The 114,109-nt window shown below is 44.3% G+C and overlaps 6 protein-coding genes and 1 pseudogene across 11 annotated transcripts; 6 read left to right on the forward strand and 1 right to left on the reverse strand.

Moving 5' to 3' along the window:
* The first annotated feature begins 41,138 nt into the window (after positions 1-41,138).
* cpo (carboxypeptidase O) lies at positions 41,139-44,465 on the forward strand. Of its 2 annotated transcripts, none has more exons than XM_041843365.2 (9): positions 41,139-41,341; positions 41,532-41,598; positions 41,687-41,788; positions 42,316-42,420; positions 42,576-42,692; positions 43,030-43,120; positions 43,347-43,549; positions 43,675-43,759; positions 43,924-44,465. In XM_041843365.2, exons 1-9 carry the CDS (start codon positions 41,262-41,264, stop codon positions 44,187-44,189), a joined length of 1,116 nt encoding a protein of 371 aa, XP_041699299.1. In that variant the 5' UTR covers positions 41,139-41,261; the 3' UTR covers positions 44,190-44,465. The 2 variants fall into 2 exon arrangements, with proteins under 2 accessions (XP_041699299.1, XP_041699298.1); XM_041843364.2 differs by having other exon boundaries at positions 41,141-41,341; positions 43,030-43,123.
* Positions 44,466-45,303: 838 nt separating this feature from the next.
* LOC123481642 lies at positions 45,304-48,051 on the forward strand (annotated as a pseudogene).
* Positions 48,052-48,142: 91 nt separating this feature from the next.
* LOC121536064 (nucleotide triphosphate diphosphatase NUDT15) lies at positions 48,143-49,296 on the reverse strand. Its single transcript, XM_041843366.2, has 3 exons — positions 49,014-49,296; positions 48,728-48,924; positions 48,143-48,581 (listed from the first exon to the last, which is right to left on the reverse strand). The coding sequence occupies exons 1-3, from the start codon at positions 49,166-49,168 to the stop codon at positions 48,478-48,480; spliced, it is 456 nt and encodes a 151-aa protein (XP_041699300.2). The 5' UTR covers positions 49,169-49,296; the 3' UTR covers positions 48,143-48,477.
* Positions 49,297-50,343: 1,047 nt separating this feature from the next.
* Positions 50,344-65,502, forward strand: LOC121536065 (importin-5-like). Its single transcript, XM_041843368.2, is given in 25 exon segments — positions 50,344-50,499; positions 52,233-52,313; positions 53,584-53,776; positions 53,955-54,057; positions 54,190-54,286; positions 54,662-54,766; positions 55,006-55,249; positions 55,801-55,888; positions 56,443-56,549; positions 56,784-56,908; positions 57,121-57,189; positions 57,192-57,212; positions 57,428-57,601; positions 58,059-58,277; positions 58,426-58,509; positions 58,935-59,067; positions 59,276-59,397; positions 59,661-59,757; positions 59,900-60,072; positions 60,278-60,445; positions 60,732-60,854; positions 61,108-61,327; positions 63,416-63,644; positions 63,880-64,021; positions 64,244-65,502. Coding segments are annotated over 25 exon segments (3,282 nt in total). The 5' UTR covers positions 50,344-50,421; the 3' UTR covers positions 64,331-65,502.
* A 2,430-nt stretch (positions 65,503-67,932) lies between these two features.
* LOC121536067 lies at positions 67,933-78,097 on the forward strand. 2 transcript variants are annotated; one of them, XM_041843373.2, is made up of 9 exons: positions 67,936-68,072; positions 68,591-68,610; positions 68,799-68,996; positions 69,175-69,380; positions 69,710-69,754; positions 69,928-69,967; positions 70,069-70,138; positions 77,670-77,754; positions 77,862-78,097. In XM_041843373.2, the coding sequence occupies exons 2-8, from the start codon at positions 68,595-68,597 to the stop codon at positions 77,707-77,709; spliced, it is 615 nt and encodes a 204-aa protein (XP_041699307.1). In that variant the 5' UTR covers positions 67,936-68,072; positions 68,591-68,594; the 3' UTR covers positions 77,710-77,754; positions 77,862-78,097. The 2 variants fall into 2 exon arrangements, with proteins under 2 accessions (XP_041699309.1, XP_041699307.1); XM_041843375.2 differs by lacking the exon at positions 69,710-69,754 and having other exon boundaries at positions 67,933-68,072.
* Positions 78,098-94,589: 16,492 nt separating this feature from the next.
* LOC121536066 lies at positions 94,590-97,840 on the forward strand. 4 transcript variants are annotated; one of them, XM_041843369.2, is made up of 12 exons: positions 94,590-94,766; positions 95,285-95,304; positions 95,493-95,690; positions 95,869-96,074; positions 96,248-96,295; positions 96,445-96,489; positions 96,665-96,704; positions 96,799-96,863; positions 97,042-97,081; positions 97,183-97,247; positions 97,401-97,485; positions 97,593-97,840. In XM_041843369.2, the coding sequence occupies exons 2-11, from the start codon at positions 95,289-95,291 to the stop codon at positions 97,476-97,478; spliced, it is 801 nt and encodes a 266-aa protein (XP_041699303.1). In that variant the 5' UTR covers positions 94,590-94,766; positions 95,285-95,288; the 3' UTR covers positions 97,479-97,485; positions 97,593-97,840. The 4 variants fall into 4 exon arrangements, with proteins under 4 accessions (XP_041699303.1, XP_041699304.1, XP_045062289.1 ...); XM_041843370.2 differs by having other exon boundaries at positions 97,401-97,840; XM_045206354.1 differs by lacking the exon at positions 96,248-96,295 and having other exon boundaries at positions 97,401-97,840.
* Positions 97,841-110,676: 12,836 nt separating this feature from the next.
* LOC121535934 lies at positions 110,677-113,985 on the forward strand. The gene is made up of 5 exons (XM_045206319.1): positions 110,677-110,915; positions 111,434-111,453; positions 113,203-113,403; positions 113,582-113,787; positions 113,869-113,985. The coding sequence occupies exons 2-5, from the start codon at positions 111,438-111,440 to the stop codon at positions 113,968-113,970; spliced, it is 525 nt and encodes a 174-aa protein (XP_045062254.1). The 5' UTR covers positions 110,677-110,915; positions 111,434-111,437; the 3' UTR covers positions 113,971-113,985.
* Positions 113,986-114,109: the final 124 nt, after the last annotated feature.

A 114,109-nucleotide genomic window follows, 5' to 3' on the forward strand; every position in this document is an offset into this window, starting at 1 on the left:
ATCTCTTTAAATGCCTACCCTCAGACAAACTTGGATTTATAGGCCTAATGATAATGACAGCCTAATGTTGATAGGCTAATCATGCTAAACTGGGCCTTTACAGAACAGTCAACGGGACCCACAATGACTTCGCTATCAAACATCGGCAATTCAAGCATGAAACAATTTTTTGGGGGGATAAAAGTATCATGATAAAACTAGGTCTGCAAGATTGCAGTCTCATTTTTGTTTGGACTTAAGAGTGACATGTTTTGGTAGGTTGATGGGGGATGAGAGGGGAGGGGGGGTTAGTGACAGCTCACCCCTGCGTTCCATCACTGTTTAGAGGGAAAATGTTGACCCTAATGCACCCAGACTGGTTCACTGTTAGGGAGGAACTCAAGAGTTTTCATATTATCTACACTAAGTGGCATATTATTATTATTATTATTATTACATGAAACAGAAACAGTTTTAATGATATTAGCTACATTTATATTGATTGCATAAGAGCAATTATCCAAACATTATTTTGATGGAGAACTGTTTTGATATTGCCTCATTCTGTTGAATTATCATATACAGTTCTATCAGTACATTTGAGATGTTATGAATTGTGAAACATTTTGATACATCACAGTAAATCATTTGATAAACCCAGTCCAATCAATGTGGATAGCCTCCCTCCCTCCCTCCCTCCCTCCCTCCCTCCCTCCCTCCCTCCCTCCCTCCCTCCCTCCCTCCCTCCCTCCCTCCCTCCCTCCCTCCCTCCCCATCATCCCATCCCTCCTCCTGTTCCTCTTTTCTCCCGCTTGCCCCGCCTTCCAACACTTCTTTCCCCATCTTCTCCTCCTCAGTGTGTGTGTGTGTGTGTATGCGCGCTTGCATGTGGGTGTTTGTGCATGTGTGTGTGTGTGTGTGTGTGTGTGTGTGTGTGTGTGTGCGTGTGTGTGCGAGATAGTGTGTGTGTGAGCATGCGTGTGTGAAAGCAACAGAGCAAGAGGTGTTCATATGTTTGTCTGCCTCCTGCCCTTACAAAATAAATCAATGCTAATAGCACATTTTATAACGACAGAAAAGAAACACCTCTTTTCATGAGTCATGTTTGGTTGTCTGTGGTTGAGGTAACTTGCTCCCCAAATATTGTTACGCACTGATTAATCCCTCAGCTGAGGAAAGTAATGTTTTCCCAATGAAAGTAAGAAATCAAAATGGAAGAAAAAGACGACAGCGGGAGATGAGTGATGACACGCCTGGTTGTGGAAGTGGACTGTCAACCTGACAAAACCTCAAACGCTCGTTTTACGGTTGAACTGAGATTAGTCATGGTCCAGGTCTGGTCTGGTCTGGACGGTGGCTTCAGTACGGTAAGTCAGATCCGTGGTTGGGTGGGTTCCTGTAAGTGAACTCTTGGCACAAGCCTGGCACCAAATCCCAGTTCTGAAACACAAAAAAACGAAACTCTTCCTTGTTTTTAATATGGATGGTGAATCACTGAACCATTCACATGTGGAGAAAGCTGTGCGCCAAAAGTATCACATAGTTTCCATCCATGAATCAACTCCCAAACAACCAGGAGAGGGTAAAAACTGACATTTAAGGCTGCATGACTCCAGAACACTTAATACAAAAAAGTGATCAAAACAAACTGCTGTGTAGTACATGCATAGACCTATAAACTAATGATGAATCACCTTCTGCTCCCATTGGGTCATTCAACCCTCATCTCCAACACAGTAGCATCAATCTCATGTCCCCTGTTAACTATCCCCCAGGTGATAGGTTGTCGATGGAAGTAACTTAGGTTGTACTGGGGTCAGGGTTAGGGTACTCCCTATACATACTTCTTGTCTCCCCTGAGTATGACCTCATTTCCTGTGCTGGAGGTTGTAACCCAAAGCCCCCTATGTCTGATTTATGACCAGTCCCTCTCTATGGAGAGTTGTTTCCAATGTTAATGTGCTAGCTAGCCAACGTGTAATTTTTGCTGCGTTACGAAAGGAACTTGACACGGACATGAATTATCTGTTTAGTATGTTAACACACTCTTGGTAGTTTGTTGTAACCAAGTATTGGTGCTAAACTGTGTGTTATTGGATGCTAGCATGCTAGTTAGCTATGGCGTCATAGCTAGGCATCGTGGGCTGTTGTGGGTAGTTACTGTGGGTTGGCATTGTTTTTCGGCGGTGCCGGGGGTAGCACGAAGCTAGCTAGCTAGCCGTTCTTCAAACAAGGTCAACACAGTGGCCATTGCTAGCTAGCCAACAGACACGGACACGAATTATCTGCTTAGTGTGTTAACACACTATTGGTGGTTTGTTGTGACCAAGTGTTGGTGCTAAACTGTGTGTTTTTGGATGCTAGCATGCTAGTTAGCTATGGTGTCATAGTTAGCTAGCTGAATAAAGTGGGTTGAGTCTATTCCTTTAAACATTGAACCGCTGTGGTTCACAACAATTCTGATTTCTAAAGGTGGAAGTTGGTAGAGTTTTTGTACGGGTGGTTCAGTGAAACAATTATAGTTTCTGAGGTAGAAGTTTTTGGTGAGGGAGGCCCTGCTCTCTACTCTCCCAGATGTTTAGTTCGTTTCATTCCGATCTCCTCTGCATTATTGTAGCCATTTGCTACAGCCTGTCAACTATGCCTCTGCCTATCCCTGTTCTCTCCTCTCTGCACAGGCTACACAAACGCCCCACACCGCGTGGCTGCTGCCTCTCTAACCTGGTGGTCCCTGCACGCACCCCACACCTGGAGTTCCAGGTCTCAGGCAGCCTCTGGAACTGCCGTTCTGCTGCCAACAAAGCTGACTTCATCCCAGCCTATGCTAATCTCCAGTCCCTCGACTTCCTGGCGCTGACGGAAACATGGATTACCACTGAAAACACTGCTACTCCTACTGCTCTCTCCTCGTCTGACCATGTGTTCTCGCATACCCCGAGAGCATCTGGTCAGAGGGGTGGTGGCACAGGAATCCTCATCTCTCCCAAGTGGACATTCTCAATTTTTCCCCTAACCCATCTGTCTATCTCCTCATTTGAATTCCATGCTGTCACAGTCACTAGCCCATTTAAGCTTAATATCCTTGTCATCTATCGCCCTCCAGGTTCCCTTGGAGAGTTCATCAATGAGCTTGACGCCTTGATAAGTTCCTTTCCTGAGGATGGCTCACCCCTCACAGTTTTGGGGGATTTCAACCTCCCTATGTCCACATTTGACTCATTTCTCTCTGCCTCCTTCTTTCCACTCCTCTCCTCTTTTGACCTCACCCTCTCACCGTCCCCCCCCTACTCACAAGGCAGGCAATACGCTTGACCTCATCTTTACTAGATGCTGCTCTTCTACTAATCTCACTGCAACTCCCCTCCATGTCTCCGACCACTACTTTGTTTCCTTTTCTCTCTCGCTCTCCTCCCACACTACTCACACTGCCCCTACACAGATGGTAATGCGCCGCAGCAACCTTCGCTCTCTCTCTCCCACTACTCTCTCCTCTTCCATCCTATCATCTCTTCCCTCTGCTCAATCCTTCTCCCTCCAATCTCCTGATTCTGCCTCCTCAACCCTCCTCTCCTCCCTTTCTGCATCCTTTGACTCTCTGTGTCCCCTATCCTCCCGGCCGGCTCGGTCCTCCCCTCCAGCTCCGTGGCTTGATGACTCATTGCGAGCTCACAGAACAGAGCTCCGGGCAGCGGAGCGGAAATGGAAGAAAACTAAACTCCCTGCCGACCTGGCATCTTTTCACTCCCTCCTCTCTACATTTTCTTCATCTGTTTCTGCTGCTAAGGCCACTTTCTACCACTCTAAATTCCAAGCATCTGCCTCTAACCCTAGGAAGCTCTTTGCCACATTTTCCTCTCTGCTGAATCCTCCCCCCCTCCTCTCTCTCTGTGGATGACTTCGTCAACCACTTTGAAAAAGAAGGTTGACGACATTCGATCCTCGTTTGTTAAGTCTAATGACACTGCTGGTCCTACTCACACTGCCCTACCCTATGCTTTGACTTCTTTCTCCCCTCTCTATCCAGATAAAATCCTGCGACTTGTGACTGCAGGCCGCCCAACAACCTGCCCGCTTGACCCCATCCCCTCCTCTCTTCTCCAGACCATCTCCGGTGACCTTCTCCCCTACCTCACCTCGCTGATCAACTCATCCTTGACCGCTGGCCATGTCCCTTCCGTCTTCAAGAGAGCGAGAGTTGCTCCCCTTCTCAAAAAAACCAACACTCGATCCCACTGATGTCAACAACTACAGACCAGTATCCCTTCTTTCTTTTCTTTCCAAAACTATTGAGCGTGCCGTCTTTAGCCAACTCTCTTGCTATCTCTCTCAGAATGACCTTCTTGATCCAAACCAGTCAGGTTTCAGGACTGGTCATTCAACTGAGACTGCTCTTCTCTGTGTCACGGAGGCTCTCCGCACTGCTAAAGCTAACTCTCTCTCCTCTGCTCTTGTCCTTCTAGACCTGTCTGCTGCCTTTGATACTGTGAACCATCAGATCCTCCTCTCCACCCTCTCCGAGCTGGGCATCTCCGGCGCGGCTCACTCCTGGATTGCGTCCTACCTGACCGGTCGCTCCTACCAAGTGGCGTGGCGAGAAGCTGTCTCCGCACCACGTGCTCTCACCACTGGTGTCCCCCAGGGCTCAGTTCTAGGCCCTCTCCTTTTCTCCCTATACACCAAGTCACTTGGCTCTGTCATATCCTCACATGGCCTCTCCTATCATTGCTACGCTGACGATACACAACTAATCTTCTCCTTTCCCCCTTCTGATAACCAGGTGGCGAATCGCATCTCTGCATGTCTGGCAGACATATCAGTATGGATGACGGATCACCACCTCAAGCTGAACCCTGGCAAGACAGAGCTGCTCTTCCTCCCGGGGAAGGACTGCCCGTTCCATGATCTCGCCATCACGGTTGACAACTCCGCTGTGTCCTCCTCCCAGAGTGCGAAGAGCCTAGGCGTGACCCTGGACAACACCCTGTCGTTCTCCGCCAACATCAAGGCGGTGACCCGCTCCTGCAGGTTCATGCTCTACAACATCCGGAGAGTACGACCCTGCCTTACACAGGAAGCGGCACAGGTCCTAATCCAGGCACTTGTCATCTCCCGTCTGGACTACTGCAACTCGCTGTTGGCTGGCCTCCCTGCCTGTGCCATTAAACCCCTACAACTCATCCAGAATGCCGCAGCCCGTCTGGTGTTCAACCTTCCCAAGTTCTCTCACGTCACCCCCCTTCTCCGCACACTCCACTGGCTTCCAGTTGAAGCTCGCATCCGCTACAAGACCATGGTGCTTGCCTATGGAGCAGTGAGGGGAACGGCACCTCTGTACCTTCGGGCTCTGATCAGTCCCTACACCCAAACGAGGGCATTGCGTTCATCCACCTCTGGCCTGCTGGCTCCCTTCCTCTGCGGAAGCATAGTTCCCGCTCAGCCCAGTCAAAACTGTTCGCTGCTCTGGCACCCCAATGGTGGAACAAGCTCCCTCACGACGCCAGGACAGCGGAGTCACTCACCACCTTCCGGAGACATTTGAAACCCCACCTCTTTAAGGAATACCTGGGATAGGATAAAGTAATCCTTCTACCCCCCCAAAAAATTGTAAAGTGGTTATCCCACTGGCTATAGGGTGAACGCACCAATTTGTGAGTCGCTCTGGATAAGAGCGTCTGCTAAATGACGTAAATGTGCCCTTGAGCAAGGCACTTAACCCTAATTGCTCCTGTAAGTCGCTCTGGATAAGAGCGTCTGCTAAATGACTAAAATGTAAATGTAAATGTACATAGAACCTGAAAAATAACTATGGTGTCATGCTAGGGACAAACTGTTCTATCAATCTCTCTCTCTCTCTCTCTCTCTCTCTTCTTCTTCTTTTTCTTCTTTTTCTTCTTTTTCTTCTTCTTCTTCTTCTTCTTCTTCTTCTTCTTCTTCTTCTTCTTCTTCTTCTTCTTCTTCTTCTTCTTCTTCTTCTTCTTCTTCTTCTTCTTCTTCTTCTTCTAGCCTCACTCTGTTCCTGACCCTGCCTGAGCAAACTGAGGACGGACTGCAAGGGGAGCATCCATCTGTCCCAGAGCCTGTTTGACAACTGGCTGGAGAGGTGACACGACCACTCACACACACGTCTGCCTCGGGGGCTCCAGCCGGGTGGCTCGGGGTGTTCAATCAAAATGTGCATCAAGAACTCTTCTAAAAGAGAGCATGCAAGTTTATGCGTTATGGTTTTTATCTCGAATGATTGAAAACATTTCTTGTTCCATGGTTACAAAACAGTTGACACAAAACACAGAACTCAGTGGCATTTTGCAAAACAAGAATGATAAAAGCATTTTTGTAATTTTATTTTTCGTTTTCCAAGATGGCGTAGCAGTGCAGTCGTGTTCTCTTGTGTGTCCATGTAAATAGCCAGTTGTTTTTTATTTTTTTTATTTTACGTATATATTTCCCTATCACACTTTTCATCCTTCTACTAAATATACTTTCCTGCAACCCGCCTCACTCAATGTAAAACGGATTCTATAATTTACTCAACTTTATCTAGAATCTCCAGTTGAAATTAGCCAGCCAGCTAACTAGCTAACTAGCTACTTGCTATTAGCCACCGTTAGCGGTTTTCACCCAGAACATCGGATTTTCTGCCAGAATAACTGAATCACTGGACCTTAACACCGGATCGCAACTAGCTAGCCGCAACCGAATGGATGTCGAATGGATGTTGCTGTAGGCTAATCACCACTGCCCCCGAAGCAAGCATCAGTTAACCTTGAGCTGGCCTCGAGCAGGCCCATATCCCGGCTATCTACCTCTCTGTCTACCGGACGGGAGTAGCCAGCTAACCAGCTAACTAGCTACTTGCTATTAGCCACCGTTAGCGGTTTTTCACCATTGTCCGTGGCCTGCACTACCTACCAGCCAGCTCTAGCCTGGACGATTATCGACCAGTCTGCACTGTCTGCACAGCGCGTTATCGACCCAGAACCTATCAGATTTTCTGCCGGGATCACTGAATCACTGGACCTTTAACACTGGATAATTGCAACTAGCTAGCTGCAACTAAATGAACGTTGTTGTTGGCTAATCAGCCTTGAGCTAGCCTTGAGTCAGGCACATCTCCCGGCTATCTACCTCTCTGTCAACCGGACGGGACCTCCTAGAGTCGACACGGAGCCCCGCCGATCCATCACGACTGGTCTGCCGACGTAATCGTCTGTGGTTTCAACAGGCTTCCCGTTGCGACGACCACGAAGATCCATCTGCTAGCCCCAGCCCGCTAGCACACGCAAACGACAGCCGTGTTTCATGATCGCTGTGCTGTAGTACCAATTCGAACTGCTCTCGGACTAACATATTGCTGTTCACTGGACCTTATGATCACTCAGCTGCACAGCTGATGACTGCTGGACTGTTCCTTTACACAGTACCCTGTCCTGTTTATCTGTTTAGCCTCAGCCCAAACTTTATCGCCATTACCAGTTGTTGTCTTAGCTCTCTCTAATAACACCTGTGATTGCTTTATGCCTCTCTCCCATGTCAATATGCCTTGCCTATTGCTGTTCCAGTTAGTTCTTATTATACTATTTCACTGTAGAACCCCATGTCACTCTCAAACTGCCTCAAATAGTTACTTTGTTCAACCCCCCATACACGCCGAGACCGGCTCAATCGGTGCCTCCAGTGATGCTATCTCTTTCATTGTTACCCAACGCTTAGGTTTACCTCCACTGTACTCATATCCTTCCATATCCTTGTCTGTACATAATGCCCTGAATCTATTCTACAACGCCCGGAAATCTGCCCCCTTTATTCTCTGTACCCAACGCACTAGAAGACCAGTTCTTAAAGCCTTTAGCCGTATCCTTATTCTAGTCCTCCTCTGTTCCTCTGGTGATGTAGAGGCTAACCCAGGCCCTGCAGCCCCCAGTATCACTCCTACTCCCCAGGAGCTATCATTTGTTGACTTCTGTAACCGTAAAAGCCTTGGTTTTCTGCACGCTACAATCAGAAGCCTCCTTCCTAAGTTTGAGTTATTCACTGCGTTAGCACACTCCGCCAACCCTGATGTTCTAGCAGTGTCTGAATCCTGGCTTAAGAAGGCCACCAAAAATTCTGAAATGTCCATCCCCAACTACAACATTTTCCGTCTAGATAGAACTGCCAAAGGGGGTGGAGTTGCAATCTACTGTAGAGAGAGCCTGCAGAGCTCTATCATACTATCCAGGTGTGTACCCAAAGAGTTTGAGCTTCTACTTCTACAAATCCACCTTTCCAGAAATAAGTCTCTCACTGTTGCCGCTTGCTACAGACCCCCCTCAGCCCCCAGCTGTGCCCTGGATACCATATGTGAATTGATTGTCCCAAATTTATCCTCAGTGTTCGTACTGCTTGGTGACCTAAATTGGGATATGCTTAACACCCCGGCCATCCTACAATCTAAACTAGATGCCCTCAATCTCACACAAATTATCAACGAACCTACCAGGTACAACCCTAAATCCGTAAACATGGGCACCCTCATAGATATCATCCTGACTAACTTACCCTCTAAATACACCTCCGCTGTCTTCAACCAGGATCTCAGCGATCACTGCCTTATTGCCTGCGTCCGTAACGGGTCCGCGGTCAAACGACCACCCCTCATCACTGTCAAACGCTCCCTAAAACACTTTAGCGAGCAGGCCTTCCCTAATTGACCTGGCCCAGGTATCCTGGATGGATATCGATCTCATTCCGTCAGTAGAGGATGCCTGGTTGTTCTTTAAAAGTAATTTCCTCTCAATCTTAAATAAACATGCCCCATTCAAAAAATACAGAACTAAGAACAGATATAGCCCCTGGTTCTCCTCAGACTTGACTGCCCTTGACCAGCACAAAAACATCCTGTGGCGTACTGCATTAGCATCGAATAGCCCCCGCGATATGCAACTTTTCAGGGAAGTTAGGAAACAATATACACAAGCAGTTAGGATAGCAAAGGCAAGCTTTTACAAACAGAAATTTGCATCCTGTAGCACTAACTCCAAAAAGTTTTGGGACACTGTAAAGTCCATGGAGAATAAGAGCACCTCCTCCCAGCTGCCCACTGAACTGAGGCTAGGAAACATTATCACCACCGTTAAATCTACAATAATCGAGAATTTCAACAAGCATTTTGCCACGGCTGGCCATGCTTTCCACCTGGCTACCACTACCCCGTCCACCAGCTCTGCACCCTCCGCTGCAACTTGCCCATGCCCCCCCCGCTTCTCCTTCACACAAATTCAGACAGCTGATGTTCTGAAAGAGCTGCAAATTCTGGACCCCTACAAATCATCTGGGCTAGACAATCTGGACCCTTTCTTTCTAAAACTTGCCACCGAAATTGTCGCAACCCCTATTATTAGCCTGTTCAACCTCTCTTTCGTAACGTCTGAGATCCCCAGAGATTGGAAAGCTGCTGCGGTCATCCCCCTCTTCAAAGGGGGTGACACTCTAGATCCAAACTGTTACAGACCTATATCCATCCTGCCCTGCCTTTCGAAAGTTTTTGAAAGCCAAGTTAACAAACAGATCACCGACCATTTCGAATCCCACCGTACCTTCTCCGCTATGCAATCCGGTTTCCGAGCTGGTCATGGGTGCACCTCAGCCACGCTCAAGGTCCTAAACGATATTATAACCGCAATCGATAATAGACAGTACTGTGCAGCCGTCTTCATCAACCTGGCCAAGGCTTTCGACTCTGTCAACCACTGCATTCTTATTGGCAGACTAAATAGCCTTGGTTTCTCAAATGACTGCCTCGCCTGGTTCACCAACTACTGTGTCAAATCGGAGGGCCTTTTGTCTGGACCTATGGCAGTCTCTATGGGGGTGCCACAGGGTTCAATTCTTGGGCCGACTCTTTTCTCCGTGTATATCAATGATGTCGCTCTTGCTGCTGGTGACTCTCAGATCCACCTCTACGCAGACGACACCATTTTGTATACATCTGGCCCTTCATTGGACACTGTGTTAACAAACCTCCAAACGAGCTTCAATGCCATACAACACTCCTTCAGTAGCCTCCAACTGCTCTTAAACACTAGTAAAACTAAATGCATGCTGGCACCCGCCCACCTGACTAGAATCACTACTCTCGACGGGTCTGACCTAGAGTATGTGGACAACTACAAATACCTAGGTGTCTGGTTAGACTGTAAACTCTCCTTCCAGACTTACATTAAGCATCTCCAATCCAAAGTTAAATCTAGAATCGGCTTCCTATTTCACAACAAAGCCTCCTTCACTCATGCTGCCAAACAGGCCCTCGTAAAACTGACAATCCTACCGATCCTTGACTTCGGCGATGTCATTTACAAAATAGCCTCCAACACTCTACTCAGCAAATTGGATGTAGTCTATCACAGTGCCATCCGTTTTGTCACCAAAGCCCCATATACTACTCACCACTGTGACCTGTACGCTCTTGTTGGCTGGTCCTGACTACATATTCGTCGCCAAACCCACTGGCTCCAGGCCATCTATAAATCACTGCTAGGCAAATCCCTGCCTTATCTTAGCTCATTGGTCACCATAGCAACACCCACCCGTAGTATGCGCTCCGGCAGGTATATCTCACTGGTCATCCCCAAAGCCAACACCTCCTTTGGCTGCCATTCCTTCCAGTTCTCTGCTGCCAATGACTGGAACGAATTGCAAAAATCTCTGAAGCTGGAGACTCTTATCTCCCTCACTAACTTTAAGCATCAGTTGTCAGAGCTCCTTACCGATCACTGCACCTGTTCACAGCCCATCTGAAATTAGCCCACTCAACTACCTCATCCCCATATTGTTATTTATTTTGCTCATTTGCACCCCAGTATCTCTATTTGCACATCATCTCTTGCACATCTATCATTCCAGTGTTAATACTAATTGTAATTATTTTGCACTATGGCCTATTTATTGCCTTACCTCCATAACTTGCGACATTTGAACACACTGTATATATATTTTCTGTTGTATTTTTGACTTTATGTTTTGTTTTACCCCATATGTAACTCTGTGTTGTTGTTTTTATCGCACTGCTTTGCTTTATCTTGGCCAGGTCGCAGTTGTAAATGAAAACTTGTTCTCAACTGGCTTACCTGCTTAAATAAAGGTGAAAAAAATAAAAAAATAAGAAATAATTGATGGGCTTCATCACATCAGTCCACCTTCACCCTTCATCGTCGTAGTTGTTGGCTGGATCAGCAAAGAGAAGGTTGCACTTCTGCACAGGATGTGAAATACGTGCGGTGGTTTGGGGTGACGAATGCCAGAGGTGGCTGGGAGAGGAGGACCCTGTCAGACACAGTGAGACTCTTCTGACCAGGCATTCCTCAAGATTCCACAACACAGTGCCACAAGGGCAGCATTGCCATGGTTACAGAGGGGCCGCCAGAGTTCTAGGATGACAGGGTCATCTCGACTTGAGAGAGTGAGTGATTGGAACTGGGAAATGGAGCTTTGCTGACTGAAAGTGTTGAGTTACACTAGCCAGGTGGGTTTTCAGTTAGTGAAGAGGTGTGCTCATGGGAAGACTAGCAGAGGGACTCAAAGGGAGACACACACACGCACACATGCACACGCACGCACACGCACACGCACACACACACACACACACACACACACACACACACACACACACACACACACACACACACACACACATACACACACTGCTCCACAGCCCTTTCCACCCACACCCCTGGTGATGAGGTAACATCCACATAAAGAGCCCAGTGGGATGGAGGAAAGTCTAAACACATGTTCTGTTCTGACCCATGCATTCTTTTACTGGCTGTTTGAGACCACCGTAACTCCTCTCCCTGCAGAGTAGGATCAGTGTCCAAAAATAAAGGAAAGGTTTATGTGCTTCTTATGTTACAGGCTTTATCAAACCATTTCAGGGTGATGTGGTGTCTCGTTCAGTGTCTTGCACCCCTCCCTTCCTTCCTACCCTGTCCCACCTAGACACACTCACTTCATTTCTTAATTGTTCCTCTAATTTTGGGCCTTCCTCTATTTTACCGACCAACGCCATGTGATGCCTCAGAGCTGGTTAGTCATCATTTTCCCTTTCCATTAGTACATTAACCACTAGCATCAGCAGTCGAGCTGTGTGACCTCTCTGTCACCGCTGTGCTGCTTGCTGACCAAACTGGCTGTGTTTTCACACCACTGGCCTGGCTGGCTCGAGTCGATGTGCTCTTAAAAGGTGTGTGCTGTTTGCTCTCTCTCTGGAAGTGGCTAACTTGATCAAAGACTAGTGGCTCATAGTGTGTGTGTGTGTGTGTGTGTGTGTGTGTGTGTGTGTGTGTGTGTGTGTGTGTGTGCTTGCACGAAGGTGTGTCTGTGCCGGTGGGATGGGGGAAGGAGGGGGGGTTGTGTGCTGTTGTGATGTGTGTGCTTGTCACACTTTCTCTCCCTCCTAAACAAACACTGATGCATGGTGCCTGCAGGGTCTAGCCTGGGTTAGGCCACAGTGAATGCACACTGAGTGAAAAGGGAAAACACTGGCCTCATCAGACAGAATATCCAGCCAGTCTGTCTGTCCTCATGGTTTAAAATCGAGGGAAAAGCTGAGCGGGCACGTCTGTATCTTGTTTACCCTTCAGAGAGAAAAAATAGACCCTTTGTCCGCGCTGAAACTACCCTTCGCAGACATGCACAGAATTTGGGATCCCCGTGAAAGTGTCTTCACTGTTTCCTCGTGTCACACCACTGATTAAGATTACAGTTTTTTTCAATTGCTAACATGCATTGGTCAAAACTGAAGTCACATTGTCAAACCTCTTCACACAGTCAGCAAAACAGAAGTGTATCTGGACCAAGCTGTGAATCATTTTTCATTGCTTTTACACAAAATGCATTCAATGACCACATTCTCCGAAATCCATGAACTCTTTTCTCGTTCATACTCCACCACCTGCAAAACTATATATTTGCAGCACATGTTTTCAAATGCTAACACACTGTTTCCAAAACTGTTAAAAACACATTCAAAACAGAATGATGGCAAATGTCGTGCATTTCTGCAGTAACCAGATTGAAACATATAGAAAATACAGTAGAATATTTAATCATTCCAAACATAGCTGATTGCAATTTCAGCTGAAAGCCTACCCAAGTGTCCTGTTTTTAGTCTCGTTACCAAACAGACAAAAGAGGACGGCTTCGGAATGATTTGGTTTGGAAACATGGATAAAGGAGGACAGGTTGGTGGGGAAAGAAGAGTGGCAGGGAGAGGGAGAGGGAGAGGGAGAGGGGCAGGGAGAGGGAGAGGGAGAGGGAGAGGGGCAGGGAGAGGGAGAATGTGTGGAGGACAAAGGAGAGGAAGACCAAGAGCGGTGGTCTCTGATGAGATAAGGGCCACAATTATTGACCATGTTGTAAACCATGGTCTCTCTTTGAGAGAGGCCGGTTTAAGGGTGCAACCAAATCTGCAGCATTCAACAGTTGCATCAATAGTACATATTACTTCAACTACCTCAACTAGCCGGGGGCCCCCGCACATTGACTCTGCACCGGTACCCCCCTGTATATATAGCCTCCCTACTGTTATTTTATTTTACTTCTGCTCTTTTTTTTCTCAACACTTTTTTGTTGTTGTTTTATTTTATTTTTTTATTAAATATAAATGCACTGTTGGTTAAGGGCTGTAAGTAAGCATTTCACTGTAATGTCTGCACCTGTTGTATTCGGCGCATGTGGCCAATAAAATTTGATTTGATTTGATTTGATTAGTACGAAGGATCCAAAGGTTGCCTCCAGAATATTATCAGATGCGCAGGAAATTGCCATTGTTGACATGGTAATTGGCAACAATGCAATAAAACTGCAGGAAATTCGGGACAGAGTGCTGGCAGACAATATCACTTTTGGGAATGTGAATACAGTCAGCACAACGAGTCCTAGAGAAACATAAAATAAGGATGAAGCAGTTGTACACTGCACTCTTTGAGAGAAACGGTGAACGTGTGAAAGAACTCCGGTATCAATATGTCCAGGTAAGATGTCTGTTCAATAACCAAACAGGGTACATACACAGCTATGCATAATGTAAAGTACTGTAAAACTGTGGATTTACTGTATTTTAGAGAGTAATGGAGATGGAAGCCAGGCAAACTGCACATACATTCATCTTTGTGGATGAAGCTGGATTCAACCTGGCAAAAACCCGCCGCAGGGGAAGAAATGTGATTGGACAGAGAGCAACTGTGGATGTCCCAGGCCAGAGAGGAGCTAACATCACAATGTGTGCAGCACTGTCCAATAATGGTTTGCTGTTACACTAACCACTCATTGGCCCCTACAATACAGAGAGGATAATTTATTTTCTGGATGACCTGCATAATCGACTTGTGCCAGCGGAGGAGAGAGGGGCAAGAAACTCCCCTACCTTCGTTGTTGTGTGGGATAATGTGGCATTCCACCACTCTGCTGCAGTCACAGACTGGTTTGCTGCACATCCCAGGATGTCAGTACTATTCCTGCCTCCATACTCCCCCTTCCTAAACCCCATAGAGGGGTTTTTCTCTGCGTGGAGGTGGAAGGTTTATGACCACCATCCACATGACCAGATGTCCTTACTGGATGCCATGAATGCGGGGTGTGGAGACACTTCTCCTGAAGACTGCCAGGGTTGGATTAGACATTCCAGAAGATACTTTCCAAGATGCATCGCTAGAGAAGAAATAAGATGTGATGTTGATGAGAACTTGTGGCCAAATACAGGAGAGGGGGAGAACTAGAACCCTCACAGTACTGTACAGTATGAGTGATTATACTATACGTGTTGTTGATGGGGTTTTTTGTAATTATTATTGCAGCCCTGGAATTTCAGGGTTTTGTTTTTTGTTTCAACTTTTTATATTTCACAAGTAAATTATTATATGCAAAGATATAGAAAAATAAACGCTATTGAAGCAAATTGCTGCATTTCTTAATCATTCTTGTTACATATACTTTAGTACAGTCAATAAAGTGAAAAGGTGTTATTCTTATTCTATAATGAAATACTGATTTATGTGAAAAATCCTTCAAACTTCTAAGAGGAAAGTTAATCATTTATGTAATGCTCCCTGTTGTTAGTGTTTTTTAGGTCAGTGTGTTATGAGTGACAATGTATGCTTTCTGAGTGAGAATTGTTGCCAGTGTTATGGTCAAACAAGCTTATCTTGAGACATGTATGAAGTGTTTTGGTGTTTTGAGTGAGTTTTGGAGGTGAGATTAACTGTTTGGCCAAGATGCATGTTGGTAATGCAGACTGTGTGAAGAGTTTTGAAAAAGTGGCTTCAGTATTGAGCGATGCTTGTTAGCAATTGAAAAAAACTGTAAGATTGATCAGCTAGTTAGGAAGTGACTGACCATAATCCATCACCTTAATTCATCCTTAATGAAAGAGTGAAAAGGTGATGTTATTCACACTGAGGAGGTACATGGCTTCCTGTATACTGACAACATGGCCGAACAGAGGTAAGATGGTCAGACACTTGTGTGTGTGTTGACTCTGGTGAGAGAGTGTATCTGTGTGTGTTTGTGTGTGTGTGTGTGTGTGTGTTGTGTGTGTGTGTGTGTGGTTGTGTGTGGTTGTGTGTGTGTGTGGTTGTCTCTTACTCATGCTGGTGTGTGTCTGGACGTGCATTTGAACCAGGCCCCTTCTCTACAAATACCTGCTTCGTCATCTCTCACTGAAAAGGCTGTATATGGAGAGAGAGAGAGAGAGAGAGAGAGAGAGAGAGAGAGAGAGAGAGAGAGAGAGAGAGAGAGAGAGAGAGAGAGAGAGAGAGAGAGAGAGAGAGAGAGAGAGAGATAAGTAAGGGAGGGTGAAAACATCCCTGGCAGTCTGGCACAAAGAGGTGCTTTCAGTGGTCAGACCTTGTAGTGGACTCCCAGGTGACATGAAATACATTCATATACTCACCATATACACACAGAACACACACAGCACTGTACAGCACAACTCAACAGTCATTTACTATAAATCCATAATCAATATTTTACGGATCACCCTTTTGAATGGCTATGACCGTAGAAGAACATTTGACAATTGTTACTGCTTTTCTTAAGCTGCAACTAGTGTTTGTTTCCAACCAGCATTATTCTCAATAAGCCAGGCAATTCCACTCAATAGCTAGTTTCCTAGCAGTCTTTTTCTATTTTCAGCTTTCATGACAAGTAGTTTCCCCCAAAGTGCTCCAATTTCATTTAGCAGGGCTTGCGAAAAGGACAACGGTTGGATTCACTATAGTGTCTCTCCAAAACATGTCGAATAGAACAGGGTATGTTCCAGTGAAGCTCAGGAAATCTTACAGCATTGTCTACCTCCTAAAACTTGTCAATGACATCATTACTAAGTGTTTCACATTGTATGCCCTTGGAGGAATATAATCTAGGTTTACAAGCTCTCAGCAAACGTTCATCTCTCTCACTCTCTCTCTCCCTTCCTCTCTCAGTCAGAGCCAACATGGACTTTAAGACCAAAAGCCAGGGCGGAAATACTTAGTTCACCCAATGCCAGCCATGCACACACACGAGCACACACACACACGAGCGCACACACACACACAGCCAGTAAAGTTAATCATCCACGTCCTGAATATTCTCCAACACGGACTAGGAGGAAGCTGAGAAGCAGCCCCAAAAGAGAGCAGGCCCAGTGCTGGGAATGTACAGCCCCGCTCCTAACCAGTGAAGGGAAATGTCATTAAGTGTACGATGGGCATCAGCATTACTCATTCCCGTCTAGACTCTCTCAGCCTGCCTGTTCTACCTTACAGACTGGGTGTGGGCAGACAGACTGTTCTACCTGCCTCCTCAGTCACCCCAGGTGAGGTGGGCCATTCTGGGGGAGGAATTCCACGACGAGGCCCCTGGGTCTGGTTCTTCCCTGGTTGTGTAAATGTTGTGTGTTACCACGGGATGAGGGTTCAGGCTACAATAATAAATCAAGTCATTTGATATACAGGGTTCAGAACCACAGATTGAACGCTTGTCCCAGACTGGGTCTGCTGTGAGTAGCACAACACACTGAGGGAGTAGTGTTTCATTCATGCAGGACTTTAGCAAATTCATACACACTGGGTGACTAAATAGTGTCTGGATCTGGAAAGCACACACACACACACACACACACACACACACACACACACACACACACACACACACACACACACACACACACACACACACACACACACACACACACACACAGGTGCTGAAGGGTGAGGACAGACACATCAGGGAACTATCAGACTGTATTTGATGAGTTGTCTGTATGGGTATGTGGGTGGATGTGTGTGGGTGTATGTGTGTGTTTGCGTAGACGTCTGAATGTGTGTGTGCAGGGTAGACTGTGGTACGGGTCTTTCTACCACATCTAGAAGAGTTACATGGAGCTCTTAGTGCTAAATCTGCTCTTAGAAGTTATACTGTCACTATTCACTTCACCTAAACCTCACAGTGTGGGTCACAAATACTGTTGGACTCTAAATATGCAAATGACTATTTCCACAGGGTTCTAAAAGAAACTTTTTGAGCTACTTGAACCATTTTGTCCAAGCTTTATACTTCTGAAACCAAACTCACCCACTGCTGAGCACAAAGCTGCCAAAACCCTTGCCAGTGTCTGTCTGTATGGGCAGCAGATAGCCTAGCAGTTAGAGCGCTGGGTAACCGAAAGGTCGCTGGTTCGAATCCCCAAGCCGGCAAGCTGGAAAAATCTGCCGTTCTGCCCTTGAGCAAGGCAATTAATCCCCAACAACAACGTCTCGCCGATGACGTGGACATCTATCAAGGCAGCCCCCCGCACTGCTCTGATTCAGAGGGGTTGGGTTAACTGCGGAAGACACATTTCGCCCTTTCCCCTGTCATCACCACACAATCAGGAGCTCAACACAACACTTACATCACATCCTCTGGGAGTACCGTCATGTTCCAAGCTGAGTACAAATAAACCTGTGAAAACAAACATTTTAGGGGGTAAAGGGGATGATTTTATAGGGTAGCTGAGCGCCCCATTTCTAGCTGCCCATTTTTAGCCTTTCTTTGTTGTTCCTGTCTGCCCTGTCCTGCTCCCCTCTCTCTGCAGACATTGCTGTGGTTGGTCTCTGTTTGGACACCGAGACATCCAGACACCCATGTCAGGACCAGGGCCAGGCCACCGCCACATGCCCAGAGAGAGTTGACTTAGTGGGGAGGGCCGGAGGAGACGACTGGGACCATGGAAGATAGGCCTTTGTCTGTCTGTCTGCAATAGTGCTGAGTAAAGCTTAGTTCACCTCACACACAGCTGATTATTTTGCCATATGGTGAGTCGGTCAAGGGGTGAGGAGGGGTGAGGAGGGGTGAGGAGGGGTGAGGAGGAGTGACGAGGACGTCATTTCTATAAGTTTGTCTGTATTTCATCTTAATCAGACAACATCACCATAGTGATGGAGGGAATAAATGGCAGTATTGTGTTCCACAGTGTCATGGTGGGAGGATGATCACAAGAGCAGTTCAGTTGAACTCTGGTGAGGACGCCCTAGTCTCTGTCTCATCAGGTCTCACTATGCACTGTATCTCTCCTTCTGATCCTCAAACACACACTTCATTACTCCTCCCTCACTCCCCCTCTTTCTCTCTCCATTACCTTTTTTGGTCCCAGTCATAAATAAAATCTCTCTGGCCACATGAGGGGAAATGAGACTTGCTCTCAGTATTTCTCAGGCCACTTAAAGGGCCGGCGCTGTTTTGGGGGGGAATACCAGGGTTAGTTAATGACTACACCACAGAGAACCACACTAGAACCAGACTGCTGAAAGACCGAGGGCCGGAGAGTTCTAGATAGTCTTCCCATTTAGGACAAATGGTATTGGTATTTTACCGTTCTGACTGTTTTAACTGAATAGCGGCTTTGGATTTTGCAGTTTGGTGTACTCACTGCACTTAGACAGACAGCCACACGCGCACGCACGCGCGCGCACGCACACACACACACACACGCACGCACGCACGCACACACACACGCACAGCACACACACGCACACACACACACACACACACACACACACACACACACACACACACACACACACACACACACACACACACCATGCCAACACGCCCAGTCTCTCTCTCTCTCCCAAATCCGCTCAGTAACAGGAGGTCTCCCTCCCTGTCCCAGCCTGCTGCCAGCCTGCAGTAACTGACTGTAATCACCTACACCACTGCTGATTATCTATCCTGTTGCCTAGGCACTTTATCCCTACCTATACATACATACAGTATCTGCCTCAATGACCTCGTACCCCTGCACATGGACTCTGTACTGGCACCCCGTGTATACAGCCACGCTATCGTTACTCATTGTGTATTTATTCCATTCTATAATTTCTCTGTTGTTCTCGCTGTATTGTTGTGAAGCGTTTCCCTGTTGGTCTACACGCGTCATTTATGAAGCACGTGACTAATAACATTTGATTTGATTTAGTCTAGATAGATCTCATACCCACAGTCTACAGCCAAATGACTCACACAGTCTGTATGTGTTCCAAATGTCACCCTGTTCTCTATTCAGTGCACTACTTTTGACCAGGGCCCTAAACAGGGTGCCATCCAAGTGACTCACGGTCTCTGGGAACAGTATCAGAACCCGTTAGATCAATATCCCAGCAGCACGTTTGGTTTTCTACGGAGAACATTTCCCAGCAGCACGTTTTGGTTTTCTATGGAGAACACATGAAGCATTAAGACAGAGGAGTTGTGGAGGTTTGCCTGTACAGACCTTACTGCTGCTGGTCTCCACTCCACAGTAATACAGCAGACCATAATAACCCAATAGCAGAAAGTAACAAGGACATAAAAACCAGCCACACCTTGGAAAGTATCCTGTAATAAGGCCAGAATAGCTTATAACTCATCATAGTACATAGCTCAGTTATTACAGTACGGTGCACGGACACTGTAATAGACAGTGAGTTCCAAAAGTATTGGGACAGTGACACATTTCTTGTTGCTTGGGCTCTGTACTCCAGCACTTTGGATTTGAAATGATACAATGACTATGAGGTTAAAGTGCAGACTGTCAGCTTTAATGTGGGGCTATTTTTATCCATATTGGGTAAAAGTGACTCCATAATGACAATACATTATTTACCATTCATTTCTATTAGGCACAAAATAATCTGAAACACAACCAAAACAAACAGCAAATGCATCCATCAAGTTTGTAGAGTCACAAGCTTGAAATAATAATTGCTTGCTAGGAATATGGGACCAAATACTTAACTTTTGACTACTTTAATACACACATAAGTGAATTTGTCCCAATACTTTTGGTCCCCTAAAATAGGGGGACTATGTACAAAAAGTGCTGTGATTTCTAAACGGTTCACCTGATATGAATGAAAATACCCCCACATTAAAGCTGACAGTCTGCACGTTAACCTCATAGTCATTGTATCATTTCAAATCCAAAGTGCTGGAGTACAGAACCCAAGCAACAAAAAATGTATCACTGTCCCAATACTTTTGGAGCTCATTGTATTACGGTAAATGGGAAGAAAGAAGAAGAATTCTACACTGTTTTAACGCTCTCAAAGTATTCAAGTATTCAGGTAATAATAATAGTAAATGTATATGTAATGTAGAATGTTTTGACCACGAAGGGTCTTTGATAGGCTTATCTTAGCCCTACTTAAGTTTGTCTGATGTGTGTTCACTGTTCAGCAGCCTATACGTTTGACCCAACTGTAGCCAACTCTTAACCTCTCCTCCTCGTTCAGATGACCTCAACACACTCCTGAGTAGGAGCTCCTCCCTCTGACCCCTCTCTGACTCCTGTTTAACCCATCTCCTTTTCTCCATATAGGGCGGCTTTGTAATGACCCATAACCTAGCAAATGAACTCTGGGTGAAATATCTGTCGATGAGCTTTGATGTAGGTTCAAGTAAGCCTACAGTTGGATGTGAGGTGTAGCCCACAGATGAGGGTGAGGCCGTTCAAGCCCAGGTACAGGAGAGGGAGGTGTGTGTGTGCGTGTGTGTGTGCGTGTGTGTGTGTGTGCGTGTGTGTGTGCGTGTGTGTGTGCCGAGTTACTGACCTTTTCTAATTATATAGCTCATCTGCCCCAAAGGCATCCGGCAACAGATGACATCATCAGAGTATTAGACGCTGTTGCTACCTGAAGCCATTCATTTAGAGGTGAGGGATTCTTCTGGAACATCTCACAGACCAGAGTCACCAGACAGACAGATGAGGGATGGGATGTCTCGTCACATTTCCTTGTCTCTCCGCCACTGGAAAACATGACTAGGGAGACTGCAGGAGTTGGTATCCCAACCACATAGTTAAATATCAGAGGGCAATGATTATGCAAGACTAAGAATTCCTTTGAAAAGACGAAATGCAGTAAGTATAGAGTGATTACAACTGATATGATGTGTTATCCCCATTAAATGACTGTTGTTTCCCGACTGTTTCTTCTGTTTATCTGTTACACAGTTTGGAGAACAAGAAGATGGAATAAACAGTGTTTGTTACAGTAGAGAGAGACGTGGTAAAGAGGGAGACGTAGTGTTCGTTACAGTAGAGAGAGACGTGGTAAAGAGGGAGACGTAGTGTTCGTTACAGTAGAGAGAGACGTGGTAAAGAGGGAGACGTAGTGTTTGTTGTGGAGATGTTTTGGTCAGTGCTGAGAGGGCCTCATAGCCCAGGAGGAAGTCTGTTGGGAGGAGAGATCAGGTTGTGGTTGATGAGGTTGCACAAAGCCACTGGAGAAGCAGCACACTGGATTCTGTACTGTAAAAAAGAGGAAGAAGGGAGAAAGAAAGAAGGGAGGAGATGGTGAGTAAAGGATAGAAACAGAGAGAGGATCATATGGATCATCTTCAACATCCCCCTCATCACAACAAAACATTTCCAAGTTAGTTTTCTGTGCTTTCCTCCTACTCACCAGAACTCGCCTACGCCCTCACTCCCCAATTCTCCCTCACACCTCCATTTCTCCCTCACTTCTAAATTTCTCCCTCACTCCTCCATTCCTCCCTCACTCCTCCATTCTTCCCTCACTCCTCCATTCCTCCCTCACTCCTCCATACCTCCCTCACTCCTCCATTTAAATTGTTTTATTTTACCTTTATTTAACTAGGCAAGTCAGTTAAGAACAAATTCTTATTTATTCCTCCCTCACTCCTCCATTCTCCCTCACTCCTCCATTCCTCCCTCACTCCTCCATTCTTCCCTCACTCCCTGCTCTGGAGTAGGGAAGCAGAATGTCTTAGGTTATGTAACTATTAATGAGGGGACTCAGAGGAGACAACAGTCTGGTCTTAACGCATATCTGGAGCAGCTCCAGGATAAAGAGGGACATTTATATTTTTCTTCTTTCATGTTTTGCCTTTCACAACCTACACAATAATAATGTGTGTGTGTGTGTGAGTGTGCATGCGCTTGTGTGTAACATAGGGTTCGTTGCTGACAGCAATAACATACTCTAGAGTCCCCAGACAACTAGACCAATGAAAACAGCTCTTCTCTCATGTGGTTCTGTTCGGATGGTCTGTTTCCCTACACAAACCCAGAGACGGCTGTTACTGCACCCCCCTGCACCACTCACCACATAAGTAGCAGATAAGCGACTTACAGTCATGCGTGCATCATGTGAGGTGGTCCCGGGGATCGAACCCACTACCTTGGCGTTACAAGCGCCGTGCTCTACCAGCTGAGCTACAGAGGACCTCACTGTGTCCAGGCACTATGACATCATCATTCCCAGCCAACAGTGTCAGGAGGGAGATGTCTTACAGTAAGATTACAGAACAGAGTGAAAATGCAGCCCAGAGCAGCAACACGCTATATTAGCAGCAACAGTGTTGTTGTTCCTACTGTGATACTCAGCAACGTGAGCAGCAGCAGATTAGCCAACAGATGGGAGACACTCCATCAAACACTACTTACAGCTGTCCTAGACATAGAACACATGTGGTCAAGTGTGTCCCAATCCTGTTTCCAGAGAAAACAAGCACTTTAAGAAAGAGAGAGAGAGAGAGAGAGAGAGAGAGAGAGAGAGAGAGAGAGAGAGAGAGAGAGAGAGAGAGAGAGAGAGAGAGAGAGAGAGAGAGAGAGAGAGAGAGAGAGAGAGAGAGAGAGAGAGAGAGAGAGAGAGAGAGAGAGAGAGAGAGAGAGAGAGAGAGAGAGAGAGAGAGAGAGAGAGAGAGAGAGAGAGAGAGAGAGAGAGAGAGAGAGAGAGAGAGAGAGAGAGAGAGAGAGAGAGAGAGAGAGAGAGAGAGAGAGAGAGAGAGAGAGAGAGAGAGGGTGAAACATCCCTGGCAGTCTGGCACCAAACACTGATCCCAGGACAGTTCTTAGTTGAGCTTTGCTTATTAATACAATATCATATACTGTCCGCCTACCGTTCCTACTTCCATCATCTGATGTTATCACAGTCAGACAGGAGAGGAACCTGCTATCACATCAGTTGATATGAACCGTCTTTACACAGTCAGACAGGAGAGGAGCCTGCTATCACATCAGTTGATATGAACCGTCTTTACACAGTCAGACAGGAGAGGAACCTGCTATCACATCAGTTGATATGAACCGTCTTTACACAGTCAGACAGGAGAGGAACCTGCTATCACATCAGTTGATATGAACCGTCTTTACACAGTCAGACAGGAGAGGAACCTGCTATCACATCAGTTGATATGAACCGTCTTTACACAGTCAGACAGGAGAGGAACCTGCTATCACATCAGTTGATATGAACCATCTTTACACAGTCAGACAGGAGAGGAGCCTGCTGTCACATCAGTTGATATGAACCGTCTTTACACAGTCAGACAGGAGAGGAGCCTGCTATCACATCAGTTGATATGAACCGTCTTTACACAGTCAGACAGGAGAGGAGCCTGCTATCACATCAGTTGATATGAACCGTCTTTACACAGTCAGACAGGAGAGGAGCCTGCTATCACATCAGTTGATCTGAGTATCTCTGTGTTTTGGGGATGGTCAGTGTTCTGTTTAGTGTTGTGTTTATTTTCACTTATCTTTCCGACGGAGGAGAACCGTATGGCCTTCCTGTTGCGCAACATCCAGGGTCAGAGGGAAGAGAGTGGAACCTCTCTCCTCCTTGTTCTCTTTCTCTTTCTCTGTCTCTTTCTCTCTCCCCGTGACTCTCTGTCTATCTCTCCCTGCCTCTCTCTCCCCCTCTCTATCTCTCTCTCTCCCCCTCTCTATCTATCTCTCTCGCTCACATTATCCATGACGCTCTCTCCTCCATGCTCTCTCTCTCTATTCCTCTCTCTCTCTCTATCTCTCTCTCTCTCTCTCTCTCTCTCTCTCTCTCTCTCTCTCTCTCTCTCTCTCTCTCTCTCTCTCCCTCTCTCTCCCTCTCTCTCCCTCTCTCCTACATGGCCTGGAGGACAAGGAGTTCCCATCAACTTAATTACACTAAACCACCATGCTGAAAACATACACAGACAGACAGATAATGGACTAATGAAGTCATGGAGGGATGGTGTGTGTGTATGAGAGAGAGAGAGAGAGAGAGAGAGAGAGAGAGACACTTTAGACAAAACCCCTTCATCTGTCAGGTGGGGGAGGAGGGGAGACGGGGGAAGTGAGTCGGGGGAGGAGGAGGGGGAGACTGGGGAGAAGGAGAGGACGACTGGGGAGGAGATCGGGGAGATGGGGGAGGAGGAGGGGGAGATGGGGAGGCGGAGGGGGAGATGGGGGAGAAGGAAGAGACGGGGGAGGAGGAGGGGGAGATGGAGGGGGAGAAGGAGAAGGAGGGGGAGACGGGGGAGGAGAAGGGGGAGACGGGGGAGGCGGAGGGGGGGATGGGGGAGGAGGGGAGTGAGCAGGGAAAGTGAACAGAACAGGGTGTTCCTGTGACTCATCTGGATGATGATCATAGAAGGACAAACCCAGACTCTCATCTCTCCACACTAACCCAGACTCTAACATCCTCTCATCTCTCCTCACTAACCCACACTCTAACAGTCTCTCATCTCTCCTCACTAACCCAGACTCTAACATCCTCTCATCTCTCCTCACTATCCCAGACTCTAACATCCTCTCATCTCTCCACACTAACCCAGACTCTAACATCCTCTCATCTCTCCTCACTAACCCAGACTCTAACATCCTCTCATCTCTCCTCATTAACCCAGACTCTAACATCCTCTCATCTCTCCTCACTAACCCAGACTCTAACATCCTCTCATCTCTCCTCACTAACCCAGACTCTAACATCCTCTCATCTCTCCTCACTAACCCAGACTCTAACATCCTCTCATCTCTCCTCACTAACCCAGACTCTAACATCCTCTCATCTCTCCTCACTAACCCAGACTCTAACATCCTCTCATCTCTCCTCACTAACCCACACTCTAACAGTCTCTCATCTCTCCTCACTAACCCAGACTCTAACATCCTCTCATCTCTCCTCACTAACCCAGACTCTAACATCCTCTCATCTCTCCACACTAACCCAGACTCTAACATCCTCTCATCTCTCCTCACTAACCCAGACTCTAACATCCTCTCATCTCTCCTCACTAACCCAGACTCTAACATCCTCTCATCTCTCCTCACTAACCCACACTCTAACAGTCTCTCATCTCTCCTCACTAACCCAGACTCTAACATCCTCTCATCTCTCCTCACTAACCCAGACTCTAACATCCTCTCATCTCTCCTCACTAACCCAGACTCTAACATCCTCTCATCTCTCCTCACTAACCCAGACTCTAACATCCTCTCATCTCTCCTCACTAACCCAGACGCTAACATCCTCTCATCTCTCCTCACTAACCCAGACTCTAACATCCTCTCATCTCTCCTCACTAACCCAGACTCTAACAGTCTCTCATCTCTCCACACTAACCCAGACTCTAACATCCTCTCATCTCTCCACACTAACCCAGACTCTAACAGCCAGCCTCTCATCTCTCCTCACTAACCCAGACTCTAACAGCCAGACTCTCATCTCTCCACACTAACCCAGACTCTAACAGCCAGCCTCTCATCTCTCCACACTAACCCAGACTCTAACATCCTCTCATCTCTCCTCACTAACCCAGACTCTAACATCCTCTCATCTCTCCTCACTAACCCAGACTCTAACATCCTCTCATCTCTCCACACTAACCCAGACTCTAACAGTCTCTCATCTCTCCACACTAACCCAGACTCTAACAGTCTCTCATCTCTCCACACGAACCCAGACTCTAACATCCTCTCATCTCTCCTCACTAACCCAGACTCTAACAGCCCCTCATCTCTCCACACTAACCCAGACTCTAACATCCTCTCATCTCTCCTCACTAACCCACACTCTAACAGTCTCTCATCTCTCCTCACTAACCCAGACTCTAACATCCTCTCATCTCTCCTCACTAACCCAGACTCTAACATCCTCTCATCTCTCCCCACTAACCCAGACTCTAACATCCTCTCATCTCTCCTCACTAACCCAGACTCTAACAGTCTCTCATCTCTCCACACTAACCCAGACTCTAACATCATCTCATCTCTCCACACTAACCCAGACTCTAACAGCCAGCCTCTCATCTCTCCTCACTAACCCAGACTCTAACAGCCAGACTCTCATCTCTCCACACTAACCCAGACTCTAACAGCCAGCCTCTCATCTCTCCACACTAACCCAGACTCTAAATGATCTAACAGCCTCTCATCTCTCCTCACTAACCCAGACTCTAACAGCTCCACTCTCATCTCTCCACACTAACCCAGACTCTAACAGCCTCTCATCTCTCCACACTAACCCAGACTCTAACATCCTCTCATCTCTCCTCACTAACCCAGACTCTAACAGCCTCTCATCTCTCCTCACTAACCCAGACTCTAACATCCTCTCATCTCTCCTCACTAACCCACACTCTAACAGTCTCTCATCTCTCCTCACTAACCCAGACGCTAACATCCTCTCATCTCTCCTCAATAACCCAGACTCTAACATCCTCTCATCTCTCCTCACTAACCCAGACTCTAACATCCTCTCATCTCTCCTCACTAACCCAGACTCTAACATCCTCTCATCTCTCCTCACTAACCCAGACTCTAACATCCTCTCATCTCTCCTCACTAACCCAGACGCTAACATCCTCTCATCTCTCCTCACTAACCCAGACTCTAACATCCTCTCATCTCTCCTCACTAACCCAGACTCTAACAGTCTCTCATCTCTCCACACTAACCCAGACTCTAACATCCTCTCATCTCTCCACACTAACCCAGACTCTAACAGCCAGCCTCTCATCTCTCCTCACTAACCCAGACTCTAACAGCCAGACTCTCATCTCTCCACACTAACCCAGACTCTAACAGCCAGCCTCTCATCTCTCCACACTAACCCAGACTCTAACATCCTCTCATCTCTCCTCACTAACCCAGACTCTAACATCCTCTCATCTCTCCTCACTAACCCAGACTCTAACATCCTCTCATCTCTCCACACTAACCCAGACTCTAACAGTCTCTCATCTCTCCACACTAACCCAGACTCTAACAGTCTCTCATCTCTCCACACGAACCCAGACTCTAACATCCTCTCATCTCTCCTCACTAACCCAGACTCTAACAGCCCCTCATCTCTCCACACTAACCCAGACTCTAACATCCTCTCATCTCTCCTCACTAACCCACACTCTAACAGTCTCTCATCTCTCCTCACTAACCCAGACTCTAACATCCTCTCATCTCTCCTCACTAACCCAGACTCTAACATCCTCTCATCTCTCCCCACTAACCCAGACTCTAACATCCTCTCATCTCTCCTCACTAACCCAGACTCTAACAGTCTCTCATCTCTCCACACTAACCCAGACTCTAACATCATCTCATCTCTCCACACTAACCCAGACTCTAACAGCCAGCCTCTCATCTCTCCTCACTAACCCAGACTCTAACAGCCAGACTCTCATCTCTCCACACTAACCCAGACTCTAACAGCCAGCCTCTCATCTCTCCACGCTAACCCAGACTCTAACATCCTCTCATCTCTCCTCACTAACCCAGACTCTAACATCCTCTCATCTCTCCACACTAACCCAGACTCTAACAGTCTCTCATCTCTCCACACTAACCCAGACTCTAACAGTCTCTCATCTCTCCACACTAACCCAGACTCTAACATCCTCTCATCTCTCCTCACTAACCCAGACTCTAACAGCCTCTCATCTCTCCTCACTAACCCAGACTCTAACATCCTCTCATCTCTCCACACTAACCCAGACTCTAACAGTCTCTCATCTCTCCACACTAACCCAGACTCTAACATCCTCTCATCTCTCCTCACTAACCCAGACTCTAACATCCTCTCATCTCTCCTCACTAACCCAGACTCTAACAGTCTCTCATCTCTCCTCACTAACCCAGACTCTAACAGCCAGTCTCTCATCTCTCCTCACTAACCCAGACTCTAACAGCCAGACTCTCATCTCTTCACACTAACCCAGACTCTAACAGCCAGCCTCTCATCTCTCCACACTAACCCAGACTCTAACAGCCAGCCTCTCATCTTTCCTCACTAACCCAGACTCTAACAGCCAGCCTCTCATCTCTCCTCACTAACCCAGACTCTAACATCCTCTCATCTCTCCTCACTAACCCAGATTCTAACATCCTCTCATCTCTCCTCACTAACCCAGACTCTAACATCCTCTCATCTCTCCTCACTAACCCAGACTCTAACAGGCAGACTCTCATCTCTCCACACTAACCCAGACTCTAACAGCCAGCCTCTCATCTCTCCACACTAACCCAGACTCTAACATCCAGACTCTCATCTCTCCTCACTAACCCAGACTCTAAGCCAGCCTCTCATCTATCCACACTAACCCAGACTCTAACAGTCTCTCATCTCTCCACACTAACCCAGACTCTAACAGTCTCTCATCTCTCCACACTAACCCAGACTCTAACATCCTCTCATCTCTCCTCACTAACCCAGACTCTAACAGCCTCTCATCTCTCCTCACTAACCCAGACTCTAACATCCTCTCATCTCTCCACACTAACCCAGACTCTAACATCCTCTCATCTCTCCTCACTAACCCAGACTCTAACATCCTCTCATCTCTCCTCACTAACCCAGACTCTAACATCCTCTCATCTCTCATCACTAACCCAGACTCTAACAGTCTCTCATCTCTCCTCACTAACCCAGACTCTAACAGCCAGTCTCTCATCTCTCCACACTAACCCAGACTCTAACAGTCTCTCATCTCTCCTCACTAACCCAGACTCTAACAGCCAGTCTCTCATCTCTCCTCACTAACCCAGACTCTATCAGCCAGACTCTCATCTCTCCACACTAACCCAGACTCTAACAGCCAGCCTCTCATCTCTCCTCACTAACCCAGACTCTAACAGCCTCTCATCTCTCCACACTAACCCAGACTCTAACATCCTCTCATCTCTCCTCACTAACCCAGACTCTAACATCCTCTCATCTCTCCTCACTAACCCAGACTCTAACAGCCAGACTCTCATCTCTCCTCACTAACCCAGACTCTAACATCCTCTCATCTCTCCTCACTAACCCAGACTCTAACATCCTCTCATCTCTCCTCACTAACCCAGACTCTAACAGTCTCTCACCTCTCCTCACTAACCCAGACTCTAACATCCTCTCATCTCTCCTCACTAACCCAGACTCTAACATTCTCTCACCTCTCCTCACTAACCCAGACTCTAACATCCTCTCATCTCTCCTCACTAACCCAGACTCTAACAGCCAACCTCTCATCTCTCCTCACTAACCCAGACTCTAACAGCCTCTCATCTCTCCTCACTAACCCAGACTCTAACATCCTCTCATCTCTCCTCACTAACCCAGACTCTAACAGCCACTCTCATCTCTCCTCACTAACCCAGACTCTAACATCCTCTCATCTCTCCTCACTAACCCAGACTCTAACAGCCAGACTCTCATCTCTCCTCACTAACACAGACTCTAACATCCTCTCATCTCTCCTCACTAACCCAGACTCTAACAGCCAGACTCTCATCTCTCCTCACTAACCCAGACTCTAACAGCCTCTCATCTCTCCTCACTAACCCAGACTCTAACAGCCTCTCATCTCTCCTCACTAACCCAGACTCTAACATCCTCTCATCTCTCCTCACTAACCCAGACTCTAACAGCCAGTCTCTCATCTCTCCACACTAACCCAGACTCTAACATCCTCTCATCTCTCCACACTAACCCAGACTCTAACAGCCTCTCATCTCTCCTCACTAACCCAGACTCTAACAGCCTCTCATTTCTCCTCACTAACCCAGACTCTAACAACCTCTCATCTCTCCTCACTAACCCAGACTCTAACAGCCAGACTCTCATCTCTCCACACTAACCCAGACTCTAACATCCTCTCATCTCTCCACACTAACCCAGACTCTAACAGCCTCTCATCTCTCCTCACTAACCCAGACTCTAACAGCCAGCCTCTCATCTCTCCTCACTAACCCAGACTCTAACATCCTCTCATCTCTCCTCACTAACCCAGACTCTAACATCCTCTCATCTCTCCACAGTAACCCAGACTCTAACAGCCAGTCTCTCATCTCTCCTCACTAACCCAGACTCTAACAGCCTCTCATCTCTCCTCACTAACCCAGACTCTAACAGCCTCTCATCTCTCCTCACTAACCCAGACTCTAACAGCCTCTCATCTCTCCTCACTAACCCAGACTCTAACAGCCTCTCATCTCTCCTCACGAACCCAGACTCTAACAGTCTCTCATCTCTCCTCACTAACCCAGACTCTAACAGCCTCTCATCTCTCCTCACTAACCCAGACTCTAACAGTCTCTCATCTCTCCTCACTAACCCAGACTCTAACAGCCTCTCATCTCTCCTCACTAACCCAGACTCTAACAGTCTCTCATCTCTCCTCACTAACCCGGACTCTAACAGCCTCTCATCTCTCCTCACTAACCCAGACTCTAACAGTCTCTCATCTCTCCTCACTAACCCAGACTCTAACAGCCAGCCTCTCATCTCTCCTCACTAACCCAGACTCTAACAGCCTCTCATCTCTCCACTATCTGACTATAAGATCTACACACAGGTCTGACTGGGAATGGGAGACAGGCCAGTGAATGGGTGCACTTTTGGGGGGTTAGCTGTGGTGTTTTGTCACAAAGTCATATAAGCCTTCCCTGTATGAACTCTAGGATATAAGCAGGAAGTATATCAGACAATAACATTTTATTCTGATGTCGTCTGAGTGTAAGTGTTTTTATTTTAGCCTCACCATGGTAACCTTACTAAATAAACAAGAGGAATTAAATAAAGAAACAAAAACATTTGTTCTCCTCTGTTATTCTCTGGGGTCTTTTTATTTTGGGAGTTCCCCGTCTGATAAGCGTTTTCTTCTTCTGCCCGGTAACAGTAAGAATGTCAGTGAGAATGCTCCAATAATTGTTCTCCTCTCTCATTCGCCCATTTAAGGAACAATGAACATTCTGCACTGGTGAATTCTTCTGGGTTGAACCCACAGCTGACATGAGGTACAGGCTACTATACTAGCCAACTAACCCTAACCCCTAGCCCCTAACTCCTAGCCAACTAAACCCTAGCCCCAAGCCAACTAACCCTAACCCCTAGCCAACTAACCCTAACCCCTAGCCAACTATCCCTAACCCCTAACCCCTAGCCAACTAACCCTAGGCCTCGCCCTAGCCATAACCTTAGATTCATGTCCACATCCCGGTCCAACCTTAACCCTAGCCTCAACCCTAACCCTAACCTACTCGATTTAACAGATAAGGAGAACCAGTCTCCATAGTTGTGTATCAGCAGGATACCTTGGCTCGTAAAGCTGTCCATTTGTTTAACTTGGGGCTCAGAGCCAATAGACAAACATAACATTCTCCCACAGTCTTGAATTATGAACCGTCTTAGTAGATAACAACCTTCACAGATACCTCTGCCGCTTTATAGCCAGACTGTACTTTTTACTGTGTCTCTCTGGCTGGGAAGATGACAGTGAGTTTGTAGGGAGAGGTGAAGTGAGGCCTAGTTTATCACTAGGCAGGATAGATGTGTTGCGAGAGCGAGGAGAGAGAGAGAGGAGTCTCCAGGCTAGGTCATGTGGACTGATAACTAGGATTAGAGGGAGAGCCAGGGGTATCAGGGAGAGTGAAGGAGATCCAGGGGGAAGCCAGGCTGACATTATGCAGCTGTCTGGTTCTGGTAACCTCCGTTAACGCTCAAGTTGTCCATTTAATGCAGCATGGAAACATTTTATAGACGGTGGAGAGGGGCGGCGAGGCGAGAGGAGCATGGGTGAGAAGGGGTACCAACCGCCTTAAAATTATACTTACAAGGGAATGTGTGAAGTCAGATATGGGTCTCTGAGTTTCATTAGTGGGTTATCCCCCCCAAAGAGGTGCCCCTCCAGATGTGTGTCACACACACTCACACGCGCACACACATACACACACACACACACACCACCCACAGGCACCCTGTCAGAGACAGCATCTTCCAGTGGCCTCCTGTCGTCATGACGATAGAACTGAAGCAGCTGGATGGTGGATGACGTCATCGAAAGACGAGCGCATGGATACCATGGATACCATGGATACCATCCTGCAGAGTCAGGAGAAAAACAGACACACCACCCCTCTCATCCCTCCACTTACCACTCCAACAAATCAAACAAATGACTTCAGCCTCCTGGCTTCTTGTTTTGTTCTAGCTTCTAGCTGAACTGCTTTTACCTACAGATGCAGGATCTTAATTTGACCAGTTTCTCACAGCAGGATAAAAATCCTGCTTCAACAGGAAATGTGAATTATTGTGTGGATTATAATTAATGGACATTTGTGTAGGGGTTGATACTTTTTTACTTAGGGCAAATCAAGTCTGAAATTGTAGAAGCCTTTTTAATTCTAGAATACACTACAAGTGACATTTCCTGCAACAACAGGGTGATCAAATTAAAATCCCACACATGTACTATGGCCAGTTGTGACTTGTGGATCCGCTCACAAAACAGACATGACTGAGATTCCCCCAGGCAAAGTGACAGCCTCAACAAACATGACTGGTTGATACCGCTGGTTGTTATGCTTCTTTAAAGTTAAAGATGCACTATGCAGGAATCGCTCGGCCACTTCCTGGTTGCAAAAATTCTAAAAGTTCGCCCAATTTCAGTTTATGTGACAAAACAAGCATGTATAGTGTAGAGAATCATTGTACCATCTAAACCGCTGTGAGACATATTTTCCATAAACAAAAATATTGTATTTTCAGCTGTTTGAAGCTGGTGTACAAAACCAAAAGTAAAAGACGCAAAAACGAAACTTAAGAACGAGAAGCATAGAAATAGCCACATAGAACAGATCTGCTGCTTCTTAGACTTGCTTTCAATGAGAATGACAGCTCTATAACACACATTTCTATGTGTATTTGCTCGGGTCGCCCCAAAAAGTAACATATTGCAGCTTTAACTAAAACCACTTGATGCTCCACCTACAGTTTCTCTCCTTCAGCTCCAACACTAACTTTACAGTCGTTCACCAACGGTTGAAGAAGAAACCTTCCAGATCTTGTTTTGTCTCTGTCGTACCTCCTATTTGTTCATAATTAATTACATCCCTTGAAGACGACTTCCTATGAGCTGTACAGAACTCTGACAAATTACCCTCTGTCATGTTTTGGACTCCGCCTGCCTGCTGGGTTGTGGGATGAACAGGACTGTATTTGGCTGTGGTTTTGGGGAGTGACTCGTCCTCTTTCACCACACCAAGCGGTGGTACGGTTTATTAAAGCTCTCGTGATATTTATGATCGCTCCCCTCAACCTCATCTGTTTGGCAGAGTTCAGCTATGTGAGAGAGGCAGGGGATTGTCACACCAAAGCATAGAGCACTCCCCCAGAACATATGTTGGTACTCCCAGGGGAAGGAGGAGGAGGAGGAGGAGAGATGAGGCATGGAGGAGATGAGCTGTTTGCCCACCACCCACAGGTCTCTCTCTCTTTCTACCTATCTCTCTGTCTCTCTCCCACCCAGCTGTGTTGGGCACTGTGGCAAGGTGCCATGCTATGTTGTGTCTAGCTGGTTTGGCCCTGTGAGGTCAGAGGGGTATCCTACGAAGCAAGCTAGATAAAATAAAAATAAACGTTTGATTAATAAAATATTTAATCAGTCTTCTTCCTCAAATGAAGGGGATGATGACGTAATCTTTGCAAGAGAGAGGGAATCTGATTTCATTGGTCCTCAGCTCGTGGCTCAGTCATTTCATTCAGGGGAAGTGGAGTTAGCCCTGAGTTAGCCTGCCCCGGAGCAGGTTAGTTCTGAAGGATTCATTGCCATCTAAATTTACCTGGCTAAAAGGTGAGCCACTTTCGTATGACCGTTTATCCCGAGTTTAACTCAGAGTTGACCAAAGTTACCTCGCTAACTCCTCAAACCAGTTTTGTAGGATACCCCTCTGATGTAATCTCCCACAGACCTACTGTACTGCAGCTTGAGAGGCTGTTGAAACAATGACACTGGGTGAGTCTGCAGGAGGGAGTTTGGTCTGGAAACACTACAATATGAGAGGAAGTCAATGGAGGGAAAGATTAGAAGTGTGTGTGTGTGTTTTTGGTTTTACCATCCTTGTTGGGACATTTCTCCGGTCCCCACAAGGAAAAATGCCATTTTAGGCTAAGGGGTTAGGTTTAGGGTTAAGGTTAGAATTAGGGTTATTTTTCAGGTTATGGGTTAGGTTAAGAGAAAATAGTATTTTGAATGGGAATCAATTGGTACCCACAAGGATAGTGAAACAAATGTGTGTGTGTGTGTGTGTGTGTGTGTGTGTGTGTCTCTGTGTGTGTGTGTGTGTGTGTGTGTGTGTGTGTGTGTGTGTGTGTGTCTGTCTGTCTGTGTCTGTGTGTGTGTGTGTGTGTGTGTGTGTGTGTGTGTGTGTGTGTGTGTGTGTGTGTGTGTGTGTGTGTGTGTGTGTGTGTGTGTGTGTGTGTCAGTAGCTAGTATGAGACAGTGTGTCACACATTGTTATGGCCTAGGGACCATGATAAGAGCCTACCTTTACACACTATCTGTTCTCTGGTACAGTCCTCTCCAGTACACTACACCTGGTACACTCCTCTCCAGTACACTACACCTGGTACACTCCTCTCCAGTACACTACTCCTGGTACAGTCCTCTCCAGTACACTACTCCTGGTACAGTCCTCTCCAGTACACTACACCTGGTACACTCCTCTCCAGTACACTACACCTGGTACACTCCTCTCCAGTACACTACTCCTGGTACAGTCCTCTCCAGTACACTACTCCTGGTACAGTCCTCTCCAGTACACTACACCTGGTACACTCCTCTCCAGTACACTACACCTGGTACACTCCTCTCCAGTACACTACACCTGGTACAGTCCTCTCCAGTACACTACTCCTGGTACAGTCCTCTCCAGTACACTACACCTGGTACACTCCTCTCCAGTACACTACTCCTGGTACAGTCCTCTCCAGTACACTACACCTGGTACACTCCTCTCCAGTACACTACTCCTGGTACACTCCTCTCCAGTACACTACACCTGGTACACTCCTCTCCAGTACACTACACTTGGTACACTCCTCTCCAGTACACTACACCTGGTACACTCCTCTCCAGTACACTACACCTGGTACACTCCTCTCCAGTACACTACACCTGGTACACTCCTCTCCAGTACACTACACCTGGTACACTCCTCTCCAGTACACTACACCTGGTACAGTCCTCTCCAGTACACTACACCTGGTACAGTCCTCTCCAGTACACTACACCTGGTACAGTCCTCTCCAGTACACTACACCTGGTACAGTCCTCTCCAGTACACTACACCTGGTACAGTCCTCTCCAGTACACTACACCTGGTACACTCCTCTCCAGTACACGGCAGGTAGCCTAGCGGTTAAGAGCATTGGGCCAGTAACCGTAAGGTCGCTGGTTCAAATCCCTGAGCCGACTAGGTAAAAAATCTGCAGATTTGTCATTGACCAAGGCACTTAACCCTAATTGCTCCGGTAAGTCGTTCTAGATAAGCGTGCCTGCTAAATGGCGAAAATGAAAATCTCCTGGACCTGCTTCTCTCCCTCTGATGGGACAAGTTAGACCACTCATCTTTTTCTACTTCAGATGTGTATGGGCATATAGAGTAATGTCAACATGTGGGGATAACACATACACATCTGAGAGGTCGCCATGGTTCCCCTGAGGAAGACTGGAAGAATGATGTCCAAAGACATTCACACTGCAGGTGGTCTGAGAACACGCAAACACACACAGACACACAAACACACACAGACACAAACACACACAGACAGACACACAGACACACACACACACACAGACACAGAATGTATTAATGCAAAGATATGCTGAATGGCCATTTTTCCCCCTAATATTTTGTATTTTTTTGGGTCGTTCCCCATTCCCACTTCTCCTCACTCTCCACCTATACCGGGTAATCTACCTAACCATTCCCGCCATAACCCTTCCCGTACTACCCTAAGGTAGCATATCAATCACTTATATTCCATCTGGGTTATGGATTTACCGTAACAGCTTTAGTAGGGCTCATTCCAATGCTTTCCCAAATGGACAAAGTAACAAACTACATTTTCTTTCACAAGCGTTTCAATCCCTCCCGTGTGTATCGCAAAGGTTCGGTCGGGATCCAAAAGTCCCGTAAGGCCCCCAGACACCCAGGGGAACACGTTTCGGCAGGCATCCAAGATGTCATAACACCACGTCTATGGTTGAGAGATATTGGCCAGGCTGGAGAAAGACCATATGCAGTATGTACTTTGTATTCTTTGCCGTTCTTCTAGGTCTTTGGCTGCATTCCTGGAAAGCCGTTATGAAGACACTAACGTCGTAATGTAATAGCCTTGGAGGAGAACAGAACAGAACAGTTTAAGCTCTTAGAACATTACTCCCGTTCGACTAGAGAACATCTCCAATGATAAAAATGGACAGTTGGAAATGTTTCTCCACTATTGTTAGTTTAGGATTTTACTGTTCTGCTCCTCAATCCTAACTTGAATCACGATTAAGATAATACCTTCAAGTGCATGGATTATTTCAGACAGGCACCTTCTGTACAAGGACTATGTGACATCATATTGAATTACAATCGAAAATTATAATAAGTTGGGTGTTGTGTAACCTCTGCCATAAGCTTTCACCTCACCTTTGGTATGAACAACGTGAGTGAAGCCTGGGAGAGGAGGAGGGGTTGGGTACTGTAATCTACCTAGCTGGTTTCTTTCATCACTGTCCAGAAATAAAGATGAGGTGAAGGGTAGATTGTCGGCTCATCTGCACATCTAGAAAATACAAATATGTCAATCCATGGAAATGTATTGCATTATATTTCAGATTCTCTTCCTCTTTCATTTGCCAGTTTATGATGACTCCAGACTGACCTCCACGTTAGCCTACTGTACAGTATTAACCACCAGCGTTACCACAGCTACCACACCAACACTGATGTCAACAATGGGTTTAAAATGGAACTGTCTACATGACATCTGTGCAACTCGCAGTCTGGGCTGTGATCACCAGCTTGTTTCTACTGCACTTTCACACACACACTTTCACACACACACACACACACACACACACATACGCGCACACACACATGCACACACACGGACACATACGCGCACACACACATGCACACACACGGACACATGCGCAAATGGACACACACACACTCCCTGTCATAGCATTCGCACATACAAAAGCATACTCACCCACGCAAACTCAAATCTAACACATGACAATGGACCCAGAACTGTATCAATAGGGCTTCTGTCCCCCTTTATGTGCAAACAAGCTCCGGTGTATTATAAAGTTCTAATGCTGTAGTCTACAGTTGACATCCCATAATAAGCGGGCGTAAACCTTTTCCCCTACTTTCATCTCAGTGAAGTTGACACTGTCACAGAGCGGGACTGACATCTGAAAATTACGGGGGAAAGGGTGTGTGTATGGCACCGTTCTGCTTAGGACAGTAATTCCCGTCCCACCCCTCTCTCCCCCTCCACTCAACCTCTGATTCCAACAACTATTACTGGTCTGGAGAGAGAGAGAGAGAGAGAGAGAGAGAGAGAGAGAGAGAGAGAGAGAGAGAGAGAGAGAGAGAGAGAGAGAGAGAGAGAGAGAGAGAGAGAGAGAGAGAGAGAGAGAGAGAGAGAGAGAGAGAGAGAGAGAGAGAGAGAGAGAGAGAGAGAGAGAGAGAGAGACAGAGAGAGAGAGAGAGAGAGAGAGAGAGAGAGAGAGAGAGAGAGAGAGGGGCAGAGGCAGCGAAAGACGCAAATTGCAAAGAAAGGAAGATAAAGAGAGATATAGTGCTAGAGAGGAGTAGCTTATACAGGTCACCCAAAGGTCTTGTGAGCTCCTAGCTCAAGGAGTGACAAACAGACTCCTATGTCACTGTCCATTTGGCAGAGGAGGAACGTGATGTTTCTGGTCTCACTAATTTGGGACTCATTATCTGGAGTCTTCTTTCCTGGGTTTTCAGGAAGGATGAATTTGCCTTTAGACACTGATCTAAGTAAGGTCACTTGTATGTTGTTGCCCACCCTAATGCCTGAGGGGAACTTCACTGAAAGCATATTTTCTTCATTCATGTGTGTAGTGGTCTCTGTAGCTAGAGCGTACTGCCCTCTGCAGGTCAGGTATGGGACATGTAGGGCGGGAGGGCTTGAGTTGAATGAGAGGTTAACAGCCTTATTGCCCATCAATAAATAGTCCGGGTAGCCATGATTAGCTGTTCAGGAGTCTTATGGCTTGGGGGTAGAAGCTGTTAAGAAGTTTTTTGGACCTAGACTTGGCGCTCCGGTACCACTTGCCGTGCGGTAGCAGAGAGAACAGTCTATGACTATGGTAGCTGGAGTAATTTTTAGGGCCTTCCTCTGACACCGCCTGGTATAGAGGTCCTGGATGGCAGGAAGCTTGGACCCAGTGATGTACTGGGCCGTACGCACTACCCTCTGTAGTGCCTTGCGGTCGGAGGCCGAGCAGTTGCCATACCAGGCAGCGATGCAACCAGTCAGGATGCTCTCGACTGTCTTGGTGTGTTCCACTACAGCCCCGTCGATGAGAATGGGGGCGTGCTCAGTCGTTTTTCTTTCCTGTAGTTCACAATCATCTCCTTTGTCTTAATCACGTTGAGGGAGAGGTTGTTATCCTGGCACCACACGGCCAGGTCTCTGACCTCCTCCCTATATATGAGCTCCTTGGGTTGTTGTCAAGGTTATGTTATAATCGACAGACCCTGTATCTCTGATGTCATCAGTGATTTGGGTATTATGAGGAGGTAATAAACCGGGCTTTCCACTCTCTCAGCTGTGTGCTATTACCTTTGATATCTCCCTCTCCCTCTCCCTCTCCCCCTCTCCCTCTCTCTCTCTCTCTCTCTCTCTCTCTCTCTCTCTCTCTGTCTCTCTCTCTCTCTCTCTCTCTCTCTCTCTCTCTCTCTCTCTCTCTCTCTCTCAATTTCAATTCAAAGGGCTTTATTGTCATGGGAAACACGTTTACATAGCCAAAGCAAGTGAAATCGATAATAATCAAATGTGATATAAACAATAAAAAATTTACAAAAAACATTACACTCACAAAAGTTCCAAAGGAATAGAGACATTTCAAATGTCATATTATAGCTATATACAGTGTTGTAAAAATGTGCAAATAGTTATAGTACAAAAGGGAAAATAAATAAACATAAACGGGTTGTATTTACAGTGGTGTTTGTTCTTCGCTGGTTGCCCTTTTCTTGTGGCAACATGTCACAAATCTTGCTGCTGTGATGGTACACCGTAGTATTTCACCCAGTAGATATGGGAGTATATCAAAATTGGATTTTTTTTCAAATTCCTTTTGGGTCTGTGTAATCTGAGGGAAATATGTGTCTCTAATATGGTCATACATTTGGCAGGAGGTTAGGAAGTGCAGCTCAGTTTCCACCTCATTTTGTGGGCAGTGTGCACATAGCCTCTCTTCTCTTGAGAGCCAGGTCTGCCTACAGCAGCCTTTCTCAATAGCAAGGCTAAGCTCACTGTGTCTGTACATAGTCTCTCTCTCCCTCTCTCTCTCTCTCTTTGTTTTCTCATGATGTGGTTGGGTCTAATTGTGTTGCTGTCCTGAGGCTCTGTGGGGTCTGTTTGTGTTTGTGAACAGAGCCCCAGGACCAGCTTACTTAGGGGACTTCTCCAAGTGAATCTCTCTGTAGGTGATGGCTTTGTTATGGAAGGTTTGGGAATCGCTTCCTTTTAGGTGGTTGTAGAATTGAACGTCTCTTTTCTGATTTTGATAATTAGCGGGTATCGGCCTAATTCTGCTCTGCATGCATTATTTGGTGTTTTACGTTGTACACTGAGGATATCTCGCTCCCCCTCTCTCTCTCTCTCTCTCTCCCCCCTCTCTCTCTCTCTCTCCCTCTCTCCATCTCCCCCCTCTCTCTCTCTCTCCTTCCCTCCTCCTCACTCTCTCTCTCCCTCCCCCTCTCTCTCTCTCTCTCTCTCATTCCCTCCCTCTCTCTCTCCCTCCCCTCTCTCTCTCTCTCTCTCTCTCATTCCCTCCCCTCTCTCTCTCCCCCCCCCTCTCTCTCTCTCTCTCCCTCCAAATCTCTCTCTCTCCTTCCCTCTCTCTCCCTCCTTCCCTCCCACTCTCTCTCTCCTTCCTTCCCTCCCTCCCTCCCTCCCTCCCTCCCTCCCTCCCTCCCTCTCTCTCTCTCTCTCTCTCTCTCTCTCTCTCCCTCCCTCTCTCTCTCTCTCTTCCTCCCTGGGAAGCCAGCACAAAATAAAATATACGTCAAAATGTTTTCTTGTGATATTTTCACCGTCCTCCATTATTACATTGACATTTTAGTCATTTAGCAGACGCTCTTATCTAGAGCGACTTACAGGAGCAATTAGGGTTAAGTACCTTGCTCAAGAGCACATCAACAGATTTTTCACCTAGTCGGCTCGGAGATTAGAACCAGCGACCTTTCGGTTACTGGCACAACGCTCTTAACCACTAACCTACCTGCCGCCCCATTATATTAGACTCCTGATTACATATTAACAGAGGAGACACAGTACCTGAAATCAACAGTCCTATGAATAGTCGGTTCTTCTGACCAAGGTAAAGTTGTGTCTTTATCTAGATGTGGACTTGTATAAAGTCCTCTCCCTGCTGCCCAGGTGACTGATTTGACAGCTGGAAGAGACAGTGAGTTGTGAGACCTGTTAGTAAAGGAGAGAGGGACATTGTTGATGATGATGCTGGGTCTGGGGTCTGTTGGATTGGTTCTGTTATCTCTGGCTGTCCAGAGTGGACATGGAGCCCAGGACAGGTGAGTCTGGGAGGGATACTGTAACTGTATAACGGTTAGTCTCCTATGAAGGATGACTTAACCAGTCAGACTAACAGGAATTTGATAAAATATGAATACGATTTATACATTGCTAGCTGATTTATAACCAATTTATAACCGCCAAACAAATATGTATTCTTTCAATGTGCATATGTGTGTTAATTTACAGTGATGTCTGGAGTACAGAGGAGACAACTGAGAGGAATTACTACACCAGGTACCACAATATGTCAGATGTGAGTGAGAATACACACACACACAAGACTACAAAGAATGACTGAGTCCTCACTGCATAGAGACACTGTCTGGTACCTCTCCCTATAGATTACAGCATGGATGGAACAGATGAAGAGGGAGAACCCAGATGTTGTGTCCTCCATGGTCTACGGTCAAACCTATGAGAGGAGGGACATCACCTTACTGAAGGTTCTTCACCTCTCTCTCTCTCTCTCTCTCTCTCTCTCTCTCTCTCTCTCTCTCTCTCTCTCTCTCTCTCTCTCTCTCTCTCTCTCTCTCTCTCTCTCTCTCTCTCTCTCTCCCTCTCTCTCTCTCTCTCTCTCTCTCTCTCTCCTCTCTCTCCTCTCTCTCTCTCTCTCTCCCTCTCTCTCCTCTCTCGCTCTCTCTCTCCCTCTCTCTCTCTCTCTCTCTCCCTCTCTCTCTGCTCTCTCTCTCTCTCTCTCTCTCTCTCTCTCTCTCTCTCCCTCTCTCCCTCTCTCTCTCTCTCTCCATTCACTGTCTTCAGAATTCCTGGATAAACCAGGGAGGTGGCACATACCTGACCCTCTCTATAGACTACAAAGGAGCTCCTCTAGTCCTAATATACTGTACTGTATGTATCAGTAGCACAATAGATATCTCCTAGGAGACAAACACAGGGGATGATGGCCACCACTCAGTTAATGAAAAATATAGAACTTAGATATACTTATCTCATATTGGTTGTTGTGTTGCAGATTGGTTTGAGTTCTACTGGGAGGAAGAAGGCTATCTGGATGGACTGTGGGATCCACGCCAGAGAATGGATCGCTCCTGCTTTCTGCCAGTACTTTGTTAGAGAGGTGTGTATGTGTGTGTGTGTGCGGTGTGTGTGTGTGTGTGTGTGTGTGTGTGTGTGTGTGTCCATTACAGTGAAAATATCCTTGTTTTTGTCAGTACTATGTCAAGGGGTGTGAGTACCAATCATGAAAACCTCCTCCTTGATTTCCACCTATAGATCTTGAGAACGTACAAAACCGACACCAAGGTGAATGAGATGATGAAAAATCTGGATTTCTACATCACACCAGTCCTAAACGTTGACGGCTACATCTACTCTTGGCATAATGCAAGTGTAAGTATTGATTAATGCTACTTCAGACCCATTTTGATACATTCTGGAAACTACGGGAAATCTTAGACGTGGCTTTAATTCAAACATATCTACAACATAGTTAGTGTACATACAGCGCATAGTTCACAACGTCCAAGACATCATCTCACCCACCAGCCAGCTGTCTCTGGAGCAACTGAGCATGGGGAAGAGGTTTACCAGACATGACAATATGCTAAACTAGATTAACATGTAACAGCAGCGCCATCTATTGGCTTGGATTACATATTGTAACATAAATATTATTGATGACAGTATTATCATTCCAGTTAGTGACTAGTGGTTCTTATCTCTGTAGACTCGACTGTGGAGGAAGTCCAGATCTCCAGGAACAGGAGGCTGTACCTGCTATGGAACAGATCTCAATCGCAACTTCTACGCTAACTGGGGTAGTGAGTATGGTTCTTACTCTAAACAACTCACATTCACCAGGGTTGGGGTCAATTCCATTGAATTCAGATAGTACACTGAAATTCCCTTCAATGCTTTTCAATGAGGAACATTTCGAATTGGTATTTGGTTTACTTTCTGAATTGACTGGAACTGAGATAGAATTGACCTCAACCCTGACACACACACACACCCTAACTGTGTTTTCCTCTCCTGTCTGTGTAGTGGTTGGTGTCTCAACAGATTGCTGCTCTCAGACCTACTGTGGCACCAAGGCTATCTCTGAGTCGGAGGCCCGGGCCGTCACAGACATGTTGGGGAAGATGAGGGAAGACATCCTGGCTTTCCTCACCATCCACTCCTATGGCCAGCTGCTCCTGGTCCCCTACGGACATCCCAACATCTCAGCACCAAACTACGATGAGCTGGTACGCCTGATCCACACACAAGTTGTGGCATGTTGTAGTAGACCAGTGTTTTTCAACTCTGCTTTTGGAGACCAACAGCGGTGCATTGTCTCTGACCCTAACAACGTATGTCTCTGTGTTGCCAGATGGAGGTGGGTCTGGGAGCAGCCAAGGCTATAAAGGCTGTCCATGGGATGGACTATACAGTAGGCACCTCACCTGATGTGCTGTGTAAGTAGTGAGGCTGAGGGAATATTCGGACTTCTAAATGGCTATAGTTACATGAATATCCTGTGCACTGTTTACAATTCAACAAATCTTTTCTTCCGCAACGGAGAGGCCGTCTTACTGTGTTTTTCTATTATTACAACCACTGGCCTATATTCTCTCTCCAGATGCAAACTCGGGATCGTCTCGTGACTTCGCCAGGCTGATCGGCATCCCGTTGTCTTTCACCTTTGAGCTGAGGGACAAGGGCGAGCACGGCTTCGAGCTCCCAGAGGACCAGATCCAGCCCACCTGTGAGGAGGCCTACGCCGGAGCACACCACATCATCACCTACGCACACGACAAGGCCTTCTACAGCTCTGCTGCCACCGTCACGGCAACACTGTGGACCACACTGCTGGCAGCCTGGGTCTCTAGCGCCACCCTGCTGTAAACTGGGAGAACTGCAGGAGTCAGGCTAGGAGATGGTGACAGTTTATCAGTATATTCAGAAATGAGACTTTGGACAAAAGTGATAAGCTGCCAGATAGACTATATTAATATGTTCACTCACTTATTTTATCAACTGTGTTTGGTTATTTATTTCTCTAAAATTCTGCTGTAAAAAATGTTAAACAATCGTTAATAGTGACAAAACACAAACACGTTTGTACAGTAGTATATTTTGAATGAACATTTCAGTGATATAAATATACTCAACTGCTATGAATTGTTGTCGTAACATCCTGCTTCTGTTATTGAGCCCCAGGAGTTCAGTGAAGGTACAGTTCAACATTAGATCAATCTCTGCTCCGGGTGAAAGATTTTACGGTTACCGAACTGTTTAACTTGATTAGATCCAGCAGCACCATTGTGTCCAGTTGCTCTAACCTCTGTCAAGTTTCACGTTTTTATTGTAACGTGCACACGTACAGTGAAATGGCTTTCCTGCTTGCTCTTTCCCAACAATGCAGTAATCAATATCAGTTGTACTATTTTTTTATTTTATCCAAAAGTTAAGTAGAACAAAAACACACTGTCCCCGGGTAGCTGAAGGTTACGTTGACCCCCTCGCCCGTCCATGCGTAGTTGAGGAGCATTAAAGGTGTTGCATGGTCAATCTGTTGTCTACATTGCCCGCGCAGCGTTTACTGTGATAAAGCCTCTGCAGAAGTCCGGGCATACATAGTCCTTGCACTTCGCGGAGCTGTTCTGAGGGAAGTTGTCAAGGAAGTGAGTTTGTGTTCACACAGGACCTCCCGCCCCCACCTACCGTCAACCAATCATGTTCATGCAGAACTATATGGCGCTATACGGAGCCCTCCGCACTGCTGCAACATTTGGGAGGAGCACAGTGATGCGGTTCAGAGCTGAATTTGTCCTCTGCATGCTTCCAGTCTCCACAATTTGCATCACACCCTCTACATGGAGCCTCTGAACACATTTTCGGATCAAGCATAAGTTGGCTTTTAATGTGTCTGAGATAATCACAGTCATGTGGCTAGTGAGTTCTGATCAAGGTAAAGGTGTGGCTTTAGATATTTATTTATTTCACCACTAGATCAGCTCCATTCTATCTTTCTTTTATCTTTCTTGTAATGAGATAAGAGACACCAGTTTCTTACATCATGTCTTTATCTAGATGTGGACTTGTATAAAGTCCTCTCCCTGCTGCCCAGGTGACTGATTTGACAGCTGGAAGAGACAGTGAGTTGTGAGACCTGTTAGTAAAGGAGAGAGGGACATTGTTGATGATGATGCTGGGTCTGGGGTCTGTTGGATTGGTTCTGTTATCTCTGGCTGTCCAGAGTGGACATGGAGCCCAGGACAGGTGAGTCTGGGAGGGATACTGTAACTGTATAACGGTTAGTCTCCTATGAAGGATGACTTAACCAGTCAGACTAACAGGAATTTGATAAAATATGAATACCAGATTTATACATTGCTAGCTGATTTATAACCAATTTATAACCGCCAAACAAATATGTATTCTTTCAATGTGCATATGTGTGTTAATTTACAGTGATGTCTGGAGTACAGAGGAGACAACTGAGAGGAATTACTACACCAGGTACCACAATATGTCGGATGTGAGTGAGAATACACACACACACACACACACACACACACACACACACACACACACAAGACTACAAAGAATGACTGAGTCCTCACTGCATAGAGACACTGTCTGGTACCTCTCCCTATAGATTACAGCATGGATGGAACAGATGAAGAGGGAGAACCCAGATGTTGTGTCCTCCATGGTCTACGGTCAAACCTATGAGAGGAGGGACATCACCTTACTGAAGGTTATTCACCTCTCTCTCTGCAATCACGGTCTTCAGAGTTCCTTTGCCCTGGCTAGGTCAATCTTACAGGGAAACCACTAAGTAGCTTTCATCACTAGTTTTCCTCTGCTTTGACTAGACCTAAGAGGCCAATGTATGCAGCTCAATAGAGATCTCCTGTTGGTTGTTGTGTTGCAGATTGGTCTGAGTTCTACTGGGAGGAAGAAGGCTATCTGGATGGACTGTGGGATCCACGCCAGAGAATGGATTGCTCCTGCTTTCTGCCAGTACTTTGTTAGAGAGGTGTGTATGTGTCTACTATCATAGAAATGAAATTAAAGAAAGAGCATGAAGCAGTACTGGTGAGAATCTCCTCCTTGATTTCTACCGACAGATCCTGTGAACATACAAAACCGACACCAAGGTGAATGAGATGATGAAAAATCTGGATTTCTACATCACACCAGTCCTAAATGTTGACGGCTACATCTACTCTTGGCATAATGCAAGCGTAAGTATTGATTAATGCTACTTCAGACCAGCTTTGACACATTCTGGGAAACTACTGGAATATGACAAACTGTGTCTTTAATTGCGTCACACCTCTGCCAGGTGGTATCAGTACAACTACATAATCTACATTATACAACAGTTGGGTCTAATCCTGAATGCTGATTGGTTAAGAGAGTCCACAACAAACCTAGACACTGGTACAAGACATGCAGAGTAGACTTTACAAGTAACAAGAGCGCCATCTATTGGCTTCGATTACATATTGTAACATAAATATTATTGATGACAGTATTATCATTCCAGTTAGTGACTAGTGGTTCTTATCTCTGTAGACTCGACTGTGGAGGAAGTCCAGATCTCCAGGAACAGGAGGCTGTACCTGCTATGGAACAGATCTCAATCGCAACTTCTACGCCAACTGGGGTAGTGAGTATGGTTCTTACTCTAAACAACTCACACACACCAGGGTTGGGGTCAATTCCATTTCAATTCCATTGAATTCAGATAGTACACTGAAATTCCAATTCCCTTCAATGCTTTTCAATGAGGAACATTTGGAATTTGGTTTACTTTCTGAATTGACTGGAACTGAGATGGAATTGACCCCAACCCTGGCACACACACACACCCTAACTGTGTTTTCCTCTCCTGTCTTTGTAGTGGTTGGTGTCTCTACAGATTGCTGCAATCTGTTCTACTGTGGCACCAAGGCCCTCTCTGAGTCGGAGGCCTGGGCCGTCACAGACATGTTGGGGAAGATGAGCGAAGACATCCTGGCTTTCCTCACCATCCACTCCTATGGCCAGCAGCTCCTGGTGCCCTACGGACACCCTAACATCTCAGCACCCAACCATGATCAGCTGGTACGCCCGCCCCCAAAGATACGTTTTGTTGTAATAGACCAGTGTTTTAAAATGGGCCATCATTTTAACCATAATAATAACCTGCAGTATGTCTCTGTGTTGCCAGATGGAGGTGGGTCTGGGAGCAGCTACGGCTATAAAGGCTGTCCATGGGATGGACTATACAGTAGGCACCTCACCTGATATCCTGTGTAAGTAAGGCTGAGGGAACACAACGAATCACCAAACACTGGAGTGAGCAATGCCTGGTTAATCCCATGTTATCAAGACCAACATCTATACTCAGACGCATGGCAATCCAATGGGAAGAGACTATACAACTACTGGCCTATAAAACTCTCTCTCTCTCTCTCTCTCTCTGTCTCCAGATCCCTTCTCGGGCTCATCTCAGGACTTTGCCAGGCTGATCGGCATCCCTTTGTCTTTCACCTTTGAGCTGAGGGACAAGGGCGAGCACGGCTTCGAGCTCCCAGAGGACCAGATCCAGCCCACCTGTGAGGAGGCCTACGCCGGAGCACACCACATCATCACCTACGCACACGACAAGGCCTTCTGCAGCTCTGCTGCCACCGTCACGGCAACACTGTGGACCACACTGCTGGCAGCCTGGGTCTCTAGCGCCACCCTGCTGTAAACTGGGAGAACTGCAGGAGTCAGACGAGACCCGCTTATTTTGTCACGTGTGGTATGTTACTTGTTGTGTCTCTAAAACTCTACTGTAAAACTGTTAAATTATCATCTACATCTAATGTTACTTTTAATATTGACAAAACACATACAGGTTATTTGTAGTACAGTGTTTTGAATTAACATTTCAGTGATATAAATATACTCAAACCGTAATGATTTGTTGTCATAACTTCCTTCTTCTGTTAGAGCCATGAGTTGTCCCCTCATGAGTCCAGCAACGGTTGCCATGTTTACCCAATCAAAAGTGCTGATCAACATTAGTTCAACCGTTACCATGTATACCCAACTTCCTGACTTGATTAGGTCCAACAAAGCAGTTATAATGTATCGCCTCTCTCCTCTATCCCTGTGCCCTGCACTTCTCTGTTTCTGGGTAGCTGCAGTGTTACGTGGCGTTGAACGGCTGAAAGCCCTGTTGTCTCAGGCAGGCCAGAGGAAGGAAGAGTTGGTCCTCTTGAGGAAACTGGTCCCACCGTGTCCATGTCCAACCTGGGACAGAGAGACAAGCAAACATTACTACATGAACTCAGATACAAATCATTAACTTGCCAGTGTGGTAAATAGTGCAGGCCAAATATAGTAATATCATTGGAATTCCTGGGAACCTAGGAGGCTGGGATAGCCCGGTTTCTCACCTTCATTTTTCTCTGGTTCGAGGTTGACTGGTTCTGCTGGGTAGCTCCTGTCCACTTCTCCTTGCATGATGATGGTGATGTAGTGGTACTGCTCCTCGAGCTTGATGGAGTTCACCACGGATGCGAACCTGACTTCTTTCAGGCGCACTCCTGCCTCTTCCATCACCTCCCTGTGTGCGCATTCTTCCCACGTCTCTCTTCAAATGAAAAAGACAACTATTGGTCAACTTTAATATCAACTGAATACCACACACTTGTTTACATTATGAAATACTTAGCTACTCACCCAAATTCTAGATGACCGCCAGGTAGCTGATACGTTCCTTTGCCCATTACACTTTTTCGCTTCCCTACGAGGACGCAGTTTGAGTGAGCTGAATCTGTGACAAGAACCCCTACTCCGACACCGGGGCGCTTGGGGGGTCTGCAGTTTTGTGTCATCTCTTCAAATCAGACCACAATAATTCAGGTAGTAAAACTATAAGCAAATAGCTATCGTTTCTGGCAACTCCACCACGGGATATGATTTTGCTGGCAGCACAGCTTCTCCTTAACAACGAACGGAACGAGCCGGGTTGTCACGTGAATATCACTTCCGGGACAGTTTTTTTGTTGTTGCTTATCAGGCAAAGTTATCTAGCTGGCTTAGAAATGTAGATACATTAAACAATGCAGATGAAAATATGTATAAACAAACATGTATGCTATGATTCGAGATCTATAACCGTCCCTTTATTGTCCTGATGTGATATTACAGCAAAATGTTATTTTGGAAGTGTAGGGCGACCAGCACAACAGATAGTCCATAGTGTAGCCAGAGACTGTTTATTATAGTTTTAGTACGTGTACAACAATGGATCCACAGATTGTTCGCTGCTTTGCATCAGTCACATTTTTCAGAGCAAGCTACACCATTTTAGGTGGCCGCCGGCTAACAGAAACTGCATAACCTTAACAACTATGTGAACAATGAAAAAGTCTCACATTCCAATTTTTCTGAATTGATGGCAACATCAACACATAGCCTTATTAGGCTACACACAGTATACTAATAATGTTATGTATTTTGTGTGTGGCAGGCAGGCAGGCCTAAGATAATACTTGCTTGCTGTTCACTCGTTTTGACTAGAAGGAATACTGTTTGTCAGAATTCACCAGTATGGACTTTTCGTAGTAGGTTAGGATCATTAACGTAGCATGTTATGAGAATTAGGTTAAGGTTCTGAAAAAGGTTAGGGTTAGCTAAAATGCAAAATAAAAATCTACTTGTGTCGTCAATTTGACATAAACTGTATCCCATCTAGCCAGGACACTGTTCACCGAGCTCAAAAACACTTCCTATCTGCTGTTTTCCCACAACGTTTTAATTCCCGCGCTTTGGCAATATTTTGTAATGACATCATCGAAATAACGAGGGAAACGCCCATTTCATTTTACACGCGGGTGCGCCGAGAAAATTGACCAATCGCTTCGTGGTAATATTTTCACTGTCCAATAAGAACAACACATATACCAAGCACCTATCATCTACGTTTATCCCTATAGATCTAACCAATCTACGAAGGGTAGCATTGATAATAGAGGCCAATCAGGACCTGTGGTGTTTCGTGTCCGGTGCAGTAAGGGGTCGCAACGTCTGCCGGCTTTCCTTTCCGCGGTCTCGCTTGGCTGAGCTCAGTCTGGATCTCACTGCAATGGCGGAGCAGCAGCAGTTCTACAGCTTGCTGGGCAACCTGATGAGCCCTGACAACGACATCAGGAAACAGTCCGAGGTATGCTCTCAAAATATACTGTGTAGGACGATAGCACGACAGTTGATAACAACGCGTTGAGGCTACACGCTAGAGCTAGTCAATTTGCGATTAGCCCAGCCCACGTGTGAAGCCGAAGTGGACTAGTCTGCAGCTAACTAGTTGGCTAACAAATGTAGCATGGGAAAATTGCTAAATTAATATAAGCAAGCCCGGAAGGCTTCTTAAAAAAATAGTTGAAAGACCCTTCTCTAGCTGTAGCTAGCTAACACGACAGTCTCGCTCATTTGGATTGAACTCATTAGCTAGTTACATAGCTAGCAAGTTAATTATAGACTCATTGATATGCACATCACGTCGGTTAGCTAGCTGCTACTAGTTTAAGTACTTTTATTTTTATTTTTTTTAGGTAGTTAGCTATCTTTGTTCCGCACCTGAAGAGTTAAGAAATCTACCGAAGTAGCTAGCTAATAACGGCAACGTTAATCGACAAGTTAAAATATTATTTGGGCCCCAGTAGGAAATGTAGCTAACGTTAGCTAGTTAGTCAACTACTAGCAATGTTGCAAAACATTTTATAGACCGAAGCTACAAACAACTGTTAGTTAGCTCGCTTACTCGCTAGGTAATGTCAGCTGGTGTGACGATGCATAACTTTAGTTACGAGATGGCTAACAATCTAGTTAGCTATACAGGCGTTATACGCGCCAGCTAATCTACAACTATAAAATACTAAAAAGCTAGTTAGCTAGTTACAATTTAACCAGAAACAAGTGCATAATTCATTAGGCCAATCAGGACCTGTGGGCTTTTTGTGTCAGGTGCGAGGGGTCGTAACTAGGTCGTTATCTAACACTGTAGCTAACTAGCTAGCTTGGTAAGTATGCGTCTTTCATGTGAGCACGCCTGTATTAGAATGAGTGTAATCCACACATCTAACTGGTCAGTTGTGTAGCTAGTTAGTCTGAGACCAGGCTATCCATAAAGATTACTATCACTGACACTATCTACCAGGATTAGCAGCTAACGTTAATCATCTTGTTTCCCACTGTGATTATAAATACGTATCCGTGATAAAGCCGAGCTCGGATCCGTAGCGCATTGTTATGGACGGTCACTTCATCAGGGCTCTGACACTGCATTCAAGTTTAACTATTGAATCTTATCGCACTCATCCCCCACCAGCGGTCAGCACTTTCCTTTATGAAAGACAATGAGTGTCTGCAGCGATGGTTAAGCTCATCGGAATCCTTTAGTCACACAGAGAGAACGTAATGATGACCAGGATTCTATCTACTGGGCAGCAGGGATAGAATAAAACAACTTTTAGATTCAATGGGTTCATTTTTAATATTGTTTTTGGTCAATGTTATGGGAATTGTCACCTGCTGCGAAGATGCTCAGCGCAAGACATAATCAGTCATTAACCTAAAACTTTATATCATACCAAGAAATCCAAACCAAGAGGTTCATGGTGCAGAAACCAATTATCCAGCAACAGCCCCCCAAACATTCCTGTCATAGTGTTAATAACCAGATGTCAGACAGCTGCTGCATTAGACAAACAACTAATGAGTAGCTTCTAGTTAAAATGACAATTCATATTACTCTAACTTATTTTGCCCTAAGGAAGATTTTTATAGATAACACCAATTTCCATCTATGATCCCCAACGCACCTCCATTATCAGGCCAATCGCTTTCAGGAGAACACGTTAATGCTTCCTTTAACTGACTCATTCTCTCTCTTTGCAGGAAGCTTATGACACCATCCCCGGTCAGACAAAGATCACATTTTTGCTGCAGGCCATCAGAGATGCAGACTGTGCAGAAGAGGTTTGTTACATTTTAGTCATTTAGCAGACGCTCTTATCCAAAGCGACATAGAGGAGCAATTCGGGTTAAGCGCTTTGCTCAAGGGGACATTGACAGATTTCTCTTTGTCCGCTCAGGGATTTCAACCAGCGACCTTCCGGTTACTGGCCCAACGCTCTAACCGCTAGGCTACTTGCCGCCCATTGTTGACTCTTAAAGATGAACATTGTCTGAGGGGGGAGAATGAGTTAATGTAAACAAGCCTTGTAAGGACATTAGTCACAAGACAAAGCTGTGTCACAGTACTTTTCTAGCCAAATTCTTATTGCGTAATACCGTTGTCGGGCAGCATCCATTCTATCTTAGGAATTCTGTGTAGTCATTTCAGCTTCCGAGAGTATTCCTCTTGCATTGCATCAGCTCAAATACCCCAAATTGTTTGATGTGCTAACACCAACCTGCACAGTAATACTTTAGACCTATTGCTCATACCTGGCAGTTGTCACATCACTTTGGTCGTGCTCCCCTGCTCAGACATTGCTGACAAATGCCAGATCTAACAGCGCCTGGATTGGGATTTTATGTATCAGCTAACCCCACATAAGTTATAGAAATATGTTTCCTGACTGCACAGTCGATGTGGCACGCAACAATTGGTTGATGAATGCAACGTGGTACACAACAATTGGTTGACGCATGCAACGTCTGAGCAGGGGAACATGATCAGTGTGACAGTCATGTTTGAGTGTCAGTGAGTTGTCCTCTTGACGTTTTATTCAGGTTAGGTTGTGATTGCTCAGCTGCATCCGTTAGCTGTCTCTCTAGGCCCCTCTGTCTGCATCCCAAATTACACCCTATATAGTGCACTACTTTTGACGGTGGGCACTGGTTAAAAGTAGTGCACTGAATGGGCTGTGCGGCCTGGCCCTCCATGCCCCTCTCTCTGGTGACCGTATTTATAGAGCGGTGAAATGGGAACTCTACCAGGAACACCATACCTCTGTTGCCTACTTGAAACGTTTAGATCTTTGTTTCAGATATCCCCTTGTGCAAAACATAGCTGTCATTGTCTCAATGTCAGACAACTTGTGTCCATGTATTGTTTTTCAAATTGTCCCTTTTTTGATATCTACATGGCAGGGTTAAGGACAGGGGGTTGACAAGGGAGACTCATTATGGCGCACCTTTGACCGAACAAAACTGTGGACTTTAATTGTGCTAAACTTGTTGATTTGATCAAATGGAGGCGTTGACCTCTGGTGTAACCATTCAATGTTTCCCCCTCCCCCAGGTCAAGACGATGGCGGCGGTGCTGCTGCGTCGGCTGCTGTCGTCCTCCTTCGAGGAGATCTACCCCGGCCTGACGGTGGACATGCAGACGGCCATCAAGACAGAGCTGGTCACAAGCATCCAGACAGAGGCCTCGCCCAACATCCGCAAGAAGGTCGCCGACATCGCTGCAGAGCTCTGCCGCAACCTCCTAGGTAGGTTAGGGGACAGCTGAGGGGGATCTACTGTTGGACCATGCACAACCTTTATTTTGTATATAAACTTTTTAAAACTATGAAACACTTTAGCTGTGTCCTCTTGGAGATTGATCTTGACAGCTCGACAAGCTCAGTGGTGTATACTAGATTCTCTGTCTTTACATGGTTCCTGTAGATGATGACGGAAACAACCAGTGGCCAGAACTGCTCAAGTTCCTGTTTGACTCGGTCAACTCTGACAACGTTGGCCTGAGAGAGGCTGCCCTGCATATATTCTGGTGAAAAACCCAACCCGTTACCCTCCTAAGACTTCATGATTTGTTGATCTGTGTTCATTCTAGGATGAATTGAGTATAGCCTATGCGGCCTTTGTCATAAAACTCACTGTTCTCTCTGGTTTTCCTCTGTAGGAACTTCCCAGGTATCTTTGGCAACCAGCAGCAGCACTACATGGAGGTGATCAAGAGGATGCTGGTACAGTGTATGCAGGACCAGGAGAACCCGCAGGTGAGTGCCATGCAGGGGCAACACTCCACACCTCCATTTGAATAGAAAATTATAACTCAGCAGACACTTTCAGCTTTCAAAGTCACTCCAACTCCTGTGTCTTGTTTAGGTACATTGTTTAAATGCCTTAAGCTATGTCAAGGACGTAGCAGGGTCTTCATTTCACTGGCTTAGTTTCACACAAATGAATAGTAAATTAAAGCATGACAGAATGTTATGTGGATGATCTGCATCTTTCACAGTAACGCTCAAGCTGTTGCATGTCTTGTGTATGCAACATTTTAATACATGGGGTAAAAATTGAGGAAGGAAAACTCTGAACTGGTCTTAAAGTGGTAGTATCATTGTCTTCCTTATTCACCCCGCCCCCTGTAGATCCGTACCCTGGCTGCCCGTGCTGCAGCCTCCTTCGTCCTGTCCAACGAGGGCAACACCGCCCTGCTGAAGCACTTCTCTGACCTGCTGCCAGGCATCCTGCAGGTGAGACAGGAACCACACGTCTGGTCTAGAGAAATTGGCTTCTTCCAGTCAAATAACTAACAGATGTACCCTAACATATCATCTGACATCAATGGTCTGTTAGCAATTTAATAATGAATCCTTCTCAGATTAATCTGTAGATATAATGTGAGGTGCTATTTTATTGTAATGTTATTTTTGGTTGAAGTAGCTTTACTCATGCCACTGGTGTAACTCTGCCTCTCTCGGTCTCTGGTAAGGCGGTGAATGAGTCGTGCTACCAGGGAGATGACTCTGTGCTGAAGTCTCTGGTGGAGATAGCTGACACGGCCCCCAAGTACCTGCGGCCCAACCTGGAGGCCACCCTTCAGCTCAGCCTGAAGCTGTGTGCTGACACCAACCTGACCAACATGCAGAGGCAGCTGGCCCTGGAGGTCATCGTCACGCTGTCCGAGACCGCCGCCGCCATGCTGAGGAAACACACCGCCATCGTGGCATCCAGCGGTGAGTGATGGACAAATCGCCCCGTCTTTCATTGCCCCAGTCTGGTGTCTGAGGTGTACTGATTGGCTTTTAAGATGAATGTCTGGTCACTCAGATGTACTTTGTAAGGGATGGCAGGAAGCAAGTATAGTTTCTCTCCATGAGAGTTTAAGTACACTGAGAGTGGAGATTCAGTCAATCCATGCTGTCAGAGTTAAATGGATGCAGCTAAAGGAAATGTTATTTTGGGAAGTGTTGTATGAATCATCACACTTTCGTGTGCTGTAGCACTTCAAAGTGCTTTTTCAGTCTCCCAAAGACTCCTTTTGACTGCAGGCTAAAAATGCAGCTGAATAGCTGTTTGAATAGTTATTTTTTCTTCAGGTTTAAGAATTGTCTCAGCAACAGAAGCTAGTATTTAGTTTGGCGTTTTGAGTCCCTATTGGGTAATTTAGTCCAAATGTGGATAAATATTGGTAGTTGACTAAGTGTTCACCATTGTTTATTGTGTCCTCAGAAATGGTCACAGTAACCAACTCAATCATGTATTGGTGTGGTGTGTGTCTGTGTAGTTCCCCAGATGCTGGCTATGATGGTGGATCTGGAGGAGGATGAGGAGTGGTCTATGGCTGACGAGCTGGAGGACGATGACTTTGACAGGTACGGCCTCGCTACCATAGAAATGGAATGAATAGAACGGGCGTCCCCATTCAAGTCAATGATGGCATAATGGGTGGACTGGCGGCTATTGCGAGTCTACTCATAGAGTAGCAAAGCAGGAAGTGTACCATCAATCTGTGCTGTGGTTTGATTCAGCTCAACTGACGTTACAAAAAATACATACCATTGCATGACCCACATCAATTAGCATAATTGGAATCAACATTCTACATTAACATGGAAATTATTGCATCACAATACCAGGCAGCCATTGTGAATGTACCCATAAGTGTACCAGTCAAATTGCCAGGGTTAGAGGGTCCAAGCCTGTTCTATTCATTTTATTTCTATGCTAGCTACATCACAATCTTCAACTGGTACAGCCTACAAAACCTGTCTTTCCTGGACTGCTGATAATGCATACTGCAAGATAATTTACCCTAGCAAAAATGGTTATAGCTCATCCAAACGGTTCAAAGGTGATTGATGGAAGGCATATTCTGGCCATGGTAATGCAGGATGGGCATGTTCACTTTTTTATGTCTGTTTCACAGCAATGCAGTTGCAGGAGAGAGTGCTCTGGACAGAATGGCCTGTGGGCTGGGAGGAAAGATCGTGTTACCCATGATCAAACAGCACATCATGACTATGCTGCAGAACCGTAAGTCTTCTCCTCACGTCAAACACTTCTATTACATCAGTCATATCCAGAATGACTAACAGTCCACGCATTCAACGATATGTTGTAGTGGATTCAACAACATATTATATACACTACAAGTAGACCCTCTTCGAAGTGGCCTCAATCATCAGAATCATGTACGCTAGGTGGCAGGTATGAACCGGCTGTGATGTTGCCTAGCAACACGCCAGTAACTGTATGTTTGTGTGTCAGCTGACTGGAAGTACCGCCACGCCGGCCTCATGGCTCTGTCTGCCATCGGGGAGGGCTGCCACCAGCAGATGGAGGCCATCCTCAACGAGATCGTCAGCTTCGTGCTGCTGTTCTGTCAGGACCCTGTAAGTTTATTCAACCAATCAAATGCATTAATGTATAGTATATGTCATATATCCTGGTTTTGGAAGCACCCTGCTCTACCCACTGAGCTACAGTCTATAAAGCCCTTTGTATATCAGCAGTTGTCACAAAGTACTTTTTAATTCTGTTTAACATTGAAGTTGTTGTGGTTTCTCCTTGATGTGATTTGTTTACCCTTTGTCTCGGTTTCCAGCACCCCAGAGTCCGCTATGCTGCGTGTAACGCCATCGGGCAGATGGCCACCGATTTCGCCCCCCACCTTCCAAAAAGAAATTCCACGATAAGGTATAATGGATTTTTCCACACCGGCACTGTTTGTCAAACTGGATTATGAGAACACATTCATTGTTTTTACATAGGCACTTTCTTTACAAGAGATGGTAAAACTGTCAAACAGGCTCTTAGGCCTGCACAGCTTATCAAACTCATCACTGGTGCTAATTTATATTTTGTTTGTCACCTCAGCTGACCTTTGACCCTGTGCCCTCCCCTCCCCCCAGGTGATCTCTGCCCTACTGCAGACCATGGAGGACCAGACCAACCCACGTGTCCAGGCCCACGCTGCCGCGGCCCTCATCAACTTCACTGAGGACTGCCCCAAGTCCCTCCTTATCCCCTACCTGGACAGCCTGGTCCAGCACCTACATGTCATCATGGTGGCCAAACTACAGGAGGTACGTCTGTTGTTTTTCTGTCTTTGTGTGCATATATGAAAAACATTTAAACCCAAATGGTATTTCTCTGCGACAGTCCTCTGACTTAGTAGTAAAACCCTTTGGGATATGAGAGGTCTGTTCTCCACCACGGGCTTCTCTCGCTGTAGGAACCTGTTACTTAATGTCAGACTACATTTACAATCAAATGTCTATTTGGAATCCGTGAAGGCGCTTGAGCTTTGAGTGTTACCAGTCTCTTTTGGAAAGAAAAATACACATCTTGGTTGATTTCAAACCATGTCCGTCTGTGTAATCGGTTTTGCAGCGCAAACCCTTATCAAGATCTACGTCTTTGTAAATGTGCCTCGGTAGGTCATGATCAATGACCATGTTAAGTTGTGAATGCATTAAGCCAGTGAATTACTCAACTAGGCAATAAGCTAATAAAACCCTCCTCTCTGTCCACCATGCCCAGCTGATCCAAAAGGGCACCAAGCTGGTTCTAGAGCAGGTGGTGACGTCCATAGCGTCTGTGGCGGACACGGCCGAGGAGAAGTTTGTTCCCTACTACGACCTGTTCATGCCCTCCCTCAAACACATCGTGGAGAACGCCGTGCAGAAGGAACTGAGGCTGCTCAGGGGGAAGACCATCGAGTGTATCAGCCTCATCGGCCTGGCCGTCGGCAAGGACAAGGTACACACCCCACACACACTGTTGTCAAGAATTGTAGCCAGGTATACATGCTCATACATAAAGTGTTACATCTCCTACTCTCCATCCATTTTGTATTTGTCTATTAGGTGAAACGTTGGCTGATTGCTCTTCTTTCCCTCTGTCTCAGTTCATGCCTGATGCGTCAGCTGTGATGCAGCTGCTGCTGAAGACCCAGACAGACTTCAATGACCTGGAGGATGACGACCCACAGGTAAGTTTACAGATAGAAATGTGTTGTCTAGAATGGATATGATTATCTGTCAGAATGGGGGAATGTTGTCGGCTCTATTGTTAAATTTCTACCTGCAACGTTTTGGGAACTGAACACACGGCTGGGTTATGTTCAGTAGAGAGCACTGTAGTGAAACGTTTTGCAACCGAAATCGAAAATCTGTGTTATTGGGCATGTTCAAGTAGTGCCTCCATTGTTCCTGGTTTTAAAATGTTATTATATATTTTTTTACTTTAGTTTATTTAGTAAATCTTTTCTTAACTGCTTTGTTGCTTAAGGGCTTGTAAGTAAGCATTTCACGGTAAGGGCTACACCTGTTTGTATTCGGCGCATGTGACAACTAAAAGGTGATTTGAAACGGTTTTCTCCATACTAAACGAACCAGTGGTTGTCTGTTCCCTCAGATCTCCTACATGATCTCGGCATGGGCTAGGATGTGTAAGATCCTGGGGAAGGAGTTCCAGCAGTACCTGCCTGTGGTCATGGGGCCCCTCATGAAGACTGCCTCCATCAAGCCAGAGGTGGCCCTCCTGGACAGTAAGTTCTATGCTGTTGGTATCACAGTAGACCCATATAGAACATTGCAGGGTTCCCAGAGTCCATGAAATCATTAGCCAGAGGTGTTGTAATAGAATTGCTATTATTGAAGTCCAAACACGATGGGAAATGCAGTTCAACTGGCTTGTGGGAAGAGTAGTGCAGCGGTGTCCTGCGGCTAGCTAAGCCCGTTTCTTTCCCTCCCCAGCCCAGGACATGGAGAACATGTCAGAGGATGACGGATGGGAGTTTGTGAACCTGGGAGACCAGCAGAGCTTCGGCATCAAGACAGCCGGTCTGGAAGAGAAGGCCACCGCCTGCCAGATGCTGGTGAGACTGGGCGAGGGGCTAGTGCTGCTCACACAACCATCTAACTTCATTTAAACATGGATACCGTACTGCTTTAGATTTGGAGTCATTTCCAGTTCAGGAATTGGATGAATTTCAATTGTCATCCTTGACACTACCCAAACTCTAGTTTGAGGCTAACCCTGTCTCACTCCCAAGACAGAAAAAGCTGTCTTGCATTTTAATAAACTAAGCATGTGTTCACAGGTCTTCTTTCTAAAAGCCTGTTTCCCTGTGTTCTCCAGGTGTGCTATGCCAAAGAGTTGAAGGAAGGGTTCGTGGAGTACACAGAACAGGTGGTCAAGCTGATGGTTCCTCTGCTCAAGTTCTACTTCCATGATGATATCCTTTTTATGGGAGCGCTCACTCAGTGTTGAACCTGTGATTTGTATTCTATTGAAGACTGTTGTTGGCTGGCTGGGCTAGCTGTGGTAGTGCTGTGGGTGTGACTGTTGTGGTTGGTCCTTGACTGTCCTGTCTCTACGTGTGCGGGTGGCAGCAGCAGAGTCCATGCCCCTGCTGTTGGAGTGTGCGCGGGTGCGAGGCCCAGACTACCTCACACAGATGTGGCACTTCATGTGCGACGCCCTCATCAAGGCCATTGGCACAGAGCCGGACTCGGACGTCCTATCAGAAATCATGCATTCGTTTGCCAAGGTAACCAACCGTCCCCGTCCCACACAGGCTCAGTATCGTTTCTGTAGAATGTAGCATTTCCACACAAATTCACACATCTGTTATGAATTTAAGTTTACTTTTATTTATTCAGTGTTTTTTATGTGGTGATATTCACTTTTAATCTCCTGTGCTGCTACAACAAGCACCTATAGTCTTTACTCTATGCTCTGTGGTTGCCCTACAGTGCATTGAGTTAATGGGAGAGGGCTGCCTGAACAACGAGCACTTTGAAGAGCTGGGAGGGATCCTGAAAGGGAAGCTTGAGGAACACTTTAAGAACCAGGAGCTGAGACAGGCCAAACGACAGGATGAGGACTACGACGAGGGGATGGAGGAAACTTTACAAGACGAGGTGAGCATTCCTCACGATGGGCCTTCTGAGCATTTGCATGAATTGTTAGATGCAAAGTAATGTTACTTGGTGTTAAACGTTAACATTTGCAGCAATACTGATGTGAGCCATGTCATGTTGGTAGTCTAACTGTCCAATTGCAGTGTTTTGTGTGTTCACACTCTAGAATGAATCAACCTATTTCTGCCTTGTCTTGCATGATGCGTTTCTGCGTGAGCCAACAGTTTTCTGTTCCATTTCCCTTGGCAGTGTTTCCTACCATGTGATTGTTGTGTGTTCTCTGCAGGATGAAAACGATGTGTACATACTGACCAAAGTGTCAGATATTTTGCACTCTGTGTTCAGCAGTTACAAGGAACAAGTGCTGCCCTGGTTTGAGCAGCTTCTACAGCTCATCGTACAGCTTGTGGTGAGTATCGTTCCATCAGTCACTCCGATGGACAGACGTGAACTTGGTCCTGGATCGTGTTCGTTAGGGCACACCGTAATAACCTAGTGAACTAGCATTTCAAGTCTTCCCTGTTTCAGCCTGTTTGGTGCCTAATGAACACAACCACGTAGGTGGGGTCACATTGGTGTGCCACAAAATGTGGGACTTAATCAAAAGAAGCTTGGTGCCGTTGATGTCACAGAGCTGACCTTTGACCTCTTGTTGTCTCCAGTGTCCTAGCAGGCCATGGGCAGACAGGCAGTGGGGTCTGTGCATCTTTGACGACGTGGTCGAGCACTGCAGCCCCTCTTCCTTTAAATACGCAGACTACTTCCTGCGGCCCATGGCCCAGTCCCTGTGTGACACCAGCCCTGAGGTGAGACAAGCTGCAGCCTACGGAGTGGGAGTCATGGCTCAGTACGGAGGAGAGAACTACCGACCCTTCTGCACAGGTACCAGACACAATCAGGGATATGTTCTCTACCTCCTGTCTATCCATCTACAGTGCCTTCAGAAAGTATTCACACCCCTTGACCTTTTCCACATTTTGTTGTTACAAGGTGGGATTAACATGTATTTACATTTTTTATGTCAACGATGTACACAAACTCATGTCAAAGTGGAAGAATAAATCCAACATTTGTAGTAAAGAAAGAAATGTAACGCAAATATAAGGTCCCTTGTAGCTCAGTTGGTAGAGCATGGTGCTTGCAACGCCAGGGTTGTGGGTTCGTTTCCCACGGGGGGCCAGTATGAAAATGTATGCACTCACTAACTGTAAGTCACGCTGGATAAGAGCGTCTGCTAAATGATGTAAATATAACGTATTCAAACCCCTGTACATGTTAGAGCTGTGAGTCTTTGTCGGTGAGCTTTGCACACCTCGATTTTATAATATTTGCCCACTAAAAAAATTATTCAAGCTCAGTCAAGTTGGTTGTTGATAATTGCTAGACAGCCATTTTTAAGTCTTGCCATAGATTTTCAAGCCAATTTCAGTCAACTGTAAGGTGAATTTGTCTCCAGTTTCTGTTGGAAAGCAGACAACCAGCGGTATTCCATTTATTTTCATCCTAAAAAACTCCCTAGTCCTTGCCAATGACATCATACCCATAACATGATGCAGCAAACACGTGCTTGAAAATATGAAGTGATGTGTTGTATTTGCCCCCAAACAACATAACGCTTTGAATTCAGGACATAAAGTTAATTTCTTTCTTTTTGTAGTTTTACTTTAGTGCCTTATTGCAAACAGGATGCATGTCTTGGAATATTTGTATTCTGTTCATGCTTCCTTTTCACTCTGTCATTTAGCTTAGTATTGTGGAGTAACTACAGTGTTGATCCATCGTCAGTTTTCGCCTATCACAGCCATTACACTCTTAACTGTTTTAGTCACCATTGGCCTCTTGGTGAAATCCCTGAGCGGTTTCCTTCCTCTCCGGCAACTGAGTTAGGAAGGACACCTGTATCTTGTGGGTGTATTGATACGCCATCCAAATTGTAATTAATAACTTCCCCATGCTCAAACAGATATTTAAGGTCTGCTTTGTTATTGTTACCCATTTACTGATAGGTACCTTTCTTTGTGGTTGAATCTGTTTGAAATTCACTGCTCGACTGGGGGACCTTACAATTATCTGTCTGTGGGGTACAGAAATGAGTTGGTCATTAAATTATGTTACATACTATTATTGCACACGGTGAGTCTTATGCAACTTATTTTGACTTACATTTTAGTCATTTAGCAGACGCTCTTATCCAGAGCGACTTATAGTTAGTGAGTGCATAAATTTTTATACTGGAATCGAACCCACAACCCTGGCGTTGCAAACGCCATGCCGCTACATCCCTGCCGGCCATTCCCTCCCCTACCCTGGACGACGCTGGACCAATTGTGCGCCGCCCCATGGGTCTCCCGGTCGCGGCCGGCTACGACAGAGCCTGGATTCGAACCAGGATCTCTAGTGGCACAGCTAGCACTGCGATGCAGTGCCTTAGACCACTGCGCCACTCAGTGGTCTAAGTCTTGTTAAGCACATCTTTACTCCTGAACTTATTTAGGCTTGCCATAACAATGGGGTTGAATACTTTTTGACTTGAGACATTTCAGCTTTTCATTTTTAGTTAATTTGTAAAAATGTGTAAACAATTCCACATTATGGAGTATTGTGTGTGCGTAGGCTAGTGATATTCAATTTAATACATTTTAAATTCAGGCTGTAATGCAACAAAATGTGGAAAAAGTCAAGGGGTATGAATACTTTCTGAAGGCACTATGCATCTATCTAGGAATATGTTGGCTCTTCCACCCAAATAGCATCATTGATATATTTTTGACTATATTGAACCTAGTTGATGGGCAAACCATGATTTGGACATGCTCCCTTGGCTACAGCCCACTATGGATAGCAACAAGAATTTAAGAGTTATGTTACCTGCACTGCTTATTGCACATTCTACATGAGGGCCTTGACATTTGAGTGTATCTGTCTTTCTATCCCCTCCTGACTGGTTATGTACTCTGCTCTCTTCTCCAGAGGCCCTGCCCCTACTGGTGGGAGTGATCCAGTCTCCAGACTCCAAGATCAAGGAGAATGTCAACGCCACAGAGAACTGCATCTCAGCCGTGGGCAAGGTCATGAGGTTCAGGCCCGAGTGTGCCAACGTCAACGAGATCCTTCCCCATTGGCTCTCCTGGCTGCCACTCAACGAAGACAAGGAGGAAGCTGTGCACACCTTCGACTTCCTGTGTGACCTTATTGAAAGGTGGGGGACTGACTTTACTGATTTGGGTTGTTCATTAGGCTCCGAACGGTAGTTAACTAACAAATGGGGAGTAACTAATTGAACTTAGCCAATAAGAAATGTTTTATTTAGCTTTCTGTTGCTACAAGTTTAGACATTTTCCATTGTGTCGCCTAATGAATGTGACCCGAGTGTTGCAGTTGATATGTTGTAGATGTTGTTCTCTTTTGTTAATAATGTATTTTCCTCCCAACAGCAACAATCCTATTGTCCTCGGACCAGACAATGCAAATCTTCCCAAGATATTCCAGATCATCGCTGAAGGGGTCACAAACGAGTCTGTTAAGAGTGAGGATGCATGCAGCAAGAGATTGGCAAATGTCATCCGTCAAGTGCAGGTCAGCAATTGCTTTGCTTGCCAAAGTTACCTTTTGTTCTATCTAGAAACTTCTGCTTTTGATCAATCAAATTGTGCAAAACAATGAGGAATACTGAATCTTGACTTGAACCAAACAGGTTAATTTGAAACACCTTGTCAGTGTCCGACATTGAAATGTCCTTGGTCTAGTCTGTCAGCAGTTTCTTCATCTAAAAAGGTATTGTGTTCCTCTACCACCCAGGGTTCTGGAGGACTGTGGACACAGTGTGTAGCGATGCTGAATGAGACACAACAGAAGGCCATCCAGGACCTCCTCAACACCGCTTGAGAAGCCTTATCCCCTTAGTTTGTTGGAAAGCAACAAAGTCATGTTTAAACATCTAGCTCCTGGATCTCCTCCTTTCTAGATCACCACCTCCTTTTCCAGCTCTGATCTGTAGCGTGTGTGTGTGGACTTCACTGCAGCCTCCTGCCGCCCTCCCCCCTCCCTATCCCCTCAGTCAGTCTCCCCTGCACTCGACTAACTGTAGGGACCGGGTTGGTTTGTCTCTGAGCGACAGACTCCGCCCCCTCCATAGGATGACCCTTCACCTTTTTAAATCAGTAATGCGTCGACAACGCCCCCTGGAGCGGACTATACCCTCTTCTTGAATCCAGACGGTTGGAGCGTTGTTGGCCTCACCTGCGCAAAGGGAACACAAACACAAGTATTAATCCAGTTTCTTCGCCATCCTGTTAAACTGTTCGGAAATATCTGGTTTTATGATGAAATTGACTTAACCCTTTCACGATAAGTTTGACTGGTGTAGTTGTGCTCTGTGGAACCATGTGAAAATGTCATGTTTACCCAGGTGTAAGAAACTCCTAGAAGTGTCAGACTTGGTAGGACCCAGCCGTTGTATGAGGAGGAGTCTTGACTGGGGAATAGAAGAGGTGGGAGTGTGTACATGTCATGGGGTGACCACTTCCTGCCTCTAGGAATTCACGGTTATTCTATATATTATTTCTTTTGTCTAGGCTTTTTTTGTTTCTTTCTGAAGGCGCCCCACAGTGGCACCTGGAGGAAACGGCCTCTGTATGCCATCTGCTCACTGATCTGAATCTGTCTATTCTCAGACTAACAGCATGTGTGTCAGTGGCTAACTCACACTCTCCTTTAAATAAATGGTAGTGAGAGGAAATCATTATTGTCCGTCTGGGAGATTTAAAACAAACACCTAAAGGGGTTATTTTCCTACTCTTGAAACCCTGTATAGAGGTAGAAGGGTAGGTTTGTTTTTCATGAAGGTTTACACCCATTGAATATGAATGAGGAAAGTTGGTTTAGGATTGTTAATGGTGTCTTTGCCACGATGTGCTGGGTTATGGACATGTAGAAGCATGATTAGAATTTCTTAAGGTGTGCAACAATCCTCAGCTAAGATTTGGTTTAGAACCTTAACACCCCTGCAGGTATTTGGTGGATTCCAACAATATCAACAATAAAATTGACAGAATTGAGGTATTTGTCATTAATTCATCTTTGTGTGCATGCACATGCATGGGTTTTCACTTTCACTGCGAAGTTGGCTTATTATACTGAACAAAAATATACATGCAACAATTAAAGATTTTTACTGCGTTACAGTTCATATAAGGAAAATGTGTCAATTGAAACACACATTAGACCCTAATCTATGGATTTCGCATGACTGGGAATACAGATATCTGTTGGTCAGATACATACAAAAAAAAAAAAGTTTATCGTTGCTCAGAACCAGTCGGTATCTGGTGTGACCACCTTTTGACTCATGCATCGCGACACATTTCTGCATGCTAAATGACGTAAATGTAAATAGTTGATCAGGCTGTAGATTGTGGAATGTTGCCCCACGCTTCAGTGGCTGTGCGAAGTTGCTGGATATTGGCTGGAAATTGAACACGTTGTCGATCCAGAGCATCCTAAACACACACAATAGGTGACATGTCTGAGTATGCAGGCCATGGAAGAACTGGGACGTTTTCAGATCCAGGAATTGTGTACAGATCCTTGCGACATGGGCAGTGTATCATGCTGAAACATGAGGTGATGGCTGCGGCAATGGGCCTCAGGATCTCTTCACCGTATATTTGTACATTAAAATTGCCATTGATAAAATGCAAATGTTGTCGGTAGGTTATGCCTGCCCATACCATAACCCCACCGCCCACCACGGGGCGCTGTACTCACTGTGAACAGAGTGGCCTTCGAAGGTGAGCATTTGCATACTGAAGTCTGATCAAGATCCTGGTGAGGACGACGAGCGCGCAAATGAGCTTCCCTGAGACTGTTCCTGACAGTTAGTGCAGATATTCTTCGGTTGTGCAAAACCAGTTTCATAAACTGTCCGGCTGGCTGGTCTCAGACGATCGCAGGTGAAGAAGCCAGATGTGGAGGTCCTGGGCTGGCGAGGTTACGCGTAGTCTGCGGTTGTGAGGCCGGTTGGAAGTACTGCCAAATTCTCTAAAATGACGGATGTGGTTTATGGTAGAGAAATTAACATTAAATTCTTTGGCTACTTGGTGGAAATTCCTGCAGTCAGCATGCCAATTGCACGCTCCCACCGAATTTGAGACATCTGTGGCATTGTGTTGTGACAAAACTGCACATTTTAAAGTGGCCTTTTATTGTCCCCTGTTGGAAATTCCTGCAGTCAGCATGCCAATTGCATGCTCCCACCGAATTTGAGACATTTGTGGCATTGTGTTGTGACAACTGCACATTTTAAAGTGGCCTTTTATTGTCCCCAGCACAAGGTACATCTGTGTTATGATCATGCTGTTTAGTCAGCTTCTTGATATGCCACACCTGTCAGGTGGCTGGATTATCTTGGCAGAAGTGAAATGCTAATTAACAGCGATGTAAACACATTTCTGCATATTAAAAATTTCTGGGAATTTGTATTTCATGGGACCAACACTTTACATGTTGCCTTTAGATTTGTTCAATATACATCTACTGAATAAGGAGTTGCATAGAACAAAATGGAACTAGGACTGCAAGGACCATTAAACCTAAATGATAGGACAATAATATGAATCACTATCTGTGGTTGAAATAATTTTACATTTCAGCCTAAAGACATTCTACCGCGAGAGCCAGGAGTGCAGACCGCCATTGAGTTATATGATGGACAAAAAATTACCGTACACCACATTGTTTTCATCTTTCCAGTCTTTTACAATCAGTGCAGGTGAAGGGGACTAGAGGACAGATTTTAAGCAATTTAAGTAAGCAAACACATTTTAATCTTGCTTGGTCTAACTACTATGACGTACTTTACCTTATATTAAAAGGGCAATCTGTGTTTGGTACATTCATTTCTGGACTTAAGAATCAATGGTTATATGTAATGAATTCAAAAGACTATAATTTATAATTGCACTATCAGCTTAATTCAACTGCCGTACCCCATCAGAACCCAAAATATATTCTTTTTTTACTCCGTTGTTTTTAAATGTGTAAACGTAAACTAGCACTGTATAGCCTCAACCTGGCTAAAACTATCATGTTGATGTTATGAATGGTCTGTCGTTCCTTGCATCCACAGCTCTGTCTATGAATGTAAGGGTAGTTCAATTTTTACAGCCCCATCACTCAGCTGTTTGCCAAATAAGTGGCAGGGTAGATGGCTTTGTTGTTTGAACTATAGATTGCCAAAGTGACTTTCTGATAAAATAGCCTCCTCCTCTTCCTATCGGTCGTCACTAATTACCACATCCACAAAGTCATAGACCCCGCCTATTTTTATTATTTATCATTTTAAACCTACCTTTACCCGAATCTTAACCACACTGCTGACCTTATGCCTAACCTTAAATTAAGACCAAAAAGTTAATTTTAGTTTTCATGAATTTTTACAATATAACCTATTTTGACTTTGTGGCTGTGGTAACTAGTATAACCCCTGGTTTATCATGCTGTTTAGTTTCACTTTCTCTTAGTTTAGCTATTGGAACAGATCACTTCAAACCACAACTGCAATACAGTCAACAGACAATTATCCCATAGCTGCAATACAGGGAACAGAAAATTATCCCATAGCTGCAGGGTAAGTCTACTTTCCTCATTTCCTTTCATTGACAATTCATGTTCAACATGAACACCATAACTATCATTTACAGTTGGGTGGGTGTCATGATAGGTTTTGTGATCATTTAATATTCTATGTCTACAACAGGAATAAAACAGTAGACATGGTTAAGTGAAAACTGGTAGTGTAGATTTTAGTGGAAAATGTTTTAGACGTGTAATTCTATGAATGTAGAATAGAACAGAGGCAGTAAGTACTTTTACACTAACACATTGCTTTCACTTTCTAATTCCAAGAAATCATGTGGTCCAGTGGAAGGAGTGAGGTGGCAAAGTACTCTAGTGCCAGATATTGTGAAAGATTACAGCAAAAAGTTAATGTTTAGAATGTGAAATAGTTTCACGCTGCTGTACCCAGTTTGGACCATAGAGAAAGATAGGTTATCTTAATAGTTTGTATACTGGTTGTAGTTTTATTATCCTGAATGTATCTATCTAGACTAATAAACCATTTCTCTGTTCATTCACTTTCTATAGATCCATGTTGGAACGCAGAGGTAATTTTCAACAGGGCTCTTTTGTATAATTTAAGATTTTGATATTTGGGGTATATTATAAAATAAATGGTTAAACCTAAAACACTCTTATAGATGGCTGAACTATGATCCAAATATTCATTGTTCCAATTAACACCAACATTAATACTTTCATAAATAACCTTTTTGATTTCTCTCTCTTGTCTAAGTGGCACACAAGATGAAATACTTCACAGTTGAGACTGGCAGTACTTTGAGTTCTCATATTCAGTTTATGAGACGACTCAACACCACAAGATGTTTTACGGAAGTCAAGTCTCCGGTGGAGAGTGATGTCATCATGGCTTTCTGTCCCATCGTCTCCTGTCTTGGGACTGATATTGAAGCAGCACTGCAACAGATTCCAAGTACAGTAACTCATCCCAAATATAACTTCCCAAGCAATGTTATTTCCTTCTATACCAGATATTCTCTTTCCACACCAGATTTACTCAAAATGTACCAACGACATAAATTATATTACTAAATTCTTTATTTGAGATGCTTATTGGTTTATTTTGACGTATTCCCTCATTCTCTTGACAGCTGGTAAAGATGTCATTCTGGTAGTGCTGCATCACACCTTCAGCCCAGACTTCACTGTACCTGACAGCAGCAGACTAGTGACCAGAAGTGATGTAAAACTCACAGTGGACTGTCTGTTCCATGAGAGCCAGGGAGGACTACTGGACTGTCCTCGTAATGATGCAGCAGTCAGGACTATTCTGAAGAGGCTGAACATACAGCCAAAGGTAGCTAACCCTAATTCAAGGTTCAGGGAGGGCCACTCTCTTTAAATAGCTCAAAATGCAAAACCATATAGTTAACCAAAGTATTTTATTACACAGGGTCTGATAGTGTAAGAGAAAATAAATAGTTGTAGTATGAATCAAATATTAGTATTTGTAATGAGTGTTTTCTATAGATTGGAGCCGAAGAATGGATCAGTTTAGACTGTGTTACTGAACTCTGTAGCTGTCACACAGATTGTAATTGGGATTTTGTATCAATGAATCATCATTGTGAGTACAGCATCTCTCTGTATTTGATGTACTTTATACTTCTTCATCTCTTTTTACAGACCGGACATCCTGGCATTCTAGCTGTGACTCAGAGCATTATAATGGTTTGTCAAATCAATGATAAAACTAGACATCGTCAATCATGTGCCTCTTCGGGGCGACACTTTAAAAGGAAGAAAAATAGAAGTCAAATTTATGGATGGTGTCTGTCATAATGGAGCTGTTAAACAAAAGTCAGTACTGCTGTGGATCTCACAAGTCATTATTCTCTTTGCAGTGGCCAGTGTCTTCAGTCTACAACTACCTTTTCAATCACAGTAGGTTCTATTGTGTTCATTAATGTGGTCAATGTAATACAGTAATCATCACAGGTCATATCACTAACATTTTCTGTTTTATGTTTCCTAATCTTTTCAAGATCCACGTACCTCTACAAGACCCCGTTATAGCAGTGTGATTAAGAGCTATTATAGCTCCTCCAGTGACAGGCAAGAGGTCTTGATTTGAATACAGGGCTTTAATGCTGGTCAACCCGTGACAACTCATTGCTGCTTATCACACAGAGGTGCTAAACATCCTTTTAAATGTCCTTTATCTTCTTCTGTATACTTTCTTTGTAAGTATGCACTTAAACACGATAACAGTGGGAAAATAATTCGCTTTTTGCGGTAAAGTTTCCTCGGTGCGTCGCTAAAAGGCGCTCGGGTGACAACACTCGGGCGGAACCAATAATTAGTTCCGTCTTGCTGTAAACGTACAATTCAGAAGAAATTAAATAATAAAAAGTGCAAATACATGAAATAAACTAAAGTGCTAATACATGAAATAAACTGGCGACAGAGGCAGTTACACTCCCACCAAATCACAAGTGATTTCTTAAAACTTGGAGACAAACCTACTGCATGAATAAATTAAATGAAACTCTGTCCTAATAAACAACTAATAAACTGTGTGTGAGTGTATGATAGAACCATCAGTCTGCTTCTAGCAATGTAACCGTTTTCTGAATGGGTCTCTCCAGGTAAACAGGTTTGGCTGTACGCTTTCCTCTTCCATCCAGGGAGGAGTCACTGATGAGTAACTTGAGTCTCCTCACTCTTTCATCACTTCCAGGATACATCTCGATGACTCTTGCTAGCTTCCATTGGTTTCGTGGTGTGGCAGCATCTTGTAACAGAACAATGTCACCGACCTTTGCATTTCTGCGATCTTTGGTCCACTTCTGTCTGTGTTGGAGATTCAGGAGATACTCCTTTTTCCATCGTACCCAAAAGTTGTTGGTTAAGAGTTGAACTCTGCGCCATCTTTTGCGGAGGTAGAGATCCTCCTTGACAAACTTTCCAGGAGGGAGAATGATTGTGGATTTCATGGTCAAGATGTGGTTTGGTGTCAAGGGCTATGGACTGGTAGAATCGTTCAGATGATCAGTGGTTAGAGGTCTGCTATTCACAACCGCCATAACATCATATAGAAATGTTCGTAGGGAAGAGGAGTCAAGTTGTCTGGACGACTGTTTTAGAATGGACGCCAGGACACTTCTGATAGTGCGGATTTGTCTTTCCCAGACTCCACCCATATGACTTGAGGCAGGGGTGTTCATGATGAACTCGCAGCCCAAATCTTTGAGCTCTTCTTGATCCATCTCTTTCAGTGCTTCAATGAACTCACGCCTTGCTCCGACAAAGTTTGTCCCTTGATCACACCTTATCTGCCTTACTGATCCACGAATGGCGATGAATGAACGCAGAGCATTGATAAAGGCATCTGAGGTCAAGTCATCAAGTGCTTCAATGTGAACTCCTCTTGAACACATGCAGGTGAGCAACAGCCCATAACGCTTTAGCTCCTTTCTTCCTTCCTTAATGTGAAAAGGTCCGAAGCAGTCCATTCCACAGTAAGTGAATGGAGCAGTTGTTTCCATCCGCTCTTCTGGAAGGTCTGCCATCCTTTGTTGCTCTGTGCATCTTCGGAACCTTCTGCAACTTGTGCACTTGTGAATATGGGATGAAACAAGCTTGATGCAACCCAGGATCCATATGCCATTGGATCGGAGTTCATTTATAGTCATTCCTCGACCTTGATGGTACACTCTCTCATGATAGTGCTTGACGAGCAATGCAGAAACATGACTGTCTCTAGGAAGTACTGCTGGATGCCTCACATGTGGATGTAGGGCAGCATTAGCTAAGCGGCCTCCTACTCTGATTACACCTTGATCATCCAGGAACGGACATAGTTTGTGCAACTGGTTGGCTTTGTCTTTGACCTTTGTCTCCTTATGATGTCTAAGGCGTTGAATTTCTTGAGAGAGAGTTGCTTCCTGGACCATCTTGATTATGGTCAGCTCCGCCTCTTTCCTTTCCTCCAAGTTCGAGGCCTCACAGGACTTTGGCTTGAGACCTTTGATTTCCTTAGCACAGCGCTTGAGTCTGGCAACAGCCTTCACCATTCTTGTCCAGTCTGAGAACTTGTGTAGACGATCTAAAATTGTTTTTGCTTCTTCTGCCTGAGTGTCATGAACCTGAGCTTTCTTGACCTCTGGGTCACTGCTCTCGATCTCTCCCAGTTGGTAGCTCTTTTTGCCAAAGAAGGTCTGGACCTGTGAACCAGTTAGAAGCTGTGAGTTGTTCTGCTGTGACACCCCTTGAGGCGTGGTCAGCTGGGTTGTCTTCTGAAGCTACATATCTCCATTGTCTGGCCTCTGTGCTTAGCTTGATGCGTTCAACTCTATTTGCTACAAAAACATGAAATCTTCTGGCTTCATTACTGATGTATCCAAGTACAACCTTTGAGTCAGTCCAGAAACATTCTTGTTGGCAGTCTATTTCTAGTTCTTTCTTGAGCATGTCACTGGTCCGGACTGCTATTACTGCTGCTGACAGCTCGAGTCTTGGTATGGTCGTGACTTTAGTAGGAGCAACTCTTGACTTTCCCATGACCAGGGAGCAGTGGACCTCACCTGATGTACTGACTGCTCTTAGATACGAGCACTCTCCATAGCCTGACACGCTGGCGTCAGAGAAGTGGTGGAGCTCATAATGCTGGACCTTGAAGCTTGATGGCAGATAGTATCTTTGGATTCTCACACCAGCCAAGTTTTTTAGATCTTGCAACCAAGACTCCCACAGGGGTCGAAGGTCATCAGGCAAAGGATCATCCCAACTGAGCTTGTCACGACACATCTGCTGCAGGATCTGCTTTCCTACCAGGATGAAGGGTGCCACAAATCCAAGTGGGTCGTACACCGAGGCAACTGTGGACAAGACCCCTCTGCGGGTAAGTGGATTTTCTTTGACAACCACTCTGAACTGCAGCTCATCAGAAGTCACACACCACTGTACTCCTAGTGCTCTTTCCATGTGTGGTTCTCCCAACATCATGGTCAGGTCCTTGACGGCTTTAGCACACTCTTCCTCAGGAATTGTGGCTAAGACTTCTTTGCTGTTGGAGATTAACTTGTGCAATCGAAGTTTGCCTGTGCGGCAAAGCTCTCTTGCTTCCTTCACTAGTTGGATTGCTTGGTTTTCAGATTCTACACTTGCCAATCCATCATCGACGTAGAAGTTCTTCTGGATGAACCTGATGGTTTCTTCTCTAAAGCATCCTTGTCCTTGAGCGGCAAGGTGCTTCAGGCCATAGTTAGCACATCCAGGTGATGAAGCTGCACCGAACAAGTGGACCTTCATTCGATAGATGGAGGGCTGGGCTTTAAGATCTCCATCCTTCCACCACAAGAATCTGAGGTAATCTTGGTCCTCTGGCTTAACATGGAACTGGTGGAACATACGTTCTATGTCACACATAACTGCCACACGACCCTTTCTGAACCGACACAAAACTCCCACCAAGGTGTTTGTTAACTCTGGGCCAGTCAGGAGATGGTCATTCAAGGCTGTCCCTTGAAACCTTACAGAGCAGTCAAAAACGACACGGATCTTACCGGGCTTTTGGGGATGATACACCCCATGGTGGGGGATGTACCACGCTGGGGTCTTGCTAATATCCTCTTCAGGGACAAGCTCGGCGTCTCCACAAGCTATTGTCTCATCCATAAAGGTCTTATAGTCTCTGCAGTACTGCTCATTTCCCTTTAACTTCTTCTCCAGACATCTGAGACGGTGGATGCCACATACCTTGTTATCTGGTAAGTTTGGTCTTCCTTTCTTGAAGGGAAGTGGCATTTCATAGTGCCCATCATCCTTGAGTCTGATGCCACTCTCCATAATTGACATGAACTGGAGATCCTCTTGAGAAAGGTGTTTATCTTCTGAAGCCCTTTCTACAAAATCAGATTCCAACACCTTGATGACGTCTGTTGGAAGGACTACTTCTTTGATCTGTGTTCTACAGACATAGTGCACTTCGTTTGGGAGATTTGGAAGAACTGATGTCACTTGCTTCACAATGACTTGATGGCTTATTCCAAAGGCATCTCCAAAGTCAAGACATGGGTTGCCATAGCCGACTACACTCCAACCCAAGTCTGTTCTCTGAGCAAAGGGCTCATTTTCTTCTCCAGCAACCACTTGTCTTGGTGCAAGAGCTTGAGGACAGTTGTAGCCAATTAGTAGGCCGATGTCACAGCTCTGCAGAGGAGCAATTTAATCTGCAATGTGCTCAAGATGAGACCATGCCTTGGCAGTCACTGGTGTGGGAATATGATCTCTGTTTGCAGGGATGAATTCTCTTGAGTAAGTTACTGGCAGGTAGATTATCTTATCGGAGTAGAATCCTCTTATTTGTAGATCAGTCAGCCTTCTGCTAGGCACCACTGTATTTCTTGAAGCCATTGTGGAGAGCTTTAACTGGACTGGTTCATTTTTAGTGTGAAGCACCTTTGCTGTCTCTTCAAGGATGAAGGTCGTGTCACTCTGTGTATCGAGAAGAGCGTACACAAGAACTTCATGATTTGGCTTACTTGTAGTGGACAACCACACAGGAATGACTGAGGATGTATGGGTGCCTTTAACATTCTGGATAACTCTGTTAGATGTTACCTCGCGTGGTGGTTTTGTCACCCTCTCTTGTGAACGATCTGTCGTTCCTTCTCTTGACTTGTCACTCTCCATTTCTCCATCAGTCCTTGTTGACATTCCTCTTTCTTTGCTGCGATTATCGTGTAGGCAGGTTGGATGTCCTTTCTCACAAGTATCACAGATCCTTCTATTTTCACACTCCTTTGAGCGATGGCCAGGCTTCAGACAGCCAAAGCACAACTTCATCCCTTGAACAAACTTGACTCGCTCAGAGATGGTTTTATTCATAAATTTCCAACACTTGTGTAGACTGTGACCTGACTTCTCACAAAAAAACACAGTTTGTGGAGGAAGCTTTTTCATCTGAGTTAGTTGCTAGTACCTTTGCTCCGAGAGCTCTGTTCTTTAAAACCTTGATCTGCTCACCTTCAGCAGGTTTCAGAGCATGGAGAGATGTTATTGGGTTATTTGCAATCTTAGCTTCACGTGTGAGAAACTTTACAAACTGCTGGAAGCTTGGGAATGTGTGGCTTTCTTCCTCCACTTCTATGACCTTTCTGTTCCATCTCGAGGTCAGCCAGTCTGGAAGCTTTGCAAGTAACTTCTGGTTCTCATTGCAGTCATTAAGTACTTCGAGGCCTCTGATCTGAGTCATAGCAGCCTCACAGCTCCGAAGAAAATCAGCAAACTCTTGAAGTTCGATATTGCCTTTGGAGCTTATCTTGGGCCATGCCTCCAGCTTATCTCTGAATGCTTTGGCTATGAGGAATGGATTTCCATATCTTTCCTCGAGAATCCTCCATGCTGCGTGATAGGCTGACTCTGAACCAAGCAGGAATTAGCTCTCTATAGCCTTTTTAGCAGGTCCACCCACATACTTTCGCAAGTAATATATCTTTTCTTCGGCTGGAATGTTTTTCCGATCAATGAGTGTCTGAAATGAAACCTTCCAGTCATTGAATCTGAGTGGGTCGCCATTGAATATTGTTGGTTCAGGTATAGGTAGACGACCTGCACTGATGGACTCTGCAAGTGCTCTAACAAGAGCTGCTGTGCTGTCATCCTGCTTTGAATGTGCCCGGTCTTGTGGTGAAGAATGGTGCTGCAACAGATTATTTTCATGTTTAACTTCTTCCTTTTCCTTCATACAGACACTTTGATGGAGTAGACTGCTTATTTCTTTATCTGAGCACTCACTCTGATCATACACTCGCTGACGTGCCTTAGCAGCCTTTAACTTTTTAACTGTCTCTAGTCGCTCCAGTTGTCTCCGCTTTGCATCTAGCACCTTTTGTCTCTCTGCAGCTTCAGCTTCAAGCCTTTCCAATTCCTCAATGCAACACTCTTGTTCTAGTAGTACTTCTAGAGTAGCTTCATTGGCAGCAACTTCAGCAGCGGCATCTTGTCTGCTAACAGAAATCCGACTTGAATGTCTGGAGCTGCTTTGAGCATGAGAGGACTTAGTGCATTGGGATTTGATACTTATCTTGTCTGAGGCTACAGACTTGAATATAGACGATGTCGCCCCTGTTGCCTCGTTGTTCATCTCCTCCACCGTTATCTGCTGTCTCCAAACGATCTTTTGCAGTTTGGATGATCTTCCTGGTTACTGCATCACAGGTGTCAATTCTGCGACGTGTGTCATGGTCAGGGTTGTCTATGCGCCTTAACTCATCATAAGCAATGTTCAGATTCTCTGAGGCAGCACTTATTTTGCTTATGTGTTCATGTAGCAGGTTGTTTGAGCATTGTCCACTCAAAGCTTGCTTGGCTTCTTTAGCAATAGCCTTCCACTCCTCATAGCTCACAGTGAAACGGTGAGCAAATCTTCTTATTTGCTCATTGTACAGTTCTTGGCCCTTTTCTGTTAACTTTCGGTCTCTTTGGCTTCTTCGTGGTTCTTGTGAGGAAGTGTGGTCATTAGCTCTTGTGCCTTTAGTAGCCTGTGGTTGCATGTCTATGCACTGCTGCTCTATACTTTCACCTACATTAACCTGCTTTCTCCCAGAGGTAAAACTCTGACATTGTTACTTGGTGTACTTAAATTTGGGTTAAATCTAATTTGGCCTGTAGCTAAGTGATTCAGCTCCCATTAGCTATTCACATTTATACTATTTTTACCACTAATATTATTTTTTAGAACATATTCACATCTACTTCACACAAATCAATATCACGTTGTTCTATGAAATGCAAAATTCAGTCTCTTGGTTGTAGCTTATTTAACACTTAAACATACACACAACTATACCGTATGAATATGAAGGCAAAAATGTGTCAGTCTCTTGTGGGAAATAGTTTAAGCTTCTTTGCATCAGCTGGATTCATGGTAAGGCGCCTGGATTCTTCTGTGGATGCTGCGGCTGTGTAAATGTCAGGAGCAGATGCACACTCTTGGATGTAGAGATGTCCCTTCTTGTCCATGGATCACGGCTCTTTGGTACTGTCTTCCTCGTCTACTCATGCAGAGCAGATGAGTTCTCACTGTAGCTCCTCCAGTGACAGGCATGAGGCAAGAGGTCTTGATTTGAATACAGGGCTTTAATGCTGGTCAACCCGTGACAACTCATTGCTGCTTATCACACAGAGGTGCTAAACATCCTTTTAAATGTCCTTTATCTTCTTCTGTATACTTTCTTTGTAAGTATGCACTTAAACACGATAACAGTGGAAAAATAATTCGCTTTTTGCGGTAAAGTTAACAGCTCGTGCGTCGCTAAAAGGCGCTCGGGTGACAACACTCGGGCGGAACCAATAATTAGTTCCGTCTTGCTGTAAACGTACAATTCAGAAGAAATTAAATAATAAAAAGTGCAAATACATTAAATAAACTAAAGTGCTAATACATGAAATAAACTGGCGACAGAGGCAGTTACAGCTATATAATGGTTTGTCAAATCATTGCAAATGATAAAACTATACATCATCAATCATGTGCCTCTTCGGTGCGACACTTAAAAAAAAAAAAAAAATAGAAGTCAACTTTAACGATGGTGTCTGTCACAATCGAGCTGTTAAACAAAAGTCATTATTCTCTTTTCAGTGGCGAGTGTCTTCAGGCTACAGCTGCATCTGTAGAGTGAGTTCATATGTGAAGCGGCGCTTCTGGGACAATAATGAGGTTCAAAGTAGGTAGTAGGTTGTCATTCATGTGGTCATTGTAATTAGAGTAATCATCACAGGTCAAATCAGGACCACTAACATCTTGTGTTTCATGTTTCCTAATCTTTTCAAGATCCATGTCCCTCTTCAACACCTCGTTCCAGAAGTGATGAAAGCAGTTCCACTTTTGTACCAACAATGAAGATATGAGAATTGTATTTATCTATCATTTCACGGCCTACTAAATAAGAAAATGTATTTACTTTGGATGTGAAGAGAATTTGCAGTTGTAATGTATAGTAATTGGGGCCGATATAAAAGATTTGATTAAAAATAATGGAAAATAATAAAGAAGAAACAGGATCTGTGGAAGGGGACACATCTCAACATCACTGGTAGTTTATACATGCATCCCACTTCTGACACCAGTGTAGCAAACAGTGGGGGTAACCCGGGTTGCTTGACGCAAGGCTAACTTGCTAGCCACAAATTCAACTATTTTGGAGGAGTTTGTAACAGGCATACAAAGGCCTCACTATTTTTGCAGTAGTTCAATGACTGAGCTGAGCTCTAAAGTGAGGGAAAAGGCGTTTGAACAAAACATTGCATTCTGGGACGTGTCACCTGGTCGGGTTGTTGAAGTCAAGATGGCTGTAAACACCAAACGGTGGCTAGAGCATGAAATTGGCCTCAAATGAAGTTCCTTATTCAGTAAAATCCTTAAAGGGCACCACTTATCAACCTAATTTTCATTATCTCCAGCACAATACCAGTGTCGACATATGTGAAAACGGCGCATTTGTACGTTTTGTAGGAAAAAATCTAACATTAACTTTACGTATGGGTGGTCCTCTGTAGCTCAGCTGGTAGAGCATGGCGCTTGTAACGCCAGGGTAGTGGGTTCGATCCCCGGGACCACCCATACGTAAAACATGACATGACACATGACTGTAAGTCGCTTTGGATAAAAGCGTCTGCTAAATGGCATATTATAATATATTATATTATTATATTACCTGATGACATTATCAAAGCACATTTATAAACACTGATTTTCAAACACTGAGATTCGCGGTGACGTGGGGAGCAAGAAAATACCCTCCCTTGGGCTAGAAACTCACTGCAGGTTTTGAAAATCAATGTTTTTTTTACTTTTAATCCTACCCTGTGATGTCACAGACAAGCATTTTTTTATCTTTCTAACCACAGATGATAGAAACACGCTGTTTTCACATATGTAGACACTGGTTTGGTGAAGATTAATATGTGGCAGAATTTCCCTTTAAATGAAGTTCCTTATTCAATAAGAGTGTTTTGCTAAAATGTTATCCAGCCTGTGGAGGAAGCGTACATTCATATAGATGTCTGATTAACAGGATCACGAACTGAGGGATAGTCTTGTCTTACAGGTAGCTGCCAAAATAAAGGAAACGTTTGAGTAAATGAGGGATACAAAGTATATTGAAAGCAGGTGCTTCCACACAGGTGTGGTTCCTGAGTTAATTAAGCAATTAACATCCCATGATGTTTAGGGTCATGCATAGAAATGCCCAGTTGCCCATTATTTTGGCTACCAAGGCTAGAAGAAGAGATTTCAGTGACTTTGAACAGAAAGGATGAGGCGAAGTGAAAGGGTCCACTCCCGTCAAAATCTGTCCATGTGGGAAAACAGAAATTCTGTTTATTAAGCAGACCCCCTACCTTCCCACCTTTGGGACAATGACTCCCATTGTTAGGGCGGAGACAATAACATCTCTTCATTATATACAGTATCTCTGCTTTGAAAGAAGGGTCTCAAAGGAGCATAGGGGGTTTAAAAGGTATGTGTCTGTCTCGGTCACAAGGCTCAACCCAATTGGACACTTTTGGGAGATTCTGGAGCAGCGCCTGAACAGGGTTTTCCACCACCATCAACAAAACACCAAATGATGGAATTCCTCCAATAGATTTCCAGACACTTGTACAATCTATGCCAAGGCGCATTGAAGCTGTTCTGGCGGCTTATGGTGGCCCAACACCCTATTAAGACACTTTATGTTGGTGTTTCCTTTATTTTGGCAGTTAGCCTATCTGTACTATACCTTATATTACTATACCTTGTAGCAATGCCGCCCCTATATCGACATAATTCCTGCCTAAGAGCTGAAATGCATGTTTAGGTTCCCCCTCCGAAGAATGACGGGGAATACTTATAGGCCTACATATTCACGAATTGTGGGTGGGAAGGAATGTCGTGGTGAATTATATGGGGAATGCACAAACTAGAATGCTATTGTAACAGTGTTGCTTCCGTCCCTCTCCTCGCCCCTACCTGGGCTTGAACCAGGGACCCTCTGCACACATCGACAACAGTCATCCTCGAAGCACCGTTACCCGTCGCTCCACAAAAGCCACGGTCCTTGCAGAGCAAGGGAAACAACTACTTCAATGTCTCAGAGGGAGTGACGTGTTAGAAATTGCGTAATTCAAATCTGGTATTGGAATAAGAATCAAGAGATCTTCAATCCAAGCTAAATTTATTATATGCAAAATGTATGTATGATAAGTATGAAGGTTCGTATATACGGGTCCGCTGAGATACCACGCAGGGCACTCAGAGAACTAAACCATTGTTTACAGGTACTTTCTCAAATACTCTGACAGAGAGTTCCCACCTCTTCTGTTGGCCAATCAGAGTAAAGGACTGAGTGTGGTTTAGACTTTACTCAGCCAATCCGTTGGCGCACGGGTTAGTCCCACCCCTTGGCGCTCCACCGTTCCCAGGCATAAGTTGCTATCATAATAACCTGTAGAGTCAGCACCCAAAAGACTGTACGTTCCTACATCCAAGGACGGTTCACAGACAACGGTTCACAGACAACAAAGAGGCAGTGTTCGTATCTGTAAGAAATACAAGTCTTATCTGTCCTTCCCCTAACGTTCCACACATGAATCACAGCCTGTTATGTGAAACAATTTATATCAGTATAGTACAAACCTATGCTCCTCATTAATGCATTCCTTCTAAGCTATTCATCACTTCAATCCAATTATTAGAAAACAAATCCCAACAGACGTCACCGATTGAAATGCTACTAGCGCGCACCGCTAACTAGCTAGCCATTTCACACCGGTTACACTATCTTGCTAACCTTATCTAGCTAGCTAATGTTATCTGTTGTTTTTTGCTACACCATATTCAAAAGTTTAGCTGGCTAGGCTATTCTGGAGCTGGATTTGTCAAAAGCATTTAGGGAAAGCATTGCCACAGATGGAAACCAATATCTTTGACTTCACATTCTATTGTTATCTCCAAAGATTGGGCATCTTCAATAAGATACTTATTTTTCTCCATTGTAATGGACACAGTGCAACCTTTTGTAGGTAGTCATTGAGCAAAGCCAAGTCATATAAACAGCCATTGAGCCAAGCCAAGTCAAATATATATTAATGTAGCAAAGTCAAGTCATATATACAGTCATTGAGCCAAGCCAAGTCATAAATGGTCATTGAGCAAAGCCAAGTCAAATATACAGTGGGGAAAAAAAGTATTTAGTCAGCCACCAATTGTGCAAGTTCTCCCACTTAAAAAGAAGAGAGAGGCCTGTAATTTTCATCATAGGTACACGTCAACTATGTCAGACAAATTGAGAAAAAAACCCCCCAAAAATCACATTGTAGGATTTTTTATGAATTTATTTGCAAATTATGGTGGAAAATAAGTATTTGGTCACCTACAAACAAGCAAGATTTCTGGCTCTCACAGACCTATAACATCTTCTTTAAGAGGCTCCTCTGTCCTCCACTCGTTACCTGTATTAATGGCACCTGTTTGAACTTGTTATCAGTATAAAAAACACCTGTCCACAACCTCAAGCAGTCACACTCCAAACTCCACTATGGCCAAGACCAAAGAGCTGTCAAAGGACACCAGAAACGAAATTGTAGACCTGCACCAGGCTGGGAAGACTGAATCTGCAATAGGTAAGCAGCTTGGTTTGAAGAAATCAACTGTGGGAACAATTATTAGGAAATGGAAGACATACAAGACCACGGGGGGCCAGTATGAAAAAAAAAAAGAAAGAATAATGTATGCACTAACTGTAAGTCGCTCTGGATAAGAGCGTCTGCTAAATGATGTAAATGTAAAAATGTAAATGTAATAATCTCCTTCGATCTGGGGCTCCACGCAAGATCTCACCCCGTGGGGTCAAAATGATCACAAGAACGGTGAGCAAAAATCCCAGAACCACATGGGGGGACCTAGTGAATGGCCTGCAGAGAGCTGGGACCAAAGTAACAAAGCCTACCATCAGTAACACACTACGCCGCCAGGGACTCAAACCTGCAGTGCCAGACGTGTCCCCCTGCTTAAGCCAGTACATGTCCAGGCCCGTCTGAAGTTTGCTAGAGTGCATTTGGATGATCCAGAAGAGGATTGGGAGAATGTCATATGGTCAGATGAAACCAAAATAGAACTTTTTGGTAAAAACTCAACTCGTCGTGTTTGAAGGACAAAGAATGCTGAGTTGCATCCAAAGAACACCATACCTACTGTGAAGCATGGGGGTGGAAATATCATGCTGTGGGGCTGTTTTTCTGCAAAGGGACCAGAACGACTGATCCGTGTAAAGGAAAGAATGAATGGGGCCATGTATCATGAGATTTTGAGTGAAAACCTCCTTCCATCAACAAGGGCATTGAAGATGAAACATGGCTGGGTCTTTCAGCATGACAATGATCCCAAACACACCGCCCGGGCAACGAAGGAGTGGCTTCGTAAGAAGCATTTCAAGGTCCTGGAGTGGCCTAGCCAGTCTACAGATCTCAACCCCTTTTTGGAGGGAGTTGAAAGTCTGTGTTGCCCAGCGACAGCCCCAAAACATCACTGCTCTAGAGGAGATCTGCATGGAGGAATGGGCCAAAATACCAGCAACAGTGTGTGAAAACCTTGTGAAGACTTACAGAAAATGTTTGACCTGTGTCATTGCCAACAAAGGGTATATAACAAAGTATTGAGAAACTTTTGTTATTGACCAAATACTTATTTTCCACCATAATTTGCAAATAAATTCATTAAAATCCTACAATGTGATTTTATGGATTTCTTTATCTCATTTTGTCTGTCATAGTTGACGTGTACCTATGATGAAAATTACAGGCCTCTCTCATCTTTTTAAGTGGGAGAACTTGCACAATTGGTGGCTGACTAAATACTTTTTCCCCCACTGTATATAGTCATTGAGAAAAGCCAAGTCAGTCCATGGACTGGAGTTTTTCAGTATCTCAGAAACAGCTGGCCTCATGGGCTTTTCACACATGAAATGAATGAATGGTTCGACAAACAAAAAACATCCAGTCAGTGGCAGTCCTGAGGGAGAAAACAGCTGGTTGATGAGAGAGGTCGAAGGAGAATGGCAAGAATCGTGCAAGCTAACAGGAGGGCCACAAACTGGCAAATACGGAGCAGTACAACATCTAACGCAAAACTCATCGGTCCTTGTCACGGACGGGCTATTGCAGCAGACGACCACACCGGGTTCCACTCCTATCAGCTAAAAACAAGAAGAAGCATCTCCAGTGTGCACAGGATCACCAACACTGGACAATTGAGGTGTGGAAAGCCATTGCCTGGTCCGATGAATCTCTGATCTATTTTTTCAAGAAAAACCTAGTTCAACCAAGACAGCAGCAGGGGGGAGCAATGTTTAAAACAAAGATCAGACATACTGTAAAAACTTACAGACATAGACACACTATAAAAAAATATATACATTTCAATTACAGAAACATACAAGCGTCATACTTAGAAAAAAGTAAATCATATGTACCACCGCATCAAGTCCTAATCACAATCACATTCCTCAGTAACATGTGAGTCAACCAAACTTTCAAACTCCTCCAAGGAAACAAGATCCAGGAATTTAAAGCTGGTCTGGAGAGAATTCCACCACCACGTAGCTGAGTAGCTAAAACACTTTTTGCCATGATCCGTTCAGATTTTAGGAACTGTTAAAAGTAAGTAGGAGAGAGGCCATAACAGGTGTTTATTTTCTGTCCTTATCAAAGATGAACAGCGATAAGGTGGCAGTTTTCCATAAGTGGCCTTATAGATCATAGTGTACCAATGTTTAACCCTACGTAGTCAACGAAGACCAGCCAACAGCACTATAGAGATCACAATGGTGTGTTAGACACTTTTGGTTGGTAATAAACCTACGTTTGAACGGCATAGATTATAAAGACAATTTAAGTCAAAACTGTAACTAGGCCACTCAGGTACATTCAATGTCATCTTGGTGAGCAACTCCAGTGTGTATTTGGCCTTGTGTTTTAGGTAATTGTCCTGATGAAAGGGGAATTTGTCTCCCAGTGTCTGTTGGAAAGCAGACTGAATCAGGTTTTCCTCTAGGATAGGCCTGTGCTTAGCTCTATTCTGTTTATTTTGATCCTAAAAAAACTCCCTAGTCCTTGCCGATGACCAGCATACATACCCAGAACCAGTGATTGACTTGGACTGAAATAGGTTCCGGTACTCATTTTGGGTGCCGGTACTGTTTATATGTAGGTGCAGGAGCTCCACAATACTGTTGAGCTTATATTCTATAAGAGGAACAGGAGCTCAAGCAGTAGAACATTTGAGGTGCCGGTACTCAGCTCTGTTGAGCTCCTGGCCAAGTCAAGTCCTGCCCATAACATGATGCAGCCATCACCATGCCTGAAAATATGAAGAGTGGTACTCAGTGATGTGTTGTGCTGGATGTGCCCAAACATGACACTTTGTAGTCAGGATATAAAGTTCATTTCTTTGCCACAATGTTTGCAGTTTTACTTTAGTGCCTTATTGCAAACAGGATGCATGTTTTGGAATATTTTTATTCTGCACAGGCTTCCTTCTTTTCACTCTGTCATTTAGGTTAGTCTTGTGGAGTAAATACAATGTTGTTGATCCATCCTCAGTTTTCTCCTATCACAGCCATTAAACTGTAACTGTTTTAGTCACCATTTAGTCACCTCCCTGGTCTTTGTAGTTGAATCTGTGTTTGAAATTCACTGCTCGACTGAGGGACCATACAAATAATTGTGTGGGGTAAAGAGATGAGGTAGTCATTGATATCATGTAATTATATTGAACCTAGTCAATGGGCAAACCATGATTTGGACATGCTCCCTTGGCTACAGCCCACTATGGATAGCAACAAGAATGAAGAGTTTCATGCAGTGAGGGTAAAAAGTATTTGATCCCCTGCTGATTTTGTACGTTCGACCACTGACAAAGACATGATCAGTCTATAATTTTAATGGTAGGTTTATTTGAACAGTGAGAGACAGAATAGCAACAACAAAATCCAGAAAAAACGCATGTCAAAAATGTTATAAATTGATTTACATTTCAATGAGGGAAATAAGTATTTGACCCCTCTGCAAAACATGACTTAGTACTTGGTGGCAAAACCCTTGTTGGCAATCACAGAGGTCAGACGTTTCTTGTAGTTGGCCACCAGGTTTGCACACATCTCAGGAGGGATTTTGTTCCACTCCTCTTTGCAGATCTTCTCCAAGTCATTAAGGTTTTGAGGCTGACGTTTGGCAACTCGAACCTTCAGCTCCCTCCCAGTGGCGGCTCCTGAAAAAATTCTCAGGGGGGGCAATTTTTCTGATGATTTAGGTGACCGGGGCGGCAGGTAGCTTAGTGGTTAAGAGCGTTGTGCCAGTAACCGAAAGGTCGCTGGTTCTAATCCCCGAGCCGACTAGGTGAAAAATCTGTCGATGTGCCCTTGAGCAAGGCACTTAACCCTAATTGCTCCTGTAAGTCGCTCTGGATAAGAGCGTCTGCTAAATGTAAAAAATAATAATAATAAAATAATTTTAAAAAAGATATGTCCAGCAACAACATGAAGACAGGGGCAGCATATAAGTCAATACTGATATACACATTACTTGCTTCAAAAAGGCCTCATGGTTGAATTGGAAATATGTGCACCTGAGCATAATTCACAACAAGCAAGCAGGAGCTTTTGATAGAGGCTACTGAAAACATTGATGCAAGTTATTGGTAATAGGACATTTTTATAGACTTCCATATTCTGCCCTCTTGTATAGATTTGTGAAAATGAACAGTGATAGACATTTTGCCTGAAAACAGAATTTGAAAATAATTTATAGAAAAGGTAAACACAGCTATCTGTATGGCTTTGTAAAAATGAACAACCATATTCTGGCCAATTGTATAGATTTGTAAATATGAACAACCATATTCTGGCCAATTGTATAGATTTGTAAAAAAAAAGTTTTACTTTTTTTTTAATGAAAAATAACTATTTTAAACAACATCAACTGTGAACTGATTTGGGCGTGTGTGTGTTAAAGAGACAGACAGGGAGGGACAAAGAGATAGAGAGGCTACATTACTTGTACTGAAACTGTTCTCTTCTCTCTTTCAATGCAGCAAAGCGGTCAATGACTTTCTCATTGAAATCAGGCATGCTGAGGACTAGTTTACTAGTTACTTTTTTGATGCGAGAAGTAGCTTGCTGCATGATAAAATTCAGCTGATGCACATAGCAATGCACGTAATGGGCATTCTTGAAATGCTCACGTACCTTTTGCTGCACACCAGCCTTCTCTCGCCTCATCACACTGGCTCCATCGTAAGCTTGCGCAATGAGTTTGACTTTCTCGTCGTCGGCAAAAAGACCGTTCAGTCTCTCCAAAAGCACACTGGCGATTGAGACTGAGGTTGATTCCGAGATGGGAAGGAACTCAAAAAAGCGCTCCTGCACTTTGTGGTTGCTATCTATGTACCTCAGCACCAGCTGTGTCTGTGTAGAAACGTCCGTGGTCTCGTCAGCTTGGATAGCTACGAAGTTCGCCGACTTCACCTCCTCCACAATATGTTCCCTCATGACCGCTAGCATACACTCCAGTAGCTCGTTTTGAATGGTCTTTGATGTGAACTTCTTTCAAAGAGACAATCGAGTTGCACTGAACGCTAGCCATCTTGATAGTAGTACGTGAATTGATTGACGCTGCTACCCGCTCTTTTCTTAGTTACGTTCATGGTTATGTTACGTATGACGAAAGCGCGTAAGTGCAAGCCCTCAGAAACCCATAGAGATTGTATTGAAAGCTCTGATATTTGAAAAAAAAAGATTTTACATGAGAGGCTATGAGAGACTTCTGGGCGATTTTCAACCTGACTGAAATCGCCCCAAAACGGGCGGGGCCATTTGAAGCACGACTTTAGCCTGATTGGACATTTAGTGGCAGATCAGACGTCTAGATTAGAACACTGATAACTACTGTTGCCGTGATATAATTGATTAGAAAAAAAATCCCTTGCTTTTCCCGTTTGGCAGTGCGTCGCCCATATCGCCCTAATGAACACACCGCCCCTGCTCCCTCCACAGATTTTCTATGGGATTAAGGTCTGGAGACTGGCTAGGCCACTCCAGGACCTTAACGTGCTTCTTCTTGAGCCACTCCTTTGTTGCCTTGTCCGTGTGTTTTGGGTCATTGTCATGCTGGAATACCCATCCACAACCCATTTTCAATGCCCTGGCTGAGGGAAGGAGGTTCTCACCCAAGATTTGACGGTACATGGCCCCTCTCCATCGTCCCTTTGATGCGGTGATGTTGTCCTGTCCCCTTCGCAGAAAAACACCCCCAAAGCATAATGTTTCCACCTCCATGTTTGACGGTGGGGATGGTGTTCTTGGGGTCATAGGCAGCATTCCTCCTCCTCCAAACACGGCGAGTTGAGTTGAGACCAAAATCGAGCTCTTTGGCATCATCTGACCACAACACTTTCACCCAGTTCTCCTCTGAGTCATTCAGATGTTCATTGGCAAACTTCAGACGGGCCTGTATATGTGCTTTCTTGAGCAGGGGGACCTTGCGGGCGCCGCAGGATTTCAGTCCTTCACGGCTTAGTGTGTTATCAATTGTTTTCTTGGTGACTATGGTCCCAGCTGCCTTGAGATCATTGACAAGATCCTCCCGTGTAGTTCTGGGCTGATTCCTCACCGTTCTCATGATCATTGCAACTCCACGAGGTGAGATCTTGCATGGAGCCCCAGGGAGATTGACAGTTCTTGTGTGTTTCTTCCATTTGCGAATAATCGCACCAACTGTTGTCACCTTCTCACCAAGCTGTTTGGCGATGGTCTTGTAGCCCATTCCAGCCTTGTGTAGGTCTACAATCTTGTCCCTGACATCCTTGGAGAGCTCTTTGGTCTTGGCCATGGTGGAGAGTTTGGAATCTGATTGATTGATTGCTTCTGGGGACAGGCGTCTTTTATACAGGTAACAAGCTGAGATTAGGAGTCCTAATCTCAGCTTGTTACCTGTATAAAAGACACCTGGGAGCCAGAAATCTTTCTGGTTGAGAGGGGGTCAAATACTTATTTCCCTCATTAAAATGCAAATCAATTTATAACATTTTTGACATGCGTTTTTCTGGATTTTTTATTTGTTATTCTGTCTCTCACTGTTCAAATAAACCTACCATTAAAATTATAGACTGATCATTTCTTTGTCAGTGGGCAAACATACAAAATCAGCAGGGGATCAAATACTTTTTTCCCTCACTGTATGTTACCTGCACTGCTTATTGCACGTTCTACATGAGGGCCTTGACATTTGTGAGTGTATCTGTGTTTCTATCCCCTCCTGACTGGTTATGGACTCTGCTCTCTTCTCCAGAGGCCCTGCCCCTACTGGTGGGAGTGATCCAGTCTCCAGACTCCAAGGTCAAGGAGAATGTCAACGCCACAGAGAACTGCATCTCAGCCGTGGGCAAGGTCATGAGGTTCAGGCCCGAGTGTGCCAACGTCAACGAGATCCTTCCCCATTGGCTCTCCTGGCTGCCACTCAACGAAGACAAGGAGGAAGCTGTGCACACCTTCGACTTCCTGTGTGACCTTATTGAAAGGTGGGGGACTGACTTTACTGATTTGGGTTGTTCATTAGGCTCCGAACGGTAGTTAACTAACAAATGGGGAGTAACTAATTGAACTTAGCCAATAAGAAATGTTTTATTTAGCTTTCTGTTGCTACGAGTTTAGACATTTTCCATTGTGTCGCCTAATGAACGTGACCCGAGTGTTGCAGTTGATATGTCTATGTTGTAGATGTTGTTCTCTTTTGTTAATAATGTATTTTCCTCCCAACAGCAACAATCCTATTGTCCTCGGACCAGACAATGCAAATCTTCCCAAGATATTCCAGATCATTGCTGAAGGGGTCACAAACGAGTCTGTTAAGAGTGAGGATGCATGCAGCAAGAGATTGGCAAATGTCATCCGTCAAGTGCAGGTCAGCTATTGCTCTGCTTGCCAAAGTTACCTTTTGTTCTATCTAGAAACTTTTTTATTTTTTATTTTTTATTTGTCATTTAGCAGACGCTCTTATCCAGAGCGACTTACAGGAGCAATTAGGGTTAAGTGCCTTGCTCAAGGGCACATCGACAGATTTTTCACCTAGTCGGCTCTGGGATTAGAACCAGCGACCTTTCGGTTACTGGCACAACGCTCTTACCCACTAAGCTACCTGCTTTTGATCAATCAAATTGTGCAAAACAATGAGGAATACTGAATATTGGCTTGAACCAAACAGGTTAATTTGAAACACCTTGTCAGTGTCCCACATTGAAATGTCCTAGGTCCAGTCTAGTCTGTCAGCAGTTTCTTCATCTAAAAAGGTATTGTGTTCCTCTACCCCCCAGGGTTCTGGAGGACTGTGGACACAGTGTGTAGCGATGCTGAATGAGACGCAACAGAAGGCCATCCAGGACCTCCTCAACACCGCTTGAGAAGCCTTATCCCCTTAGTTTGTTGGAAAGCAACAAAATCATGTTTAAACATCTAGCTCCTGGATCTCCTCCTTTCTAGATCACCATCTCCTTTTCCAGCTCTGATCTGTAGCGTGTGTGTGGACTTCACTGCAGCCTCCTGCCCCCCTCCCTATCCCCTCAGTCAGTCTCCCTTGCACTCGACTAACTGTAGGGACCAGGTTGGTTTGTCTCTGAGTGACTGAGACTCCGCCCCCTCCATAGGATGACCCTACACCTTTTAAATCAGTAATGCGTCGACGACGCCCCCTGGAGCGGACTATACCCTCTTCTTGAATCCAGACGGTTGGAGCGTTGTTGGCCTCACCTGCGCAAAGGGAACACAAACACAAGTATTAATCCAGTTTCTTCTCCATCCTGTTAAACTGTTCAGAAATATCTGGTTTTATGATGAAATTGACTTAATCCTTTCCACGATAAGTTTGACTGGTGTAGTTGTGCTCTGTGGAACCATGTGAAAATGTCATGTTTACCCAGGTGTAAGAAACTCCTAGAAGTGTCAGACTTGGTAGGACCCAGCCGTTGTAAGAGGAGGAGTCTTGACTGGGGAATAGAAGAGGTGGGAGTGTGTACATGCCATGGGGTGACCGCTTCCTGCCTCTAGGAATTCACGGTTATTCTATATATTATTTCTTTTGTCTAGGCTTTTTTTGTTTCTTTCTGAAGGCGCCCCACAGTGGCACCTGGAGGAAACGGCCTCTGTATGCCATCTGCTCACTGATCTGAATCTGTCTATTCTCAGACTAACAGCATGTGTGTCAGTGGCTAACTCGCACTCTCCTTTAAATAAATGATAGTGAGAGAATCATTATTGTCCGTCTGGGAGATTTAAAACAAACACCTAAAGGGGTTATTTTCCTACTCTTGAAACCCTGTATAGAGGTAGAAGGGTAGGTTTGTTTTTCATGAAGGTTTACACCCATTGAATATGAATGAGGAAAGTTGGTTTAGGATTGTTAATAGTGTCTTTGCCACGATGTGCTGGGTTATGGACATGTAGAAGCATGATTAGAATTTCTTAAGGTGTGCAACAATCCTCAGCTAAGATTTGGTTTAGAACCTTAACACCCCTGCAGGTATTTGGTGGATTCCAACAATATCAACAATAAAATTCACATTGACAGAATTTAGGTATTTGTCATTAATTCATCTTTGTGTGCATGCACATGCATGGGTTTTCACTTTCACTGCGAAGTTGGCTTATTATACTGAACAAAAATATACATGCAACAATTAAAGATTTTACTGCGTTACAGTTCATATAAGGAAAATGTGTCAATTGAAACACACATTAGACCCTAATCTATGGATTTCGCATGACTGGGAATACAGATATCTGTTGGTCAGATACATAAAAAAAAACAAAAAACTTTTGACTCATGCATCGCGACACATCTCTGCATGCTAAATGACGTAAATGTAAATAGTTGATCAGGCTGTAGATTGTGGCCTGCAGTGTGGAATGTTGCCCCACGCTTCAGTGGCTGTGCGAAGTTGCTGGATATTGGCTGGAAATTGAACACGTTGTCGATCCAGAGCATCCTAAACACACTCAATAGGTGACATGTCTGAGTATGCAGGCTATGGAAGAACTGGGACGTTTTCAGATCCAGGAATTGTGTACAGATCCTTGCGACATGGGCAGTGTATTATCATGCTGAAACATGAGGTGATGGCTGCGGCAATGGGCCTCAGGATCTCTTTACCGTATATTTGTACATTAAAATTGCCATTGATAAAATGCAAATGTTGTCGGTAGCTTATGCCTGCCCATACCATAACCCCACCGCCCACCACGGGGCGCTGTACTCACTGTGAACAGAGTGGCCTTCGAAGGTGAGCATTTGCATACTGAAGTCAGTTACGACGCCAAACTGCAGTCAGATCAAGATCCTGGTGAGGACGACGAGCGCGCAAATGAGCTTCCCTGAGACTGTTCCTGACAGTTAGTGCAGATATTCTTCGGTTGTGCAAAACCAGTTTCATAAACTGTCCGGCTGGCTGGTCTCAGACGATCGCAGGTGAAGAAGCCAGATGTGGAGGTCCTGGGCTGGCGAGGTTACGCGTAGTCTGCGGTTGTGAGGCCGGTTGGAAGTACTGCCAAATTCTCTAAAATGACGGATGTGGTTTATGGTAGAGAAATTAACATTAAATTCTTTGGCTACTTGGTGGAAATTCCTGCAGTCAGCATGCCAATTGCACGCTCCCACCGCCGAATTTGAGACATCTGTGGCATTGTGTTGTGACAAAACTGTACATTTTAAAGTGGCCTTTTATTGTCCCCTGGTGGAAATTCCTGCAGTCAGCATGCCAATTGCATGCTCCCACCGAATTTGAGACATTTGTGGCATTGTGTTGTGATGACAACTGCACATTTTAAAGTGGCCTTTTATTGTCCCCAGCACAAGGTACATCTGTGTTATGATCATGCTGTTTAGTCAGCTTCTTGATATGCCACACCTGTCAGGTGGCTGGATTATCTTGGCAGAAGTGAAATGCTAATTAACAGCGATGTAAACAAATTTCTGCATATTAAAAATTGCTGGGAATTTGTATTTCATGGGACCAACACTTTACATGTTGCCTTTAGATTTGTTCAATATACATCTACTGAATAAGGAGTTGCATTGAACAAAATGGAACTATGACTGCTAGGACCATTAAACCTAAATGATAGGACAATAATATGAATCACGATCTGTGGTTGAAATAATTCTACATTTCAGCCTAAAGACATTCTACCGCGAGAGCCAGGAGTGCAGACCGCCATTGAGTTATATGATGGACAAAAAATTACCGTACACCACCAGGGACGGCCTGTTCAATAGGGCGATATGGGCGACGCACTGCCAAACGGGAAAAGGAAGGGATTTTTTTTCTAATCAATTATATCACGGCAACAGTAGTTATCAGTGTTGTAATCTATACGTCTGATCTGCCACAGTGCCACACTGCCACTAAATGTCGAATCAGGCTAAAGTCGTGCTTCAAATGGCTCCACCCCCTTTTGGGGCGATTTCAGTCAGATTGAAAATCGCCCAGAACTTCTGTCATAGACTCCCATGTAAAATCTATTTTTTTCAAATTTCAGAGCCTTCAATACAATCTCAATGGGTGTCTGTGGGCTTGCACTTACGCGCTTTCGTCACATGAACGTAACTAAGAAAAGAGAGGGTAGCAGCGTCAATCAATTCACTACTACTATCAACATGGCTAGGCTTCAGTGCAACTCGATTGTGTCTTTGAAAGAATTTCCTTTTTGTCGCGAACAAATGAAGATAAATTGGCAACGAAACAATTAGGACCTCCCAGACCAAATTTAATAATTCAACAGGTTTCTACTAAAGGGGGGAAGTCCTACACCCGAGGATTTTCCAAAAAATGGTACGAACGAAAAAATAACATTGCCACTCAACTGGATGAGGGATACAGGCTAGCTGTCCGCCGCCACAACGATGAGGTTAGTGTTGATAATCACAAGTTTACTGGAGAACTGAGACCAAGTAGAGACTTTGGACAGGGTGGATATGGTTATATTGCGATATTGTCAATACAGTATATCGTAAAGTATCACTATGTAACTCGATTTCTTTCACCCCAATCCCTCAAATTAACGGTAAATAACTGAATTGTTTGCCCCACATTTAGCTAAGATGATTAGCTAGCCAGCTAAAATGTTTTATTTAGTTAGCAGTCGCATCTACAATAGTTTACTGTCAATAACATGTCTCCAAAAATGACGTGGTGTCTCCAATTGTGTTGACATTTTACAATTGCGATGCGCATCCATGAGTATCCACTTTCTGTAGCTCAGCTGGTAGAGCACGGCGCTTATAACGCCAAGGTAGTGGGTTCGATCCCCGGGACCACCCATACACAAAAATGTATGCACGCATGACTGTAAGTCGCTTTGGATAAAAGCGTCTGCTAAATGGCATATTATTATTATTATTATTATTATTCCAGCCTTGTGTAGGTCTCCAATTTTGTCCCTGACATCCTTGGAGAGCTCTTTGGTCTTGGCCATGGTGGAGAGTTTGGAATCTGATTGATTGATTGCTTCTGTGGACAGGTGTCTTTTATACAGGTAACAAGCTGAGATTAGGAGCACTCCCTGAGATCAGTCAATAAATGATTCTGGTATTGACTTATATGCTGCCCCTGTCTTCATGTTGTTGCTGGACATATCTTTTTAAAAATGTGTGTAGGTCACCTAAATCATCAGAAAAATTGCCCCTCCTGAGAATTTTTTCAGGAGCCGCCACTGTACACCACATTGTTTTCATCTGTCCAGTCTTTTACAATCAGTGCAGGTGAAGAGGACTAGATGACAGATTTTAAGCAATTTAAGTAAGCAAACGCATTTTAATCTTGCTTGGTCTAACTACTATGACGTACTTTACCTTCTATTAAAAGGGCAATCTGTGTTTGGTACATTCATTTTTGGACTTAAGAATCAATGGTTATATGTAATGAATTCAAAAGACTATAATTTATAATTGCACTATCAGCTTAATTCAACTGCCGTACCCCATCAGAACCCAAAATATATGTTTTTTTTACTCCGTTGTTTTTAAATGTGTAAACGTAAACTAGCACTGTATAGCCTCAACCTGGCTAAAACTATCATGTTGATGTTATGAATGGTCTGTCGTTCCTTGCATCCACAGCTCTGTCTATGAATGTAAGGGTAGTTACATTTTTACAGCCCCATCACTCAGCTGTTTACCAAATAAGTGGCGGGGTAGATGGCTTTGTTGTTTGAACTATAGATTGCCAAAGTGACTTTCTGATAAAATAGCCTCCTCCTCTTCCTATCGGTCGTCACTAGTTACCACATCCACAAAGTCATAGACCCCGCCTATTTTTATTATTTATAATTTAAACCTAACCTTTACCCGAATCTTAACCACACTGCTGACCTTATGCCTAACCTTAAATTAAGACCAAAAAGTTAATTTTAGTTTTCATGAATTTTTACAATATATATAACCTATTTTGACTTTGTGGCTGTGGTAACTAGTATAACCCCTGGTTTATCATGCTGTTTAGTTTCACTTTCTCTTAGTTTAGCTATTGGAACAGATCACTTCAAACCACAACTGCAATACAGTCAACAGACAATTATCCCATAGCTGCAATACAGGGAACAGAAAAGTATCCCATAGCTGCAATACAGGGAACAGAACATTATCCCATAGCTGCAGGGTAAGTCTACTTTCCTCATTTCCTTTCATTGACAATTAATGTTCAACATGAACACCATAACTATCATTTACAGTTGGGTGGGTGTCATGATAGGTTTTGTGATCATTTAATATTCTATGTCTACAACAGGAATAAAACAGTAGACATGGTTAGGTGGAAACTGGTAGTGTAGATTTTAGTGGAAAATGTTTTAGACGTGTAATTCTATGAATGTAGAATAGAACAGAGGCAGTAAGTACTTTTACACTAACACATTGCTTTCACTTTCTAATTCCAAGAAATCATGTGTTCCAGTAGAAGGACTGAGGTTGCAAAGTACTCTAGTGCCAGATATTGTGAAAGATTACAGCAAAAAGTTAATGTTTAGAATGTGAAATAGTTTCACGCTGCTGTACCCAGTTTGGACCATAGAGAAAGATAGGTTATCTTAATAATTTGTATACTGGTTGTAGTTTTATTATCCTGAATGTATCTATCTAGACTAATAAACCATTTGTCTGTTCATTCACTTTCTATAGATCCATGTTGGAACGCAGAGGTAATTTTCAACAGGGCTCTTTTGTATAATTTAAGATTTTGATATTTGGGGTACATTATAAAATAAATGGTTAAACCTAAAACACTCTTATAGATGGCTGAACTATGATCCAAATATTCATTGTTCCAATTAACACCAACATTAATACTTTCATAAATAACCTTTTTGATTTCTCTCTCTTGTCTAAGTGGCACACAAGATGAAATACTTCACAGTTGAGACTGGCAGTACTTTGGAATCTCATATTCAGTTTATGAGACGACTCAACACCACAAGATGTTTTACGGAAGTCAAGTCTCCGGTGGAGAGTGATGTCATCATGGCTTTCTGTCCCATCGTCTCCCGCGCTGGGACTGATATTGAAGCAGCACTGGAACAGATTCCAAGTACAGTAACTCATCCCAAATATAACTTCCCAAGCAATGTTATTTCCTTCTGTACCAGATATTCTCATTCCACACCAGATTTACTCAAAATGTACCAACGACATGAATTACATTACTAAATTGTTTATTTGAGATGCTTATTGGTTTATTTTGACGTATTCCCTCATTCTCTTGACAGCTGGTAAATATGTCATTCTGGTAGTGCTGCATCACACCTTCAGCCCAGACTTCACTGTACCTGACAGCAGCAGACTAGTGACCAGAAGTGATGTAAAACTCACAGTGGACTGTCTGTTCCATGAGAGCCAGGGAGGACTACTGGACTGTCCTCGTAATGATGCAGCAGTCAGGACTATTCTGAAGAGGCTGAACATACAGCCAAAGGTAGCTAACCCTAATTCAAGGTTCAGGGAGGGCCACTCTCTTTAAATAGCTCAAAATGCAAAACCATATAGTTAACCAAAGTATTTTATTACACAGGGTCTGATAGTGTAAGAGAAAATAAATAGTTGTAGTATGAATCAAATATTAGTATTTGTAATGAGTGTTTTCTATAGATTGGAGCTGAAGAATGGATCAGTATCCCTGAGCAGGGTAACAGGCGGGTAAGTACATTCACAATTTAGACTGTGTTACTGAACTCTGTAGCTGTCACACAGATTGTAATTGGGATTTTGTATCAGTTAATCATCATTGTGAGTACAGCATCTCTCTGTATTTGATGTACTTTGTACTTCTTCATCTCTTTTTACAGACCGGACATCCTGGCATTCTAGCTGTGATTCAGAGCATTATAATGGTTTGTCAAATCAATGATAAAACTAGACATCGTCAATGATGTGCCTCTTCGGGGCAACACTTTAAAAGGAAGAAAAATAGAAGTCAAATTTAATGATGGTGTCTGTCATATAATCAAGCTGTTAAACAAAAGTCAGTACTGCTGTGGATCTCACAAGTCATTATTCTCTTTGCAGTGGCCAGTGTCTTCAGTCTACAACTACCTTTTCAATCACAGTAGGTTCTATTGTGTTCATTAATGTGGTCAATGTAATACAGTAATCATCACAGGTCATATCACTAACATTTTCTGTTTTCTAATCTTTTCAAGATCCACGTACCTCTACAAGACCCTGTTATGGCAGTGTTTCTGTGATTCTGAGCTCTATTATAATGGTTTGTCAAATCATTGCAAATGATAAAACTATACATCATCAATCATGTGCCTCTTCGGTGTGACACTTTAAAAATAGAAAAATAGAAGTCAAATTTAACGATGGTGTCTGTCATAATCGAGCTGTTAAACAAAAGTCAGTACTGCTGTGGATCTCACAAGTCATTATTCTCTTTGCAGTGGCCAGTGTCTTCACTCTACAACTACCTTTTCAATCACAGTAGGTTCTATTGTGTTCATTAATGTGGTCAATGTAATACAGTAATCATCACAGGTCATATCACTAACATTTTCTGTTTTCTGTTTCCTAATCTTTTCAAGATCCACGTACCTCTACAAGACCCCGTTATGGCAGTGTTTCTGTGATTCTGAGCTCTATTATAATGGTTTGTCAAATCATTGCAAATGATAAAACTATACATCATCAATCATGTGCCTCTTCGGTGCGACACTTAAAAAAAAGAAAAATAGAAGTCAAATTTAACGATGGTGTCTGTCATAATCAAGCTGTTAAACAAAAGTCATTATTCTCTTTTCAGTGGCCAGTGTCTTCAGTCTACAGCTACATCTGTAGAGTGCTTTCATATGTGAAGCGGCGCTTCTCGGACAATAATTAGGTTCAAAGTAGGTAGTAGGTTGTCATTCATGTGGTCATTGTAATTAGAGTAATCATCACAGGTCAAATCAGGACCACTAACATCTTGTGTTTCATGTTTCCTAATATTTTCAAGATCCATGTCCCTCTTCAACACTTCGTTCCAGAAGTGATGAAAGCAGTTCCACTTTTGTACCAACAATGAAGACATGAGAATTGTTTTTAGGGATTACATCTATCATTTCACGGCCTACTAAATAAGAAAATGTATTTACTTTGGATGTGAAGAGAATTTGCGGTTGTAATGTATAGTAATTGGGGCCGATATAAAAAATGTGATTAAAAATAATGGAAAATAATAAAGAAGAAACAGGATCTGTGGAAGGGGACACATCTCAACATCACTGGTAGTTTATACATGCATCCCACTTCTGACACCAGTGTAGCAAACAGTGGGGGTAACCCGGGTTGCTTGACGCAAGGCTAACTTGCTAGCCACAAACTCAACTATTTTGGAGGAGTTTGTAACAGGCATACAAAGGCCTCACTATTTTTGCAGTAGTTCAATGACTGAGCTGAGCTCTAAAGTGAGGGAAAAGGCATTTGAACAAAACATTGCATTCTGGGACGTGTCACCTGGTCGGGTTGTTGAAGTCAAGATGGCTGTAAACACCAAACGGTGGCTAGAGCATGAAATTGGCCTCAAATGAAGTTCCTTATTCAGTGAAATCCTTAAAGGGCACCACTTATCAACCTAATTTTCATTATCTCCAGCACAATACCAGTGTCGACATATGTGAAAACGGCGCATTTGTACGTTTTGTAGGAAAATATCTAACGTTAACTTCTACCTGATGACATTATCAAAGCACATTTATAAACACTGATTTTCAAACACTGAGATTCGCGGTGACGTGGGGAGCAAGAAAATACCCTCCCTTGGGCTAGAAACTCACTGCAGGTTTTGAAAATCAATGTTTTTTTTACTTTTAATCCTACCCTGTGATGTCACAGACAAGCATTTTTTTAGGACCTTATCTTTCTAACCACAGATGATAGAAACACGCTGTTTTCACATATGTAGACACTGGTTTGGTGAAGATGATTAATGTGGCAGAATTTCCCTTTAAATGAAGTTCCTTATTCAATAAGAGTGTTTAGCAGTAACATAATGTTTTGCTGAAATGTTATCCAGCCTGTGGAGGAAGCGTACATTCATACAGATGTCTGATTAACAGGATCACGAACTGAGTGTGGGGATCTATTTTCTTACAACTAGATGTGATGCCTAGCTTAGAAAGAATACATTAATGATTAAACATAATAGGTTTGTGCTGTACTGATATAGATTGTTTAACATAACAAGCTGTGATTAATGTGAGGAACCGTTAGGGGGTAGGCCGAGACAGACTTGTGACTCACATACACACACACTGCCTCTTTGTTAAACCGCTCAAGGACAAAGTACTGCAACATGAAGAAGAGAACTGTGTCTGGGGTTGCTGACTCGAGACAAGTTGTGAAGATAACAACTAATGCCTGACAACAGTGAAGCGCCAAGGGGCTGGGACCAGCCTGAGCGCCATCGATAGGCTGGGTAAGTTTAAACCACGCCCAGCCTCTATCCTGACAGGCCCAGTCGGGAGCGGGAACTATCTCTGTCAGAGTATTTAAAGAAGAACTTATAACAAAAGCTCAGTTCTCTGACTGCCCTGCGTGGTTTTTCAGTGGGCCCGTATATACGAACATCATATTTACCAATTCAAGTGTTTGCATTAATTAAAATACTAGTCTATTTTAGAAGACGTGTATTGACCTCTTTTTGTTCCTATACCAGATTTGAATTGACGCAACTTGACATGAGGGATAGTCGTGTCTTACAGGTAACTGCCAAAATAAAGGAAAGGTTTGAGTAAATGAGGGATACAAAGTATATTGAAAGCAGGTGCTTCCACACAGGTGTGGTTCCTGAGTTAATTAAGCAATTAACATCCCATGATGCTTAGGGTCATGCATAGAAATGCCCAGTTGCCCATTATTTTGGCTACCAAGGCTAGAAGAAGAGATTTCAGTGACTTTGAACAGAAAGGATGAGGCGAAGTGAAAGGGTCCACTCCCGTCAAAATCTGTCCATGTGGGAAAACAGAAATTCTGTTTATTAAGCAGACCCCCTACCTTCCCACCTTTGGGACAATGACTCCCATTGTTAGGGCGGAGACAAGAACATCTCTTCATTATATACAGTATCTCTGCTTTGAAAGAAGGGTCTCAAAGGAGCATAGGGGGTTTAAAAGGTATGTGTCTGTCTCGGTCACAAGGCTCAACCCAATTGGACACTTTTGGGAGATTCTGGAGCAGCGCCTGAACAGGGTTTTCCACCACCATCAACAAAACACCAAATTATGGAATTCCTCCAATAGATTTCCAGACACTTGTACAATCTATGCCAAGGCGCATTGAAGCTGTTCTGGCGGCTTATGGTGGCCCAACACCCTATTAAGACACTTTATGTTGGTGTTTCCTTTATTTAGGCAGTTAGCCTATCTGTACTATACCTTATATTACTATACCTTGTAGCAATGCCGCCCCTATATCGACATAATTCCTGCCTAAGAGCTGAAATGCATGTTTAGGTTCCCCCTCCGAAGAATGACGGGGAATACTTATAGGCCTACATATTCACAAATTGTGGGTGGGAAGGAATGTCGTGGTGAATTATATGGGGAATGCACAAACTAGAATGCTATTGTAACAGTGTTGCTTCCGTCCCTCTCCTCGCCCCTACCTGGGCTTGAACCAGGGACCCTCTGCACACATCGACAACAGTCATCCTCGAAGCACCGTTACCCGTCGCTCCACAAAAGCCACGGCCCTTGCAGAGCAAGGGAAACAACTACTTCAATGTCTCAGAGGGAGTGACGTCACCGATTGAAATGCTACTAGCGCGCACCGCTAACTAGCTAGCCATTTCACACCGGTTACACTATCTTGCTAACCTTATCTAGCTAGCTAATGTTATCTGTTGTTTTTTGCTACACCATATTCAAAAGTTTACCTGGCTAGGCTATTCTGGAGCTGGATTTGTCAAAAACATTTAGGGAAAGCATTGCCACAGATGGAAACCAATATCTTTGACTTCACATTCTATTGTTATCTCCAAAGATTGGGCATATTCAATAAGATACTTATTTTTCTCCATTGTAATGGACACAGCAACATTTTGTAGGTAGTCATTGAGCAAAGCCAAGTCATATAAACAGCCATTGAGCCAAGCCAAGTCAAATATACATTAATGTAGCAAAGTCAAGTCATATATACAGTCATTGAGCCAAGCCAAGTCATAAATGGTCATTGAGCAAAGCCAAGTCAAATATACAGTGGGGGAAAAAAGTATTTAGTCAGCCACCAATTGTGCAAGTTCTCCCACTTAAAAAGATGAGAGAGGCCTGTAATTTTCATCATAGGTACACGTCAACTATGACAGACAAATTGAGAATGTATTTTCCAGAAAATCCCATTGTAGGATTTTTAATGAATTTATTTGCAAATTATGGTGGAAAATAAGTATTTGGTCACCTACAAACAAGCAAGATTTCTGGCTCTCACAGACCTGTAACAACTTCTTTAAGAGGCTCCTCTGTCCTCCACTCGTTACCTGTATTAATGGGACCTGTTTGAACTTGTTATCAGTATAAAAGACACCTGTCCACAACCTCAAACAGTCACACTCCAAACTCCACTATGGCCAAGACCAAAGAGCTGTCAAAGGACACCAGAAACAAAATTGTAGACCTGCACCAGGCTGGGAAGACTGAATCTGCAATAGGGAAGGGATATCACCAGCTTGGTTTGAAGAAATCAACTGTGGGAGCAATTATTAGGAAATGGAAGACATACAAGACCACTGATAATCTCCCTCGATCTGGGGCTCCACGCAAGATCTCACCCCGTGGGGGTCAAAATGATCACAAGAACGGTGAGCAAAAATCCCAGAACCACACGGGGGGACCTAGTGAATGACCTGCAGAGAGCTGGGACCAAAGTAACAAAGCCTACCATCAGTAACACACTACGCTGCCAGGGACTCAAATCCTGCAGTGCCAGACGTGTCCCCCTGCTTAAGCCAGTACATGTCCAGGCCCGTCTGAAGTTTGCTAGAGTGCATTTGGATGATCCAGAAGAGGATTGGGAGAATGTCATATGGTCAGATGAAACCAAAATAGAACATTTTGGTAAAAACTCAACTAGTCGTGTTTGGAGGACAAAGAATGCTGAGTTGCATCCAAAGAACACCATACCTACTGTGAAGCATGGGGGTGGAAATATCATGCTGTGGGGCTGTTTTTCTGCAAAGGGACCAGGACGACTGATCCGTGTAAAGGAAAGAATGAATGGGGCCATGTATCGTGAGATTTTGAGTGAAAACCTCCTTCCATCAGCAAGGGCATTGAAGATGAAACGTGGCTGGGTCTTTCAGCATGACAATGATCCCAAACACACCGCCCGGGCAACGAAAGAGTGGCTTCGTAAGAAGCATTTCAAGGTCCTGGGGCCTCATGTATCAATCTTGCGTACGCACGAAAACACGGCGTACGCCAGCTTTCACGTTCACGGTCAGATGTACTAACAGTGAAATTAATGTAAGAATGTGCGTTCTTCCACGTAAACTTCAGGCCTGGCGTACTTACATTTTTGTGATGTTTGTCCGTTGGCGACTCATAGAGGCAATAAAGTGAAGTGGCAAACATTACACTACGAACTGTTCTATCGCACCTGCCAGATATTGCTTATAATTTGTAATTGATAAATGATTTGCCATATTATTGTCACACGAGTCTTATTAGAATATTCTATTAATTATGCAATTAAGTAAGAACATATATAAAGGATGTGAAAATTGATACAACCCGTCTAGCAATGGCAGCTTTGGCTTTATTAGAAGACATTTTCAATGGACAAACGAGTTTTTAGGGACCACGGTGATTTTCTGGCCCACGACGATGACTGGCTCATCAGCCGTTTCAGATTTCCAAGGGCTATACTCTTGGAGCTCTGCGCTGAGTTGGGTCCGAATTTGGAAAGAGAGACAGTGAGGAGCCACGCATTACCCGTTCCTTTACAGGTGCTTACTACACTTGGTTTCCTAGCAACCGGTTCTTTCCAAAGAGAACTGGCAGACCGCTCAGGAATAAGCCAGTCGTGTTTGAGCCGTGCAATGCCACCTGTATGGGACGGCATCATCCGCTTGTCTACCAGGTATATAACGTTCCCATACGATGCAGGTGACCAGCCAAACATCAAAGCGCAATTTGCAGCGATAGCCGGTTTTCCTAATGTAATCGGAGCGATCGACTGCACACATATTGCTATAAAGGCGCCATCTGAAGACGAATTTGCATATGTGAATCGGAAACATTTCCATTCAATAAATGTGCAGATTATATGTGATGCACAAATGCGCCTAACAAATATTGTGGCAAGGTGGCCTGGGTCAACCCATGATTCATATATCCTTACAAACAGCATGGTTGGGATGAGACTCCAAGCTGGCAGGGTGCGCGATGGGTGGCTACTTGGTAAGTTATGTATTTAAATGTATGGTTCTATCTAAAAGTAAAATGTTTGTGTCTGTAATTATTATTACTGCCCATCAGGAGACAGTGGTTATCCACTAAAGACGTGGCTGTTAACCCCCCTCACCAACCCACAAACTGACCGAGAGCGCAGATACAATGATGCCCATTCCCGCACTCGGTCAGTTGTGGAGCGGGCGATTGGGCAGCTGAAATGTCGGTGGCGCTGCCTTGACAGGACCGGGGGGATGCTGTTATACCGCCCTGACAAGGTTTGCCGCATCCTACTGGCCTGTGGAGTGCTGCACAATGTCGCGCACAGGCATGGCATACCCCTTGGTGAGGTGGGGGCACCGCCAGATGACCCTGACCCAGGACCAGTATATGTGCAGCACAATCAACAAGCCATTCAGGCCCGTCAACGTGTAATTGCGACAATATAAATGGTACTCAGACACAAAGTTCATTTTTTGACCAATTCTTTTAATGAATGGCTTATTTCTGTGAGTGCGTCAGTGACATTTTTAAGGTGACTGTTCATTTCTTCAATGGCCTTAACAATTTGTTGTTGTGACTCCAGAACAGCATGCGTCAAGACACGGCCAGATGGACGGGCTTCAGCACTGGGGGAACATTAGAGACACGGGAGACGCTGGACTGAATGGGCTCTGGCTGCTCAGGTGGTGCGGACTCTGAGTGCGTGCCAGTGGACGTTCCTGCGGTTCCTAAGTCCAATTAAACACAGGCACATCTTAACAGTAATTTGAGTCTGTTCCTTATTAATGGGTACACGCATTTGCAATAAAAGCAGTGGATACGTGAAATCTCTGGTGTACCTTTTGCTATATTGCATGCATTTTAAAATTAAACGGTGGCTGGCTATGTATATCAAAGTTAAGGAAATAAATCTGAGTCACCTTGCTGGCAGTCCTGTAGTATATCCGAGTCTCCTACATCAGCGGATACGATTCCAGAGATTAACGTGTCTCCTACAATAGAGGCAACTCTCTGATCAAAGGGTGCAAGTTCATCGGTCCCTGTACCACCGCCTGTTCTGCCCACACTTTGTCGGTGCGCAGCAGTTCTCCGCTTAACTTCCACCTTTATGTCTGACCATTTCTTCTTCAGTTCATTTACGGTGCGACTCTCAGATCCCACCGCGTTGACGGCATCAGACAAACTCGCCCACTCTTTTTTCTTTCTTTTGTTATTAATTCCAGAGGACAGATTTCCAAATAAAATATTGTTTCTTGTTTCTACCTTCTACCTCTAATTCGTTTTCAGTGAAATTTCGTTTCTTGCTTGCTTTAGCCATGTTCTTGCAGGTTTCTTTTGCCAAATTGGACTAATTACCATATTTAAATTGATTTAATTGAGGGAGGAGACAGGGTGTGGTGTGGTGCTCGTGCATGTGCGCTCAATTTCGCGTTGATTGGGATGTACAAAGAGAATGTATGTGGAATGCTGCGTACGCAGAGATTCATACATCAGATTTTTTTGGTGCGTACGCACATTTATGGCTTTGTCCGTACGCAATGTTTTAGTATGAATTCAACGCAAGTCTTTGTACATGAGGCCCCTGGAGTGGCCTAGCCAGTCTACAGATCTCAACCCCTTTTTGGAGGGAGTTGAAAGTCCGTGTTGCCCAGCGACAGCCCCAAAACATCACTGCTCTAGAGGAGATCTGCATGGAGGAATGGGCCAAAATACCAGCAATAGTGTGTGAAAACCTTGTGAAGACTTACAGAAAATGTTTGACCTGTGTCATTGCCAACAAAGGGTATATAACAAAGTATTGAGAAACTTTTGTTATTGACCAAATACTTATTTTCCACCATAATTTGCAAATAAATTCATAAAAAATCCTACAATGTGATTTAATGGAATTTTTTTTCTCATTTTGTCTGTCATAGTTGACGTGTACCTATGATGAAAATTACAGGCCTCTCTCATCTTTTTAAGTGGGAGAACTTGCACAATTGGTGGCTGACTAAATACTTTTTCCCCCCACTGTATATAGTCATTGAGAAAAGCCAAGTCAGTCCATGGACTGGAGTTTTTCAGTATCTCAGAAACAGCTGGCCTCATGGGCTTTTCACACATGAAATGAATGAATGGTTCGACAAACAAAAAACATCCAGTCAGCGGCAGTCCTGAGGGAGAAAACAGCTGGTTGATGAGAGAGGTCGAAGGAGAATGGCAAGAATCGTGCAAGCTAACAGGAGGGCCACAAACTGGCAAATACGGAGCAGTACAACATCTAACGCAAAACTCATCGGTCCTTGTCACGGACGGGCTATTGCAGCAGACGACCACACCGGGTTCCACTCCTATCAGCTAAAAACAAGAAGAAGCATCTCCAGTGTGCACAGGATCACCAACACTGGACAATTGAGGTGTGGAAAACCATTGCCTGGTCCGATGAATCTCTGATCTATTTTTTCAAGAAAAACCTGGTTCAACCAAGACAGCAGCAGGGGGGAGCAATGTTTAAAACAAAGATCAGACATACTGTAAAAACTTACAGACATAGACACAATATAAAAAAATATATACATTTCAATTACAGAAACATACAAGCGTCATACTTAGATAAAAAGTCAATCATATGTACCACCGCATCAAGTCCTAATCACAATCACATTCCTCAGTAACATGTGAGTCAACCAAACTTTCAAACTCCTCCAAGGAAACAAGATCCAGGAATTTAAAGCTGGTCTGGAGAGAATTCCACCACCACGTAGCTGAGTAGCTAAAACACTTTTTGCCATGATCCGTTCAGATTTTAGGAACTGTTAAAAGTAAGTAGGAGAGAGGCCATAACAGGTGTTTATTTTCTGTCCTTATCAAAGATGAACAGCGATAAGGTGGCAGTTTTCCATAAGTGGCCTTATAGATCATAGTGTACCAATGTTTAACCCTACGTAGTCAACGAAGACCAGCCAACAGCAGAGATAGATAGAGATCACAATGGTGTGTCAGACACTTTTGGTTGGTATTAATAAACCTACGTTTGAACGGCATAGATTATAATGACAATTTAAGTCAAAACTGTAACTAGGCCACTCAGGTACATTCAATGTCATCTTGGTGAGCAACTCCAGTGTGTATTTGGCCTTGTGTTTTAGGTAATTGTCCTGATGAAAGGTGAATTTGTCTCCCAGTGTCTGTTGGAAAGCAGACTGAACCAGGTTTTCCTCTAGGATAGGCCTGTGCTTAGCTCTATTCTGTTTATTTTTATCCAAAAAAAACTCCCTAGTCCTTGCCGATGACCAGCATACATACCCAGAACCAGTGATTGACTTGGACTGAAATAGGTTCCGGTACTCATTTTGGGTGCCGGTACTGTTTATATTTAGGTGCAGGAGCTCCACAATACTTTTGATCTTATATTCTATAAGAGGAACAGGAGCTCAAGCAGTAGAACATTTGAGGTGCCGGTACTCAGCTCTGGTGAGCTCCTGGCCAAGTCAAGTCCTGCCCATAACATGATGCAGCCATCACCATGCCTGAAAATATGAAGAGTGGTACTCAGTGATGTGTTGTGCTGGATGTTTTCCCAAACACCACACTTTGTAGCCAGGATATAAAGTTCATTTCTTTGCCACAATGTGTGCAGTTTTACTTTAGTGCCTTATTGCAAACAGGATGCATATTTTGGAATATTTGTATTCTGCACAGGCTTCCTTCTTTTCACTCTGTCATTTAGGTTAGTCTTGTGGAGTAAATACTGTTGTAAATGTTGTTGATCCATCCTCAGTTTTCTCCTATCACAGCCATTAAACTCCGTAACTGTTTTAGTCACCATTTAGTCACCTCCCTGGTCTTTGTAGTTGAATCTGTGTTTGAAATTCACTGCTCGACTGAGGGACCATACAAATAATTGTGTGGGGTAAAGAGATGAGGTAGTCATTGATATCATGTAATTATATTGAACCTAGTCAATGGGCAAACCATGATTTGGACATGCTCCCTTGGCTACAGCCCACTATGGATAGCAACAAGAATGAAGAGTTTCATGCAGTGAGGGTAAAAAGTATTTGATCCCCTGCTGATTTTGTATGTTCGACCACTGACAAAGACATGATCAGTCTATAATTTTAATGGTAGGTTTATTTGAACAGTGAGAGACAGAATAACAACAAAAAAATCCAGAAAAACGCATGTCAAAAATGTTATAAATTGATTTGCATTTCAATGAGGGAAATAAGTATTTGACAACTCTGCAAAACATGACTTAGTACTTGGTGGCAAAACCCTTGTAGTTGGCCACCACGTTTGCACACATCTCAGGAGGGATTTTGTTCCACTCCTCTTTGCAGATCTTCTCCAAGTCATTAAGGTTTTGAGGCTGACGTTTGGCAACTCGAACCTTCAGCTCCCTCCACAGATTTTCTATGGGATTAAGGTCTGGAGACTGGCTAGGCCACTCCAGGACCTTAACGTGCTTCTTCTTGAGTCACTCCTTTGTTGCCTTGGCCGTGTGTTTTGGGTCATTGTCATGCTGGAATACCCATCCACGACCCATTTTCAATGCCCTGGCTGAGGGAAGGAGGTTCTCACCCAAGATTTGACGGTACATGGCCCCTCTCCATCGTCCCTTTGATAAGGTGTAGTTGTCCTGTCCCCTTAGCAGAAAAACACCCCCAAAGCATAATGTTTCCACCTCCATGTTTGACGGCGGGGATGGTGTTCTTGGGGTCATAGGCAGCATTCCTCCTCCTCCAAACACGGCGAGTTGAGTTGAGACCAAAATCGAGCTCTTTGGCATCATCTGACCACAACACTTTCACCCAGTTCTCCTCTGAATCATTTAGATGTTCATTGGCAAACTTCAGACGGGCCTGTATATGTGCTTTCTTGAGCAGGGGGACCTTGCGGGCGCCGCAGGATTTCAGTCCTTCACGGTGTAGTATGTTATCAATTGTTTTCTTGGTGACTATGGTCCCAGCTGCCTTGAGATCATTGACAAGATCCTCCCGTGTAGTTCTGGGCTGATTCCTCACCGTTCTCATGATCATTGCAACTCCACGAGGTGAGATCTTGCATGGAGCCCCAGGGAGATTGACAGTTATTTTGTGTTTCTTCCATTTGCGAATAATCGCACCAACTGTTGTCACCTTCTCACCAAGCTGCTTGGCGATGGTCTTGTAGCCCATTCCAGCCTTGTGTAGGTCTACAATCTTGTCCCTGACATCCTTGGAGAGCTCTTTGGTCTTGGCCATGGTGGAGAGTTTGGAATCTGATTGATTGATTGCTTCTGGGGACAGGCGTCTTTTACAGTGGGGAAAAAAAGTATTTAGTCAGCCACCAATTGTGCAAGTTCTCCCACTTAAAAAGATGAGAGAGGCCTGTAATTTTCATCATAGGTACACGTCAACTATGACAGACAAAATCCAGAAAATCACATTGTAGGATTTTTTATGAATTTATTTGCAAATTATGGTGGAAAATAAGTATTTGGTCACCTACAAACAAGCAAGATTTCTGGCTCTCAAAGACCTGTAACTTCTTCTTTAAGAGACTCCTCTGTCCTCCACTCGTTACCTGTATTAATGGCACCTGTTTGAACTTGTTATCAGTATAAAAGACACCTGTCCACAACCTCAAACAGTCACACTCCAAACTCCACTATGGCCAAGACCAAAGAGCTGTCAAAGGACACCAGAAACAAAATTGTAGACCTGCACCAGGCTGGGAAGACTGAATCTGCAATAGGTAAGCAGCTTGGTTTGAAGAAATCAACTGTGGGAGCAATTATTAGGAAATGGAAGACATACAAGACCACTGATAATCTCCCTCGATCTGGGGCTCCATGCAAGATCTCACCCCGTGGGGTCAAAATGATCACAAGAACGGTGAGCAAAAATCCCAGAACCACACGGGGGGGACCTAGTGAATGACCTGCAGAGAGCTGGGACCAAAGTAACAAAGCCTACCATCAGTAACACACTACGCTGCCAGGGACTCAAATCCTGCAGTGCCAGACGTGTCCCCCTGCTTAAGCCAGTACATGTCCAGGCCCGTCTGAAGTTTGCTAGAGTGCATTTGGATGATCCAGAAGAGGATTGGGAGAATGTCAGATGAAACCAAAATAGAACTTTTTGGTAAAAACTAAACTCGTCGTGTTTGGAGGACAAAGAATGCTGAGTTGCATCCAAGAACACCATACCTACTGTGAAGCATGGGGGTGGAAACATCATACTTTGGGGCTGTTTTTCTGCAAAGGGACCAGGACGACTGATCCGTGTAAAGGAAAGAATGAATGGGGCCATGTATCGTGAGATTTTGAGTGAAAACCTTCTTCCATCAGTAAGGGCATTGAAGATGAAACGTGGCTGGGTCTTTCAGCATGACAATGATCCCAAACACACCGCCCGGGCAACGAAGGAGTGGCTTCGTAAGAAGCATTTCAAGGTCCTGGAGTGGCCTAGCCAGTCTCCAGATATCAACCCCATCGAAAATCTTTGGAGGGAGTTGAAAGTCTGTGTTGCCCAGCGACAGCCCCAAAACATCACTGCTCTAGAGGAGATCTGCATGGAGGAATGGGCCAAAATACCAGCAACAGTGTGTGAAAACCTTGTGAAGACTTACAGAAAACGTTTGACCTGTGTCATTGCCAACAAAGGGTATATAACAAAGTATTGAGAAACTTTTGTTATTGACCAAATACTTATTTTCCACCATAATTTGCAAATAAATTCATTAAAAATCCTACAATGTGATTTTCTGGAAAAAAATTTCTCATTTTGTCTGTCATAGTTGACGTGTACCTATGATGAAAATTACAGGCCTCTCTCATCTTTTTAAGTGGGAGAACCTGCACAATTGGTGGCTGACTAAATACTTTTTCCCCCACTGTATACAGGTAACAAACTGAGATTAGGAGCACTCCCTTTAAGAGTGTGCTCCTAATCTCAGCTCGTTACCTGTATAAAAGACACCTGGGAGCCAGAAATCTTTCTGATTGAGAGGGGGTCAAATACTTATTTCCACCATTAAAATGCAAATCAATTTATAATATTTTTGACATGCGTTTTTCTGGATTTCTGTCTCTCACTGTTCAAATAAACCTACCATTAAAATTATAGACTGATCATTTCTTTGTCAGCGGGCAAACGTACAAAATCAGCAGGGGATCAAATACTTTTTTCCCTCACTGTATGTTACCTGCACTGCTCATTGCACGTTCTACATGAGGGCCTTGACATTTGTGAGTGTATCTGTGTTTCTATCCCCCTCCTGACTGGTTATGTACTCTGCTCTCTTCTCCAGAGGCCCTGCCCCTACTGGTGGGAGTGATCCAGTCTCCAGACTCCAAGGTCAAGGAGAATGTCAACGCCACAGAGAACTGCATCTCAGCCGTGGGCAAGGTCATGAGGTTCAGGCCCGAGTGTGCCAACGTCAACGAGATCCTTCCCCATTGGCTCTCCTGGCTGCCACTCAACGAAGACAAGGAGGAAGCTGTGCACACCTTCGACTTCCTGTGTGACCTTATTGAAAGGTGGGGGACTGACTTTACTGATTTGGGTTGTTCATTAGGCTCCGAACGGTAGTTAACTAACAAATGGGGAGTAACTAATTGAACTTAGCCAATAAGAAATGTTTTATTTAGCTTTCTGTTGCTATGAGTTTAGACATTTTCCATTGTGTCGACCTAATGAACGTGACCTATTTTTACTCTGTGGCTGTGGTAACTAGTGTAACCCATGGTTTATCTTGCTGTTTAGTTTCACTTTCTCTTAGTTTAGCTATTGGAACAGATCACTTCAAACCACAACTGCAATACAGTCAACAGACAATTATCCCATAGCTGCAATACAGGGAACAGAAAAGTATCCCATAGCTGCAATACAGGGAACAGAAAATTATCCCATAGCTGCAGGGTAAGTCTACTTTCCTCATTTCCTTTCATTGACAATTCATGTTCAACATGAACACCATAACTATCATTTACAGTTGTGTGGGTGTCACAAAGGGTTTTGTGATCATTTAATATTCTATGTCTACAACGGGAATAAACAGTAAACATGGTTAAGTGGAAACTGGCAGTGCTGAATTTAATGGAATGTTTTTTAGATTAGTAATTCAATGAATGTAGAATAAAACAGAGGCAGTAAGTACATTTACACTAACACATTGCTTTCACTTTCTAATTCCAAGAAATCATATGTTCCACTAGAAGGACTGAGGTTGCAGAGTACTCTAGTGCCAGATATTGTGAAAGATTAGAGAAAAAAGTTAATGTTTAGAATGTGAAATAGCTTCACGCTGCTGTACCCAGTTTGGACCATAGAGAAAGATAAGTTATCTTAATAATTTGTATACTGGTTGTAGTTTTATTATCCTGAATGTATCTATCTAGACTAATAAACCCATTTGTCTGTTCATTCACTTTCTATAGATCCATGTTGGAACACAGAGGTAATTTTCAACAGGGCTCTTCTGTATAATTTAAGATTTTGATTAAGGGGTGCACTGTAAAGTAAACGGTTAAACCTACAATACTCTTATAGCTGGCTGATCTACAGTGAGGGAAAAAAGTATTTGATCTCCTGCTGATTTTGTACGTTTGCCCACTGACAAAGAAATTATCAGTCTATAATTTTAATGGTAGGTTTATTTGAACAGTGAGAGACAGAATGACAACAAAAAAATCCAGAAAAACGCATGTCAAAAATGTTATAAATTGATTTGCATTTTAATGAGGGAAATAAGTATTTGACCCCTCTGCAAAACATGACTTAGTACTTGGTGGCAAAACCCTTGTTGGCAATCACAGAGGTCAGACGTTTTTTGTAGTTGGCCACCAGGTTTGCACACATCTCAGGATGGATTTTGTTCCACTCCTCTTTGCAGATCTTCTCCAAGTCATTAAGGTTTCGAGGCTGACGTTTGGCAACTCGAACCTTCAGCTCCCTCCAAAGATTTTCTATGGCTAGGCCACTCCAGGACCTTAATGTGCTTCTTCTTGAGCCACTCCTTTGTTGCCTTGGCCGTGTGTTTTGGGTCATTGTCATGCTGGAATACCCATCCACGACCCATTTTCAATGCCCTGGTTGAGGGAAGGAGGTTGTCACCCAAGATTTGACTGTACATGGCCCCGTCCATCGTCCCTTTGATGCGGTGAATTTGTCCTGTCCCCTTAGCAGAAAAACACACCCAAAGCATAATATTTCCACCTCCATGTTTGACGGTGGGGATGGTGTTCTTGGTGTCATAGGCAGCATTACTCCTTCTCCAAACATGGCGAGTTAAGTTGATGCCAAAGAGCTCCATTTTGGTCTCATCTGACCACAACACTTTCACCCAGTTCTCATCTGAATCATTCAGATGTTCATTGGCAAACTTCAGACGGGTATGTATACGTGCTTTCTTGAGCAGGGGGACCTTGCGGGCGCAGCAGGATTTCAGTCCTTCACGGCGTAGTGTGTTACCAATTGTTTTCTTGGTGACTATGGTCCCAGCTGCCTTGAGATCATTGACAAAATCCTCCCGTGTAGTTCTGGGCTGATTCCTCACCGTTCTCATGATCATTGCAACTCCACGAGGTGAGATCTTGCATGGAGCCCCAGGCCGAGGGAGATTGACAGGTCTTTTGCGTTTCTGTTGTCACCTTCTCACCAAGCTGCTTCTTGATGGTCTTGTAGCCCATTCCAGCCTTGTGTAGGTCTACAATCTTGTCCCTGACATCCTTGGAGAGCTCTTTGGTCTTGGCCATGGTGGAGAGTTTGGAATCTGATTGATTGATGGCTTCTGTGGACAGGTGTCTTTTATACAGGTAACACACTGAGATTATGAGCACTCCCGTTAAGAGTGTGCTCCTAATCTCAGCTCGTTACCTGTATAAAAGACACCTGGGAGCCAGAAATCTTTCTGATTGAGAGGGGGTCAAATACTTATTTCCCTCATTAAAATGCAAATCAATTTATAACATTTTTGACATGGGTTTTTCTGGATTTTTTTGTTGTTATTCTGTCTCTCACTGTTCAAATAAACCTACCATTAAAATTATAGACTGATCATTTCTTTGTCAGTGGGCAAACGTACAAAATCAGCAGGGGATCAAATACTTGTTTCCCTCACTGTATGATCCAAATATCCATTGTTCCAATTAACACCAACATTAATACTTTTATAAATAACGTTTTTGATTTCTCTCTCTTGTCTAAGTGGCATACAAGATGAGGTACTACACAGTTGAGACTGGCAGTACTTTGGAATCTCATATTCAGTTTATGAGACGACTCAACAACACCACAATATGTTTTACGGAAGTCAAGTCTCCGATGGAGAGTGATGTCATCATGGCTTTCTGTCCCATCGTCTCCCGCGCTGGGACTGATATTGAAGCAGCACTGGAACAGATTCCAAGTACAGTAACTCATCCCAAATATGACTTCCCAAGCAATGTTATTTCCTTCTATACAAGATATTCTCATTCCACACCAGATTTACTCAAAATGTACCAACGACATGAATTACATTACTAAATTGTTTATTTTAGATGCTTATTGGTTTATTTTGACGTATTCCCTAATTCTCTTGACAGCTGGTAAAGATGTCATTCTGGTGGTGCTGCATCACACCTTCAACCCAGACTTCACTGTACCTGACAGCAGCAGACTAGTGACCAGAAGTGATGTAATAATGACAGTGGACTGTCTGTTCCATGAGAGCCAGGGAGGACTACTGGACTGTCCTCGCAATGATGCAGCAGTCAAAACGATTAAGCAGAAGCTAGACATAGCTCTTATGGTATGATATCAATTAATCATAATTTTGAATACATCATCTCTGTATTTGATGTACTAATTTTTCCTCTCTTTTTTTTTACAGGCCAGAAATTGTGGCTGTCCAGCTTGGATTCTAAGCTTTGTTAAAGTATGTCAAATCATTGCAAATTATAAAGTAACTATACATCAGCAACTACTACACTGAACAAAAATATAACGCTACATGCAACAATTTCACAGATTTTACTGAGTTACAGTTCATATAAGGAAATCAGTCAATTGAAATAAATTCATTAAACCCTAATCTATGGATTTCACATGACTGGGAATACAGATATGCATCT

Source organism: Coregonus clupeaformis, chromosome 22 (genome assembly GCF_020615455.1).
Source record: "Coregonus clupeaformis isolate EN_2021a chromosome 22, ASM2061545v1, whole genome shotgun sequence".
Classification (NCBI taxonomy): Eukaryota; Metazoa; Chordata; class Actinopteri; order Salmoniformes; family Salmonidae; genus Coregonus; species Coregonus clupeaformis.

Coding starts and splice junctions, on each gene's coding strand:
- cpo (XM_041843364.2), top strand. CDS start 41,262: ATGATGATGCTGGGTCTGGGGTCTGTTGGATTGGTTCTGTTATCTCTG. Junction 41,342..41,531: donor GGACATGGAGCCCAGGACAG/GTGAGTCTGGGA, acceptor GTTAATTTACAG/TGATGTCTGGAGTACAGAGG. Junction 42,421..42,575: donor GCCAGTACTTTGTTAGAGAG/GTGTGTATGTGT, acceptor TTCCACCTATAG/ATCTTGAGAACGTACAAAAC.
- LOC121536067 (XM_041843373.2), top strand. Junction 68,997..69,174: donor AGCACTGCAACAGATTCCAA/GTACAGTAACTC, acceptor TTCTCTTGACAG/CTGGTAAAGATGTCATTCTG. Junction 69,381..69,709: donor GGCTGAACATACAGCCAAAG/GTAGCTAACCCT, acceptor CTCTTTTTACAG/ACCGGACATCCTGGCATTCT.
- LOC121535934 (XM_045206319.1), top strand. Junction 113,404..113,581: donor AGCACTGGAACAGATTCCAA/GTACAGTAACTC, acceptor TTCTCTTGACAG/CTGGTAAAGATGTCATTCTG. Junction 113,788..113,868: donor AGCTAGACATAGCTCTTATG/GTATGATATCAA, acceptor TTTTTTTTACAG/GCCAGAAATTGTGGCTGTCC.
- LOC121536066 (XM_041843370.2), top strand. Junction 96,705..96,798: donor CAACTACCTTTTCAATCACA/GTAGGTTCTATT, acceptor AATCTTTTCAAG/ATCCACGTACCTCTACAAGA. Junction 97,082..97,182: donor CAACTACCTTTTCAATCACA/GTAGGTTCTATT, acceptor AATCTTTTCAAG/ATCCACGTACCTCTACAAGA.
- LOC121536064 (XM_041843366.2), bottom strand. CDS start 49,168: ATGACACAAAACTGCAGACCCCCCAAGCGCCCCGGTGTCGGAGTAGGG. Junction 48,925..49,013: donor GGCGGTCATCTAGAATTTGG/GTGAGTAGCTAA, acceptor TTTCATTTGAAG/AGAGACGTGGGAAGAATGCG. Junction 48,582..48,727: donor CGAACCAGAGAAAAATGAAG/GTGAGAAACCGG, acceptor TCTCTGTCCCAG/GTTGGACATGGACACGGTGG.